The sequence below is a fragment of the Salvelinus namaycush genome, chromosome 15 (genome assembly GCF_016432855.1).
Source record: "Salvelinus namaycush isolate Seneca chromosome 15, SaNama_1.0, whole genome shotgun sequence".
In the NCBI taxonomy this organism is placed as follows: domain Eukaryota; kingdom Metazoa; phylum Chordata; class Actinopteri; order Salmoniformes; family Salmonidae; genus Salvelinus; species Salvelinus namaycush.
Window position 1 is genome coordinate 37,188,975 of NC_052321.1, and position 110,405 is coordinate 37,299,379.

The window sequence follows — 110,405 nt, forward strand, 5'->3', positions numbered from 1 at the left end:
GTCCTGCAACGCTATAAAACAGAGAAAGACATGATGAAAGGAGATTCATTTTATGTTCCTATAAAAATAGGAACAAGTGAACTGTTTGTAGTAGTCTGAAGCAGAGCCAGACACAGTGCCAGTCAAGCTTGGACACACCTACTCATTCAAGGGTTTTTCTTTATTTGTACTATTGTCTACATTGCCACTATGAAATAACACATGAAATCATATTGTAACCAAAAATACATCTTAAATCAAAATATATTTTATATTTGAGATTCTTCAAATAGCCACCCTTTGCACACTCCTGGCATTCTCTCAACCAGCTTCACCTGGAATGCTTTTCCAACAGTCTTGAAGGAGTTCCCACATATGCTGAGCACTTGTTGGCTGCTTTTCCTTCACTCTGCGGTCCAACTCATCCCAAACCATCTCAATTGGGTTGAGGTCGGGGGATTGTGGAGGCCAGGTCATCTGATGCAGCACTACATCATTCTCCTTCTTGGTCAAATAGCCCTTACACAGCCTGGAGGTGTGTGAGGTCATTGTCATGTTGAAACACAAATAGTCCCATTAAGCGCAAACCAGATGGGATGGCGTATCGCTGCAGAATGCTGTGGTAGCAATGCTGGTTAAGTGTGCCTTGAATTCTAAATAAATCATAGTGTCACCAGCAAAGCACCCCCACACCTCCTTCTCCGTGCTTCACAGTGGGAACCACACATGCAGAGATCATCCGTTCACCTACTCTGCGTCTCACAAAGACACGGCGGTTGGAACAAAAAATATCAAATTTGGACTCATTTGACCAAAGGACAGATTTCTACCATTCTAATGTCCATTGCTCGTGTTTGCTGACCCAAGCAAGTCTCTTCTTCTTATTGGTGTCCTTTAGTCGTGGTTTCTTTGCAGCAATTTGACCATGAAGGCCTGATTCACGCAGTCTCCTCTGAACTCTGTGAAACTCTGAAGAATTTATTTGGGCTGCAATTTCTGAGGCTGGTAACTGTAATGAACTTATCCTCTGCAGCATAGGTAACTCTGGGTCTTCCTTTCCTGTGGCAGTCCTCATGAGAGCCAGTTTCATCATAGCGCTTGATGGTTTTTGCAACTGCACTTGAAGAAACTTGTAATAATATGGACTTGGTATTTTACTAAACAGGGCTATCTTCTGTATACCACATCTACCTTGTCACAACACAACTGATTGGCTCAAACCCATTAAGGAAAGAAATTCCACAAATTAACTTAAGGTACACCTGTTAATTGAAATGCATTCCAGGTGACTATGTCATGAAGCTGGTTAACAGAATGCCAAGAGTGTGCAAAGCTGTCATCAAGGCAACGGGTGGCTATTTGAAGAATCTCAAATATATTTGGATTTTTGGAACACTTTTTTTGGTTACTACATGATTCCATGTGTGTTATTTCATAGTTTATGTCTTCACTATTATTCTACAATGTAGAAAATTGTCAAAATAAAGAAAAACACTTGAATGAGTAGGTGTTCTAAAACTTTTGACAGAGACAGAGAGACAGACAGAGAGACAGAGAATACACACACACACACACACACAGTTCTAGTCTGACACACAAGGGCAAGTGACAGCATCTAATGTAGAAACGGCAGAGGTTTTTGGCACAGTACTTGAAACTCCCCTGCCACCTTCAAGACAAGTTTATGTATTTGAGGATCCTACCCTACTATTTGTAGTCCACAACAAAACACTGACTAGGCCTGAAACATAACATCAACCTGCCATTGAAACGTTTTGCAATGAGGATAAACTGCCTCTATAGCTCAAGGGGGTCTAGGGGTCTAGATCTCAGGTTGGTGGTCTGAGCATATCTATCTATCATAAACAGTTGTGAACCAATAATAAGTTAACGAAAACAAGAAAGAATTTCGGGTCTGCATTATTGTCGTACATAAAATGCTGCAAAATATGTGCTCTGCTTTAAAAACCTAGAGGTTCATCCCAATGTGATAAGCTGCAGTACTTGTAGCTTAACGCTCCATCTTTAAAGTAAAGCAACACAGCATTAAAAACCCAGAAGAAACACAACCAGGACGACCACCTACATTCCTGACAAACTAAGCAACAAACAAGACACGACTGAAACAGAGTTGTGGTTGAAGAGGGTTCTCTCCGCTGTCTATCCCTGAATCCATAGGCCAGCCCTTTTCATGTGGCGTGTGTCTATTGCTAGCGATGACTGAGAGGTGGCTCCTGCTCCCGCTGCGTGCTCAGTTTGGAGGCGTGCGTGCGCCTTGCTGTCCATGCGTGTGACTGACTGCGAGCTGCCATGGAAGGAGAGCAAGAGAACGATAGAGGGCTCTCCCTGCCGTCTGTCCAGCTGTCTTTCTGACGGCGCAGTCCTTCTTTCCCCTCGCTCGCTCAGTGCATGTTTCGAGATCGACTGCATGTGACCGCACAGAAAGACTGACCTACAAATGAAGATTAGCGAATCAGCCTTGCTCAGGGTGATTCACCTCTAATACACCGTCTGTCTCTCTCTCTCATTGTGAGAAGTGGAAGGCTGGAGGGAGCGGGCGTTCCGGGGCAGGGGCGCTGTCTGAGCCCAGGGCGAGGGGTGTCGTGACAGGGGTGGTGTTGGAGGGCTGGGGTGGAGGGTTGGGGTCTCCACCCGGCTTCACCTGCTGGGTCTGGGAGGAGGAGGAGTGGGTGTCCTGGTGGGTCTGGGAGGAGGAGGAAGAGGAGTGGGTGTCCTGGTGGGTCTGGGAGGAGGAGGAAGAGGAGTGGGTGTCCTGGTGGGTCTGGGAGGAGGAGGAAGAGGAGTGGGTGTCCTGGTGGGACTGGGAGGAGGAGGAAGAGGAGTGGGTACTCTCACCGGAGCTGCTCCTGGTCTCTGTGCTGGTGCTGGTCTTCTTCATCTTCCTCCTCTTGGCCAGCGGGGCCTTGTCCACCGTCTGCAGACGGAAACCCTCCCGCTTACACTTGTTGAACGCCTGGAGAAGCAGAACCCAATACCACAATAAAAACAACGAGAATTGCCTTGGCAGCAGCCAATGCGGGGGGTCCATAAATACAATTACAAACAAGAAATCAACAATAGTAAACACACTCACGAGGCTAAAACACATTCATAAAAACACGAATGGATTCATACCCGCCATCACCCCATCCCTTTTGGAAGAACTGAAACAGGGATATGGGATATTCTCAAAAACTCTCCTTGCCTCCTCTAATGCAAACCTGCCATTCACTCATCATGCCCCCCCCCCTCCCCTCCCCTCCCGATTGAATGAATAAAGCTCACGTTGAAGGTAGCCTTGACGTAGGTGTGTACGGACACGGTGGTGGAGGAGCCCAGGATGTCTGGTGTCATCAGAGGGTTGGAGGAGAGCTGGCTGTCGTCTTGGAGCCAGGTGTTGTACCTCAGACCACACATCTTGATCCGCTTGTCAGGGTCCACTGTCAGCAGCTCTACAGGTACCAAACCAACGACGGCTATTACAAGCACTACTACTGTATGCATGTCAACACAGCATCTCGGGGGGGGGGGGGGGGGGAACAGACCAGACCAGGGCTCTCCAACCATGTTCCAGGATAGCTATCCTCCTGTAGGTTCTCTCCGACCGCAGTTGGAACAAACCTGATTCAGCCATACGGATTCCGCTTATCAACCAGCTAACTGTTAGAATCAGGCGTGCTAGATACGGGTTGGAGTGAGAAACCTACAGGGCGGTAGCTCTCCAGGAACAAGGTTGGAGAGCCCTGGACCAGACACCTGGTGAACATTACAGCTGGTGAGCAGCAGCACCAAAGACACGCTGAACTCTGGCTGGAGTCACACCTCCATCCAGTCGACACTAAGGTCGACTCACACATCAACTCCTTTACTAATGTTTTCCCAAACTAGGGGTGAACCACAAGAAAAACACACACACAGTAATTATCGGAGTCATTCAGTAAGTCGAACCAACGCAGCCTTCACCTCGTGGCAAAGCATTCCTGAAGTTGACGTCATATCAACCCCCCCCCCCCTGACCTTTCAACTCCCCCCATCTCCACCTGCCATGCTCACCTTGTATAAGGTCCTTGGCCTGCTGCGAGACACTCCTCCAGGCCTCGCCCTCGAAGGAGAAGTCTCCCTGTTTAATCTTCTTCATGATCTCTTCAGCACTGGTGTGGGTCAAACTCTTCCCCTGACACTGGAACGGCACCTGGCCCGACAGCATGGTGTACTGGAACATAATCATAATAAAAGACATATATTCTAAACATAATAATACATATTTTGGAATCCGACATGTGGCCTACATGAGGACGTTGTGAATACATGTTGTCTACACATCTTTAAACTGTGCCTGAGCTTATTAAGTCATGTACTGGGTGTACTCTCACTGGACCTAAGCCTGATTAAGGCTGGCCTGGTTTCTAATACCTCATTAAACAGACGTTTTGGCCGCGCATGTGTCGGTCTGTCTCTGGGGGCGTGCGCTCATCGGCTTGCTACGCTTCCAGGGCACTCTGCTATACAGAGCCTGGTCTGTCAGGAAGCGTCACATCACAGCTCTGTACACACAGCCAGCACACTACTACACGCTACCCTTAGGGGCCAACGCAGAGAGAAAGAGAGAAGGGACTGAGGCTGCACGCTTGAGAGGACATGCAGAGAAATCGCTCTTCCTCTCTCTACTCTTCTTCCTCTCTCTCGCCCCTCGTCTCGCTCTCTTTCCTATCTCTCTCTCTCTCCATCCATCCATCCGTCCCCCTCACTCACTCCACCTCCCCTCTTCATTCTTATTCTCTTCAGATGGCCATTGAATTACACTGACATTTCCGCTGGCAGGAAGCAATGCCACAGCCTCATGTGGCCACAGAAAAGTCGTAAAAGCTAGTCTGCGATTCAAAAAACAAACAAAAAAATCCACTGAGGGATGGGGCTAGGGAAATTCAACTCTTCTCCAATTCATAAGCAGTGCTTTCCATGCAAAGGCTGACAGTCCATGACATCCAAGAGATCGTTTAACCATCTTTTGACGCAATACATAATTTGCTTACATTCTTCTTGTTTGTAAACAAAAGAGTAAGAAACCCTCGTATTTTGAGTTATGATCAAAATGAACAATTGAAATGACCCGCTCTGCTCTGGCTAGGCCTATGACCGGTCAAGAGTTTGTTTGTCAACCTTGGTGAACATAACTCAAGAGAAAATAGATATCACTTGCGGCGTTCCACAAGGTTCGATTTTGGGTCCGGCACTGTTCAGTTTATATACGTTACCCCTCGGTTGCGTTGTCACAAAGTACGGCATTGATTTTCACTGCTACGTAGACGATACACAACTTCACATTTGTGTCACCAGAGGATTTTAGCACCACAAATAAATGATACTGTATTAGTGATTTAAATACTTGGATGGCTCACAACTCCCTCCTGCTAAATCAAGACAAGACCGAGGTACTTATTGTTGGAGCCAAAGCACACAGAGAATCTAGCCACACATTTGAATTCACGGGCAATAAAGATAAAACACCAGGTAAAAAAAAAAAAAAACGAGGTGTCATTTTAGATTCGGAACTCAATTTCGAAACACACATTAGGGATGTGACCAAAAGACATTTTCCCCCCACTTGAGGAACATAGAAACGGCAGGCTGATACAGAGGGACTCATTATTACAAGGCGGCTCTGCAGTCTGGTCTTCCCAAGAAAGCCATTGGTCAACTGAAAAACATACAGAATGCTGCAGCACGGGTACTGACCAAGACCAGACAGAGAACACACATTACACCGGTTTGAAATAAGCTCTCTGCACTGGAGTTCTAGAATACATTTGAAGATTATTCTATTGGTTTGTAAATCAATCCACGTTTGTGCACCCCAATACATGTCAGACATGCTTTTAAGTTATGTACCCAGTAGGTCCTCTGGCACTGGCCTCTTAACTATCCCAAAGCCTAGGAACAAGAGGCATGGAGAGGCAGCTTTTAGTTACTATGCCCCCAGCCTCTGGAATACCCTGCCAGAGAGAACCTGAGGCAGGCCGAATCAGTGGACATAATTAAGAGAACTTAAAACACATATTTTTAGCTTTGCTTTTCCTTAGGGTGCATTTGTTGTCTTTCAGTTTTTTGTTATTCTTTAGTTTTTTTTAATCCTCTTATGTTTGTTGCATAGTAAAAATGTATGTTTTTATTTTCATAGTTTTTTTAAACTGATGTTTTTCCCTGTGAAGCGCATTGCGTCTGAAATGTACAGTAAAAATAAAGCTAAGTGCTGCCGGTAGATCTTGGTTTAGTGGTGAATATTGATGTGCGTCAGCAGCACAGCACACCACCGGACACAACACAACAGCAGCATGTTACCTGTACTGAATAAAACATAGAGATGGGTATCAGACAGGCCCTAACCGCGTAACACAGGATACAGAAAACACCGGAACAGCTTCCCTTGTGAACGGCCTTGACAAAACGCCAACATAAAACTGCTGAAGCTAGAATTTGTGTAGCTGTATCAAATCAATGAAATACCAGATCTACCAGAAGTGCAGCTATTGGTACAGATAGAGGCTCAGGTTGGATTCGGAACACCCCGACATCCTTCTCAAAACCCAATTGGAGGAGACGTTCTAAGGGAAGGAACCTTGGATCTTCTCCTCCAATGTATCTTAAGGGCATACGGATTCACACCTTCTCCGTACCACCTCCACTCACCAGGATGACGCCCAGGCTCCAGAGGTCACATGACTCGTCGTAGCCGTCGTATTTGAGGATCTCCGGCGCGGCGTAGGCCAGGGTGAAACACGGCGTCTTCAGCAGCTGGTTGTCGGGGGGCTTCAGCCGGGCGAACCCAAAGTCTATGATCTTTATCTCCGAGTTCTCGCTCTCATCTGTGAACAGCAAGTTCTGAACGGGGTTTCAAGAGAGAAACATGTTTCTGTTACTGCTCCAGAGACTATTTGAATGCATAATTGCAATCTCAATGGCACACCCGTTACCATTTCTAGTCCATTAATGACAGGAAGGATGAGATGCATCACTTTTAAAGTGCCAGCTTCAGTTCCATTTGGCCAGATGGAGAAAATAAACGTTAAAAAAAATAATATCATGCTTCATTCAAGCCTTTGATCGTTATATTCTATTCATATGCAATTAACATGTACAGCACATTTGGAAAGTATTCAGTCCATTTCTCCACATCTTGTTTTGTTACAGCCTTATTCCAACATGGATTAAATAAACATTTCCCTCAATCTACACACAATACCCCATAATGACAAAGCAAAAACAGGTCATTTTTGTGTGCAAATTTATTACAAATAAAAAAACAGATATACCTTATTTACATAAGTATTCAGACCCTTTGCTATGAGACACTAAATGAACCTCAGCTGCATCCTGTTTCCATTGGTCATCCTTGATGTTTCTACAACTTGAGTCCACCTGTGGTAAATTCAATGGATTTGGAAAGGCACACACCGGTCTATAAAATGTCCCACACTTGCCAGTGCATGTCAGAGCAAATACCAAGCCATGAGGTTGAAGGAATTGTCCTCAGAACGCCAAGAAAGGATTGTGTTGAGGCACAGATCTGGGGAAGGGCAGCCCAGCCAAACTGAGCAATCTGGGGAGAAGGGCCTTGGTCAGGGAGGTGACCAAGAACCCAATGGTCACTCTGTGGAGATGGGGGAACCTTCCAGAAGGACAACCATCTCTGCAGCACTCCACCAATCAGGTCTTTATGGTACAGTGGCCAGATGGAAGCCACTACTCAGTAAAAGGAACATGGCAGCACCCGTGGAGTTTGCTAAAAGGCACCTAAAGGACTCTGACCATGAGAAACAAGATTCTCTGGTCTGATAAAACCAAGATTAAACTCTTTGGCCTGAATGCCAAGCGTCACGTCTGGAAGAAACCTGGCCCCATCCCTACAGTGAAGCACGGTGGTGGCAGCATCATGCTTTGGGGATGTTTTTCAGGGACTGGGAGACTAGTCAGGGTTGAGGGCAAGATGAACAGAGCAAAGTACAGAGATATTCTTGATGAAGACCTGCTCCCGCGCACTCAGGACCTCAGACTGGGGCGAAGGTTCAACCTCCAACAGAACAACGACCCTAAGCACACAGCCAAGACAATGCAGGAGTGGCATCGGGTAAAGTCTCTGAATTTCCTTGAATGGCCCAGCCAGAGCCCGGAATTGAACCCAATCAAACATCTCTGGAGAGACCTGAAAATAGCTGTGCAGTGATGCTCCCCATCCAACCTGACAGAGCTTGAGAGGATCTGCAGAGAAGAATGGTTGAAACTCCCCAAATACAGGTGTGCCAAGCTTATAGCGTCATACCCAAGAAGACTCGAGGCTGTAATCGCTGCCAAAGGTGCTTCAACAAAGTACTGAGTAAAGGGTATGAATATTTATGTAAAAGTGATGTTTTTTTATTTGTAAAAAAATTTGCAAAAATGTCTAAAAACCTGTTTTTGCCTTGTCATTATGGCGTATTGTGTAGATTGATGCAGGGAAAAAACATAAGGCTGTAAAGTAACAAAATGTGGACAAAATGTGGAAAAGGTCAAGGGGTCTGAATACTTTCTGAACGCACTGTATATAGCTAGACCATACATACAGATCATCAGGATAAGTTGGGAGTGTCCCTCAAGTTCTTTACTTCCAGGGGTTCAACAGCCTTATCCCAGATCTGTTTGCGCAGCATAGCCAGCCCATAAAGATAATAAACTCAGCAAAAAAAGAAACGGACATTTTTCAGGACCCTGTCTTTCAAAGATAATTCGTAAAATTCCAAATAACTTCACAGATCTTCATTGGAAAGGGTTTAAACACTGTTTCCCATGCTTGTTCAATGAACCATAAACAATTAAATATACATGCACCTGTGGAACGGTCATTAAGACACTAACAGCTTACAGACGGTAGGCAATTAAGGTCACAGTTATGAAAACTTAGGACACTAAAAACACCAAAGCCTTTCTGCTGACTCTGAAAAACACCAAAAGAGAGATGCCCAGGGTCCCTGCTCATCTGCGTGAACGTGCCTTAGGCATTCTGCAAGGAGCCATGAGGACTGCAGATGTGGCCAGGGCAATAAATAGCAATGTTCATACTATGAGATGCCTAAGACAGCGCTACAGGGAGACAGGATGGACAGCTGATCATCCTCGCAATGGCAGACCACATTTAACAACACCTGCACAGGATCGGTACAGTCGAACATCATACCTGCGGGACAGGTACAGGATGGCAACAACAACTGCCCGAGTTACACTAGGAACGCACAATCCCTCCATCAGTGCTCAGACTGTCCTCAATAGGCTGAGAGAGACTGGACTGAGGGCTTGTAGGCCTGTTGTAAGGCAGGTCCTCCCCCCACATCACCGGCAACAATGTTGCCTATGGGCACAAACCCACCGTCGCTGGACCAGACAGGACTGGCAAAAAGTGCTCTTCACTGACGAGTCGCGGTTTTGTCTCACCAGGGGTGATGGTCGGATTCGCCTTTATCGTCGAAGAATGAGCGTTGCACCGAGGCCTGTACTCTGGAGCGGGATCGATTTGGAGGTGGAGGGTCCGTCATGGTCTGGGGCGGTGTGTCACAGCATCATCGGACTGAGCTTGTTGTCACTGCAGGCAATCTCCAAGCTGTGCGTTACAGGGAAGACATCCTCCTCCCTCATGTGGTACCCTTCCCGCAGGCTCACCCTGACATGAACCTTCAGCATGACAATGCCACCAGCCATACTGCTCGTTCTGTGCGTGATTTCCTGCAAGACAGGAATGTCAAGTGTTCTGCCATGGCCAGCGAATAGCCCGGATCTCAAATCCCATTGAGTACGTCTGGGACCTGTTGGATCGGAGGGTGAGGGCTAGGGCCATTCCCCCCAGAAATGTCCGGGAACTTGCATGTGCCTTGGTGGAAGAGTGGGGTAACATCTCACAGCAAGATCTGGCAAATCTGGTGCAGTCCATGAGGAGATGCACTGCAGTACTTAATGCAGCTGGTGGCCACACCAGATACTGATTTACTTTTGACCCCCCACCTTTGTTCAAGGACACATTATTCCATTTCTGTTCGTCACATATCTGTGGAACTTGTTCAGTTTATGTCTCAGTTGTTGGAATCTTGTTATGTTCAAACAAATATTTACATACTATTTAGCAGATGCTTTCATCCAAGCGACTACTCATGCATACATTTTACGTACAGGTGGTCGGGGGAATCAAACCCACTATCCTGGTGTAGCAAGAGTCATGCTCTACCAACTGAGCTACAGAGGACCACAGGTCTGGGAGCAGCTTAGACGGTTGAGTAGTACCAATGACAGCGTGTGTAAATGGAGAAAGCCATCGATTACTTGACACCCTTCATTCCTATGTGAAGACTCAATAGCGCATTGAAGCCTAATTAAGTCAGTTAAGATGGTGTCTCATGGAGACATAACATGCGCAGTTTGAGCTACACCAGGAAGTGACGTTACAGGCTAGCTCAGTTATGCCCCCTCATTGAGTAAGTCAAAGTGAAGGCCGACCGGGTTGCTGCAGGCCGCCATCAGCAACTAAAATATCCTTAATAACTTCTTCCGTGTTGCGATTTTCATATAACCGGTTCAAGGACATACATCTGGTGTATTAGAAGCAATTATTGGTACCACGATTGTCTTCAAATTTGTATTGTATTTACACAAAGATTGGTCACGAAGATTATTTCCATTCCCTATAATGGGGGATCCCGTTTTCCGCTAACAATGCCTGCAGTACCGCTGTCGGCCTTGAACTGCCGCAGCTTCAATGAGAGGGGGCAGTCATTCTCTCAATAGTAGTACCTCTGGCTTGAGGTCCCTGTGCACCACTCCCACATCGTGCATGTGGCTGACGGCTGACACCAGTCTCCTCATGATGCGGCTGGCCTCCGTCTCACTGAAGTGCCGCTTCCTCCGGATCCTCTCCAGCAGCTCTCCACCGAGCAGCAGCTCCAACACCAGGTACGTATGCAGCTGGAGGGGAGAAAGAGAGAGACACGGCAAGTTACACACACACACACACACACTTACCCATAGGGTCTCCAAAGAGAGCCGTACAGTCATGTTGACCAACGATCCATAGTTCCTATACGAACGTAAATATCCCTATTAAAACTGTATTTTGTAACTTTAAAAAAAATATTGAGGTCATGCGACATAGGAAACGTCACGCTTTATGGAAGTCATGTGATCGATTGCTCTGAGCCAAGGCTGTGGTTATACAACAGCGGAAATTGTTTGGAAAATTCAAACAGTAGAAACCCTGAATCCACATTTCTATTTTGTATGAAACATGTCCTAATAACAATAGGGCTCTCACGGTGATGGAGAGATGAAACCAGAACAGAGTGGCTGAAGTGAAAGGACCCTGATAAAGAGACTAGAGAATAATGTACCTGCATCTGTCTGGCACTGCAGCCGGGTAGAGTAGGCTTTCTCATTAGTGCTCGAAGAGGGGAACAAAGACCGAGAGAGGGAAGGGGGGCGGGGAGGTGGCCTGCATCCCAATTCTCCACCCTTCTCCCAAAGTATGCACTTGGACACCATTGGCTATGTCCCAATTCTCCATGCAGGTGGTATGTGTCCCAATTGACGGGGAGTGTGCAAGTGCACACTTTGGGAGGAAAGGTGTAGAATTGGAACGCAGAATGGGAGAGGAGAGCCGCAGCAAGGCGGCTCTGCTTTGATCTAGTTAACAGCCCTCGGTCTGCCTGAATTCTAAATAGCTCCCTTGATAGTGCACTAATTTTGACCAGGGCTCCTATAGTGGACCAGGGCTGTGGTCAGAAGTAGTGTATTTTAAAAAGGAAATAAGATGCCATTTAGGCCCAGCCCTCTCTGAGGTACAGTACAGTAACAACCCAGCAGAGCTCATCAGAGCTACAATGCTGCTCCTAGGCCTGAAGGGCCCCAGATAATGAACATGGCCAATATCAGCCACACACACACACTTGTTTGACCCAATTTGGAGAAAATTGTTTTTTTTCTCTCTCACCAAGCTCAAATCCTTCATGAGATCTAAAAGCCCACATACAGACATGAAATATGTTCCGTGTAGGTTTAATTCATCTATACCTATAGTGGATGTGCCCGTATGTGGCGCAGCCGCTGTACTGCAGTAAAATACAGTATATACAATCTGAAATATGGGGGTATAGTGTTTATTACAGGACGATATGAAGGAGAGAAGAGGGAGACGGAGAACGTCCCAGGAGGAATCTGGCTTACGCAGTCATCCGCTCTGTTCCACTTCTGACTTAATAAGGCCGTCTGCAGTTAGTCTCGTCTTACGATCACTAGTTCGGTTAGAAAATGGCCATTTCTGAAGATGGGCTTTTACCGGCAATGCTTGTGATATCAGGTCTCTCTGGTAAAATAGATTTGATCTCAATGAGAAGAAACTGTAATGAAGTTCAATGAAAATACGTGGTCGTTTTGCCTACTTCAGTGAATCCAGCGAGTGTCTGCCGAATGACTGAAATATAATGTAATGCAATGCAATGTTTCCACTGACTCGATAGCACGCACTTCTAACCAGAATAGCAAAGACAGCAAAGATAACATCTCTTTTGTAAGAAGCGCCTGTTATCGAAATGAGACTAACATTTAAAAGATAAGGTTACATTTTTAAAAATCCTTACCTGGTCATGGTATACCTCATGAGTCTTGACGATGTTGGGGTGGCCGTCACAGAGTTTCAGAGCTGCAATCTCTTTCTGTGTCTGGGCCTCCATCCTTGAGAGGGGACATGGGAGAGACGCTAAGTGTCATCAGAAGGGGTCACCCGTCACACAGTGTCACCCTCGTAAGTTCAGTGTCACCACTGAAGCCTACTCCTGTCAGGGAAGTGTTGGCACACTTCACCCTCCAGCAGCCAACAAGTGCAGAGCAGTCTCCCGCAAGGTCTGGTGGCCTGGAATTGACATCACATCGAGTGAGACCAAACAAATTGAATTAAATGTTTAACGGATGTCGCGCTACATTTTTTCTCCAAAATAATTGTTTTATTTAAAATCAGCTAAATTGAAAAGTTGCACTGAAAAATGGCACAATTATACATACATTTTTTGAACTTGTATAGCGCTTTTCAAAGAATCTCATATCGTATAAAAAGTAAAACCATTTTTTTTATTAATAAATGATGGCGATTTAAAGTCGGCTTGGGATGAAACTGAGGCAGTTTGGGCTGGAAAGGCAGTGTACATGTATGTTCAGTGGAAGGGCATCAATGGGATATTATAGCAAAAAGTAATGTCCTCAAGTTTCCAGTAAAGTGACAACTTCCTCTTGGATTATGGCGCAACTATGCCTCTTTTAGCCTCCCTAAGAGGCAAAAATCTCATGATTAGGTCGCTAGTTGTTAAACTAAAGTTGGATGTAATATTTGAACAATGGGGTTCTACTTTTCTCTTCTTCTTTAAATTTTTTTAATAATACTACAACGTCTTAGTTAGCTAGCCAACTCCCAATAAACACACATCAGTGAGCTCCGGGCAGGGCCGGTCTGATCCTGGTACAGTTTGGCATGACAATCACAATAGTGTATGAGCTGGCCATACAGCACAAACAGATCTGGGACCAGGCTAGCCTATGGTACAGTACCTCTTGCTGACGATTTTCACAGCGTACTTCTGGCCAGTCTTCTTGTGGGTGCACTGCCTACAGATGGAGAAGCTGCCCTCGCCCAGAGCATTGTCCTTCAGGTTCATCTCATAGTTCATATAGAACGGAGAGTCCTAAAGAGAAGACTGTCTTACCAAATCACAAAGAACGCTGTTTTCATAACACCATTATCAGTCGCTAATTAGTCAACACCACACCTGAGCCAAAGGTGAAACTGAAAATAGAATCAAAAAATACAGTAGCTAAATGATTCACTCCTGGAAGGACTGAAACCGGAAAAGACGAATGCAAAAACCTCATACGTGAAAGTAAGCGTTGCGCTAGTGAGAAAACTCCTCTTTCTTATTGGCTGCAGCTAAGCTATTAAGCTAAGTGTGTTTAGGTGGAGGGAATAAATACAACCCTATCCATCTAACTATACTACACACACACACACACACACAGGGGTGTACCTTCATCATGGCGCTCCGGGCCACGGCAGCAGACCCCGGCCTCTGTGACCCTGATCCTCCACACAGCTGTAGTGTGTCGTCCATTACAGCGTTCCACTTGAACAGGATGGAGGGGGCCATGAACGAGTAGCCCTGTAACCAGGACAGAGACAGAGAGAGGGGGTATCACATGAAGCATAAATGTGAAGCGAGAGGTGGCCATGAACAAGTACAAAAGGACACACATAACAAGAGGGGGTTTAATATAATGTACCTGGCCATATGAAGCACAGGAAAGAGAATGGTATACCCTTCACATTATAGAGCTTACCTGAGACGTCCTTTTCAGCATCGTTGCAGCAACAATATTGGATGTATAAGGCCATCGACACCAAAGTAGACTAGATTGTGTTCAACTCTGAATTTCAAAACTTTGTTTTCTTCATTTTACTGAAAAGGCATGCAGCGTTTATTTCACTCAATAACTACATTATAACCTGTCAATCCTGTAACAACTGTGGCGTGAGCATGACAATGGCTGCCATTCATTGGTGGTCCACCTGTGCTCATTGTTAGAACTGTCATCTATGACAGGATTGGGATGTGCTGCCTGGTTCCAGCTATGTTGGGCCCAGAGCTAGCTAGCTAGCGCACACACAGCTGCGTGGAATGCATGCAGAGTAAGAGCTATGGATGGACGGATGGATAGATGAATGGGGATGGATGCATGAGAATACCCTAATTGCCAGGCATCAATATCTGATTGCGCTGCTGTGAAATTACATCTCGTCGGGGCTCTAATGCAATTTAATTTTGTTTTGTGAGGCGAGGCGGGAGAGCAGACCCCAGAGTTAAAAGTTGTGATAGCAGCAGTTCTCTCTAACGCAATTGCTCGGGGCTGGCTTCAAATTATAAAGACTAGCCTACAAATTCTAGTATATGTGAAATTCGGGCTGCGTGCATGAAATAAAACAAGCCAAGATGAAGTTGGCAATCATAGGTTTAAGGCGTAATTGAGGCACACATGGTGATTCTCTGGAACCGTAACCTTTTATTCCAGCAGAGAAAAAGAGAGAAGCCCTTATAATGGGCCTATTGATCAGCCAGGCTCAAGGAGCCAGAAGGCATGGCAATCACAGCTGAGATTTTGCTCAATAGTCTACATCAAATCAGACACTCAACCAAAAGCTGGCATACAGCTGTATTCATAAAGTGTCTCAGTGTAGGAGTGCAGATCTAGGATCAGGTCCCTCCGTCCATATAATTATGATCTAAAAAGGCAAAAATGGATCCTCGATCTGCACTCATGCTCTGAGATGCTTTATGAATAGGGGCACTGGGACACATTATGGTTCAAAACTATAGCATAAATAGTCATTCACATCTGTTAGGTCCATCAGAACTGCATATGGCTATAATTATACGCCTTGAATGAAAAGCCCTTTAGTCAATTTGAATACCAATGTACACAGATGGGCAGGCACTGACTTTAAAGCAAGCTATTGAGGAGTTTCTAAACAACGTCAATAGCTAAGGAGTCAAATACATACACTACCAGTCAAAAGTATGGACACGCCTACTCATTCAAGGGTTTTTATTTTTTACTATTTTCTTCATTGTTGAATAATAGTGAATACATCAACAGTATAAAATAACACATATGGAATCATGTACTAAACAAAAAAAGTGTTAAACAAATCAAAATATATTTATATTCGTCAAAGTAGCCACCCTTTGTCTTGATGACCACTTTGCACAATCTTGGTATTCTCTCAACCAGCTTCACCTGGAATGCTTTTCCAACAGTCTTGAAGGAGTTCCCACATATGCTGAGCACTTGTTGGCTGCTTTTCCTTCACTCTGCGGTCCAACTCATCCCAAACCATCTCAATTGGGTTGAGGTCAGGTGATTGTGGAGGCCAGGTCACCTGATCCATCACTCTCCTTCTTGATGAAATAGCCCTTACACAGCCTGGAGGTGTGGAGGGTCATTGTCCTGTTGAAACACAAATGATAGTCCCACTAAGCGCAACTCAGAAGGGATGGCGTATCGCTGCGGAAGCCATGCTGGTTAAGTGTGCCTTGAATTCTAAATAAATCACTGACAGTGTCACCAACAAAGCACCGTCACACCTCCTCCTCCATGCTTCATGGTTGTAACCACACATGTAGAGATCATCTGTTCACCTACTCTGCACCTCACAAAGACATGGCGGTTGGAACCAAAAATCTCAAATTTGGACTCATCTGACCAAAGGACAGATTTCTACCGATCTAATGTCCATTGCTTGTGTTTCTTGGCCCAAGCAAGTCTCTTCTTATTATTGGTGTCCTTTAGTAGTGGTTTCTTTGCAGCAATTCGACCATGAAAGCCTGATTCACACAGTCTCCTCTGATCAGTTGATGTTGAGATGTGTCTGTTACTTGAACTTGGAAGCATTTATTTGGGCCGCAATTTCTGAAGCTGGTAACTCTAATGAACTTATCCTCTGCGTTTTCCTCATGTGCCAGTTTCATCATAGCGCTTGATGGTTTTTGTGACTGCACTTTAAGAAACTTTCAAAGGTCTTGACATTTTCCAGATTAAGACAACTGAAGGTCAGTCAAAGTAATGATTGACTGTCGTTTCTCTTTGCTTATTTGAGCTGTTATTGCCATAATATGGACTTGGTCTTTTACCAAATAGGGCTATCTTCTGTATACACCCCTACCTTGTCACAACACAACTGATTAGCTCAAACGCATTAAGAAGGAAAGAAATTCCACAAAATGACTTTTAACAAGACACACCTGTTAATTGAAATGCATTCCTGTTGACTACCTCATGAAGCTGGTTGAGAGAATGCCAAGAGTGTGCAAAGCTGTCATCAAGGCAAAGGGTGGCTACTTTGAAAAATCTCAAACATAAAATATATCTTGATTTGTCGAACACTTTTATGGTTACTACATGATTCCATATGTGTTATTTCATAGTTTTGATGTCTTCCTTATTCTTTCACAATGTGGAAATAGTAAAAATAAAGAAAAACCCTGGAATGAGTAGGTGTGTTCAAACTGTTGACTCGTACTGTACATAGAAACAGCGTCATCATCTACCACACGTCAAGAGTTTACATTGAAATGTAAACAAAATAATGTTGAAGTTTAACTAAATTATACATAATTTGACAATTTTGGGCAAAGAATTTTAACACGGACCGACTGTATTAAAAAGCATAATCAACCACTTCCCACCCAATCTGAAAGATGCATTGTCAAAACCCTCTGACCAACCAGAGAAATAAGGTCACAGTTCTGAGGCAGAGCTGCAGGGGAATAGGTGGGGTCCATCGCACACACGCTCGCACAGAGACACACAGAAACACACACGCACGCACAGAGACACACCTGAAAGATGCGGTCACAGTTCTGAGGCAGAGCTGCAGGGGAGTAGGTGGGGTCCATTTCAGTGAACTCCTCCGCAAAGTTGCTGACATCTAGCTCATCCCTGATCACCGGCTTGAACGGGGCGGGCACCCTCTTAGCTGCTAAGTCCTCCCAGTTAATCTTCTAAAATATTGAGGAGATGAAGCACAACAAAAAGCTTTAGTCAGCAACCATTTCTACTTGAAGACCATTTTATCAACAAAAAGGCAAATATAAAGTGTCTTCAGAAAGTATTCATCATTTAGTTTTTTGGGGCACTGGCCTACACATTATACCCCATAATGTTAAAGTGGAATGTCATTTTTTAAATAAATAAATTGAAAATTAAAAGCTGAAATGTCTTGAGTCAAATATTCAACCCCTTTGTTATGGCAAAAATGTGCTTAACAAGTCACATAACTTGAATAACGGTGTTTGACATGAGTTTTGAATGACTACCTCATCTCTGTACCCCACACATACAATTACCTGTAACGTCCCTCATTCGAGCAGTGAATTTCAAACACAGATTCAACCACAAAGACCAGGGAGGTTTTCCAGTGCCTCGCAAAGAAGGGCACCCATTGGTAGACAGTGAATATCCCTTTGAGCATGGTGAAGTTATTAATTACACTTCGGATGGTGTATCAATACACCCAGTCACTACAAAGATACAGGGGTCCTTCCAGACTCAGCTGTCGGAGAAGAAACCGCTCAGGGATTTCACCATGAGGCCAATGGTGACTTTAAAAAACAGTTTGAGTTTAATGGCTGAAATAGGAGAAAACTGAGTATGGATGAACAACCTTGTAGTTACTACACAATATTAACCTAATTCACAGTGAAAATAAGGAAGCCTGTACAGAATACAAATATTCCAAAACATGCATCCTGTTTGCAACAAGGCACTAAAGTAAGTGTAAAAAATGTGGCAAAACCATTCATGTACTGAATACAAAGTGTTATGTTTGGGGCAAATCCAATACACAGTAACACTCTCCATATTTTCAAGCATAGTGGTGTTATGGGTATGCTTGTAATCGTTAAGGACTGGAGAGTTTTTCAGGATAAAAAAGAGAAACGGAATGGAGCTAAGCACAGGCAAAATCCTAGAGGAAAACCTGGTTCAGTCTGCTTTCCACCAGACAGATGAATTCACCTTTCAGCAGGACAATAACCTAAAACACAAGGCCAAATCAAAACTCGAGTTGCTTACCAAGAAGATAGTGAATGTTCCTGAGTGGCCAAAAATCGATGGAAAGACCTGAAAACGGTTGTCTAGCAATGATCAACAACCAATTTGATTGCTTGAAGAATTTTGAAAAGAATAAATGGGCAAATGTTGCACTATCTGGGTGTGGAAAGCTCTTAGAGACTTACCCAGAAAGACTCACAGTTGTAATCACTACCAAAGGTGATTCTAGTACTGTCTCAGGGGGTTGAATACTTATCTAATCAAGATACTCTGAGTGTATAAAACATTAGGAACACAATCCTAATATTGAGTTGCACCCCTTTTTGCCCTCAGAACCATATCAATTTCCTCGGGCATGAACTCGACAAGGTGTCGAAAGCGTTCCACAGGGATGCTGGCCCATGTCGACTCCAACGGTTCTAACAGTTGTGTCAAGTTGGCTGGTAGTAGATCTGTACTCCGAATACCTCGTTCCATCTCATCCAACAGATGCTAAATTGGATTGAGATCTGGTAACTGGGCAGGCCACTGCAGTTAGCTGAATTCTCTGTCATGTTCATGGAACCATTCCTGGACAATCCTAGCCTTGTGTCATGGGTCATAGAGTACTACAGAATTAGTCATAATACCAGTAAAACCTAGTGGTCAAACAGTGAAATGGCTTCAATTGTTGTTAATTTTCATTTTTCCCCGTAGGGGATTTTAGAAACACTTAAAATAAGGGCTGTGTATTGTGTAGGCTTACCCTGACGTGACGTTTTGATAACCGTGTAAATCTCTCTTGGACAAGGTGACTTTTATCAATATATTCGCCTGTATTTACCCTCCAAAAATGATATGCTAATTAGCTGCTAAGGTGAACTAAAAAAAACTTCAAATGGCATGATGATCTGGACGAGACTGCCGAATCAAGGCAAAGGTAAGAATCTCTGGATGAACTATTTCATGTTAACTAAATGTAGTAATGAATAAATTAGCAAAATTTCTTTAAAATTGAGAATTCTGTGAAATGTCTTGTGCAAGTTCTAGATATGACATCCAGGAGCTTGCAGGCACTGGTAGTTTTGGTGGTATTTGGTATGGTATTTAGCATTATAGAATCTGAGAGTAAATAGAGCCGAATATATTGATGAAACTCACCTTGTCAGAGAGATTGACATAGTTATCAAACCGTCACGCCAGGGTAAGCCTACAGGAAACACAACACTTATTTGGAGTGTTTTTAAAATCACCTACGGGAAAAATGACTGGTAGAAAAACAATTAGAATAATTTCCCTGTTTGACCGCTAGGTTTTATGGGTATTATAACATCTCCACTGTGGGTCTCTATTATCCTGCTGATGGATACAATGCTGCCATGAAAGGATGCACCTGAGTGGCAATGATGTTCAGATATTCTGTAGCATTCAAAAGGTTGCTCCACTTTTATCAAGGGGCCCAATGTCTGCCATGAAAATACACCCCACACCACCAGCCTGCAATGTTGACACCCCGCCATGTGGATGCTTGTCCTCATGTGGTTCTCCATACCCTAGTCCTCCCATCAGCGTGGAAAAGCAGGAGCCGGGATTCAGCAGACCAGGCAATGTTTTTCCAATTCTCCAGTGTCCAGTGTTTTAGTTCCTTAGCCCACTTCAACCGCAGTTTCTTGTTTTTTTGCTGAAAGAAGTTGAACTCTGAGGTCGTCGGCTGCCATACCCCATCCGTGTCAAGGTAGGACGAGTTGTGCATTCTTTTATTGGTCTTTGGGCACCAATGTTGTACTGGACTGTCAGTTGACTAACTGTAGCCCGTCTGTTGCTCCGCACAATTCATGCCAGCCTCCTTTGTCTTCTTTCATCAATGACCCGTTTTCGACCACTGGCCTGCTGTTGCCTGGTTGTCCTTTGGGTGGTGGACCATTTCTGATGCACACGGGAAACTGCTGAGTGTGACAAAACCCAGCAGCGCTGCAGTTATTAACATACCCTGTTCAAAGGCACTTGAATCTTTTGTCTTGCCCATTCCCTCTCGGAATGGCACATATACACAAATCCACATCTCAATTGTCTCCAGGCTTAAAAATAATTATTGAACCCGTCTCCTGCCCTTTATCTACACTGATTGAAGTGGATTTAACTGGTGACATCAATAAGGGATCATAGCTTTCACCTGGATTCACCTGGTCAGTCTGTCATGGAAATAGGTGTTCCTAATGTTTTGTATATTAGAGTTAAATACAGTGCCTTTGAAAAGTATTCAGACCAATTGACTTATTCCACATTGTTACGTTACAGCCTTATTCTAAAATAGATTTTTTTTTTTTATTTATCGTAAATCCTCAGTAATCGACACACAATGCCCCATAATGACAAAACGAAAACAGGTATTTTGAAATGTTTGCAAGTTTATTAAAAATAAACAGAAATACATTATTTACATAAGTATTCAGACCCTTTGCTATGAGACTCGAAATTGAGCTCACTTGCGTCCTGTTTCCATTTATCATCCTTGAGATGTTTATACATCTTCATTGGAGTCCACCTGTGGTAAATTCAATTGATTGGACATGATTTGGAAAGGCACATACCTGTCTATATAAAGGTCCCACAGTTGACAGTGCATGTCAGATCAAAAACAAAGCCATAAGGGCAAAGGAATCGTCCGTAGAGCTCCGACACAGGATTGTGTCGATGCACAGATCTGGGGAAGGGTACCAAAACATTTCTGCAGCATTTAAGGTCCCCAAGAACACAATGGCCTCAATGGCCTGTTTGGAAACACCAAGACTCTTCCAAGAGCTGAACACCCTGGCCAAACTGAGCAAACGGGGGAGAAGAGCCTTGGTCAGAGAGGTGACCAAGAACCTGATGGTCAATCTGACAGAGCTCAAAGTTCCTCTGTGGAGATGGGAGAACCTTCCAGACGGACAAACATCTCAGCAGCGCTCGACCAATCAGGCCTTTATGGTAGAGTGGCTAGACAGAAGCCACTACTCAGTAAAAGGCACATGACAGCCCGCTTGGAGTTTTCAAAAAGGCACCTAAAGGACTCTGACCATGACAAACAAGATTCTCCGGTCTGATGAAACCAAGATTGAATGCCAGGTGTCACATCTGGAGGAAACCTGGCACCATCCCTACGGTGAAGCATGGTGGTGACAGCATCATGCTGTGGGGTTGTTTTTCAGCAGCAGGGAATGAGAGACTAGTCAGGATCAAGGCAAAGATGAACGGAGCAAAGTACAGAGAGATCCTTGATGAAAACCTGCTCCAGAGCGCTCAGGACCTCGGACTGGGGCGATGGTTCACCTTCCAACAGGACAATGACCCTAAGCACACAGCCAACACAACGCAGGAGTGGCTTGGGGACAAGTCTCTGAATGTCCTTGAGTGGCACAGCCAGAGCCCGGACTTGAACCCAACATCTCTGGAGAGACCAGAAAATAGCTGTGCAGCGACTCTCCCCATCCAGCCTGACAGAGCTTTAGAGGATCTGCAGAGAAGAACGGGAGAAACTTCCCAAATACAGGTGTGACAAGCTTGTAGCGTCATACCCAAGAAGACTCAAGGCTGTAATTGCTGCCAAAGAGTCAAGGAGTCTGAATACTTTTCAAAAGCACTGTATATACAGCGTCTTCGGTAAGTATATACAGTTCCTTCGGAAAGTATTCAGACCCCTTGACTTTTCAACATTTTGTTACGTTACAGCCTTATTACTCTAAAATGCATTAAATTGTTTTTTCCTCAATCTACACATAATAGTCAAGGGGTCTGAATACTTTCCGAATGCACTGTATATATACACACAGTACCAGTCAAAAGTTAACATACCGACTCATTCAAAAGGTTTTTCCTTTATTTTTACTACATTGTAGTAAATAATACTGACAGCAAAACTATGAAATAATACACATGGAATCATGTAGTAACCAAATAAAGTGTTAAACAAATCACCATATATTTGAGAATTGCTGGTGACACGGTCTGTGATTTATGTAAAATTCAAGGCACACTTAAGCCAGCATGGCTACCACAGCATTCTGCAGCGATACCCCATCCCATCTGGTTTGCACTTAGCGGGACTATCATTTATTTTTCAACAGGATAATGACCCAAAACACACACCCAGGCTGTGTAAGGGCTATTTGACCAAGGAGGAGAGTGATGGAGTTTCGCATGAGATTACCTGGCCTCCAATATCACCTGACCTCAACCCAATTGAGATGGTTTGGGATGAGTTGGACCGCAGAGTGAAGGAAAAGCAGCCAACAAGTGCTCAGCATATGTGGGAACTCCTTCAAGACTGTTGGAAAAGCATTCCAGGTGAAACTGGTTGAGAGAATGCCAAGAGTGTGCAAAGTGGTCATCAAGGCAAAGTGTGGCTACTTTTAACACTTTTTTGGTTACTACATGATTCTATATAGTAGTTTTGATGTCTTGACTATTATTCTACAAAGTTGAAAATAGAAAAAATAAAGAAAAACCCTGGAATGAGTAGGTGTCCAAACTTTTGACTGGTACTGTATAATTTCCCCCCCCCCCTACATTAGATAATTTTGTGTAGATCTTTGACAAAAAAATGACAATTAAATCAATTTTAATCCCACTTTGTAACAACAAAATGTGGAAAACTTTCTGAAGGTACTGTACGGCATATAGGCCTACCAATACACTTACCCTACAAATGAACCTACGGCGTTCCAATTTGTCTAAATGCCACAGAAAATAAACAAAAGACCTAAGATGGATAAGATGTTCTCAATATGTTAGCGAGGAGATGCTAACCTGGTCTCAGATCTGTTTGTGCTGTATAGCTAACTACTTTTGTCATTAGTAATGACAACGACCATAAGAGTTGGCTATACAGCATCTCCGGCCAGCCTATGGAAATAGCTCTGGTACGAAGTCAAGGGGCTGCCTCTCTCTCCTACCTGGTAGAATGGATGTTTCTTAACGTTTTCTGCTCCTTCAGGCCCAGAGCCCAGTCTCTTCTTTGGGTCTTTGATGAGGAGGCCCTGGATGAGGTCTTTGGCCAGAGGGCCCATGTCTTTAGGGAACGGAGGGTCCTTCTTTGAGATCCTCCTGACAGGTGACAGAGGTCAGGGTTGGATAGGATTTTGATTTTATTAGTAAAAAAATATAATACATACTGTACATCAGACAAATTCAACTCTGGACCTTGAAGCCAGTTCCACTGCTGATTTTTAATTTCCCCCCTGTAATCAGGGACTGATTTAGACCGGAGACACCAGGTAGAACAGAAAACCAGCAGTACTCTGGGCCTCCAGGATCAGATTTGAATACCCCTGACTGACATACAGTATCAAGAAGTGTATTTGATCCCAGAGAATAACACATGAAAACATAAATGACAACACATTTTCAAAGTGATTTGGAAAACAACAATCCAGAAAGTTATACAATGAGAGGCCAGATATAGAAGAATAAATTCATTTATTTTTTCCCTTGATCAGCCCAACTTGATTAGACACAGACACACAGACTGGCTGGGTACCAACTACTTATTACTGAGTAAAAAGGACAAGTGAAACATATTTTTGTTTTCCAGAGAACCAGGAAATCAAATGGATGTGTAGTTGAGTTGATTAGGATCCCCAGTAGATAATGCAGCAGCTACTCTTCCTGGGGTTAGGAGATATGACAGTGGTCACCAACCTTTTCTGAGTTAAGATCACCGAGTCAAAATGCAAGCTGAGATCTACCGATAAGATTTTTTTTAACATGACTTAAAAAAAACATAAGCCTATGCAACATTAACCTATTAAAAACAGTTCTGTAGCAACGAGGTTTACGCAATAGGCCCAATATAGTAATACTGCATTTCGGCTGCCTCTCACCGGACTTACCATCCCTCCACTGAGAAAAGGGGATGGTGAATCTTAAGTCACACTGCATTTTTTCTGCCTCGTGCACCAATTAATGTTGTTACTCCTATGACCAGAGAAAGTGAAAAATACCTCAATATTAAAAAAGAGAAGCAACTAATAATGAAAACGCAAGCTTATCTAAACACTTTGCTATACTCATTCATTGCTGCTGCAGTGGTGGTTGTAGCGTGAGTGAAAGTAGGGAGAACACACATTTTATGGCTTATAAACGTGTTAAACAAAGTGTTGACAGTGCTGTGTAACAATTTAAACATTCACTTTGTCATAAAAACAGCAACTCTTTGCTGTATTCATTGAGTCGCTTTAGTCATTGTTTAAAACGTTTTTAAATAATCACAATATCAACTTTGCTGTGCGCTCGAGGCTTCTTTTTACAGTCTATGGCTCTAGGAAACTGCAGAACTGGTGATCTGAGCTATCTGATTGGCCAGCGGTAGGCCTATAGGTGCACTTGATTTCAAATCAAAACTCCCTAGAAAGGCCAAAACCTAGGAAGAAACCTAGAGAGGAACCATGCTATGAGGCTTGCCAGTCCTCTTCTGGCTGTGCCGGGTGGAGATTATAACAGAACATGGCCAAGATGTTCAAATGTTCATAAATGACCAGCATGGTCAAATAATAATTTGATTTGTTCTCTGGGCCTTCCGGGTAAGCAGAATTCTACCCTCAGACACATGAATTGGTTCAAAATGGAAACAGTTTGCCTTCCCGGCGCCAGGGCTGCGGAATCAAGTGCGCCTACCACCAACAGCGTTCACAGAAATGTTTGGTGATCGACAAGGAGTGCCTTGGAGATCGACCAATCGACTCGGTTGGTGACCACTGTGTTAGGAGATAGATCTAGGGGAATGCTTACTTGGCGATATCTGTGTGAGAGTTCTCGTCTCCATCGACGGTGAATGGTGATCCGCCTGTCATAAGTTCATACATCAATACCCCAAGGCTCCACCAGTCTACTGCCTGGAACACGGGTAGATAGTCCATGGATGAATAAAGTTTGTATTATTAAGATTATATACAACCTCATGATATACATACCATGTGACAACGGTGGCGTTCCAGGCTGCCTACACTGCTGACGCGTTCTGCAAATGATTCAACATAGGCAGCTTGGAACCACACCAGACACAGGTGTGCAGCAGACTACACCCAGTTATTAGTGAGCTAGACCTATGATTACCTGTGTACCATGTCCATTTGGGTCAGGAACAGTAGAACAGGTAGTAGAACACGTTCTAAATGATAAATTACCATGTCATGTCCAGCCTCTCCTCCCTCTGCGATCTCTGGGGCCATGTACTCAATGGTGCCACAGACAGAGTAAGCCCTCTCCAACTGGGGAACAACACACACAGTCGAAACATTGAAATAACATAGCAAGATGAGGCGTTTCCCCTCTATCGCTTGTTCTCTGATCACTGCCATTTTACAGACACACTAGGATTGACAGGAAGGAAGCTTGGAACTAGGACACATTTGATCAGTTCAGGTAGAAAATAAGTCACTGTTGTGAAGAGAAACCTACCAAGCACCACAGAATGGGACATCTAACTATGCTCTTATAACGATGCTCATACAGAGGTTATTTACACTACATAACCATCACATATTTACACTACATAACCATCACACAGAATGTGTATAGACTGCCAAAAACGATCATACAGAATTGCTGCGTCCAAAATGGCACCATATTCCCTATATGGTGCATTACTTTTGACAAGAGCCCAATGGGCCCTGACCAAAAGTAGTGCACTATATAGGGAACAGGGTGCCATTTGGGACACGCACTGCATAACAACCGGCTGCAAAACATCTTCTCAAGTGGGCTGGACACAAATCAGAACCACTGCCTCAAAACATCCAGACATAAACATGCAGATACATGCCGATGCTGGGTGGTCTGGTGTCTGTGCTAGCATAAATACTCATCCATATGAGTATTTATGGAAGTAGAAGAGAGAAGACATGTCTGTCAAGGGGCCTGGCATCGAGTCACTTTTCACCAAGGGTGCATTCACACGGAGCAACGCAGTGCACAATGGCGGAGACAACTCAAAGTACGCAAATGGGGAAGGCGTGTTGGAAGGTAGGCGTGTCAGGTTGCATGAGCTTAAATTGCGTGAAACAACTCACTCCAAACACGGCCTCAAAACACACACAACGCTTGCTCCTCCGTAGGGCCGGTCGATATGGCCAAAGTTTCATATCACAATATATTTTTTACGGTATTACTTTTTTTTTTGTATATATATAGTAAAAACACCCTAGGGTGGCAAAGTAGAAAATATAAGTGATGTTTATGGGCTTTCTCCATTCGGATTGTTTTATACTGTTCAATCCAACCCAAAACAATTCTTCAACATCTGCATTTCCTGCACTTTTAACATTTCCACACTGTGTCACGTAGGGCTGCATGATAAGATATGGGCAACAACATCTAGGTCTAAAGTAGTTTATTGGTGAACTGTTGAAAGCAGTAGAATGATAGAATGATTATTGTAATTCAATAGTTGGAGAGAAAAAAAAGTGGTGTTAGGTTCTAAGTTCTGGTACAAATCCAGACGGACCCCAAAAGGAAGCTCAAACTAGATTTATTACACCCAACAAGATGTCGCAGCTGCACAACATACAAGACACACAAGCACATATTTCAATCTTCCGACTAGGTGGAGTCTTCTCCTTGTATGTCTAAGATAAACAGTCATTCTCTGTTACTGGGGAGGAATCGAGTCTGCTCCTCATGGTATTGTCGTGGCCCAGATTGAGCCCAAAACCTTTGTGGGCGGGGATGTGTGTGTGTGTGTGTGTGTGTGTGAGAGAGAGATAAGGCTACAGTTAGAGTGTTGTTAGGAGGGCCCCTATGGGCCCCCTCTCAGCGGTTCAGTCTCTCTTTAACTGTTGTCCTCACCTTGATGGTGAGTTCCACATCTCCTTACCCTATTTCCACAGAGACTAGCCTAGCTTGTCAGGAACTGAGACTTGACTGTTGCCTTTTACCTACTTCCTTAAAAATATTAATATACAGAAAAGCAAGATGTCTGGACAGACAAAGGTTCTGTACTTCCTTCCCCTTGTCAATGCAATAAACACACACAAGCGCCAACATCCTAACCGATAACAAGTTATTACTACTAATAAGCTGATTACGCAGTTATAAACAGGCTCATTATGTAATTCAAACGGGCTCAAGTCAGATAGTCTCGAACAGTGGGCAGCATGTTGAATACATCGTTGTTTGACATGACAACAAATAAATAAGCCAGAGAGGAATTATTGCGACAGGGTAGGATCCAAAGTGTTGGTCAGTGTTTCCTAGGGGACCATATACGGTGTTACATTAAATGTGTATTCTCTTACTTTATGTAGCTAGCTAGCTAACATATTCCATGCTTCGCTTATTCCTCTCCGATTTAGAAGATACCATTGCACAAGCAACATAGTGATCTAGGCCTACACCAGAACTGGTATCAGGCTGTATATTAGCTACAGTGTAGCTACGTTTGGTCTGACTGATTACATTTAGCTAGCTAACTAGTGATTAGCATTCGTGGAGAACATTATTGATTTTAGCCAAAACTTGCTAAGAAACACTAGCTGCTTGCAGACAGTCAGATACACAAACTAATAGTGTAATTAATTCAAGCACGGTTTTAAAGCAGCATTGCTGTCACCAACATCTTGTTGCGTCTGACCATGCAGACGGCAGAGTGAAGGAGAAGCGAAGTGCTCGTGACTCCATGGTCGAGCAACAACAACTGATCTCTTTGGAGTGACAGAGGGCAGGCAGGGCTTGGTGTGGTAAGAGGGAGGAGAGGGAGAGAGAGGACTACCAAGTAACAAACGGAGTAAACTATAAAAATGGACATTACACGCGCCATAGTTGCGTATCACACTTAACAAAGCAAAACATTGAAATACTGTTATAGAAGGTCAATTGAAAACTAGTCATGGGAGGAAGAAAATAAAAATCGATAGTTGCATATCGGGATATTATTTTTGACGATATATCGTATAATTTTGACAATATCGCAATATTATCTTCACGCTAGTTGGCTGTACCTGCACCAAAACTTCAGTATTTTTCCTTCATAGTTTGTTCTCCATGTTCTTTATAAATAGGGAGCAAATTTGTTTTCAGCACTTCCATATTTTTTTCAATACAAAAAAAACACACATACAAACGACAGCATAGAAACGCACACAAACACCAACGACGTCACACCTGCCCAGACCCACCTGCTCACACCCCCATCTCCAGCACCCTCATCACTCTCCGCCACATGGCCTCAAACGGCAGCCATTTTGTTTCTCTCCGTCGCCCCCGCGCACATTCAACATTTAGATAACAAAGCATTTGACCTTACCATTGTGTTAACGATTGAGTGTTGGTTGATTTCCAGTTCAAGCCTATCTTTTTTTCAAGGTGATTGATGAGAAAAGTATCATCCAACCCATCGGGTATCTCACTGCACACTCATTTACCATGTCTTGAAATATGTAGACAGACAGATTAAAAGTACATTTACATTCTAATTCCAACTTTCCAACTCCGCCCATGGCACTTCCCTTTCCATGACTGATCAGAACTTGTTTTGTCATGGCTCCCTCTTGTCCCTCTGCAGCAGAGATATGGGTAAGCAATAGGTTGAGAACATCGAATCGCAAGAAAAATCGCACTATGGAATCGCAATACACATCGCATCAGCGCCTAAGTATCGTGAGAATATCGTATTGTGAGATCCCTGGCGATTCCCAGCCCGCGTAAAAACCCAAACCGGTCCGTGCATCAATACCGGTATAGTCAAATACAGTACATTGCCGGGACTACTCATCCATTGACTTAGAGGGATGGCGTTGCGAGTGTGAATGCACCCTAATACTGTAAGTAGTCTAACCATTTTAAAAGTACAACACTACAAGCACAACTCTCCTCTGTGTCTTAACGTTCACACGGATGTATGGGGTAGGCCCCCGTTGCTCCAAACATCTGTAATACATACCTCGTCAAACTCTTTGCTCAGGCCAAAGTCTGTGAGCACTATGTGCCCGCTGGAGTCCATGAGGATGTTCTCCAGCTTCAGGTCTCTGTAGACTATCCCCAGCTAGAAAACAGTCAGGCGATTACAAGGCTCGACTATGACAACGATGTAGAATCAGCAGCCAGAAATTCAGCCAGAAAGTATTTCAGGGGCGATTTCCCCAGACACAAACTAAGCATAGTCCTGGACTGAAAAGCGTGGTGAATCTCCAGTGAAATAGCTTTTTAGTCCAGGACTACGCTTAATCCGTGTCCGGGAAACCGGACCTGAAAGTATGTCAGTTCTGATAACACAGTGTGATGAATGATTGAGGACACGGCATCATTTGCAGCTGCAATTAGGCTACAACTATTGTACCTTAATGAAGTTCAGGAATGACAAAACAATGAAGTTCAGGTCTACAGGCATCCCACACTCACCTGGTGTAGGTGCTCCAGTGCCAGCACTATCTCTCCACTGTACAAGGCTACCTCCTGCTCCTTGAACCGAACCCTCTGCACCAGGTGTGTGAAGAGCTCCCCACCGTTCACATAATCTGTCACAATAACAATGAAACGGGTATGAACGAGCCAGGTTGTCTTAACTCCGTGATATTACATTTCAACATTGCCGGTATACTTCCAGAATTCTACGGGTCAGTTCAGTTCACTGTAAGACAGGTGAAAAGTCTCACTGAAAACGCAGAATTTCTTTTCGTAACAATCTTGCATTCTGCTACTTGATATTCGTACTTCATATACTTCATACTCAATGTCTTCATTGTAAAATAACAACTTTCTGGAAAAGACAGAACGAGAGAGATCGAACGAGAAGAGAGAGTAAGAAGAAGAGAAAGGGACAGAAAGAGAAAGAGAGAGCGAAAGAGAAGGAGAGCGATCCCGACCTAGTATGAGGTGCAGCTTGGTGTCCGTCTGGAAGGCGTAGTGGAGGGTGACGAGGAACGGTGACTGTCTGATGTGTTCCAGGACCTGTCTCTCTGTGCGTGTGTGCTCTGCTGTCTTGGCCTTCTGTATTATTGTGGCCTTCTTCAACACCTTCATGGCGTACAGTTGCCCTGCATTGTGACCGCTCACTTTGCGCACCAGGAAAACCTTGCCATAGGCTGAGAGAGAAAAAAAAAAAAACATGTTTTTTTTTTTTTACTCAGCAGCCAAAAGCATTCAGCACATGTGTAGCTCACCTGGAGCGAGATAAAATGAATGCACCTTCTCAAAAACTGACAAAATTTCCAGCACTGGATTGGCTTTTAGACCTGTCACTCACCTCCAGTTCCCAGCACCTTTAGCAGCTCAAAGTTCTCGATGCCCACCCTCTCTACGTGGCCAGTCAGGTTGGCTGTAGAAAGACAAAGATGACAGACAAAGATGGTAAGATCCTTAGCTGACAAACAAGAAAGCATCACGAATGCTTAACAATACACACCAGGCCTAGAACATTGGCCTGGATCGAAAAAATACATTTTTAAAAATGTATCTCAATGCCGAAACTGATGACTTCTGCATTATTCAATGTTGTTATCCAAATAGCGTTACCCTAATGTGTGTCACTGGAGTGAACACAACTCTGAAAGCAGAGTGAGCAGCCGTTAAGGGTAGAGTATCTAGGCTAAGCCTCGGCTGACATATGTGCATGCATGGCATGCGTGAGAAGGAGAAGAGTGCATAGCAAGTACGCAAGCAAGAGTGAAGGTAATCTGTGAGTTTGAGGGTGTGCTACTAGCCCTGTAAACGATGTTCGATGTCGGGTAGCATGGGAACGCTCGAGTGTGTTATGCTGGCGTGAACACACATCTGTGTACATGTCTGTAAGCACACAGAGCAGAGCGGGCATGCTCCTTTAAGATGTGCGTGTCGATCGTAGCGAACACATTCCTGCTGTCTCACAGACAAGACAGAGAGACACAGAGAGTCTTCGCTCTCTCGCTCACTGCGGAAGTGCAACACAAAAAGAGAGTTCACCATTGCACAATGTGTATATCAATTCCATCCTCGCACTCTGTCACCACCTCAGTAGACACTCACTGATTGACTGGCTGGCTGGCTGTAAGCCCCAGAGCAATGCATGTCAGGCTGTCTGCCACTGACAACATGGAGGTAAAGAGGCTGCATAACACCAATGACTGACAGCCCAGCCGGGCATCCACTCAAGGCCCAGTCCCATTTAACTGTTTATTAATAGATTTTGAGTGGGTTGGGTATTCTTTCCAGCCAGACCCCCGCCTCAAAGCTAAAGGCTATCGAGCTGCTTCGTAAGTAGGCCTGGAGGCTCATCATGTGCAGGATCTGGTAAACTTTTCTTCATATTATTATGAACTGGGAATGTTTTGTCCACATCAAAGTGGCCACCTCAGAGGTCCGATCATACCAGGGATTGACATTAAAAAAAGGTGGACTCAGCGAGATGATGCAGAAAATAAAATGGCATAGAGCACCACAGGGGAGGTGTCCTAGCGGTCAAACAGGGAAATGGTTCCAATCGTTTCTCCACCATTCATTTTTCCCATCGGGGATTTAGAAACACTTTTGGGTAACTTCGACTGACTTCTATGCCTGTGCTGTGGGCTTCTAAAAACGAATAATTCAGCACTTCAAGTTTCAGTGAGCACAGCCCCCAGGGTTGCTATGTCCGTGATTTTCCGTACAAATTGGGCTACTTTTAAATTGCACCACAGCCCCCATGGCATTTCTCTTTTCTATCTATACATTTTTTTTATAATAATAATTTTGGGGGGTGCTTATATTTGTCCTGTTACACACAAGTGTGTAATGGAAATGTATTTTGTTTCATATCCCAACGGCCCCTGAGATACCTGCAGTGCCACCACTGTACAGTACCCTTAAGTGCCTTGCTCAAGGGCACAGCGACAGATTTTGTTACCTTGTTAGCTCCATTATTCGCACCAGCGACCTTTCGGTTACTGGCCCAAAGCTCTAACCTCGAGGCTACCTGACGCCAAAGGATCTACACATTGGCCCGTAATCAAACCCGGGCCTCCCGCGTAGCCTGGGGGAATTATAACACTGAACCACCACCAGGCAGTGAGGCAGGCTGCTGCTGACCACCAGGCAGTGAGGCAGGCTGCTGCTGACCACCAGGCAGTGAGGCAGGCTGCTGCTGACCACCAGGCAGTGAGGCAGGCTGCTGCTGACCACCAGGCAGTGAAGCAGGCTGCTGCTGACCACCAGGCAGTGAAGCAGGCTGCTGCTGACCACCAGGCAGTGAGGCAGGCTGCTGCTGACCACCAGGCAGTGAGGCAGGCTGCTGCTGACCACCAGGCAGTGAGGCAGGCTGCTGCTGACCACCAGGCAGTGAGGCAGGCTGCTGCTGACCACCAGGCAGTGAGGCAGGCTGCTGCTGACCACCAGGCAGTGAGGCAGGCTGCTGCTGACCACCAGACAGTGAGGCAGGCTGCTGCTGACCACCAGACAGTGAGGCAGGCTGCTGCTGACCACCAGGCAGTGAGGCAGGCTGCTGCTGACCACCAGGCAGTGAGGCAGGCTGTTGCTGCTGCGGAGCGAGTGGCAGGGAGGGAGGTAGAGGGCCTGAGGGGGTCTGTGTGTTCTGAGAGGCCGCTTCAGGCAGCTGAGTGAGCGAAAGGAGAGCTGCGCCAGCACGTCATGACAAGTGATGTGAGAACAACGAACTAACAGCACTAGCGCGCTACGGTGCGTTCAGAAAGTATTCATACCCCTTTACTTATTCCACATTTTGTTGCGTTACACCCTGAACACAAAATTGATTCGTTTTCTCGCCCATCTACACACAATACCCTATAATGAAAAAAGTGTTTTTAGACATTTTTGCAAATGTATTGAAAATGAAATACAGAAACATTTAATTCACATAAATATTCACACCCCTTCGCTATGACACTCCAAACTGAGCTCAGGTGAATCCAAATTCCTTTGATCATCCTTGAAATGTCACTTCAACTTGGAGTCCACCTAGGCTGTGGCCAATTCAATTGTTTGGACATGACTTAGAAAGAAACCCATCTGTCTATATAATGGTAACACAGTTGACAGTGCATTTCAGAGCAGAAACTATACCATGAAGTCCGAGGAACTGTCCGTATATCTCCGACATAGAATTGTGTTCCAGTCATAAGTTAGGACACACCTACTCATTCCAGAGTTTCTTTATTTGTACTATTTTATACATTGTAGAATAATAGAAGACATCAAAACTATGAAATAACACATATGGAATCATGTAGTAACCAAAAAAGTATTCTACTTTGAAGAATCTCTAAAATATATTTGGATTTGTTTAACACTTTCTTGGTTACTACATGATTCCATGTATGTTACTTCATAGTTTTGACGTCTTCAATATTATTCTACAATGTAGAAAGTAGTAATATAAAGAAAAACCCTGGAATGAGTAGGTGTGTCTAAACTTGACTGGTACTGTACATATAATTTTCACATTAATTTATTAAACAAACAAAAAACATGAAATCTCAAAGCTACCCTTTTTTGATTTTGTTCAGTTTCAGACATTGTTTGGAACAATATAATCTACAAGTACATAACATTTCCAGTGGACTCTAGTAATTCTGATGTTCTGATAAATGTTGTGACCACCAGCACTGTGAATGGTAAATGGATTCAAAGGGAACTCCCTCTGCTGGTGATTTGATGAACATGCAATCCTAAAAGGAGGAATGTGATTGGTTAATAATGAGTTGATTTGTCAATGTTTATGTATAAAATGGGTCTGGAAATCTAATATTTAAAGAGAATATTGTTTCAAAAAATATGTCTAAACATGAACAAAATCAAAAAGGGTAGTTGAGATATTCATAATGTTGAATAAATGTGAAAATGTGAATTTCAGAATCTAAACATACTCCAAGTTCGAGTACACTATAAGGAGTAGGCCTGTAATGACATGTACGGTTAACGGATCATAAGGGAAAAGGGGATACCTAGTCAGTTGCACAGCTGAATGCATTCAACCGACATGTCTTCCGCATTTAACCCATCCCCTCAATCAGAGAGGTGCAAGGTCTTAGAGGCGGCGTGTATAGGTCTACAAAGGGTCTAAAATGGTCACTTTCATCCTGATAAAAAATATATATACGGTTTGTGATATAAATGTAAAAATGCAGGTCCAACCTCCCAATTACATTTCTGTGAGAATAAAACAGAAAAATTGGACACTCAAAAATATTTTCTGCTCTCACTGGCGTGGAATCGCCCATATATGCCATAAATTTACAAGAATATAGACTTTTCGCCTTCATTTCACACCAAATTCGATGTGCTCCGAAAAACAACATTAGTGCTCATGGGGCTTTTTACATGGAAATGCCCCGTATGAGAAGAGAGCAAACGTTATGTAACTTCACCCATTAAAACATAATGTCTAAAAACAACATACAAGGACAGGGCACCTTGTAACAAAATAGGCTAATAAATAGCCTGCCCTACAGCAGTCCTTCCTATCTAAAGCAGAACAGACAGAGCCTTGAGCAAAAACCAGACTATTTTCAGCCATCCAATTTATTTCTCTCTCTTCATGACCCCTGTTTTTAAAGACCCACTTGATTTATTACTCCTGGCTTCAGTGGTGGAAAAAGTACCCAATTGTCATACTTATATAAAATGACTTAGGTAAAAGTCACTCTGTAAAATCCTTCTTGAGTAAAAGGCTAAAAGTATTTCGTTTTAAAAAGACTAAAGTATCAAAAGTAAATGTAATTGCTAAAATATACTTATGTTTAAAAAGTTAAAGTATAAATTATTTCAAAGTCCTTATATTAAGCAAACCAGACGGCACCATGTTCTTGTTTTTTATATTTACGGATAGCCAGGGGCACGCTCCAACGCTCACACTTTAGTGAGTCCGCCAGTTCAGAGGCAGTAGGGATGACCAGGGATGTTCTCTTGATAGGTGTGTGAATTAGACAATTTTCCTGTCCATTCAAAATGTAACGAGTACTTTTGGGTGTCAGGGAAAATGTATGGAGTAAAAAGAACATCATTTTCTTTAGGAATATAGTGAAGTAAAAGTTGTCAAAAATGTAAATAAAGTACAGATAACCCCAAAAAACACTTTAGTACTTTAAAGAATTTGTACTTAAGTACTTTACACCACTGCTTGGCTTCCTGCATGACAGCTTGTTTCTGTGTTTTACAGCTGGCTATGGCATCAGAATCAACCAAACTGTCTTCTAATCAAGAACAGGGGCATATTATATTAAGGCACAGCGTGGAATATATCACTTCACTTTATATACAGATACATTCGTAGCCATCCTTTTTTGTCTTGTGCAGTGTGGATGGGCGGAGGGGGGAGATAGACAGAGAGACAGGGACAGAGAGACAGGGACAGAGAAACAGGGACAGAGAAACAGGGACAGAGAAACAGGGACAGAAAAGATAAGCGAGAGAGGGAGGCTAAACAAGCCCATGTCTTCACTCTCACACAGTATGGGCTGCTACTCTGCTAAGGAACTGCTCAGATACAGTGCATTCGGAAGGTATTCAGACCCCTTGACTTTCTCCACATTTTGTTATGTTACAGCCTTAATCGAAAATGAATTGAATTCCTTTTTTTCCACTCATCAATCTACACATAATACCCCATAATGACAAAGCAAAAAAAGGTTTTTAGAAATGGTTTGCAAATTTATAACAAATCAAAAACTGAAATACAACATTTACATCAGTATTCAGAACCTGTACTTTGTTGAAACACCTTTGGCAGCGATTACAGCCTCAAGTCTTTTTTTGGGTATGACCCTACAAGCTTGGCACACCTGCATTTGGGGAGTTTCTCCCATTCTTCTCTGCAGATCCTCTCAAGCTCTGTCAGGTTGGATGGAGAGCGCCGGTGCAAAGCTAAATTCAGGTCATCCAGAGATGTTCAATCGGGTTCAAGTCCGGGCTCTGGCTGGGCCACTCAAGGACTTTCAGAGACTTGTCCCGAAGCCACTCCTGCGTTGTCTTGGCTGTGTGCTTAGGGTCATTGTCCTGTTGGAAGGTGAACCATCGCCCCAGTCCGAGGTCCTGAGCGCTCTGGAGCAGGTTTACATCAAGGATCTCTCTGTACTTTGCTCTGTTCATCTTTCCCTTAACCGTGACTAGTCTCCCAGTCCCTGCCACTGAAAAATATCCCCACAGCATGATGCTGCCACCACGCTTCGCCATAGGGATGGTGCCAGGTTTCCTCCAGACGTGACTCTTGGCATTCAACATTTCTGAAAACCTGTTATCGCTTTGTCATTGTGGGATATTGTGCGTAGATTGATGAAGAACATTTAATTGATTTTAGAATAAGGCAGTAACGTAATAAAATGTTGAAAAAAGGAGTCTGAATACTATCCAAATGCTAGAATGTGTAAATAGGATCTCGCTAGCTCGTGCTTGGCTCTGCCCATCTACTTGCTTGTTCTGCCCACTATGATACATTTTCTCCCATTGGAAACGACAGGCTCTGGTCTATCTGGAGGTAGTTATACAAATCTTTGAATGAATTGTGCGGAAAACGATTGGAACCATTTCCGTGTTTAACCGCTAGGTTTCATGGGTATTATGACTCATACTGTGGTACTCTATGGGGCCACCCTCCCTTCTAGAGGAAATTGGGAAGGTCAGCATAATGACAACATTTGAAGTAAATAAAGATCAAATTCTTAGTACAGGAAAAAAAGGGGAAATTACACTTGCAATGAATGATTAGGCTACATTGCAACATCCTCCAATGATTGATGGGGTGGCACAATACAAACTTGAAATACAGACAGTGCAGTGTTCAACTGAAACTGAACGCTGACAGCTGTCACTCAAGGTTCTCTAACCTGAAAGCCATGGCATAGCTAATGTCAGACTGCAGCACAAAATAACCACTATGATTTAACACACACAATGCAGATGGGAATAGTACCTACTGTTGTAACTACCCCATAACAAGGCACAACTTAAACAAGCCACCACAAATGGAAAACAGGCTTTTAAAACGCCTGACACAAACAGCTAGCCATTAGCCAACCCTCCTGTCAAGCGCTCTTCGGTGTTATACTTCAAACGTTAGCTAACGTTACAGAGTGTTTGATTTTCTCTAACTTATTTTTGTCCATTTGTTTGAATGATAGCTAATATCACCGTTTAAAAACCTGAGCCATTTTAAATAGCCGCCAAAAGCATGCATGACGATGGTGGGTATAATTTGTGTCACGTTCCAACAGGAATCTGTTACAAAAACTTCGTGAAGTAACGTTACAAGATTGCCAACAATCAACGCATACAAAGTAGCATGATCAATTCACCTAGCTAACTAGCTGCCGAATAGGCATCAACTCACCACGTAGCTTATTCTTAATGTTTGTCCATAGGCTACCAGAGTGAGGACAGACATTTTTCGGAATAAACGTGGTGAGTGAAAAACAATGAAATAGCCCACTCCCTACCCGGTATCTTATTCTGCCGCTATACAACTTTGTATGCGTTGTTTGTTGGCAACCTTGTTATTTACGAAGTTGTTTATACAGATTCCCGTTGGAACGTTCCACAAATGAAGCCCACCCTGCGTGACGACGGTCAAGTTAGCTTGGCTAGCTAGGTTAGCAAACACTTTTCCCTGCCTTTTTTGGACTTGACCGGCTGCACTTGCAAACCCCAGCGGCAGACTAAGTTAGCTAACCGGTTCTTTAGCTAATCACTATTAGCTAGCTAGCCAACTTACCATTTTTCAGCTCATGTTTCACAGTAAACAGGTCACCTTCTCTAGAAGATCCTTCCATCGAAGATGGCATTGTATTCCAAATGTGCCCAAAATATAAACTTGCTTAGCAAACCATCAACATAGCTAAGATAGTTTGAAATTACAGAACCACATGTAACGTCAGCTAGCTATATCTGATTGCAATGTGGTGTTGAGCATTGAGGGAAAAGGTCTGGTTAGCTTGCCAAGCAAGTCAAAAATGTGTCTACAAGATAGCGTGGGGGGCGGGTAACCACTACTACCTTCACGACCAAGTCCTCCTGCAGCTGTGATTGGGGTTGCTATGTGGAGTTTTAACATCTGATTGGTCCATTTTGCTATCCATGACAGAGAGGCCCTCCTTCCTGCCCTCTTATTGGTCAGACACTGACAGCTGAAATCAGGGTCCTCCTTCTTACAAGACCAGGGCTGAGGGTCTGCCAGCTGATCTAACAAAATTATTGAGCATTTAGATTTTTTTCTTTATGAAATATAGAGGTACAGAGAACAGCAACAGCATCACATACAATGGTGTAGTGGAGAGTACATTTTTTGGCCCAAAAGTTTACCCACCTTTTGCAGAAAAATTTACTATAAGTATAGGGAGCGTGATTTTTTTCTCACAATGACCGGTATTCAGGGTTTACCTACTACTTTTTTGTACCACTATACCACTGAACACAAACATTTCCATTATATCTGTAGAAAGAAAATGTCTGCCATGAAACCAGAAACTTAACTTGATATGCCACTCCCTTATGCCACATATGTCAGGCCTAAGACTCATGGAATGATTAATCAGCATCAAGATTAGGCTATGATATTTGTTTTATATTAGGCCTATGCAAAACACTCAGCTCAAACTGTCACTGTTTCCATAATGTGAAAAGGGTTGCCTTTTGCCACCACCTTGTGGTGATGAAATGAAAATAAATGTTGTTAATCAAAAATGACAATCTGATACAACTTGACCCATTTACACTAGGTTAGGATGTGAATGCTACTGTACATCCAGTATAGCATCCAGCTCAGAGTTACAACCATTTACATTTTAGCAGACTTAGTGAGCGCATACCTTTTCAACTAGGCAAGTCAGTTAAGAACAAATTCTTATTTACAATGACTGCCTACCGGGGAACAGTGGGTTAACTGCCTTGTTCAGGGGCACAACAACAGATTTTTACCTTGTCAGCTCAGGGATTCAATCCAGCAACCTTTCGGTTACAAGCCCAATGCTCTAACCACTAGGCTACCTGCCACCCCTCATACTGGTTCCCCATGGGAATCAAACCCACAACCCTGGCATTGCTAGCACCATGCTCTACCAACTGTCCAGCAGCTGGCTCAGAGTTACAACCAGCATCTGGCTCAGAGTTACAGTACATACAGCATCCAGCTCAGTTACATCCAGCATCCAGGAGGATATAACTATGAGCTGGATCCAACACACTTTAAAATAAGAATCCCCCAATTTGTCATGCCAAAATAAAAGTGATGCCATTTCCAATTTCAAAACAATAGTCCCTCGATTTGTCATGGGACTATTACTTGTTTTTCAACAGGACAATGACCCAACACACCTCCAGGATGTCTAAGGGCTATTTGACCAAGAAGGAGAGTGATGGAGTGCTGCATCAGATGACCTGGCCTCCACAATTACCCTACTTCAACCCAATTGAGATGGTTTGGGATGAGTTGGACCACAGATTGAAGGAAAAGCAGCCAACAAGTGCTCAGCATATGTGGGAACTCCTTCAAGACTGTTGGAAAAGTATTCCAGGTGAAGCTGGTTGAGAGAATGCCAAGAGTGTGCAAAGTGGTCATCAAGGCAAAGGGTGGCTACCTTTAACACTTTTTTGGTTACTACATGATTCCATATGTGTTATTTCATAGTTTTGATGTCTTCACTATTATTCTACAATGTAGAAAATAGTAAAAATAAATAAAAACCCGATGTAGCAGCCAGGATTAGAGGAGTGAAACCTGGGGACAGACAGATTACTCTCCAACACCAGATACATAGATAGAGAGTCCCACTTCTACATACAACTGATCAAGTTCCCTGAAAAATGTACATAAAAATATAGCTATGTGGTGTGTGACATACAGTATATGTGCATCGATGTCCACAGAGGGATCGAGGGAGAGCATGGAAGGTGGGGACACTGCGTTGAAGGGTGTCTGTGCTGTGGGTATTGGTGAGGTTGTAGTGTTCAACACAGGCACTCTTCAAAAGCCCAGTCTTTTTTACGCTGCTGCTACTCACTTTTTATTATCCATGCATAGTCACTTTACCCCTACCTACATGTAGTACATATTACCTCAACTAACCTCTACCCCCACACATTGACTACCTTCTTCCCAAATGCAGGTGTGCCAAGCTTGTAGTGTCATACCCAAGAAGTCTTATGGTGCCAAAAGTGCTGCAACAAAGTACTGAGTAAAGGGTCTGAGTACTTATGTAAAGGTTATATTTCAGTTAGCAAACCTGTTTTTGCTTTGTCATTATGGGGTATTGTGTGTAGATTGATGAGGGGAAAAAACAATTTAATTAATTTTAGAATAAGGCTGCAATGTAACAAAATGTGGAAAAAGTCAAGGGGTCAGAGTAGTTTCCGAAGGCCTACCCCCATTTCCCCTCTAACTATTACCATATATTTATTTGCAGGTTTTTGTTCTTTGTTGTCAGTTGAATTTACCACTGTTTAAGCAGTTTGAAATATATTTCCTTAAACTAAACTTTGTGTTAATGATCATAGCCTGTAATTATTAAGAAAGGTAAATTCAACAGACAGACCATGATCTCCTCCAGGACCTGCTCTGAGATTCATTGTCTTCAGAATGCAATCAAACAGCATAGGTGTCACGCCCTGACCTTAGAGAGCCTTTTTATTTCTCTATTTGGTTAGGTCAGGGTGTGATTTGGGTGGGCATTCTAGTTTTCTATTTCTTTGTTGGCCGGGTATGGTTCCCAATCAGAGGCAGCTGTCTGTCGTTATCTCTGATTGGGAATCATACTTAGGCAGCCTGTTTTTCCACCCTAGTTTGTGGGATGTTGTTTTTGCACTGTAGCTGTATAGCCCTGCAGAACTTTATGTTTGTTGATCTTTATTTTTTATTTTTTGGTGTTCATTCGAAAATAAATTAAGATGTACACTTTCCATGCTGCGCTTTGGTCTCATTCTGACGACGGCCGTAACAATAGGTCTACTGGTCTCATCTTCAACGGATTTTCTCCCTAATACTCTCTCGTATTTGTGAAGTTTGCTAATTCCATGAGTGAATTTTTTTAAAGTAAGAAAATATTTCCTAAAAAAATACATTTTTTTATAAACTAAAGTAAGAAATAGTAACACAATAACGAGGCTATATAAAGTTTGGGGAGTTTCTCCCATTCTTCTCTGTAGATCCTCTCAAGCTCTGTCAGGTTGGATGGGGAGAGTTACTGCACAGCTATTTTCAGGTCTCTCCAGAGATGTTCAATCAGGTTTAAGTCCAGGCTCTGGCTGGGCCACTCAAGGACATTCAGAGACTTGTCCCGAAGCCACTCCTGCATTGTCTTGGCTGTGTGCTTAGGTTCGTTGTCCTGTCGGAAGGTGAACCTTCACCCCAGTCTGAGGTCCTGAGAGCTCTGGATCAGGTTTTCATCAAGGAGCTCTCTGTACTTTGCTTCGTTCATCTTTGCCTCGATCTTGACTAGTCTTCCGGTCCCTGCTGTTGAAAACAACCCCACAGCATGATGCTGCCACCACCATGCTTCACCGTAGGGATGGTGCCAGGTTTCCTCCTGACGTGACTCTTGACATTCAGGCCACCAAAGAGTTGAATCTTGGTTTCATCAGACCAGAGAATCTTGATTCTCATGGTCTGAGAGTCTTTAGGTGCCTTTTGGCAAACTCCAAGCGGGCTGTCATGTGCCTTTTACTGAGGAATGGCTTCCGTCTGGCCACTCTACAATAAAGGCCTGATTGGTCGAGTGCTGCAGAGATGGGAGAACCTTCCAGAAGGACAACCATCTCCACAGAGGAACTCTAGAGCTCTGTCAGAGTGACCACTGGGTTCTTGGTCACCTCCCTTACCAAGGCCCTTCTCCCCCGATTGCTCAGTTTGGCCGGGCCGCCAGCTCTAGGAAGAGTCTTGGTGGTTACAAACTTCTTCCATTTAAGAATGATGGAAGGCCACTGTGTTCTCGGGGACCTTCAATCCTGCAGAATTGTTTTGGTACCCTTCCCCAGATCTGTGGCTCGACACAATCCTGTCTCGACGGTCTACGGACAATTCCTTCGACCTCATGGCTTGGTTTTTGCTCTGACATGCACTGTCAACTGTGCGACCTTATATAGACAGGTGTGTGCCTTTCCAAATCATGTCCAATCAATTGAATTTACCACAGGTGGACTCTAATCAAGTTGTAGAAACATCTCAAGGATGATCAATGGAAACAGGATGCACCTGAGCTCAATTTCGAGTCTTATAGCAAAGGGTCTGAATACTTATGAAAAATAAGGTAATTTTTTAATACATTTGCAAACTGTGTAGATTGCTGAAGATTTTTTATTTATTTAATCCATTTTAGAATAAGGCTGTAACGTAACAAAATGTGGAAAAAGTCAAGGGGTCTGAATACTTTCCAAAGGCACTGTATATGAATTTTAAAATATAGAAGGGTATTTATACAAGGCCTGTATTATACTCATCATTCAGGATTCTTACGTTTAGTCTGGATACCAGTTTGTGCTAACATTCCACTACTTGTACTCCATGTCATATGCCAAATATATGGCACAGATTACAAGGAGTAGAATGAAAACACAAATCAGGTCTTATTTTCCAAACAGAAATCCCCAATAAGGACAACCTTGAGGTCCACAGGAATGCAGGGTGTTTTCCTCCACATCCTAGGTGATGCCCTCGGCTCTGTCATCATTGTCGTCAACGCTCTCATCTTCACCTACATGTGGAAGCCTTGTCATGCTGGAGAGACCTGTGTCAACCCATGCTACAACAGCCATGACTACACTAACCACCAACAACAACATGTCAATGCTACGCTGGTCACCATGCTTGGTAGTAGTACCCAGACTACAGTGCACCTCGCTGGGCCTTGCTGGCGGCTCTACCTCGACCCCATACTCTGCATCATCATGTTGTCCTTATTGCTCTATACCTGAAGGAGTCAGCCCTCATCCTCCTGCAGACTGTTCCAAAACAGATAAACATGCACCGGCTGCTGGGGGTCAGGAGCCTAGATGGTGTGTTGGCTGTCCACGACTTACACATCTAGCAGCTGGCAGAGAGCAGGATCATTCCCACAGCACACATCAAATGCTTCCTACATGGATGTGGCCAAGCAAATCAAAGGCCTCTTTCATGGAGAGGGTATCCATGCCACAACGGTTCAACCAAAGTTTATTACCGTTAACTTTGTATCTGATACACTGAACAAAAATATAAATGCAACATTTAAAGTGTTGGTCCCATGTTTCATGAGCTGAAATAAAAGATCCCAGAAGGTTTCTGTACACACAAAAATCTTATTTCGCCAAAAAGTTGTACATCGAGCATTATTCTTTTGCCAAGATATTCCATCCACCTGACAGGTCTGGCATGTCAAGAAGTTGATTAAACAGCATGATCATTACACAGGTGCACCTTGTGCTGGGGGACAATAAAAGGCCGCTCTAGAATGTGCAGTTTTGTCACACAACACAACGTCACAGATGTCTCAAGTTTTGAGGGAGCGTGCAATTGGCATGCTGACTGCAGGAATGTCCACCAGAGCTGCTGCCAGATAATTGAATGTTACTTGCTTTACCAAAAGTACCCTCCAACGTTGTTTAAGAGAATTTGGCAGTACGTCCAACCGGCCTCACAACCGCAGACCACGTGTAACCGTGCCAGCCCAAATCAAATCCAATCAAATTTTATTGGTCACATACACATGGTTAGCAGATCTTAATGCGAGTGTAGCGAAATGCTTGTGCTTCTAGTTCCGACTGTGCAGTAATATTTAGTAGTAATAGTAATCTAACAATTTCACAACAACTACCTTATACACACAAGTGTAAAGGAATGAATAACAATATGTACATATAAATATATGGATGAGCGATGGCCGAGGAGCATAGGCAAGATGCAGTAGATGGTATAGAGTACAGTATATACATATGAGATGAGTAATGTAGGGTATGTAAACATTATATAAAGTGGCATTGTTTAAAGTGACTAGTGATACATTTATTACATCCAATTTTTTATTATTAAAGTGGCTAGAGATTTGAGCCTAGGACCTCCATACCCGGCTTCTTCACCTGCGGGATCGTCTGAGACCAGCTAAACAGACAGCTGATGAAACTGTGGGTTTGCACAACCAAAGAATTTCTGCACAAACTGTCAGAAACCGTCTCAGGGAAGCTCATCTGCGTGCTTGTTGTCCAGGGTCTTGACCTGACTGCAGTTCTGCATCATAACTGACTTCAGTGGGCAAATGCTCACCTTCGATGGCCACTGGCATGCTGGAGAACTGTGCTCTTCACGGATGAATCCCAGTTTTAACTGTACCGGGCAGATGGCAGACAGCATGTATGGTGTTGTGTGGGCGAGCAGTTTGCTGATGTCAACGTTGTGAACAGAGTGCCCCATGGTGGCGGTGGGGTTATGGTATGGTCAGGCATAAGCTACGGACAACAAACACAATTGCATTTTATTGATGGTCATTTGAATACACAGAGATACCGTGACGAGATCCTGAGGCCCAATGTCATGCAATTCATCCACCACCATCACTTCATGTTTCACAAAAATAATGCACAGCCCCATGTTGCAAGGATATGTACACAATTCCCGGAAGCTGAAAATGTCCCACTTCATCCATGGACTGCATACTCACCAGACATGTCACCCATTGAGCATGTTTAGGATGCTCTGGATCAATGTGTTCGACAGCCTGTTCCAGTTCCCGCCAATATCCAGCAACTTTGCACAGCCATTGAAGAAGAGTGGGACAACATTCCACAGGTCACAATCAACAGCCTGATCAACTCTATGCGAAGGAGATGTTTCGCACTGCATGAGGCAAATGGTGGTCACACCAAATACTGACTGGTTTTCTGATCCACGCCCCTACCTTTAAAAAAAAAGGTATCTGTGACCAACAGATGCATATCTGTATTCCCAGTCATGTGAAATCCATAAATTAGGGCCCTAATGAATTTCTTTAAATTGACTGATTTCCTTATATGCACTGTAACTCAGTAAAATCTTTGAAATTGTTTCATGTTGTGTTCATTTTTTTGTTCAGTGTATTTACGTGTGAGCTCTCCTGTCGGACGCAGTGTGGCCCAAAGCTGTGCTGTGGAAGCTTTGACAGAACAGCGCTAAGAGGACCGGCTGGAGAAGAGGTTGTTTCCTCTCAGTATCACTCAATACAACACCAGTCAACCTCAATACAACAGTCACCCTTTACAGCTACCATCAAGCTAACAGCCACGCAGAGCCCCAAGCCTACCATTTATACAGAGGCAGAATCCCCATTGTAATAATGAACGTATCTATACATTGGGAACTTGAAACTTGTCGAGAGGTTTAATTTCACTTTATAGCACACTGTATGCCACAGCAGGAGGCATCGAAAGTGATACTCGTCCAATTACATTCCTAGTGTCTGGGTATTCTGCCTACTGTGTCTATGTGAAGGAGTTGGTGTAGGCTGAGAAAACAAGTACTATTACAGCCTCGGCCATGGCTTTATGAGCTCTTTAGTTGCCTTTGTCATTGAATAGTAAGTCACAATTGTGTCTATAGGCTTTGCAGACAACTTGAGTATGCAACTCTTATAATCGTGCCATTAATTAGGTCACTGTATTTACAACAATACTGTGCAGCCGTATTCATCGACCTGGCCAAGGCTTTCGACTCTGTCAATCACCACATTCTTATCAGCAGACTCAACAGCCTTGGTTTCTCAAATGACTGCCTCGCATGGTTCACCAACTACTTCTCAGACAGAGTTCAGTGTGTCAAATCGGAGGGCCTGTTGTCCGGACCTCTGGCAGTCTCTATGGGGGTGCCACAGGGTTCAATTCTCGGGCTGACTTTTTTCTCTGTATACATCAACGATGTCGCTCTTGCTGCTGGTGATTCTCTGATCCACCTCTACGCAGACGACACTATTCTGTATACTTCTGGCCCTTCTTTGGACACTGTGTTAACTAACCTCCAGATGAGCTTCAATGCCATACAACTCTCCTTCCGTGGCCTCAAACTGCTCTTAAATGCAAGTAAAAACTTCAACCGATCGCTGCCCGCACCTGCCCACCTTTCCTTCCATCCAGCATCACTACTCTGGACTGTTCTGACTTAGAATATGTGGACAATTACAAATACCTAGGTGTCTGGTTAGACTGTAAAACTGACCATCCTACCGATCCTTGACTTCGGCGATGTCATTTACAAAATAGCCTCCAACACTCTACTCAGCAAATTGGATGCAGTCTATTACAGTGCCATCCGTTTTGTCATCAAAGCCCCATATACTACCCACCATTGCGACCTGTATGCTCTCGTTGGCTGGCCCTCGCTTCATATTCATCACCAAACCCACTGGCTCCAGGTCATCTATAGGTCTTTGCTAGGTAAAGCCCCGCCTTATCTCAGATCACTGGTCACCATAGCAGCACCCACCCGTAGCACACGCTCCAGCAGGTATATTTCACTGGTCACCCCCAAAGCCTATTCCTCTTTTGGCCGCCTTTCCTTCCAGTTCTATGCTGCCAATGACTTTTTGGCAAAAAAAATCACTGAAGCTGGAGACTCATATCTCCCTCACTAACTTTAAGCATCAGCTGTCAGAGCAGCTCACAGATCACCGCACCTGTACATAGCCCATCTGTAAATAGCCCATCCAACTACCTCATCCCCATATCGTATGTTTTGCTCCTTTGCACCCCAGTATCTCTACTTGCACATGCATCTTCTGCACATCTATCACTCCAGTGTTAAATTGCTAAATTGTAATTACTTCGCCACTACGGCCTATTTATTGCCTTACCTCCCTAATCTTACCTCATTTTCACACACTGTATATAGATTTTTTTCCTTTTGTTATTGACTGTACGTTTGTTTACTCCATGTGTAACTCTGTGTTGTTGTTTGTGTTGCACTGCTTTGCTTCATCTTGGCCAGGTCGCAGTTGTAAATGAGAACTTGTTCTCAACTGGCCTACCTGGTTAAATAAAGGTGAAATAAAAAAGATTTTCAAAAACAATACAAACAAACAGAGACCATTCTCAGCTGTATTAGGATTCTGTTCTCATGGTCTGGAACACACACCCACTCACAGACCAAGAGGCAAGGACCAAATACCTCCTTTTCTTTATACTGTTATCACTTTGATACTTGCTAAGCAACCGTTTGTGAAATATTAAACTCTGTTGTGTACAAATTTCCCCTGTTTCCATCTGTGAGTAGGAATGTGCGTCTAGGCTCAAGGATCACAACTTGACATAACCACCACTGAGTATAAAGACAACACTGAGTCCTTTGTACAAATCCACCCATGTCTACTGTCTTCCATAGCACTCCATTAGAAAAGAGCCATTATTATAAGCATACAGTAGGTCCAACGTGCTCCTTTAAAGAGAGAGAGAGAGTGCTGCTCTAAATTAAAAAACGGCAGTGAGAATAGTGAGAGCATCCTGACCTATCTCACCAAAACAACTGACATTATGTGAAGCTGATGAACGTCCCATTTGTCAGAACCGTTCATGTTTTGTTACACATATCAACAATAAGTGTAAAAATTATATGAATATTTTTTACAATATAAATACTTTTATGTCTCGCCTGTCTGCAAGGGGCACAGCAGACTTTTGTCTCACTTTAGTATGTGTCTTCCGGTTGTCAGCAGTCCTTTTGTTTCGGTGTTCTTGATCTTCCAAGATGGCTGGTGTTCGAGCCCTGGGTGCACTCTCCAGAATTACAGCAAGGAGATATAACGTCCTCTCAGGTAAAATTGTGTTGAAATGTGTGGAATTGATTCCACAGTCAACTGTCTTTCAACGGTTTAGCCACGTTTAGGAAACAGACGCGTCTCTATTGGAGATGCAGCTAACCTGGCTGGCTAGCTAGCTACCACTGGTATACTTCTGACAGCTAGTTAACGTTAGCTAATTAATTTAGTGTGCTAGCAACAAAACGTTACTAGACACCTCTAGGTTTAAATACCTATTTGTTATTCATTTAGATGAAGATAACAAGTTCACTTGAGTAAACTTTCACCGCCTGAGCAAATTAGTTTGCTAGATAGCTTCGTCACATGAATAAAGTTCACTAGCTAACGTTAGCTGGCTAATGTTAGCATAGTTGGCTAGCTAACTATGATCACTCACTCATCGTCAAGTCAAACTTTTCCTGCAATTTTGTTGTCTAAACACATCTACACTTTACAATAAACGCTTCCATTTGTCATTCATTGTTTAACAAAATATCAACGTGTCCCTGACTGATGGAGTGGTAGCTAGGGAATCTAGGTGAGAGGTCAGGGTCTTGAGGTCAAACCATAGAGCAGGCAGGCATCATCATATACACTGAAAAAAATATATATATATATAAATGTATGGTATTTATAATATAAAAGCAACATGTATAGTGTTGGTCCCATGTTTCATGAGCTGAAATGTAAAAAAACGAATTCTGATTGGCTGGGGCTGGCTCTCCAGTGGGTGTGCCTGGCTGCCAAGAGAGTGGGCCTATGCCCTCCAAGGAAGCAATTACAAATAAATTGTAGACTGCAAGAAGCCCAAACAGATATAATATTATGACTCAAATGTAACAATTTAAAGCCTTGCCTACATTTGTATATGGTCATGTCTCTTATTATGCGTGGAAATACTTTGGAACAGATTTTCAATTTTTTTTTGTTGATTGGAGCTTATTTTCTTGTGTTTTTAGTCTTATGTCCATCAATAAAAAATATAAATAAATGTTGCTCAGAACTTGGGGGGGGGGAATAAAATCACTCACGGGCCACCAGTTAGGGAACCCTGTCATAGAGACATTTCCCTCCCACAATGAGTCTGTCATCAACACTAGATGTGAGTTATCACACCCCCAGGCTGAGAATAAATAAAGTTTTGCCTTATTTGACTTCCCATACAGAGACACATGTATCACCTAAGATAGATAGCTGTATGTTTTCTTGTTATCTTTTGTAACTAGCTGAATTAAATGTAACCATTTTCTTGTTTTATATTTTTAGATATCTCATGTCGTACCTTTTCAGTTGCACCTGCTATGTCAGGTAAGTTGAAAGACTGGTTAGTGGGATATTAACTAGATTTGATTAGCCTAATAAAAGTATGGAGTTTGTTAATTTGATATATTTTTATGTGAGATATTCGCTCTCTTTGCACAGCCCGAACCCATGTCAACTATGAAGTCAAAGAGGATGTGGCAGTTATTCGGATGAACGACCCAACTTCCAAAGTAATTTACATAAAGAGGATGATTGCATCTTCCTTTGTACATTTTTCAATTCATGTATGAGGCTGAAATCTGAATCTGTCTTTTGTGTATCCATGTGTCTGCAGGTCAACACTCTGTCCGTCCAAATGCAGAATGAGATGATAGAAGTATTTAATGAGGTCTTGGCCAACGATGCAGTCCAGAGTGCTGTCCTCATCTCCTCCAAGCCTGGTTGCTTCATTGCAGGAGCTGACATCAAGTCAGTCACACCTTTCACATTATATTATAGAAAATATTAAAATATTAGCTTTGGTGCCACCTAGGCCCGCATGCTGTGTACTCAAAATGCTGAACTCATTCTTGTTTGATGTTCTGATACCTAGGCCTACGCAATATTGAAAATGTTGCATTTTAGTCTAGACTAAAATGCATTTCAGCACTATGCAAGGTTCTTGGGTACTAGGTTCTAAGTGTTGTGATTAGGGTTGCTAAGGAAGGGTATATTACTTGAAACTGTCAGTTTTCCAGGTAACTCAAGAATTTTGGTTAGCGTACCTTTTTATTTTCATCAGATGACATCTATTGGCCTTTTTGAGTACTTCAGATTATCACAGGTGTCTGTAATTAAGAACACCTTCCTAATAGTAAGTTGCACATACACCCCACCTTTCCCCCCCCCCCCTCAGAACAGCCTCAATTTGTCAGGGCATGGACTCAACAAGATGTCAAGCATTCCACAGGGATGCTGGCCCACGTTGACTCCAATGCTTCCCACAGTTGTGTCAAGTTGGCTGGATGTCCTTTGGGTGGTGGACCGTTGTTGATACACATGGGAAACTTGAGTGTGAACCCAGCAGCGTTGCAGTTCTTGACACAAACTGGTGAGCCTGGCACCTACTACCATACCCCATTCAAAGGCACTTCAATATTTTGTCTTGTCCCTTCACCCTCTGAATGGCACACATACAAAATCCATGTCTCAAGGCTTGTAAATCCTTTAACCTGTCTCCTCCCCTTCATCTACACTGATTTGAAGGGGATTTAACAAGTGACATCAATAAGGGATCATAGCTTTCACCTCACTTCACCTGGTCAGTCGGTCATGGAAAGAGATGTTCTTAATATTTTGTACAAGCAGTGTAATATATATATATAACAAAACATTTATATATTTTATATTTGAGTTTCTTCAAAGTAGCCACCCTTTGCCTAGACAGCCTTGCACACTATTGGCATTCTCTCAACCAGCTTCATGAGGTAGTCACCTGGAATGCATTTCAATTAACAGGTGTGCCTTGTTAAAGGTTAACTTGTGGAATTTCTTTCCTTCTTAATGCTTTTGAGCCAATGTGTTGTGACAAGGTAGGGGTGGTGTACAGAAGATGGCCCTATTTGGAAAAAGACCAAGTCCATATTATGGCAAGAACAGCTCAAATAAGCAAAGAGAAATGACACTCCATCATTACTTTAAGACATGAAGGTCAGTCAATCTGGAAAATTTCAAGAAGTTTCTTCAAGTGCAGTTACAAAAACCATCAAGTGCTATGATGAAACTGGCTCCGATGAGGACCGCCACAGGAAAGGAAGACCCAGACTTACCTCTGCTGCACAGGATAAGTTAGTGACCAGCTTCAGAAATTGCAGCCCAAATAAATGCTTTACAGAGTAACAGATGCATCTCAACATCAACTGTTCAGAGTAGACTGCGTGAATCAGGCGTTCATGGTCAAATTGCTGCAAAGAAACCTACTGAAGGACACCAATAATAAGAAGAGACTTGCTTGGGCCAAGAAACACAAGCAATGGACATTAGACCGGTGGAAATCTGTCCTTTGGTCTGATGAGTCCAAATTTGAGATTTTTGGTTCCAACCGCTGTATCTTTGTGAGACGCAGAGTAGGTGAACGGATGATCTCCGCATATGCGGTTCCACCGTGAAGCATGGAGGAGAAGGTCTGATGTGGGGGTGCTTTGCTGGTGACATTGTCTGCCTTGAATTCTAAATAAATCACACACTTAACCAGCATGACTACCACAGCATTCTGTAGCAAAACGCCATCCCATCTGTTTTGCGCTTAGTGGAACTATCAATTGTTTTTCAACAGGACAATGACCCAAAACACACCTCCAGGCTGTGTAAGGGCTATTTGACCAAGAAGGAGAGTGATGGAGTGCTGCATCAGATGTGGGAACTCCTTCAAGACTGTTGAAAAAGCATTCCAAGTGAAGCTAGAGAATGCTAAGAGTGTGCAAAGCTATCATCAAAGCAAAGGGTGGCTACTTTGAAGAATCTAAAATATATATGATTAACACTTTTTTGGGGTTACTATATGATTCCATATGTGTTATTTCATAGTTTTGATGTCCTTGAATGAGTAGGTCTGTCCTAACTTTTGACTGGTACTGTATGTATATATATATATGATAGATGGCCATGACTCTATGGAGGACTATGTTATACGGCTACTCCTGAGTTACTATTGAGGTGTGGTGTCTTTCTGGCGTCTCTTGACTACTGCAGCATCACCCAAGTGTGTGCTGCATTTTGGCAGTAGTGAAGAGTAGCTAGCTACTAGTCCAGTTGCTAGTACGTAGTAGAATTATTAAGTTAGAATTCCGAAGCCACAGACTGCATGGATGGTGCTGCCTGCCTGCTCCCAGCTCTCCCCTTTGACCACCTCCCTCCGCTGACATCAATCAAGCCATGAACTTTATCAACCTTCAGTCTCTTGACCGTCTATCTACTCATGATTTGTTGTTTTTAAATTGCTTTTTTTTTTTTTTTTTTTGCTTTACAACGCTATGAGATTTATGTAATTAATAACGCTATTACCCAAGTTAATATAGATTACCAAAATTACAGAAGATTCCGCTAACTTTTCTAAGTTAACGGTAGCTTTGCAACCCTAACTCTTATCCCCCCTACACACACTCTCTCTCTTCTCTCCTTTGCAGCATGATCCAGGCCTGTAACACCTCACAAGAGGTCACAAAGCTTTCTCAGGAGGGACAGAAGATGTTTGAGAGGATTGAAAAGTCTCCCAAGCCTATTGTTGCAGCCATCAATGGCCCCTGCTTAGGAGGAGGCTTAGAGGTGAACAAAGTGGCTACCATTACACTATTTTGGCCTAATAACAGTGCTTAATTTGGAAATGGGGAGATGACGGAAAAGTGAGTCCAAGAGGGTGGTGACCTGGGGGGGCTCTGAGGTACCGGAACACATGAATGACAGGCTACTTTGACACTGCCAATCTGAGATCAATAAAAAACGACCTTGTCTTGACTCCATCAATAGTCTAGGCCTAGGTGTATGGAGACACATGTACAATATGAAGAGGAAATTATAGTCCTAAAGAAGCTTTCCAGTTTCACTGACTCGCCCAACGATGTGCAGCTCACTCACTGGCGATTGGCTGATGCGCTTGTGCCAAAAGCTTATCTCTCTTTTACTTTGCGTGATCAGCATTGTTTTACAATAGGCCTATTTGGAAGTTGATGACTTAGTAGCCTACAGACAGATAAGTCTTCTCTTTTCAGCAGGATCCGTTTGCTTTTTAACCTGTCCCCCCCCCCCCGCGATTCTATTTGAAATATTGCGAAAGGCCTGTTTTCGCTACATGATGTTCACTGACAGATTTGCCGCACGTTCACGACTAGACATGCCTTGTGACTGAGCTACACACAATCCACAGCTAGACTATTTAATAAAATTATAAACTTTTTTTATTACATTTTTTTCAATTCTCCGTGGCTAAATTATAGGCCTACTCCCGGTGTAGTATTCTGAATTATTACATTTCTTTCTGAACAGACAGCAGTAATTCTATATCTTTGGCAAATGTATTTCAATTTACCAGTGGTGCTACAGCACCCTTCCCACGGCTATGATGCTAATAAGGAAAAAATAAAGTGCAATGGTGGAGAGATGAGTTGCAGGCTCATGTCTAATCAGAGCTGAGAGAGGGGGAGAGATCCTAGAAAGACTTGTGTGTCTCTCTCACCACAGCAAGAGCCACGAGTTGGTCTCTAGGCTACAATGTTGTGCAAACCATAAACCCGGTCCGGCCAACCCAAATCAATTCTTACAATATCAGGCACGTTTTCACATTACGTTTTTTTACACGCATGAGAACTACAGAGAAGTCAACTTGAATTATCTGTGATTTGCTTTTATTTGAATTGCAAACACACACACACACACAAAATCGTGCCACGAGAGTTACCGGATCCTGGCAAATGGGTTCCGGAAGGAAACAATCAAACTGAGAGGTGCCAGATCCTGTTCTGGCAGGAAGGAAATTGATTTATCACCATGAGCATCAGGAATACAAAATGTACATAGATGGGACAAAGGTCAATAACGTACAGACATTAAGTCCTAAGGTACATCATATTATTCCAATATTACGTATCAAAACAAATGTAAAAAATTCTCAATTAACAAGACCAATTTGAGTTTAGTTCCTTTTCTCCCAAGTTATGTTATTTTCTAAATGCAGTGTTTAATGTGTTGTGTGTTTAGTTTGCCATCGCCTGCCAGTATAGAATTGCTACTAAGAGCAAAAAGACTGTCCTTGGTACTCCTGAGGTGATGCTTGGTCTTCTACCTGGAGCTGGTGGAACACAGAGACTCCCTAAAATGGTCAGTATCTGGGGAAATACTTTATAAATCCATAAACCGTACCTGAATAGCACAGTAACTTTGATCTACAATAGTATTTGACTGATATTAGTACAGTGCAACAGCAAATCATAGTCGCTACATTATGCACACTGACAACTGCAGAGTGCTACAGTATTCTTAAGCTGATCAGCTTTGCAGCACTGTATTTGCCTGTTGTAGCAGTGTTTGATTTTCTTGATTTGTTGTCAGATTTAAAAAATAAAATAAAAAATAAAAAAATAAAAAACATTTATTTTATTTATTTAAATGGAATGTTGTCATAAATATCAATATGTTGTGTTCAGGTGGGTATTCCCGGTGCCTTTGACATGATGCTGACGGGAAGAAACATCAGGGCAGACAAAGCCAAGAAGATGGGTCTGGTCCACCAGCTAGTGGACCCACTAGGTATAGTAATCTCTTAACTAATTTAATCAATATTATAATAAATAAAAGCTTATTGATGAAATGTTCATTGAGGTTAATAAACTCTTTTTTTTACAGGTCAGGTACTTTCAGGTAAGGTGTCTAAATGCTTCTAATTTATGCCCTTTTGATATTCCAGGACCTGGATTGAAGAATCCAGAGGAGAGGACGATTGAGTACCTGGAGGAGGTTGCCATACAGTGTGCCAAAGGAATCGTTAACAAGAAGATCTCTCTCACCAAGGAGAAAGGCATGATGCAGAGTAAGTATTAGACCCAAATACAATGTAGATATACATGGCACTTGGTATTGTGCCCAAAAATAAAGACTCATGCCAAGAATGAATATACAGTTGTGGGCAAATATATTGGCACCCTTCATAAATAATTCTATATTTCTTGTAAAAGAAATTTAAATATATATATTTTTTTTTAATCCACACCGTGTTACTGGATTTTCAACATTGCAGAACCAATTTTGTTTTTGTGAACTTAAAGGTGAAATATGCAGAAATCGTTCTGCCATTTCCTTATTGCTAAAATTGTAATAGGTCACCTAATTTCAGTATGTGACAAAACAAGCAACCAAAGTGTAGAGAATCATTGTACCATCTAAACCGCTGTGAAATATATTTTCAATAACCAAAAACATTGTTTTTTCAGCTGTTTGAAGCTGCTGCACAAAACCAAAAGTAAAAGACACAAAAAATTGAACTTATGGACGGGAAGCATAGAAATGGCACGCACAGAACAGATCTACAGCTTCTTAGACATGCTTTCAATGAGAATTACAGATCTATAACTTGCATTTCTATGTTAATTTGGTTGCTCCCTTAAACAGTTGCACATTGCAGCGTTACGTTTATAATTTGGCAAATGGCAAGGACAAAATGATTGGCACCCGGGAGCTAGTACTTGTTTAAACAGCCTTTGTCCAAGATAAATGCTTTTTGTAGCCATCAATGAGCTTGCTGCGCCTTTCTACTTGTAAACTGCTCTAATTCTTCACCAGCTGCTGTTTTCATATTTTGCCATAGGTTTTAGATGTGATTCAGATCTGGACTCTTTGCTGGGCACTCCAGAACAGTCAAGCGTTTCTTCTTGAACCATTCCTAGGTTCTATTTGATTCGTTTGGGGTCGTTGTTCTTCTGGAAGATTCAACCTTCAATGGAGACACAGTTCGTTCTCCAAAACACCTTGATAATCTGCTGATTTCATGATGCCAAGCCAACGTTCGAGACCCCCAGTAACAAAGGCTGCAAAGCAACCCCACAGCATCAAACCTCCCCCATGTTTGATTGTAGAAAGGGTGTTATTTTCATTGAGTGCTTAATTTGGTCATCGGGAAAAACACGGAGCAGATCTGTATTACCAAAGAGCTCTACTTTTGTTTAATTGGTCAAATTGCTAGTGGAAGGGTGGAGCTCAATAATAATAATAATGGATGTGAGAAGAACCTGTCGGGGGTTATCTTTGCCAAAGGCTGCAGAACTGAGTGCTAGCTCTGGAATGCCAACAATTTTGTCTATGCCATTTGTCTTTATTTTCTAAATCAAAATTGTAAACTAAAAGCTGAAATATGTGACGTTTTGGGCAACCTGACCAAATTCACATAGAAATGTGAGTTTTAGATCTGTTTAAGAAGCGGTTGATCTCTTCTATGTGCACTATTTCTATGCTTCCCGTTCTTAAGTGAAGTTTTTGAATCTTTTGGTTTTGTACACAAGATTCAAACAGCTGAACATACAACAGTTTTGGTAATGGAAATGATATTTCACTGTGGTTTAGGATGGTACAATGATTCTCTACATTATACTTGCTAGTTTTGTCACAAACTGAAGTTAGGCGAATTATTCTAATTTTAGCAAACGGCAAATGGCGGAGCAATTTCTGCATAGTGTGCCTTTTAAGTTGACAAAAATAAAATTAGTTCTTCAATGTTGGAAATCCAATAAGTTAACTTAATTTAGAAGAAATGGGGGATTTGGCCACACCGGTGTATATAATCTACATAAAACAAAGGCAGGCTTTTTAAATGTAGGCCTCTCATGGTTGTTGTTTTCCAACCTTGCCATATGTTACCATCACACTTTCAGTCTTGTTTTTATGCATGTATACAACCTTGTTTTTTTTGTTTTTTCACTCCTTCCTCTGCAGAAGTCCAAGACTACGTAATGGGCATTGAGTTTGTGCGGCAACAGATCTATAAAACTGTCACAGCCAAAGTCATGAAGATGAGCAAGGGACTGTATCCTGCCCCCTTGAAAATCATTGAGGTAGGAGGAATTTGTCATTTACTTATTCATTCAATAATGATGAGGATGATTTTAGTGAGATAATGATATGAAGTGGCAGCTGTTTTTGAAAGTAGATGCAGAGCTCCAGATTGGGTTAACTCACACCTTGGTTTTTATTAAAAGACACTTAGGACTTCTCATTCCCCTTTCTTCCCCCGTCAGAGTGTGAAGGCTGGCTTGGAGCAGGGCCCAGATTCAGGCTATTTGGCTGAAGCACAGGTGAGAGAATATACATTGAGTTAGATTAGATTGATTATGAATACCGTAAAAATGCATAATGTGCTTATCAATAAGTTGAATGGTTTTGTATGAAACATTTTACAATTATTATTTTGTTACAGAACTTTGGCAAACTGGCAATGACCTCTGAATCAAATGCGCTGATCGGCCTTTACCACGGCCAAGTGGCATGCAAGAAGAACCGCTTTGGAGTCCCTGAGAGACCTGTGAAGTAAGTGATGACCTTTGACCCAAAACTAGTTAAATAGCTATTTTCATGTTTTAATTAGTGAGAAATGCAAATTGTATTACAAATATTAGAATACTGATCAGACGCAGCGCTGACGTCTTTGGAGCTCAAAACATTTATGCTGATGTCATAATATCAGAAAGGTCATGCCATTAACCTTTAACCCCTTACACTTGTGGGAATTAGCCTATATGGATAGGGCGAAATAGAAGTTTTTCTTACAGAAGAAATGTGGAATGCATAACCATGGTAGCAAGGAAAAGGGAACAGTTTGGAATTATTAGACTGAAGGACAAAATGTTAATCTGACATAAGACTGAATCCATTTCATGTGCATTTTACATTTATTGTACTTTTCATTGACAGCCCCCCCCCCCCCCCCCCCCCCCCCCAATCACTCTCCTTCTTGGTCAGATAGCCCTTACACAGCCTGGAGGTGTGTGTTGTGTCATCGTCCTGTTGAGAAGCAAATTATAGTACCACTAAGTGCAAACCAGATGGGATGGCGTATTGCTGCAGAATGCTGTGGTAGCCATGCTGGTTAAGTGTGCCTTGAATTCTAAATAAATCAGTGTCACCAGCAAAGCACCATTACACCACCACCTCCGTGCTTCACGGTGGGAACCACACATGTGGAGATCATCTGTTCACCTACTCTGCGTCTCACAAAGACACGCCGGTTGGAACCAAAAATGTTAAAATTGGAAGCATCAGACCAAAGGACAGATTTCCACCGGTCTAATGTCCATTGCTCGTGTTTCTTGGCCCAGGCAAGTCTCTTCTTATTATTGGTGTCCTTTAGTAGTGGATTCTTTGCAGCAATTTGACCACGAAGGCCTGATTCACACAGTCTCCTCTGAACAGTTGATGTTGAGATGTCTGTTACTTGAACTTGGAAGCATTTGTTTGGGATGCAATTTCTGAGGCTGGTAACTCTAATGAGCTTACCCTCTGCAGCAGAGGTAACTCTAGGTCTTCCTTTCCTGTGGCAGTCCTCATGAGCCAGTTTCATCATAGCGCTTGATGAGTTTTTGCGCCTGCACTTGAAGAAACTTTCAAAGTTCTTGAAATTTACCGGATTGACTGACCTTCATGTCTTAAAGTAATGATGGACTGTCATTTCTCTTTGCTTGTTTGAGCTGTTCTTGCCATAGCCCTATTTGGTAAAAGATTATCTTCTGAATACCACCCCTACCTTGTCACAACGCAACAGATTTGCTCAAACGCATTAGGAAGGAAAATAAATTACACAAATTAACTTTTAACAAGGCACACCTGTCAATTGAAATGCGTTCCTCATGGAGTTTGTTGAGAGAATGCCAAGAGTGTGCAAAGTTGTCATGAAGGCAAAGGGTGGCTACTTTGAAGAATCTAAAATATATTTTGATTTGTGTAACACTTTTTTTAGTTAGTACATGATTCCATATGTATTATTTCATTGTTTTGATATCTTCAGTCTTATTCTACAATGTAGAAAAATGTAAAAAATAAAACCTTGTAATGAGTAGGTGTGTCAACTATTCACTGGTACTAAAATATATATATTACTACCGTTCAAAAGTTTGGGGTCACTTAGAAATGTCCTTGTTTTCCATGAAAACATGCATGAAATGAGTTGCAAAATGAATAGGAAATATAGTCAAGACGTTGACAATATATATAAATAATTATTTTTAATTTAAATAATTCTGTCCTTCAAACTTCGCTTTCGTCAAAGAATACTCCATTTGCCGCAATTACAGCCTTGCAGACCTTTGGCATTCTAGTTGTCAATTTGTTGAGGTAATCTGAAGAGATTTCACCCCATGCTTCCTGAAGCACCTCCCAGAAGTTGGATTGGCTTGATGGGCACTTCTTACGTACAATACGGTCAAGCTGCTCCCACAACAGCTCAGTAGGGTTGAGATCCAGTGACTGTGCTGGACACTGTCCAGTGTCTCTGGCAAAAGAACAATCTTAATATTTTCTTCTTATTGGCCAGTCTGAGATATGGCTTTTTCTTTGCAACTCTGCCTAGAAGGCCAGCATCCCGGAGTCGCCTCTTCACTGTTGACGTTGAGACTGGTGTTTTGCGGGTACTATTTAATGAAGTTGCCAGTTGAGGACTTGTGAGGCATCTGTTTCTCAAACTAGACACTCTAATGTACTTGTCCTGTTGCTAAGTTGTGCACCGGGGCCTCCCACTCCTCTTTCTATTCTGGTTAGGGCCAGTTTGCGCTGTTCTGTGAAGGGAGTAGTACACAGCGTTGTACGAGATCTTCAGTTTCTTGGCAATTTCTCGCATGGAATAGCCTTCATTTCTCAGAACAAGAATAGACTGACGAGTTTCACGAGAAAGTTCTTTGTTTCTGGGCATTTTGAGCCTGTAATCGAACCCACAAATGCTGATGCTCCAGATACTCAACTAGTCTAAAGAAGGCCAGTTTTATTGCTTCTTTAATCAGAACAATAGTTTCCAGCTGTGCTAACATAATTGCAGAAGGGTTCTCTTATGATCAATTAGCCTTTTAAAATGATGAACTTGGATTAGCTAACACAATGTGCCATTAGAACACAGGAGTGATGGTTGCTGATAGTGGGCCACTGTACGCCTATGTAGATATTCCATGTAGAATCTGCCATTTCCAGCAACAAGTAATTTACAACATTAACAATGTCTACACTGTATTTCTGATTAATTTTATGTGATTTTAATGGACAAAAAATGTGCTTTTCTTTCACAAACAAGGACATTTCTAAGTGACCCCAAACTTTTGAACGGTAGTGTATATTAAATAAATAAATCTCGGTCAACCAACAGCCTAATGATCAAACAATCGACCAGTCAACTAATTGGGGTCAGCCCTAGTAAAGAGTTAACATGGTAACTGGAAACATAGTAATTTAAAAAATCTTCCTTGGTCGACAATCATTCCAATCTATTGTATTCTAACAATGTGTTTCTTCATCCCTGATCCACCAGGAACCTGGCCATCTTGGGAGCAGGTCTGATGGGTGCAGGCATTGCCCAGGTGACTGTGGACAAGGGCATTCACACCGTCCTGAAAGACACCACCGTGGAGGGCCTGAGCAGGGGCCAGCAGCAGGTCTACAAAGGGTGGGTTTACCAGAGAGCAATAGGTCACTGCTAACTAGCTATCAATTCTACATCGGCTACACAATGTCCTGGTTGTCTGGCATATGGGGTCACAGAGAGGAGGGTTGCAGTTTAAACTCATAGGAATGGTTTCCTACAGATTAAGTTTGGTCTTGGACTAAGAAGCATTTTTATTGGAGAGATTCCATTTTTTTTGTACAGGACTAGGCTTAATCTGTGTCTGGGGAACCGGCCATAGTTCACCTAAACCAAAGCATGGATTGCTGTCATACCTTGTCCATAGACTGCTTAGAGGGTAAGGAAACCAATTAGCCTTCCTGGGCACTAAACAGATTTTTCACCTAGTCTGTTACTGGCCCAAAGCGCTTAACCGCTAGGCTACCTGTCACCCGGTTCCCTATCCCTTTAAAGCATAGTTGTAGTTGTTGAAGGGACTAAATGAATGTTGTTGAACCTGCCTTAATCACTCTTGACAGACTGTTAACATAAAATGTAAATAGGTACTGAGATTAAACCTGCCCTCACTTTCCTCACCAGCCTGAATGACAAAACCAAAAAGAAAACCATCACGTCATTTGAGAGGGACTTCACACTGGCCAGCTTAACTGGCCAGTTGGACTACAGGGGCTTTGAGAAGGCTGACATGGTCATAGAAGCTGTGTTTGAGGACATCAACATCAAACACCGAGTCATCAAGGAGGTGGAAGCTGTAAGTAGCACTGAATGTTAAAATTAGCGTTGTGTTCATTAGGGCACGGAACAGAAAGCGTTTTCTCACAACATGAATAAGCATTTCTTATTGGACTAGATGTTTGTTCTAAATTAACTTTTGTGTTTGATCGCAGGTGATCCCTCCTCACTGTATATTTGCTACCAACACGTCTGCTCTCCCCATCAAAGATATCGCTGCTGCTAGCATTAGGCCAGAAAAGGTATGTTTACTAAGAGTTCAATGGGGTTAACATTCCTGTTTAACAAAAGGCTGTCCCTTATGGATCCCTTTGTCTACAATAACCTCTCTACATGTGTTGTGTGGTTGGGGCTGGGTACTGTGTGAATGTTTTGTTTGTTGTTGCCGTCTCTGTATAAGTAAGTAAGCAAGCCTTGTCTGAACCAGTACCGCCAATAGGGGCACGAGCCTGTCTCCTGTTTCTGTATTGTAGGCAAGGTTTTAAATTAACATTTTAGGAGCACCACATGAAAATTGATTGAGATACTGCCTATATGAATTCTAGCTGCTTTTGAAGCACATGTTGTGCCCTGGAAACTAATGTAACACTGTAAAGACATTTGTTTATTATAAAAGCTCAAATGTTGATACGAATACCTGTCATCGAAATTACAAAGTCATTTGTGGAGTATTAGGTTTCTAGATTGTTTAAAAGCACGAGTTGGTTCTTTGTGTAAATGGATACATGTAAATAAAGTTGTATTTTCTATTCGTGTAGGTGATTGGCATGCACTACTTCTCTCCAGTGGACAAGATGCAGCTGTTGGAGATCATCACTACAGATAAGACCTCTAAAGACACCACTGCCTCTGCTGTAGCTGTAGGCCTGAAGCAGGGCAAAGTTATCATCGTTGTCGGGGTGAGTGAGCTTCTGCTTAGTGCTTACTTCCTGTATTCTCCCTAAGCGTGTTGATAAGCATAATGATGCTAATACATGGATTTTATATATATATATATATATATGCTTTTCATGGGCCCATAATCATTTGTGTTTGCAGGATGGACCTGGGTTCTACACCACCAGGTGTCTTGCTCCTATGTTAGCTGAGGCAGTGAGACTACTACAGGTTAGTGTTATTACACACACACACACACTGGACATGTCCGAATGCCCATACTAGCGTACAATCAATCTGCATACTATGTATTCATCGTCGCATACTATTTAGCATGTACCGTTTAGTAAAAAGTATGCAGTATGCCACGGCCGAAACGCAGTAGCTGCTCCTGACTGGCTGAGTAGGTGGGGCGGGGCCAAGCGCAGGTAGATTTTTCCAAATTCAACAGACATGCATCACATTAACCAGCCTGATGACAGCTCATTTGCAATTCGATTAATTTCTCTAAACTCTGACTAGAATAGCAATGGTTATACACCTTCTCAGGCTGATTATAGACAGACTATCACATTCGCCCTATAATTAAATGGGTAGCCTAGCTTACAAAACTAGATAAATCCATATGTTGAAATCAAAAGGCCTGATTAACATGACATCAATAACGTATCCACATACCGAGTCCCCGGTACCGACACAATCAGAAATCAAAAGATGGTTTAATATTTACTTTAAAAGCTCTGAGGAAGGCCAAGAGAACACACTTTTCAATGAGAAAACAGAAATCCACTTTGGTTATAAAAAAAAATACTACTCTTTTCAAAGATGTAGCCTGCGACGCAAGGAGCACAAAAATAACTTAGTCTTCATTTGAACACAGTGGCGTAAAGTACTTAAGTAAAAATACTTCAAAGTACTAAAGTAGTTTTTTGGGGGTTTCTTTACTATATATATTTTTGACTACTTTTACTTTAATTCCTTAAGAAAATAATGTACTTTTTACTCCTCACATTTTCCCTGACACCCAAAAGTACTTGTTACATTTTGAATGTTGAGCAGGACAGGAAAATTGACTAATTCACGCACGTATCAAGAGAACATCTCTTGTCATCCCTACTGCCTCTGATCTGGCAGACTCATTAAACACATAATTTCGTTTGTAAATGATGTCTGAGTGTTGAACTGTGCCCCTGGCTATCCGTAAAAAAAATACAAAAATTGAGTCGTCTGGTTTGCTTAATATAAGAAATGATTTTTACTTTTGATACTTAAGTATATTTCAAACCAAATTACTCGTAGTATTTTGCTGGGTTACTTTCACTTCACTCATTTTCTTTTAAAGTGTCTTTTACTTTTACTCAAGTAGGAAAATTGGGACCAAATAGGACCTCCTTGATGACTCGGTGTTTGATGTTGATGTCCTCAAACACAGCTTCTATGACCATGTCAGCCTTCTCAAAGCCCCTGTAGTCCAACTGGCCAGTTAAGCTGGCCAGTGTGAAGTCCCTCTCAAATGACGTGATGGTTTTCTTTTTGGTTTTGTCATTCAGGCTGGTGAGGAAAGTGAGGGCAGGTTTAATCTCAGTACCTATTTACATTTTATGTTAACAGTCTGTCAAGAGTGATTAAGGCAGGTTCAACAACATTCATTTCATTCATTCAACATTTCATTCATTCAATATTCAAACAGTGGTGGAAATACCACCACTGTTTGAACACCACCTCAGAAGCTTCGCTATTCGGCATCTTCCCAATTTAAGTAGCCTAGTTTGGTTGTTTAGCTACTTAAAGAGAATTAGGCCCCGTCACTCCAAGCCCACCTCTTCCAATGAATTGTAGAAGTGTGCATTGAATTTTTATTTTATTTATTCACACACTATAAAATGGAAAATTTTCGCATACTGAGAATTTGTAATGCGCGATTGCGTTGTTTCACGTTATTGGTTCATTTCGGTAGCACATCCCCATATCAGATTATCATCTGTTGTCGAAATGAATATGACATCCGGGCATTTAAAGTATACTTGATTATCACAATGTGTGAAAACAATTTTTTTCACTCATACTCAAACAGCCTATTATTTAAGACGCAAGTATGGGTATTCGGAAACGGACACTCTGTTGTCATATACAATGTTGAATTGGCGTGGGTATTGCATGCGTTCCAATAATAACAACAAAAAAGATTCACTTGTATGTTGGGCTGTGTGTGTTCTCAGGAGGGAGTTGACCCCAAGAAGCTAGATGCCCTGACCACAGGCTTTGGGTTCCCAGTGGGCGCTGCTACACTGGCTGACGAGGTGGGCATTGACGTGGCTGCCCATGTAGCTGAGGACCTGGGCAAAGCATTCGGATCGAGGTTCGGAGGTGGAAACGTTGAGGTGCTGAAGACTATGGTGGAGAAAGGATTCAAGGGTAAATGATCTTGTTTGTAGGACGTTGAGACGAAGACTCTTTCTTAATCAATATTTCCTCGACTCTTTGCATCCTCTCACTTTGCCTTTTTCTCAAAATGCGTTGGGGAGGGACTTTGAATATTGAGGTTTGAGGAGGCAAGGAGAGAGAGGACGTGGGGAATTGAAGAAAAATGTAGTGGCAAATGGGAAATGCATGGTCATCATCATTGGTATATCTCATACCCAATGAATTTAATCAACAGGCCGCAAATCAGGGAAGGGCTGCTACGTCTATACGCCAGGACTCAAAAGCAAAGACGTCAACCCCGATATTGAAGACGTCTTGGAGAAATATAAACTGACACCAAACCCTTTAGTGTGAGTAGTAACCACTGGGGAAATGTCTCCTGAAGCGACTTAAAGTACATTGAATGCATAAAAAAAGAAAATAAATTACCTTTGCATTTGCTAGCTCCACTCTGTTACCAACGGAGCCACATAGGATCATACACTCACCACACCACCACTTAACCCTGTCTGTATCTTCTCTCTCCAGGTCTTCAGACTCTGATGTCCAGTACCGTCTGGTCTCTCGGTTCGTCAACGAAGCAGTTATGTGTCTGCAGGAGGGGATCCTGAACGGCCCTGTGGAGGGAGACATAGGAGCTGTGTTTGGTCTGGGATTCCCCCCTTGCCTTGGAGGTGGGTGTTCACTCCATACCAGGGGTATTCATATATTATGAGCCTGGAGGTCCGGACAGAGTACTGCTGGTTTTCTGTTCTATATAATTAATTCTCATAATTAACTGCCCCCAATTAGTGTCCCAGGTCTAAATCAGTCCCTGACTAAAAGGACAAGAATGAAAATCAGCAGTGGAACTGGACTCGAGGTCTAGATTTGAATATTCCTGCTTTATACTGTGCTATATACCACTTATAGTACAGTGAGTGTGTACATGTTTAGTATGTGTATCTAATCCCTGTTGGAATTGAACACATTACCTAGCGCCATGCTTTTACCAGCTGAGCCACACACACAGGATGATCACATGACATGAGCATAAACCGCTTTAGTGTTGTATGTGGTGTTGAACTCTTTTCAGGTTTAACAGTAGGCAGAGAGCCTTTTGTTGTGCTACAATTAGGAGTGTTATTGTACCTTCTCTTTGACCTTCCCTGTTTAGTTTGTGGAGCCGTACTTGACTAAAATAATTTCACTATCTAATTTGAGTATTTCAGACTGAGCTATCAGATATGCCTATATTATTATAAAATGCTTTCATCATGGGATGACGCTTTTAAAAGTGTAATCCTAACTAACCATGTTTCAACCTTCTCTTTAAACCTTTTCTGTTCAGGTCCTTTCCGGTTTGTGGATACCTTTGGTGCCAACAAGCTAGTAGAGAAGATGAAGAGGTATGAGGAGGTTTACGGTAACCACTTTACCCCCTGTCAGCTACTGCTGGATCACGCCAAGGACTCCAGCAAGAGATTCCACAAGTGACTTTCCTCACCACCATGAATCACTACCACCTAATAGCAGGCTGCCATTAGAATGGGCCTAGGCCGTATATTTGTCTGTTAAAGAAATAAGCCTTGAGCTTAAAGAGATGGTTCGGCAATGAAACCCTTTATCTACTTCCCCAGAGTCAGATTAACTCGTGAAAACCATATGCGAACTATCTTCGAGCAAAGACTGAACGTAAGCTAACGCTAGTTAGAATTGGCTCGCAAAACTACCTCTAACTTCCCTCATTCTGGACGCAGACACGTACACATTCTATCCACGAGTTCATCGGACTTTGGGGACATTGAGAAAGGACTTCATTGCCAAAATTCTGAACTATCCCTTTAAGTTAAAGTTTGGGTTGCAGAAGAGAAATCATGAAAGTGGCCTGTTTTGACAAATCACTAAACAAAATAAATGTTTTCAAGTTGTAGTCAGAGATTTCAGAATTCATGACTAACAGGAATCTATTTTTTATGGTTTGGTTGGTTTTTGTATTTTCTGAACATTTTGACAATATTCTACTGTAATATCCATCTGAGGCAGGAGTAGACCCAAGGGGAATCTTAGTCTTCCCACAATGCAAATGTAAATGAAATCCATCACTACATCCCAAATGGCACCATATTCCCAATGTAGTGCACAACTTTTGATCAGAGCCCTATGGGGCCCTGGTCTAGGAGTGCACTATAAAGGGAATAGGGTGCCATTTCAGCCTTCATAAGTGACTGGTCTTGTCCTACTCTGCTTGGCTTGTTCATGTTTTATTGATTGTCATCTACTAATGAGGTAAACATTTTTATATGTATATTTTTTTTTATACATTTATCAAGGTCTTTATTCCATGGTTTGGGGAGTGATTGTATGAATATTTAGAGTCAGTAAATGAATAAATAATTATGCTGAAGTCAAATGTGTAGGCTAAACGGGTCATTTGTTTCCTAGGCCTATTTGATCACATGTATTAAAGAATTGCATAGTTACTAGTTACAAGATTTTGATTTAAAGCGGCAATCAGCAGTAGAAACAACTAGTCCTTTCCACCCCTGTTTCGGGTAAAAAAGCAGAGGGCTGGGGCTGGAGAAATGTAACCACTTACCAATTCACAGGCAGAGCTATGATGCAAGGGCTGGCCATCCATTAAATGATAGTTTTAACCATGTTTTGAGGTTATATAATGTTTGTTTACATTTTACTTGGTTTATAAACATTGGAGTAAAACAAGCTTATGTTTTGGGTTCAGATGGTAGAACATTTGAACTAAGCTCATGAGGAATTGAAGTTATATTCTTGAAGAATCAATGGGTACATTTCAATTTAAGTCCAAAAATGTATGTAGCAACTGCTGATTGCCCCTTTAATCCAATTCGTTGGCGTGAGTCACATGCCTTGTTCCTATTGTCTGCAGCAGAGCGAAGGGTGTGTACCGGGGGACTGGGGACGTATACAGGGTTGGGCAGGGCTGGCCGACGGCGGTATTTTCCAGCCGTGGTGGCGCAGCATCCTTTGTACCATGAAGCCTTGGTGCGGTGCATGCCGTTTGATGAGAATGGTGGAGGCAGTTATCATTGTCAGGATCAAGGAGAATATTCCTCAGATTTGGAGAAAAGACATGTAGGCTACGCAGGGTATGTCCGTGTTGTTAGGTGTGTCCGATTACAGAATGTTATCATTTTCTGCGAATGACATGAATTGGTTTACCTGAGTATTGCTCAGCGGAGCTGCGGTGCAAGACGTGTAATCTCCTTGATGCGCGATTAGCGACGTATACAGTGGAAGTGTTGCGGAGAAATCAATTTTACGGTCAAGGATCGAAGGAATAAATATGTCGAGACAGTGCGAGGCTGTGAAGGTGGTGGTGCGATGCCGCCCATTCAACAGGAGAGAGGAGACGATGGACAACGATAACATATTGGAGGTGAATACAAAACTGGGGCAGATCACATTGAGGAACCCAAGGGCGTCACCTGAAGAGCTCGTGAAATCATTCACCTTTGATGCAGTCTACGACTCTGAGTCGAAACAGAGCGATATTTATGACGACACAGTTAGACCCCTTGTAGACTCCGTGTTGCAAGGATTCAACGGGACCATATTAGCTTATGGGCAAACTGGGACAGGTAAAACCTTCACCATGCTAGGTATGCCCACAGACAATGAGAGAGGGATCATCCCAAATTCATTTAACCACATTTTTACACAGATCTCCAGGTCTCAGAATCAGCAATATTTAGTGAGGGCATCCTATCTAGAGATCTATCGGGAGGAGGTCAGGGATCTGTTATGTAAGGACAACAACAAGAAACTAGACCTCAAAGAAAACCCAGATTCAGGTGTCTATGTCAAAGACCTGTCTTCGGTTGTCAGCAAGAATGTCATGGAGATCGAACATGTCATGAACATAGGAGACCAGTCCAGGTCTGTGGGGTTCACCAATATGAATGAACGCAGCTCGCGGTCCCATGCCATCTTCATGATCACGGTGGAGTGCAGTGAGAAAGGTGCAGATGGAGAGGACCACATACGGGTTGGGAAGCTGAACATGGTTGACCTGGCTGGCAGCGAACGCCAGAGAAAGACAGGTGCTAATGGGGAACGCCTGAAAGAGGCTACCAAAATCAACCTGTCCCTCTCAGCACTGGGTAATGTCATCTCAGCTCTGGTGGATGGGAAGAGCACACACATCCCTTACAGGGACTCTAAACTTACCCGCCTGCTCCAGGATTCACTAGGTGGCAATGCAAAGACGGTCATGGTAGCCACTCTGGGACCAGCGTCCAAGAACTATGAAGAGTCCCTAACGACCCTAAGGTACGCTAACAGGGCTAAAAATATAAAGAACAAACCCAAGATCAACGAGGATCCAAAGGATGCTCTGCTGAGAGAGTTTCAGGAGGAGATCACCCGCCTGAAGGCCCAACTGGAGGAGCGAGGGACGCTGGCGAAGGAGAGGAGGAGGAGAAGGAATAGCAGAAGACTGACTAAAAGTATGATTGTGGAGGATGTAGCCCACAGAGAAAGGGATGCGGAACTGTGGAAGGCTCTGGAAGCAGAGTGGGAGCGGAATGCAAAATACTATATAAAGGAAGAACAGGAAAGCAAGAGGAAGAAAGAGGAGGAAAGAAGTATAGCGATAAGTAGATTCAACTCCATGGATAACTCTGTAGAGGGCCTTCTCCAAAAAGTTGCTACAGCCACGATACCGATACATAGATTTAGCTCTGTGGAGGATAGCCCCAAAAAGGCTCTTCCCACCAGCGCCCATAGCAGCCCAGGGGCCAGAGAGAAATGGAAGCCATTTGGTGAGAAGGAGCAGATGGAAAATGAAAGGATGATGGACCACATGCAGAAGGAACAGGAATCCATGGAAAAGATTATTGAGAAATACAAGGTGACAATAAATATATGATTATTTACTCTGTTTCTGTATATGAGACAATAGTGCATTTTGATATATTTAATATGAGCAATGATACACAGCATCAGTCTTTCCAATAATCAATTATCCATGTTGCCACGTGTCTTTCCCTCCAGGCTATGGAGAGCAAAATATTGGCTGGGGGAAAGAACATTATTGACCACACTAATGAGCAACAGAAGATGCTGCAATTGAAGAGGCAAGAGATTGCAGAGCAGGTGAGAGATCGTCTACAAACCAATAGGCTACGATAGATTGGGGGAGTCGTGGCCAAGGCACAAAACAACTAGGCTATCCCTCCAGTATATCGGAAATATTGCTGTATGTAATGACCAAGTTGAAAGTGGTAATTCTATATAATATAATATTTCTCAATGTGCATCCAGGTTTATGCATTGTTTTTTCCTCTGTTTTCACATATCTTAGATTTTGGTCAGCATCATGGAGAATGGCTATATATATATATATATATATATTGGGGGAGTCTGTGGGCATGGTGAAGGTTTTACCTGTCCCATGTCATTCGCATGTCATTTTTTTATCTCATATTATTTGAGTGTAGGCTAGGCCTAGCTGTATTGGGTTTGCATGAATGAACCATGACTCCACAAAGGAATTTCCCTGGAATAAAAGTCATTTTTATTTGTATTTAGATAAGACGGGAGAGAGAGATCCAGCAGCAGGTGATGGCTCAGGATGAGGAGACAGGAGAGCTAAGAGAGACCTTCTCCTCCCTGCAGCAGGAGGTGGATCTCAAGACCAAGAAGCTGAAAAGGGTAAAACGGATAACTAACCAGTCCTTCCATATACATAAAGCCCATCTACTGTAGGATCATTATTATGACCTCATGTTTAATTTGAACTGATTTGAGACACAATCCTATTTCCTAATTCCTGGTATTTTGATAAGGATGTTCATATTTAATGGAGTTATTCTGTTCTCCTATTGTGTTTCCTCTCTCGTTGATCCAGTTGTATGCCAAGCTGCAGTTGGTGAAGGCTGAGATTGGGGATGTCATTGATGAGCATGTAGTAACCAGACAGGAGCTTGAGCAGACACAGAATGAACTCACCAGAGAACTCAAGTTCAAGTGAGTATTAATAACCTGTAATCACGCAAGCGCGCACGCAACACACACACACACACTATGCCAATTTGGCTCACTTTTTACAATATTTTTGATGTTTTACCTGCAGGTATCTCTTAATTGAGAATTTCATCCCTCCTGAAGAAAAGAACAAGATTATGAACAGGCTTCACTTTGACAGTGAGGAGGACCAATGGAGGTTTAGGTCCTCTGTTACTTCAGAAAGGTCAGTGAGTTCACCCAGTCTACACTAGTCCATACTACACTCTTAGAAAAAAAATGAACCTACAAGGGTTCTTTGGCTGTCCCCATTGGAGAACCCTTTGAAGAACCCTTTCTGGTTCCAGGTAGAACCATTTTGGTTCCAGGTAGAACCCTTTTGAGTTACATGTAGAACCCTCTACACAGAGGGTTCTACATGGAACCCAAAAGAGTTCTACCTGGAATAAAAGTATTTAAAAAATGGACTACTTTGTCACAATATGATATTATCTATACTTTTCTTTTAACTCCTTAAATAACTCCTAAACTAGTCTTTCCTCCCGTACACATCTTATTGCAGTAAATCGGCTTATCAGGTGAAACGAAGGCCCACTTCTGTGGTGGGATACAAGAGACCTATCAGCCAATATGCACAGATGGCTGTCACAACAGGAGCTCAATCTAGATACCGGGTGGGTTGGTGCTAGGTTTTTTATCTATGGAAATATATGTATATATATATATATTTGAGATTGAAATTTAGTGTAGTTTAATTTTGCTAAATGTATTACATGTCCTAGATGGAAAATGTTTAATCAGTTGTATTTGACAGTATATGATATTTATTTTTTTACTTTGCTCATACTTGAGGTCCATTGACATCCTGTACTGATTAATGTCCAGAACACAATTTCCACCCATTTTATTGAATCATCAATTGCAGATGCTTTCCATCGTCACCGTTCATTACATTAAACTTCCTCTCTCTTTCTCTCTCATTCCTTATTCCTATAGGCTGAGAATGTAATGCTCCTGGAGCTAGATATGAGCCCACCCACCATGTACAACCTCAACCTTAATGGAGCACACCTGGAGCAGGCCTTTGGAGGTCCCGGTAGCCCCAGGAGAGACCTGCTAGTCAACGTCCCCTTCAGGGACAGGACCACTGCATCAGGAAGGGTCCGGAAGTCACGATCCTGGTGAGTTACAGTACCTGTAGTAACCTGTTGAGTTTAACCTGCAGAGGAAGACTCTATTAGGGTTGCTACAGAATTGGCTGATTAACTATTATCTGATTAGTCTTTCCGACTTTACTAATAATTGGCAGCATTTAGAGCTATGAATTTCATAATTTTATATGCATTCGTTTTTGCTGTATACCCTTTTCTTCGTTCCCAGGTACCAGGCACCTCGTTCATCCTCTTCATGCGTCTCATCCTCTTCATCATCCAGCTCTATAACACAAGGACCCCAGACCCAGTGCTCTCCTCACCCTCAGAGACCCTCCTCAGCCATCTATACTCCATTGGAAGGTGCCATTCCAGGGAGCCCCTGATTATAGATTATAGAACATTCCAATGTATATCATATATGCTTATTTGCTGTGTTACATTATGCAATCAACAATTTCAAAGTGTATTATTTCACCAAATACAATTTGTCTGTAACCAAAAGATTTGCATAAGACTTTGTGGAAAATATTGTGAAGCTGAGCTTTTCATTATTTTATATATTTTTTGCTATTATTATAGCTTATGCAGATGATGACTGAAGTAATGTTTAGCTTTAGATGTATTGAAACATCAGAATAAATGGTAAAAACTGTTATAAATAACATGCATGAGCCTACATTTTTTTAGGGAAAATATAAAATACCTGTATTTCAAGTCAAATGAACTGCCATTGACCAAAAATAGGGAGAAGAAAAAAAAGCACCAGCCTAAAGGTTTGTATGAATTTGACTAATTTTAAAGGATTTACTCGGTAGACTAATATTCTATTCTAGCCTAAAACACCACCATCTCCCGAAAATAGTCACATGTTCTGACAGTAATAACGGTCATGGTATTATTTTAATAGCTATGTATTTTTTTTATAGCGAAGTAAAACAAATGTGTTTAAATACTCGTGTTTGCCAGTGACAGCTGTCATTTGTACAGTAAGATGACGTCTCTCTCTGGGTCACATGACACACTCCTTACAGTAAAGCAGTAAAAGCCCAATATGGCAGAAGCGGTCGGTCTTGCGCGGTAACTAAAGCAACATTTCAACTAACACACTGTCATATTCAACACTAATCAGCACAAGACCGCAGCGATGAGGGAGAGACAGAAGAAAAAGAAGGGGAGGACATGGGCAGAAGCTGCTAAAACGGTATTTACTGTTGTTCTATTCAACGTTTGTTGTGCTTGTTTTCCCTTCGCTCCCACTTGTACAACTGTTTATGAGTTCATGACCCGCTGGTGCAGACGAAATGTTGCGTATGCAACGCAAGGCCTGCTTGTCGGCTAGCTAAGCACTGGAAGTCCATCAAGATTGGCTTGACAGTCTTGTGGATTCATTTAAAGAAAATAGCTATATCAGTGTCTCCATGTAGTTTGCTTTAGTTGCTGAAGTTGTAGATAGGAAATTGACAGAATTATTGTTTCGACCGCAGACACGCAGACATGTCTGTGTTGCTTTAAAGTAAACACGAAGTGTTGCGCGAGCGTACAGCTAGCCAGTTAGCAAGCTATGCTAACTCACATTCAGTTTGACAGCTTGTTCTGAACTGACAAAATACATTGAAACATGGCCGTTGTCAAGTGTCTAGCTCTCCAGCTAGTTCTAATCGTCCTATGTCGATGGACATTAGCTATAACGCTAGGTAATGACCAATGAACTACAGCTAACGTTAGCATGGTAGTAGTAGTCAACTTGCTAGCTAGCTACAAATAGCTACCTAGTAGCTACATCAGTAGTGTTTATAAACTATTTATGAAGTTGTTTTAGCTACCTGGTCACTGTATTGGCCATTCGGTTTTTAACATGCTTAGCTACCTATGGCTACATGTATTAGCAAATCATTGCTGTTACTAGTTTTGATTAGCTATGTTAGTGTGTTTTGTTTACACAATGTAGCTAATTAAAACTAGTAACAGCCACAACATAGCTAGCCAGTTAGCTAACAGTCGTTAGTTGACAGATGACAGTTCGCCTACTATTCATATGAAAACCTTTGTGACATCAAAGATTTGTATAACTAAATCAAGATAGACCACAGCCTGTCAATGGGAACAAATTAGTCATAGTGGGCAGAACAAGCAAGGAGGTGGGCAGAGCCAAGCACAAGTTAGCGAGATCCTATTTGCCTGTTTTAGCAATCATATGCATATTTCCGTTAGGGAACGCCTACTCTGTGAAGTGCGCGTGTCCAATAACTCAATTCGCCTTTGCACTCCTAAACAACGCGATTTTAAAAAACTTTGGCAAAGGGTAAGGTCTACAAAACTTAGTCCACTCTGTTAAAAACAGATTTTATTTTGGGAACTGAAAACTGTATTGAGACCAAATCTTTCATCATGAGATAATTTGAAGAATGTCGGCCAAAATCCATCTCCTTCCATCTCCTCCCACTGCTGGCCACTGAGCTTCCTCTCATTACCATATTTGGTAGTGAGTGGAAACGCCAAGCGGATGCTTCACATTTATACTTCCAGTGAAATATCTGTCTCATTGTTCTGTCTGTGGTGACGTCACCATGGGTATAATTTAGGCTAGCTACATCAGCTATGATGGTGGGTGGGTGGTGATCTTGCTCAGGCTTTCTCTTCTTACACAAACACAAAGGAAGTGAATCATGCTTTGGTGAGGTCATTGAGGTCTGTCTTATTTCCAGCAAGTCACATATTCTCTTGACAATGGGTAAAAGCATGCACTAAATCATTGTTGACAGACTCATTCCCAGAGGTTGATTTCATGTCTTAACAAACCACACCACTAATGAATGTGCTAAAAACCGTATGCATAGGAGTGCTGATCTAGAATCAGGTCCTCCCTGTCTATATCATTTTATTAGTTGTGATCTAAAAGGCAAAACGAATCCTAAATCATTACTCCTTCTTTAAGTAAGAGCTATGACATGACAAGCTTACTCAATGTTCATTTCATACAACTAGGTCCTAATTCCATACCACTAGGCCCAACTATAGAATTGTGGGTTGATAATGTGTAGTAACACCATAAGCAATGTGAATACTAGTCTAGGACAGGTTGACATATGTTATTGTCTTTAGGCTAGAGGTTCTTTTACATTCTCAAGTGGTATTAGGTATGTATTACACATTATTACACTGCAATCCATTGACCGATTTTGTGCTTTATTCTTTCAGGTATTAGAAAAGTACCCCAACACACCTATGAGCCACAAAGAGATCCTACAGGTGATCCAGAGGGAGAGACTGAAAGAGATTAGGTAAATAAACAGTCTCGTATGTCTTCTGTTTGTTTTCAAAGAAAAGGTCCTTTTTAGATCCCCTTTTAAGGTTCCTTTAGGTCGCTCTTCACAGTTTTGACTTCATTTTTGATACACAAGATCAGCACACTAGGCCTAGTTTTGTTTATGAATAGCAACACATAATTTCTTCTTGTTTGATTGACTGCTCATGTCCTTTCCCTTTTTATTTTCTTATTCTCGGTGGTAATTATTACATTCACATAATTCTAATGATTTTGTTTCTTGTTTCATTTTTTTCACTCTTGTCATCCAGAAGGTAAGACAAAGCAAGTTTTGCCCCTCCCTCCCTTAACAAACTCACTAAAATGTTGTTTGTTTTTCCTATTGCATGTTAACAACTTGTACTTGTAACAAGAAGTTACAACATGTTATTAACAACTTGTTCTTGCATGTCAGGTATTGTTATTTCAGGCAGCACAGTCTAATAATTTCAGCTGAAGCTCTGAATACAGTACACTGGCGCCTGATTCACACTATAGGGCCAAACCGGGCCAGGCTGAGGTGTACTAGGTTGGCCAGCTTGGCCTGGCTACACATCCTCAATAGTTGCTGAAACTATGCTGGAAAGGACAATGTCAAAAGGAAATGTCAGAGCCAGTACAGTACAGTTAAAGTCGGCTCTGTAGTGGCCAGTCAGCTGTCTGCTTCATTGGATGTAACTGGCTGTGCTTTCCTCTTCTCCTGTTATCTAGTGGTACTTCCCCGCTGGCCTGTCTCAATGCTATGCTCCACACCAACTCTCGCGGTGAAGAAGGGATCTTCTACAAAGTACCTGGACGAATGGGGGTCTACACACTGAAGGTCAGTTTCAAATTTCTATAAATCTAAAGCATGAAACCAATAAGCGCCGACATATCTCTGTGGGATTGACATGCCATTTTTTTACTAATAGGCAGCGCCACAGTGTCAATAATTATGAGCTGTTAAAAGTATTTATGATGACAATACTTCTCTATGGAAAGAGAATGAAAAGTAGAGCAACGTTATGACTCACACAGCGAGCTTGACAAACAATTGGAAATTCACATGAATCATTATGAATTGCTCTGAATGTTAGGAGTCATTCAAACCAGTCCGTGTTATGGGGGTGTGTATATAATATCTTATTGTGGTGTGTATGTTATAGAATGTGTACACTGAGTGGACAAAACATTAAAAACACCTTCCTAATATTTAGTTGCACCCCCTTTTGCCCTCAGTACAGCCTCAATTCGTTGGGGCATGGACTCTACAAGGTGTCGAAAGCATTCCACAGGGATGCTGGCTCATGTTGACTCCAATGCTTCCCACAGTTGTTTCTAGTTGGCTGGATGTTCTTTGGGTGGTGGACCATTCTTGCTCAAACTGTTGAGCTTGAAAACCCCAGCAGCGTTGCAGTTCTTCACACAAACCGGTGCGCCTGGCACCTACAACCATACCCCATTTTAAAGGCACTTAAATATATAATACACGCTCTGAATGGCACACATACACAATCTATGTCTCAAGACTTAAAGATCCTTCTTTAACCTGTCTCTTCCCCTTCGTCTACACTGATTCATGTTTTGTACACTCAGTGTATGTTGTGTGTTTGTATATAATGTGCTGTGTTTATATAATTTGTGTATAACGTATATGTATGTTGTGTGTCTGTGAGTAGAAGGACATTGGGGACGTGGTGAAGGAGCTGTCTGAGGAGGGATCCGAGGAGGACGATAGTGATAATTTGTCTGATTCCCAGAGCACAGAGAACAACAATTACACTAACAACCAGGAGGGCATGAGGGGACAGTGGAGGAGGAGAGGTATGTTACTACTTCACAATATATTTATAACATCACTGTCTTTTTGATAAGGAAATGGGGACGCCGAGAGGTAGGATACTGTATATTTCGCTATATATTTATTAGCTTCACCTTTTTCTATGATGATTAGGCTATTATTCCAATACTTGAAATTGACTGAAATACAGTACATTTGGAAAGTATTCCGACCCCATGTCTTTTTCCACATTTTGTTACGTTACAGCCTTATTCTGAAATGGATAACATTGTTTTTTCCCCCTCATCAATCTACACACAAAACCCATAATGACAAAGCAAAACAGTTTTTTGTTGTTGAATTTTTGCCAATTTATTACAAATAAAAATTTGAAATATTACACTTTACTCAGTACTTTGTTGAAGCATCTTTGCCAGTGATTACAGCCTCAGGTCTTCTTGGGTATGATGCTTCTCTGCAGATCCTCTCAAGCTCTGTCAGGTTGGATGGGGAACGTCGCTGCACAGTAATTTTCAGGTCCCTCCGTGGATGTTAGATCGGGTTCAAGTCCGGGCTCTGGCTGGGCCACTCAAGGACATTCAGAGACTTGTCTCGAAGCCACTCCTGCGTTGTCTTGGCTGTGTGCTTAAGGTCGTTGTCCTGTTGGAAGGTGAACCTTCGCCCCAGTCGGTGGTCCTGAGCACTCTGGAGCAGGTTTTCATCAAGGATCTCGCTGTACTTTGCTCCGTTCATCTTTCCCTCGATCCTGACTAGTCTCCCAGTCCCTGCCGCTGAAAAACATCCCCACAGCATGATGCTGCCACCACCAGCCTTCACCGTAGGTATGGCATTGGCCAGGTGATGAGCGGTGCCTGGTTTCCTCTAGACATGACGCTTGGCGTTCAGGCCAAAAAGTTCAATCTTGGTTTCATCAGACCAGAGAATCTTGTTTCTCATGGTCTAAGAGTCCTTTAGGTGCCTTTTGGCTAACTTCAAGCGGGCTGTCATGTGCCTTTTACTGAGGACTGGCTTCTGACTGGCCATTCTACCTTAAAGGCCTGATTGGTGGAGTGCTGCAGAGATGGTTGTCCTTCTTGAACTCTGGAGCTCTGTCAGTGACCATCAGGTTCTTGTTCATCTCCCTGACCAAAGCCCTTCTCCCCCGATTGCTCAGTTTGGCCGGGCGGCCAGCTCTAGGAAGAGTCTTAGTGGTTCCAAACTTCTTCCATTTAAGAATGATGGAGGCCACTGTGTTCTTGGGGACCTTCAATCCTGCAGAAATGTTTCGGTACCCTTCCCCAGATCTGTGCATCGAGACAATCCTGTCTCGGAGCACTACAGACACTTCCTTGGGCCTCATGGCTTGGTGGCTTTTGGCTCATGGCTTTTGCTCTGACATGCACTGTCAACTGTGGGACCTTATATAGACAGGTATGTGCCTTTCCAAATCATGTCCAATCAATTGAATTTTCCACAGGTGGACTCCAATGGAGTTGTTGAAACATCTCAAGGATGATCAATGGAAACAGGATGCACCTGAGCTCAATTTAGAGTTTCATAGCAAAGGGTCTGAATACTTATGTAAATAAAGTATTTCTGTTTTTAGCAAACATTAAAAAAAAACAGTTTTTGCTTTGTCGATATGGGGTATTATGTGTAGATTGATGAGTAAAACAATGCATTTTATACATTTTAGAATAAGGCTGTAACGTAACAAAATGTGGAAAACGTCAAGGGGTCTGAATACTTTCCGAAGGCACCATAGGTGCTGATACTCATTTCGGTGCCGACCATTACTCTTTATATTTAGGTGCCTGTCCCACTCAAGTTATTGTGGTGTTTCCATTTTCAGTATTGAGTGTGCAGCTGTACATTTTGTGATTAATACTAGACAACAGACTGTTGCCCATCTTAGTAACACTTTAGAAGGAGATGAAGTTTCTGTCGTTCTCTCTGTCCCTTAAACATTTTAAGCAACGGTTACAACAGGAAATTCTTTTTTTTGTTTGAGTCAGATCTGTGACCACTTCCTCATATACACATATGAACAAGTTAAGGAACCGTTGAAGTAAAGTAACAGCATATCTTCTGAGCACGGGGGATATATTATTTTCTTTTTTCTTTTCTATTTTTATTGTTCTTAATATCCATGCAAAAAGCTCCATCAAAGCAAATGCTATCAAAAGACCCCAAAAGACACAAGTCAAAGGATAACAGCCACGGTGAGTGAGAAATAAAGATGTAAGCCTTGTTTAAAAAAAAACAGGAAATAACCATTACAAAAGTTGTTTTACATAATCTTGCTACTAACACTTTTTTTTCTGACGGTTGGAAAGTCAAGGAGTCTTCGATTTAAAAAAATGCAACGCACATCCAGGCCAAGTTTTTGTGTATGTTTTCAGCAATCTTTTAGATGCAACATAGGTCTGACTGCAAAACAAAACGTATCTACTTTGGTATATCCATCTTAAAGATGAACTGAAACACTCAATCAGCATACAACGTGTGTATTTATGTAAATGTTATCAGTGTTTTGGATGTGAACATTGGGGGTTGTTGTTAAGCGTATTCATGTGTTATTGTCTGAGTTGTGCTGTGTTTCCTTCCCAGTGCCCTCCACGCTGCCATCTGATCCGTCGTCTCCTCAGCCACGTTGTTCATCTCCCTCTGTCCCCAGTAGCAAGCTCATCTCTCCCTCACAGAAACACAGCAAGAAGGCTCTCAAACAGGTAGGCTACTGGGCTGATTCTCTATCGGTCTTTTTTTCACTGGTTAATAGAGACCAGTTCTCTCTTTTCTCAACAAGACTAACCTGGGTAAATAAAAGTTAAATAAAGTACTGCTGCTGACCTGGTGCCTCATAACCTGCCTGACAGTGTCTCAGTGATGTGCCCTCAGTCTTTTCCACAAGTACCTGGAGTAGCCAGCCAAAAGAAATATTAGCTAGGCAGGCCTCCCCAACATAATTTTTCTTTTGGCCGAGTTACCTATATTTTGATGGCCTCTGGTACATTCTAATAATTAAAAGTGGCTGCTATGTGAAACACCCAAAAGAAAATAAATGAATATGCCAGAAAATAATGATAAGGCTAAGTGGATTTTGACACATCGGTACCACTTATTCTACATTACATGAGAAGTGCAAATTCAGGGTTCTAAACTGAGATTTTTAACCAAAAAAGTGTTAAACAAATCAAAATATATTTTACGTTTTAGATTCTTCAAAGTAGCCACCCTTTGCCTTGATGACAGCGTTGCACACTTGGCATTATCTCAACCAGCTTCACCTGGAATACTTTTCCAACAGTCTTGAAGGTGTTCCCAAATATGCTGAGTTGGCTGCTTTTCCTTTACTCTGCGGTCCAACTCATCCCAAACCATCTCAATTGGGTTGAAGTCGGGTGATTGTGGAGGCCAGGTCATCTGATGCAGCACTCCATCACTCTCCTTCTTGGTCAAATAGCCCTTAGACACCCTGGAGGTGTGTTAGGTCATTGTCCTGTTGAAAACAAATGATATTCCCACTAAGCGCAAACCTGCAATGCTGGTTAAGTGTGCCTTGAATTCTAAATAAATCACTGACAGTATCACCAGCAAAGCACCATCACACCTCCTACTCCATGCTTCACAGTGGGAACCACACACGCGGAGATCATCCGTTCACCTACTTTGCGTCTTACAAAGACACGGCGGTTGGAACCAAAAATCTCAAATTTGGACAGATTTCCACCGGTCTAATGTCCATTGCTCATGTTTCTTGGCCCAAGCAAGTCTCTTCTTCTTATTGGTGTCCTTTAGTAGTGGTTTCTTTGCAGCAATTCAACCATGAAGGCCTGATTCACGCAGTCTCCTCTGAACAGTTGATGTTGAGATGTGTCTGTTACTTGAACTCTGAAGTGTTCATTTGGACTGCAATTTCTGAGGCTGGTAACTCTAATGAACTTATCCTCTGCAGCAGAGGTAACTCTGGGTCTTCCTTTCCTGTGGCGGTCCTCATGAGAGCCAGTTTCATCATAGCGCCTGATGGTTTTGTGACTGCACTTGAAGAAACGTTCTTGACATTTTCCACATTGACTGACCTTCATGTCTTAAAGTAATGATGGACGCATCCACAGGCACACACACACATGTGACCACCCACACCCCTCCATTTAAAACATTACAATTTTATCTCCCGTTAGGGTCTATAAATATTTCATAATATAATGTCCGGAATTTTTTTAAATAATAATTGTTTCAAAAATAGTCATTTGGTTTCATATTCTATGAGTTATAATTTTCATAGTATAGATTTCATGAATTGTCTCTTTCCAATTGCTTATTTGTGGTGCCAGCGGATTAGGCCAGTTTCTAGTAATCTAGTAAGTGCTGTTATTATTAGAATTCTGAAGAGGTACTTATCGCATGAGGGGTTCTCCCCAGGAGTATGTGTTTTGGATTTAGATAAAGTGAGCTTTCAAATGTATCATGCAATACTTTGCATACTTTGGTCCAGAAATGATTGAGGACTGGGCAGGAGTATGGGTGTGGTTAGCCCTGCTCTCCCCACGGTTACCCAGCAACTTGGTGTGATGTGCCGTTTGTACTTTGATTGTATTATAGGAGTTGAAAAATCTTCACTGAATTTTCCAGGAGTATTTCCTCCAGAGTAGAGTGTTGATTGTCTTGGACGTGTTTCTAGATACTGTAGATCAGGTCTGTTTGGATGCATTTTGTTTTCTTCGTCCAGACCTTTTATGGTGTTATTTATAAAGGTATTTTCTATCTTCCTAGTGAGTGTATTGACGGTCTTCATAAATATAGATGAACTTATTGTTTTTTCTATTTGTTGGATTTGCATCTGTCTCCATTTACCTGTTGTTGCTGGGTTCATCCATACAATAATTGATTTGAGTTGGGCGTCCTAGTCGACTAAAGAAGGCCAGTTTTATTACTTCTTTAATCAATCTTATAAACAGTTTTCAGCTGTGCTAGCAATTGCAAAAGGGTTTTCTAATGATCAATTAGCCTTTTTAAAATGATAAACTTGGATTAGCTAACACAACGTGCCATTGGAACACAGGAGAGATGGTTGCTTATAATGGGCCTCAGTAGGCCTATGTAGATATTCCATTAAAAATCACCCGTTTCCAGCTACAATCGTCATTTACAACATTAACAATGTCTACACTGTATTTCTGATCAGTTTGACGTTATCTTAATGGACAAAAAATTGGCTTTTCTTTAAAAAAACAAGGAAGTGACCGCAAACTTTTGAACGGTAGTGTATATCCTAAATCATTCTTATTTCAATGGTTCTTTGTGTGATTAGCTACCAGCTATGAAACCAATCGGAAGAAATGCTATGAAAATAGCTACAGTAGCATTTATGTGTTGCTATAAATCAAAACTTGCACGTTCTTATACTTTACTTTTTCAGTTCGCACACTTCTGTTTTAGGCGCATATGCGAGTACAATGGTCACTCTATAGAGCCCTGAAATTCACTCACAGAGACTGCAACCAACCACAGAGCACACAAATCACACTGCCCACAGGTACCTGGATGAGATATTAAACTGTCAAACCAGCAGTGTTTCCCTGTCAACGCTCGCTTTGATACTGACAGGTGCCTGTCCTATCAATAGATTGCTAGAAGATGCATATCATTCATTTTAGTGGAAGAGGGCTCGGCTGAATTTGTTTCTGACTAGCCAATTGAAAAGTAGCTTAGTTTAATTTAAGTAGCCTGGCAATAAATGAGTCTGTAATCAACTGTTTAGCCGACAGCCGGCGCTAGTGGAAAACACTGCTTGCTCTCTATGCTAATAAACTGTAGCTCTAGTTGCTCTAATTTGGCTGAAGACACCCGTTTTGTAGAATAAATGCACACTTGACATTCACTGTGCTTGTTAAATGTAATAACTTTGTTACAAAGAAAACAACACCTTGTGTAAGTTATTTTAAAAGACATTGGGGATGCGAATGAGAGGGGGGAAAAAATACCTTTGGCTGAGTTGTATTAATTTCCTCACAATCTCACAACTCCACAGTGTATTACTAGCTTCCCATTGGTCTTCTTTATCCTGCATCACAAATGGCACCCTATTCCCTATATATTGCACTGCTTTTGACCAGAGCCCTATGCGGGCCCTGGTAAAAAGTACTGCACTATATAGGGTAACTCTTTTGGGCTCCTGAGTGGCACAGCGGTCTAAGGCACTGCATCTCAGTGCAAGAGGCGTCACTACAGTCCTTGGTTTGAATTGCAGGAAATTAACTCTTAAAAAGTATTTTCTTTCTCTCCGCTGTCAAGAGGGGAGCCTCTTAACTTCTTATGGCTGCATCCCGCTAACGGGATCAATATGACAACAGCCAGTGAAAGTGCAGGGCGCCAAATTCAAACAACAGAAATCTCATAATTAAAATTCCTCAAACATACATTATACCATTTTCAAGGTAATCTTGTTGATAATCCCACCAAAGTGTCCGATTTCAAATATGCTTTTCAGCGAAAGCACTACAAACGATTATGTTAGGTCACCACCAAACCACAATAAGCACAGCCATTTTTCCAGCGAAATATAGCAGTCACAAAAAGCAGAAATAGAGATCAAATTAATCACTAACATTTGATGATCTTCATCAGATGACACTCATAGGACTTCATGTTACACAATACATGCATGTTTTGTTTGATAAAGTTAATATTTATATAAAAAAATCTGAGTTTACATTGGCGCGTTACATTCACTAGTTCCAAAAACATCAAGTGATTTTGCATAGCCACATCGTTTCAACAGAAATACTCATCATAAATGTAGATGATGGAATTATAGATATACCTCTCCTTAATGCAACCGCTGTGTCAGATTTCAAAAAAACTTTACAGAAAAAGCAAATCATGCAATAATCTGAGACGGCCCTCAGAACAATAGCCAAATTAGCCGCCATGTTGGAGTCAACAGAAACCAGAAAATACATGATAAATGTTTCCTTACCTTTGATGAACTTCATTAGAATGCAGTCCTAGGAATCCCAGGTCCACAATAAATGCTTGATTTGTTCGATAATGTCCGTTATTTATGTCCAATTAGCTACTTTGGTTAGCGCGTTTGGTAAACAATTCCAAAGTCACAAAGCGCGTCCACTATAACGTGACGAAATGTCCAAAAGTTCCATAACAGTCAGTAGAAACATGTCAAACGATGTACTGAATCAATCTTTAGAATGTTGTTAACATACATCTTGAATAACGTTCCAACCGGAGAATTAGATTGACTTCAGTTGAGCGATGGAACGGAGCTGACTATCACGTGAACGCGCATGGTCAAAGCATGGTCAGCTCGTGGCAGTGGTGACTAATTCCTGTCTCCTTCGGCCCCCCTTCACATTAGAGTCATCAGACAAAGTTCTATTGACTGTTGACATCTAGTGGAAGCCGTAGGAAGTGAAAACTCATCAATATCTCGCTGTAATTTCAATGAGAGCTTGGTTGAAAATCTGCCACCAGAAAAAATCCAAACAGGAAGTGGAACTTCTCAGGTTTTTGCCTGCCATATGAGTTCTGTTATACTCACAGACATAATTCAAACAGTTATAGAAACTTCAGAGTGTTTTCTATCCAATACTAATAATCATATGCAAATATTAGCAACTATGACTGAGGAGCAGGCCGTTTACTCTGGGCACCTCTGTGCACCTTTCATCCAAGCTACTCAATACTGCCCCTGCAGCCATAAGAAGTTAAAGGGTTTGCTCGCAAAATGTAACTTAAGGCCCCCTAAAGGTTATGGCTGGCTCCGACTGCATGTTTTGGTATGGATGTGGCTACACGGACCCGCGAACCACTGTGGCCCCCACCCCCATCAAGGTTGCCAATAGGGTGCCATTTGGGACGCACACTTAGCGATTTGTGCTCTGTATAATTCGATTTTTGTTTGATCAAGGAGGCGGGGAAAGAGAGGCCGGAGAGTTCTGAGAAGTCGGAGGCGATTGAATAAACCCCCACTTCCCTCAATTCTGCTAGCAAACATGCAATCTTTGGACAATAAAATTGATGAGTTACTGGGAAGATTAAACTACCAACAGGACATTAAAAACTGTAACATCTTATGCTTAACGGAGTCGTGGCTGAACGACGACAATATCAACATATCGCAGGCTGGTTATATGAGGAGGATAGAACAGTGGTGTCTGGTAAGACAAGAGGCAGCTGTCTTTATTTTTGTTGTATTTTAGTAAACAACTGCTGGTGCACGATATCTAAGGAAGTCTCGAGCTATTGCTCGCCTGAGGTAGAGTTTCTCATGATAAGCTGTAGACCACACTACCTACCGAGAGAGTTTTCATCTGTATTCTTTGAAGCTATTTACATACCACCACAGTCAGAGGATGGCACTAAAATAGCATTGAATGAGCTGTATTCCGCCAAACAAGAAAACGCTCACCCAGAGGCGGCGCTCCCAGTAGCCGGGGACTTTAATGCAGGGAAACTTAAATCAGTTTTACCAAATTTCTATCAGCATGTTAAATGTGCAACCAGAGGGAAAAGAACTCTGGACCACCTATACTCCACACACAGAGATGCATACAAAGCTCTCCCTCGCCCTCCATTTGGCAAATCTGACCATAATTCCATCCTCCTGATTCCTGCTTACAATCAAACATTAAAGCAGGAAGCACCAGTGACTAGATCAATAAAAAAGTGGTCAGATGAAGCAGATGCTAAGCTTCAGGACGGTTTTGCTAGCACAGACTGGAATATTTTCAGGGATTCCTCAAATGGCATTGAGGAGTACACCACATCTGTCATTGGCTTCATCAATAAGTGCATTGATGACATCGTCCCCACAGTGACCGTACGTACATATCCCAACCAGAAGCCATGGATGAGCTAAAGGCTAGAGCTGCCGCTTTCAAGGAGCGGGACTCTAACCCGGAAGCTTAAATGAAATCACGCTACGCCCTCTGACGAACCATCAAACAGGCAAAGTGTCAATACAGGACTAAGATCGAGTCGTACTACACCGGCTCTGACGCTCATCGGATGTGGCAGGGCCTGCAAACCATTACAGACTACAAAGGGAAGCATAGCCGAGAGCTGCCCAGTGACACGAGCGTAACGGTCGAGCTAAACTACTTCTATGCTCGCTTCGAGGCAAATAACACTGAAACATGCATGAGAGCACCAGCTGTACCGGAAGACTGTGTGATCACGCTCTCCGCAGCCAATGTGAGTAAGACCTTTTAGACAGGGCAACATTCACAAGGCCGCAGGGCCAGACGGATTACCAGGACGTGTACTGCGAGTATGCGCTGACCACTAGCAAGTGTCTTCACTGACATTTTCAACCTCTCCCTGCCCGAGTCTGTAATACCAACATGTTTTAAGCAGACCACCATAGTGCCTGTGCCCTAGAACACTAAGGTAACCTGCATAAATGATTACCGACCCGTAGCACTCACGTCTGTAGCCATGAAGTGCTTTGAAAGGCTGGTCATGGCTCACATCAACACCATCATCCCAGAAACCCTAGACCCACTCCAATTTGCATCCCATCCCAACAGATCCACAGATGATGCAGTCTTTATTGCACTCCACACTGCCTTTTCCCACCTGGACACCTATGTGAGAATGCTATTCATTGACTACAGCTCAGCGTTCAACACCATAGCACCCTCAAAGCTCATCAATAAGCTAAGGACCCTGGGACTAAACACCTCCCTCTGCAACTGGATCCAAGCACGATCCATGGCCAAGCACGACTCGGACACCATCATTACATTTGCCGATGACACAACAGTGGTAGGCCTGATCACCGACAACAGCGAGACAGCCTATAGGGAGGAGGTCCGAGACCTGGCCGTGTGGTGCCAGAACAACAACCTCTCCCTCAATGTGATCAAGACAAAGGAGATGATTGTGGACTACAGGAAAAAGAGGACTGATCAACGGGGCTGCAGTAGAGCAGGTTGAGAGCTTCAAGTTCCTTGGTGTCCACATCACCAACAAACTAACATGGCCCAAGCACACTAAGACAGTCGTGAAGCGGGCACAACAAAACCTATTGAGACTGAAAAGATTTGGCATGGGTCCTCAGATCCTCAAAAGGTTTTACAACTGCACCATCGAGAGCATCCTGACTGGTTGCATCACTGACTGGTATGGCAACTGCTCGGCCTCCAACCGCAAGGCACTACAGAGGGTAGTGCGAACGGCACAGTACATCACCGGGGCCAAGCTTCCGACCATCCAGGACGTCTATACCAGGCGGTGTCAGAGGAAGGCCCTAAAAATTGTCATGGACTCCAGCCACCCTAGTCATAGACTGTTCTCTCTGCTACCACACGGCAAGCGGTACGAGAGTGACAAGTCTAGGTCCGAGGCTTCTAAACAGCTTCTACCTCCAAACCATAAGACCTCTGAACATCTAGTCAAATGGCTACCCAGACTATTCACATTGTCCCCCCCCCCCCCTCCACACCACTGCCACTCTCTGTTGTCATCTATGCATAGTCACTTTAATTAACTCTACCTACATGTACATACTACCTCAACGAACCGGTGCCCCCGCACATTGACTCTGTACCGGCACCCCCCTGTATATATTGTTATTTTTTTTTACTGCTGCTCTTTAATCTCTTATTCTTATCCATATTTTTTGAAACTGCACTGTTGGTTAGGGGCTTGTAAGTAAGCATTTCACTTGTTGTATTCGGCGCATGTGACTAATACAATTTGATTTGATCGTAATTATCTGCACTGCTGTGGAACTTTCAGCTGTTTTATCGGTTTATTAGGCAGAAATAAACCCTATTCAAATGAAAATGTGCCTGCAAGGTGAGGCACACAGAGTAGACAGTATGTGTATTTTACAACTGTAACTTTTGTACTGTATATTGAAAAGTATTTACAGGGAAATAGAAAGAATGAAGTGAAAATGTAGAATAATGCCACTTATTTCTTTGGAGTGTTTGACTTGCCTGTTGGATTGTATGATTGTTAGACAATACGAATATATGTTTTATATTGAAAGTGGTGTTGATTCTAGACTAAATCACATAATATATATACAGTACCAGTCAAAAGTTTGGACACCTACTTATTCAAGGGTTTTTCTTTATTTTTACTATTTTCTATATTGTGGAATAATAGTGAAGACATCAAAACTATGAAATAACACATATGGAATCATTTATTAACCAAAAAAGTGTCAAACAAATCTAAATATATTTTATATTTGACAGTCTTCAAAGTAGCCACCCTTTGCCTTGATGACAGCTTTGCATACTCTTGGCATTTTCTCAACCAGCTTCATGAGGTAGTCACCTGGAATGCATTTCAATTAACAGGTGTGCCTTGTTAAAGGTTAACTTGTGGAATTTCTTTCCTTCTTAATGCGTTTGAGCCAATCAGTTGTGTTGTGACAAGGTAGGGGTGGTATACAGAAGATAGCCCTATTTGGTAAAATACCAAATCCATATTAGGGCAAGAACAGCTCAAATAAGCAAAGAGAAACGACAGTACATCATTACTTTAAGACATGAAGGTTAGTCAATCCGGAAAATTTCAAGAACTTTTAAAGTTTCTTCAAGTCCACTCGCAAAAAACATCAAGCGCTATGATGAAACTCAATATGCCACATTGAGGGGGGAGTCTAAGACAGGAACGGACATTCATCTTGGCACTGGTAAATAATCTCTTCCTTTCTTCATTCCTCTTTTCCTTCCTTTTTTTCTCCCTCCCTATTCCTCTTTTCCTTCTCCTTCTCTGTCCCACAGGCCCTGAAGCAGCAGAGGAACCAGCGGAGACAGGGGGGCATGCCCACCACCTCCAGCCCAAGGCTGCTCATCAAGAACGTGAAGGACATGGCTGACACCATTGTCACTAAGACCGGTAGGTGGCAGACATAGACGTACAGTATATGAGCTCCAAAAGTTTTGGGACAGTGACAATTTTGATGTTGTTTTGGCTCTGTACTCTAGCACTTTGTATTTGAAATGATGCAATGACTTCAAGGTTTAAGTGCAGACTGTCTGATTTAATTTGAGGGTATTTTCATACATATCGGGTAAACCGTTTAGAAATTACGGCACATATTGTACATAGTCCCCCCATTTTAGGGGACCAAAAGTATTGGGACAAATTCACTTATGTGTAACAAAGTAGTATTTGGTCCCATATTCCTAGCACGCAAGGCCTACATCAAGCTTTTGTTTTGGTTGTGTTTCCAATTATTTTGTGCACAATAGAAATTAATGGTAAATAATGTATTGCGTTTTTTTGGAGTTACTTTTATTGTAAATAAGAATATAAATATGTTTCTAAACACTTCTAAATTAATGTGGATGCTACCGTGACTATGGATAGTCCTGACTGAATCGTGAATAATGATGAGTGAGAAAGTTAGACTCACAAATATCATATCCCCAAGACATGCTACCCTCTCACCATTACAATAACATGGGAGGTTAGCATTTTTGGGAGGGTATCATATTTATGCCTCAAACTTTCTCACGCATCATTATTCAATATTCATTCAGGATGACCCGTAATCATGGTAGCATACACATTAATGTAGAAGTGTTTGGAAACATATTATATTCTTGTTGACAATAACATTTTGGGACTGCGTACAAAAGGTGCCGTAATTTCTAAATGGTTTACCCAATATGGATGAAAATACCCTCAAATTAAAGCTGACAGTCTGCACTTTAACCTCACATAGTCATTGTATAATTTAAAATCCAAAGTGCTGGAGTACAGAGCCAAAACAACAAAACATGTCTGTGTCCCAATACTTTTGGAGCTCACTGTAGCTACAGTGCATTCGGAAAGTATTCAGACCCCTTGACATTTTCCACATTTTGTTACGTTACAGCCTTATTCTAAAATGGTTTTAATAAAAACATTTCCTCATCAATCTATACACAATACCCCATAATGACAAAATTATAAAGGAAATATCACATTTACATAAGTATTCAGACCCTTTGCTTTGAGACTCGAAATTGAGCTCAGGTGCATCCTGTTTCCATTGATCATCCTTATCCTTGAGATGTTTCTGTAGTATGAATATGCGCTGACCACTAGCAAGTGTCTTCACTGACATTTTCAACCTCTCCCTGTCCGAGTCTGTAATACCAACATGTTTAAAACAGACCACCATAGTGCCTGTGCCCTAGAACACTAAGGTAACCTGCATAAATGATTACTGACCCGTAGCACTCACGTCTGTAGCCATGAAGTGCTTTGAAAGGCTGGTCATGGCTCACATCAACACCATCATCCCAGAAACCCTAGACCCACTCCAATTTGCATCCCATCCCAACAGATCCACAGATGATGCAGTCTTTATTGCACTCCACACTGCCTTTTCCCACCTGGACACCTATGTGAGAATGCTATTCATTGACTACAGCTCAGCGTTCAACACCATAGCACCCTCAAAGCTCATCAATAAGCTAAGGACCCTGGGACTAAACACCTCCCTCTGCAACTGGATCCAAGCACGATCCATGGCCAAGCACGACTCGGACACCATCATTAAATTTGCCCGATGACACAACAGTGGTAGGCCTGATCACCGACAACAACGAGACAGCCTATAGGGAGGAGGTCCGAGACCTGGCCGTGTGGTGCCAGAACAACAACCTCTCCCTCAACGTGATCAAGACAAAGGAGATGATTGTGGACTACAGGAAAAAGAGGACTGAGCACGCCCCCATTCTCATCGATGGGGCTGCAGTCGAGCAGGTTGAGAGCTTCAAGTTCCTTGGTGTCCACATAACTAACATGGCCCAAGCACACTAAGACAGTCGTGAAGCGGGCACAACAAAACCTATTGAGACTGAAAAGATTTGGCATGGGTCCTCAGATCCTCAAAAGGTTTTACAACTGCACCATCGAGAGCATCCTGACTGGTTGCATCACTGACTGGTATGGCAACTGCTCGGCCTCCAACCGCAAGGCACTACAGAGGGTAGTGCGAACGGCACAGTACATCACCGGGGCCAAGCTTCCGACCATCCATTCTTATCCATATTTTTTGAAACTGCACTGTTGGTTAGGGGCTCGTAAGTAAGCATTTCACTGTAAGGTCTACACCTGTTGTATTCAGTGCATGTGACTAATACAATTTGATTTGATCGTAATTATCTGCACTGCTGTGGAACTTTCAGCTGTTTTATCGGTTTATTAGGCAGAAATAAACCCTATTCAAATGAAAATGTGCCTGCAAGGTGAGGCACACAGAGTAGACAGTATGTGTATTTTACACATACTAAGACAGGAGCGGACATAAAGCTGACAGTCTGCACTTTAACCTCACATAGTCATTGTATCGTTTCAAATCCAAAGTGCTGGAGTACAGAGCCAAAACAACAAAACATGTCTGTGTCCCAATACTTTTGGAGCTCACTGTAGCTACAGTGCATTCGGAAAGTATTCAGACCCCTTGACATTTTCCAATTTTGTTACGTTACAGCCTTATTCTAAAATGGTTTAAATAAAAACATTTCCTCATCAATCTATACACAATACTCCATAATGACAAAATAAAAAAGGAAATATCACATTTACATAAGTATTCAAACCCTTTGCTTTGAGACTCGAAATTGAGCTCAGGTGCATGTTGTTTCCATTGATCATCCTTGAGATGTTTCTACAACTTGAGTCCACCTGTGGTAAATTAAATTGATTGGACATGATCGAGGCACAGATCTGGGGAAGGGTACCAAAAAATGTCTGCAGCATTGGTCCCCAAGAACAAAGTGGCCTCCATCATTCTTAAATGGAGGACATTTGGAAACACCAAGACTCTCCTAGAGCTGGCCGCCAAACTGAGCAAGGGGGGAGAAGGGCATAGGTCAGGGATGTGACTAAGAACCCGATGGTCACTCTGACAGAGCTCTAGAGTTCCTCTGTGGAGATAGGAGAACCTCCCAGAAGGACAACCATCTCTGCAGCACTCTACCAATCAGGGCTTTATCGTAGAGTGGCCAGACGGAAGCCACTCCTCAGTAAAAGGCACAAGACAGCCCGCTTGGAGTTTTCCTAAAGGACTCTCAGACGATGAGAAACAAGATTCTCTAGTCTGATGAAACCAAGATTGAACTCTTTGGCCTGAATGCTAAGCGTCACATCTGTAGGAAACCGGGCACCATCTCTACGGTGAACCATGGGGGTGGCAGCATCATGCTATTGGGATGTCTTTCCGTGGCAGGGAGTGGGAGACTAGTCAGGATTGAGGGAAAGATGAACGGAGCAAAGTACAGAGAGATCCTTGATGAAAGCCTGCTCCAGAGCACTCAGGACCTCAGACTGGGGAGAAGGTTCACCTCCCAACAGGACAATGACCCTAAGCAGACAGCCAAGACAACGCAGGAGTGGCTTTGGGACAAGTCTCTGAATGTCATTGAGTGGCCCAGCCAGAGCCCGGACTTGAACCTGATCGAACATCTCTGAAGAGACCTGAAAATGGCAAAAATCTCTAAATTGTTTTTGCTTAGTCATTACGGGGTATTGTGTGTAGATTGATGAGGAAAAAAACGATGTCATACATTTTAGAATAAGGCTGTAATGTAACAATATGTGAAAAAAGTTGCTTTCTTATCCAGTTCCAGTTTTGCCGTGTACATCAGTAAGCCTTTCCTGCTTCCACAATGGAAATAAGTTGTGTCTTATGCTCATTTTTATTTTACCCAGTGTATCAACTTGTGTGGCTGAATTGTGTTTAAATCAAATCATGTTCCTCTCTCTCCATCCAAATAGACTCCTGTCCTGCTTCTGGTACCAGGAAGATGTCTCAGAGGTCCAGTCGACTCAGTGCACGTAAGTACTAGATATTTCAGGTATTTCAGACATTCCAGAATGCAGATGATAGAATTTGCATTCCATATACCGCAGCAGCGTGATCGCCCATTCAAATACTGCCTCGGCGAGATCGGGTTACTGCCGTGACCTACATTTTAGTCATTTAGCTGACGCAGACGTATAGGAGCAATTAGGGTAAAGTGCCATGCTTAAGGGCACATCGGACGATTTTTCACCCTGTCGGCTCCAGGATTCAATCCAGCGACCTTTCATTCACTGGCCCAATGCTCCCAACCGCTAGGCTACCTGCCGCCTCTGTAGTAGACTCATCCAGCTTGTCTTTGTCATTTAGATATAGTAGGCTTATACTGTACATACCAGTCTCTGTTGGCCTGGTCCCAGATCTGTTTGTGCTGTCTTGCCAGCTCCCATAATCATTGACATGCCAAACATAACAACAACCATAGGAGTTGGCTACAGCACAAACAAACCTTTTAAGTTCTTTTGTATGATTTACAGTGGATTTATCTTCTCTTGTGCTGTGTTTTTTAAAAAAAATCCAGGGCAACTGAAGCGTACCAAGTGTGCAGAGATAGATGTTGAGACACCAGACTCTATCCTGGTTAACACCAACCTGCGTGCCCTGATCAACAAACACACCTTCTCTGTCCTGCCCACAGAGTGCCAACAGAAGCTACTCACACTACTGCCTGAGGTCGACCAACAGGTACTAGACACCATAAGGTCTCTAGCCAAAGAGGTTTAAAACCAAGAGACTCAACTTGCGATTAATTTCTGTAATCATCCACAAGGTATTTGCAGGAAATAATCGCACTGGGAGTCTCTCATCTCTCTTTATGTACCGATGATGATAATGACGATGATGATGCTATTGATAAGCAGATGGTGATAACAATAATGCTGATAACGATTATCACGATGATTTTGATAGTGATAATAATGGAGCAGTTTATGATGATGTACACAAGTTATCTCTGTCTGTATCTTTAGGCTTGTATGGATGGTCTGTTAAAGGTCACCAGTTCTGCCTTGAACAATGAGTTTTTCACATCAGCAGCTCAGTCCTGGAAGGAACGACTGGCAGAAGGTCAGTGCTTCTAGCCTGGTCCCGGATCTGTTTGTGCCGTCTTGCTAATTGTCAATAGCATGGTAATGACCATTGGCAAGACGGCATAAACATATCTTGGACCAGTCTACTGTGCTTCTGCTTCAAAATATAACTTTTTATTCAACATAATCTTTCATATTTCCAGTAACAAGGTTTTTTAAATGTCTCATAAACCTTTTTTTTTAAATGTGTATATTTTCCAAACCACAAAGGTGAGTTCACTCCTGAGTTGCAGCTGAGAATGCGTCAGGAGATTGAGAAGGAGAAGAAGGTGGAGTATTGGAAGGAAAGTTTCTTTGAGAGCTACTATGGTGAAAAGTAAGTCATTTTTCAGGGCTGGAATCTGTAAAATACATTGTAGTTATTGTTATGTCATTCAAGCTTTTTTTTACCTGCAAGCCTCTGTTTGCATATCCCTCAGATTTATCCTTTCTTTATAGTTGTCTGACCTCTCTCTCGCGCTTTCTCTTTCTCTCGCGCTCGTGCTTTCTCTCTCTCTCCCTTCCTCTTCTCCTATCCAGCTCTGGACTCAGCTTAGAGGAATCCAAAGAGCTGCTTGAGTCTGGTCTCAGTCTGGAGCTCTCAGCCACCAAACCCCAGTTGTCTCCTCCAACACAGCCAAGTCCTGCTGGCCAAGCACTGCAAGATCCCAAGGTCCCAGAGAACAGCTGCCATACTCGTTCTTCAGAGAGGAGGCTCCGATCATCATCACTGCCTATAAACCATACATGTAAACCCATAGAAACTCCATCTAAACCCATAGAACCTCCATCTAAACCCATAGAACCTCCATCTAAACCCATAGAACCTCCATCTAAACCCATAGAGCCTTCCAAGCCAAGACCGGAACCAGAGCCTATTCACGATGAACCAGTACCAGTCCCACCCATTGTCCCACCAGTTATATTACCGAAAAATATACAGAAGACACTGGAGGTTGAGTACCCCAGACACAGGACTCGTAGCAGAGGTTTATCCCTGCCTATAATGGCAGTGGAGGCACCTGTTGTGAAGAGACAGGATGTGGTGGACTCAACCTCAATGGTTACTCCACTTGGGGAGAAGCAGATGGAGGAAGAGGAACAGGAGCTGAAAGAAGCTCAGCCGGAGACCCCCCAGTCCCCTGAGATACCTCAGTCCCCTGCCCTGGAGAGTCCTCCAGAGGTCTGCTCCCAGAAGATGCTCAGATCATCACTGCCGACCGACCTTTCAAAGCCAGAGCCTCTGGGCTTGGACGAGCACAGTGGGGAGAGGAGGGAAGATGTTGCACCAGAGAGAGGCGCCTCAGTCTCAGTGTCAGTCACCCCCGTATCCACTCCTCTATGCACCCCCGTATCCATCCCCGTATCCACTCCTCTATGCACCCCCGTATCCACCCCCGTATCCACTCCTCTATGCACCCCCGTATCCACCCCTCTATCTACTCCTGTATCCACCCCTGTATCTACCCCCATATCCACCACCCCATCCCCAGAGCCGTTGAAAAGGAAGTCCTTGTCCAGTGAACAGGAAGTAGAGCTGACTTCAGAGAAGAGGGCCCGCATCACTCCACCGACAGTATCTGTGGTAACCTCTCCAGCAGCCACCATAACAACAGCGCAGAGAGTGCCCCCGCTTAAGGTAAATATAGTATTTTTTTTTTTACAATTAAATATTGTATATTGAAATGTATTTGTGGTGACTAAAAACATCAGGTACGAATACATACACCAGGAAGGCCCACACATGTTAAGCTTGCGTTCTTTCTTGTTCACTTTCCTTTTCAGATTCCTGTGTCACGAATCCTATCAGTCCCTGCATCTCCAACCCAGGTGTCCCCCAGGACCCCTCTCCCTGTCCCGCTCAGCCCTGGCCCCAGCCCCGGACGCACTGGTGCTCGCACTCTGGCTGACATCAAGGCTAAAGCCCAGCTAGCCCGGGCCCAGCGTGCAGCAGCAGCTGCTGCAGCCAGTTCCTCCTCTAAAGGTGCAGTACCAGGCCCAGGACCAGGAGGAGGCATTGTAGAGCATAGAGCTTCAGCCCAGACCCTCCACTCTAGCCCCCCCTGCTCCACCCAGTCTCAGTCAACAACCAGGCTGCCAGTAAGTAGCATCACTGGTCAATCTACCTGTCAATCACCTGATGCAGTCACCACACCAGCCCACTCCAGTTCGGTCCAATCATCAGGCTCCTCTGTGCCCTTTGACCTTAGCCTGTCTCAAAGAAGCTCCAACACCGGTAGAGCGTCTCTCACTGATGACCAACAGAGAGGCTCCGCCGATGGTATGATGAACCCAGGTTCTCTGATGGGACCTCAACATGGGAACATTCAACATACGTCATACCCACCAGGTCCCCAGTCAATCTCTAGCTACACTTCATCTGTGTGTGATGTGAAGAGCCAGTATGTATCTGGAAGCTCCATGGCAGCCAGGGCTAGCCACTTTATCGCAGCCAACAACCCTCTGGTCACATCTCTCCTCCAGGGGAAAGAGGTCCCTCTGGAACAGATCCTCCCCAAGCCTCTGGCCAAGGCCGATGTCCAGATGTCCCAGGCCAAACCCTCCCATGATGACAAAGGGACGATAACGTCCCACAGCACTGCTGGAACAGCCAGTGGTGAGAATAAGAGCCAATACCTACACGCTGGTGGTGTGGAGGACTACAGTAGATCTGAACAGCAAGGATCCATAGGCCAGTCCACTTCTACCATACCTGGAACAAGAGCAGATATGTTGGCAGAGCTCCAGCGTCATCAAAGGGAAACACCTAACAAAGACATCCAGGAACAGATCCTCAGGGCTCTGATGCACAGGGCCACCCACCAGCACCAGAACCAGCCATTTGGGATCTCAGGTGGGGCTCAGCCTCCCCAGTTCGGAGCTTGTAATCTGGGGCACCAGGAGTGTGGGGACCGTCCCCGGTTCTCCGCGGGGTTCCCTGGACGGAAGAGGATGTCCAGGCCTGCCATGTCAGGGCACTACCTCCTCAATGTCTCCACGTACGGACGAGGCTCAGAGAGCAGTAAACGCTTCCACCCATTGACCACCGTTAACACCTCACTGACCCCACTGGCCAATCTGAAGAGAGAGCACATCGGGGTGGAGAGGCTGGCTAACGAAGGGGAGGAGTCAGTGGAGAATAAGTCTCATTCTCATTCTAACCCTGCTGGAGTCAAGATGGAAGAGCAGGGCTTCTCAGTCACAAAAATGGATAAAGCTCTAGGCTTTCAACACTGCTCCAGAATAATGTCTGAGTCTCCATCAGTGGGGGGCTGTATACCGGAGCAGGAGGACAACAGTTCAGCCGGTACAGATAGAGACAGTGGCACTTCTGCAAGAGCCAAAGAAACCAAACCTTTCACCCAATCACAATCACAGCACAGGAGGCACCCAGAACTCTGCAATACTAAACAGGGTGGTCATTCCGAGCCATATCGTTTATCTGTATCTCCCCACGTGGGGACCATGGACCCCACTCACCCCAGTACTCACCAGCGTCCGTCTGCCTTTCAAACCCAGAGACCTCCAATCGATAATCAGGAATCCATTGTGGGTTCCTGCTACGGTGGCACCATCAGCATGTCTGTACCTCACGCTCTGAATCACAATGCTGCTGCTTCAGGCACCGCTTCTAGCGCCTCCCCCTCTGTGTCAGGTAGTGGTGGGGACAGCGGCAGTGGCACCGGCAGTGTCATGTCTTTCTCAGTGACCGTCACCACCATACCTGCCGGTCACCCGTTGGACCACAGCAGCCAGGGGGAGGGGTCTCCAGAGCAGGGGTTTATGGAGGGATCTGGTATAGAGGACGTTCAGTCTAAATGCTACTGCCGACTCAAGGCTATGATCATGTGTAAAGGGTGTGGGGCCTTCTGCCATGACGATTGCATTGGCCCTTCAAACCTCTGTGTCTCGTGTCTAGTGGTACGATAAAACTAATAATAATGTAATAATGTAGTGCTGAGCGAATAACTATTATTTTTCGGCGGTTCAATTATTTGAATTGCATTTCTGTTAGCTCTATGCCGTTTCTGTAGAGTTACATCAGATCAAGCCTGAAACTGTGTGATGTAGTAGGGAGTTGTAGTTCCTAACAGGACAATGTTCTACATAGTTTAGCGCAGAAAACGTGCTAATAACTACGTACGGTCTGTGTGGAGCAAGACACGGGGAGGAGAGAGAGCGCGCGATCGAGAGAGATCGAAGGCAGTTGCTTCGCGAGCATGAAAATACATGATCTAAGTGTTTGATAGTTGGTATTTAGCGATCATTAAAGTATGCCTTATTTACTTTGAAGAACTACTAAATAGTGATTTTTGTTGTACAGCATAGGCAGCAGCTCTATATGAGATGATGACTCGGAATGAAGTAAAAAAAAAAGTCATCAAATAAAACTAATATTTTATTAAAGTAATGTGAATAAGTGATGGTTAATAAGTGATACGCAACCATGGCCAGTCATTACCATCATGTGACTTTTATTAATTGTTTTATTCTGTTACAGCATTCAACCCACATAATGTGTAGTGCATTTAATGTTTAAAAAGGTCATCAAAATTGAATTTTTTTAAATTTATAATCGAACCAAAACCAAACCGACTTCAAAAAGCACTAATCGCTCAGCACTACATAAATGTAGAAATGGTCTGTTTCAATTCTTTATTATTGCACCAAGGAACAAATCAGCATCAAGTCATCTAGCATCATCAACAAGTAGCGGTTACGAGCAAGGTCAGTTCCATTTCAATTCTGGAAGTAAACTGATTCAAATGTTTCTATTTCAATTCCGATTCTAATTTGAAAAGAAAGACGAATTGGAATGTCAGTGTATTTCCTGAATTGAAGTGGAATTGACCGTAACCATGGTTACCAGGGTAAAATGCACAGTGGCCATACTCAACCCAGCACATGGTTTTCAGTGGGGTGGCAAGTCATTTATACTGGACGACACAAGAGGTTGGTGGCACCTTAATTGGGGAGGACATGCTTAGCGAAACTAAGTGGAATGGTATCAAATACATCCATTTGCTCTGTTTCGGCCATTATTATGAGCTGTCCTCTCCTCCGCAACCTCCACTTTCATCTATTCCATCTGAAAAATAGTTTGTTTTGTACAATTCACCGATCAGTTCAAATCAAATCTTAACCTTTTAGACTTGAGACAAAAGTTGAATCTTGGCAATATTTTGCACTTGGACATGTTATTGTGCTATATTTTTGTAAAGATAGTTTAGATTTTAAAAAAGGAAGAAAAAAATGAATGTTGCTATTTTTGTAGAATGTAATAACAATGTTATGTTAAAGACTGCCACTCATTCAGTAGTTTAAGTTATGATGTTTTAAAAGGTGAAGAAGGGAGTTACATTCATATTCATCGACCCCTTGGGGTTTGTGTGTAGGTGGGGGAGTACAAATACTGATTTATATAGATTTTAAAGGTCGCAATCAATCATTTATATATATATACAGTACTAAAAACAAAGTTACAGATGTGTTAAAAGATAATAATAGATATTTCAAATTATTTAGATTATAAAACATTATTTCACATAACGATTGCACTTAGCGTTTCTACTAACAGGGGTGACTGACACTGAGACTGTATAGTACATGTAGTGTACAGCGTTTGTACTCTAACATGGTGATGAAAAGTAAAAGCACTTCACAAATAAATGGATAAATAGTGCCGTTCAAGGAGCAAGCTGAGTATAGTCAGATTCCAGATCTGTTTGTGTTGTTTTATGGCAATGACCAAAGGAGTTAGCAATACACCACAAACAGATCTGGAACCAGGCTACAAACTGAGGTCTTTGTCATTTCAGATCATCGTGCGAAGTTTACCGACTCCATGACGCATTTGTTTTCATATATGTTTGTTTGTGTATAGCAGAGTAACTATTAGCAGTGATGTACATTTAAAACACTCAGAGAAAGAAAGGAGGAAAATGAAGATTTCAGTTCTTGTATTATTCTTTTGCTTTGTAAATATTGGCTTTCGTTGAGCTCGATTTAGAAATTAATTTAGCTTTATGTTCCTTGCTTAAGCATATCCAACATTTATTGTTTTTATTGCAAAAGAGTTTATATCTCTAAAGGAAATGTGTATTTTAACGCTAAATGCTGTGCTATCATGAAACCATTCAAAGTTGTATAGGCTCCAGGTACAGTATTCAGGTTGATAGACGGTAGAGATACAATTTACTAGCTACATATAAAACAAAGGAACATCGTATGGGTATGCATGGTGATTGCAATTATAAAATCAAAATGTATCAATCATATTTTTGAAATGATCTGACTTAAACTGAAGATAGTTGCTGTGTAACGGTGTATTTTATAGTAATCATTTCCATGGTAAGACGCCAAAGTCACCTTATGAAAACGAAATGATCAGATCTCGTTTTTAAAGGACTAGTTAAACAAAGTAATATATTTTAATATAAAAAAATCTATTTACAAATTTTTAAAAACAACAGGGTATTTACTAGAATGATACACATTACACCGGACAGTTTTTTAGGTACACCCATCTAGTACCGGGTCAGACCTCCCCTTTGCCTCCAGAACAGCCTGAATTGTTCAGGGCATGGATTCTACAAGTCGGAAACGTTTCACTGGGATGTTGGTCCATGCTGACGTGATGGCGTCACGTAGTTGCTGCAGATTGGACAGCGGTACTCCACCGTCACCAGCCTGTACCGTTGACACCAGGCAGGATGGGACTACGGACTCATGTTGCTTACGGCAAATCCTGACTCTGCCATCAGCATGACGCAACAGGAACCAGGATTTGTCGGACCAGGCTATGTTTTTGCACTCCTCAATTATCCAGTGTTGGTGATCGCATGCCCACTAGAGCCACTTCTTGTTTTTAGCTGATAGGAATGGAACCCGGTGTGGTCGTTTACTGCAATAGCCCATCCGCGACAAGGATTGATGAGTTGTGTGTTCCGAAATTCTGTTCTGCACACCACTGTTCTGTGCCTTTTATTTGTCTGTTTGTGGCCCGCCTGTTAGCTTGCACGATTCTTGCTATTCTCCTTTGACCTCTCTCATCAATGAGCTGTTTTCACCCACAGGACTGTCGCAACATTCTTGGTAAACCCTAAACACTCTCGCGAGTGAAATCCCAGGAGGGTGTCTGTTTCTCAGATACAGGATCAGGTGTGCCTGGCACGACGATCATACCACACTCAAAGTCTCTTAGGTCACTAGTTTGGCCCATTCTAACGTTCAATCGAACAGTAACTGAATGCCTGTCTACCTGCTTTATATAGCAAGCCACGGCCACGTGACTCACTGTCTGTACTAGCGATCCATTTTCGTGAATGGGGTGGTATACCTAATTGACTGGCCGGTGAGTGTATATTGGCTGTCCCTTTTTCTTATGTTTTTGTGTGGAAGAGTGGACAGACCACAACATAACTTTTGTAGCAAAAAAAACATCCCCAAGTTTTTTTATTCTATATGACCCATGTATTTTTATGGAAATCTACATGTCCTTTTCCACTGAAGTCCTGCCTGGAATATTGTAACCATCTGAACTGTATGCTCTTGTAACGACGTTGGTTAATAAGATATGGGGCATTGTTTTGTCTTACACATATTTTCATTAACAAAATGAATACAATTTCATGGCACCATTTCTAAGTGGTCTGTGGATTGGATCTGTGTGTGTGTGTGTGTGTGTGTTTGTTTAAAAGTTAGTTGACATCTTTATTTACAGTTACATGATTCTTTATAGTCTCAAAAAGTTCACAAAGTCTGCATCCCAAATGGCCTCTGGTCAAAAGTAGTGCATTATATATGGAATTAGAGGGCCATTTGGAAGCAGCCAAATGGTTTATATATTGTAAAGATGAGAGACCCAATATTTATGATTTGACCCCTATCATTGCAAACTTTGTTAATTAATTTGATCGCCTATCAAATTGTATTAATTTTATTTTAAATAAATACATGTTTTAGTCTAATTTGGTTTCTCCAACATCTAGTATTGAGTATTAATTATATATTTTTTATGAATTTTGATGTTGTTCTATTTTAACTGACTTGTGTATGTGATGGATTGCAAAGAGAAAGTAGTTTTTACCCACATTTTGTAAAAAGGCAGCTGACATCTCGTAAAGTTTAAGAGAGCGTTGAATTATTGATTCAGTAGCCTACTCCACTTTGTCCTTTTCTCTCAAACCATGATTGACTTTTTTAACAAATCAATAGCTTAAATTCAGAGGGATATATTGATTAGATCCCATTTTTAAACCGAAGGACAAAAAGTAAAGGGTGAGGATAGACTTGGTTGGGAGGAAACGTTTCTTAAGTGTCATCCAGTAATGGTTTGAAAATGTCTGTTTGTCTTGTGAAGGGTGTGTTCCCATCAGTCCGTGTCATTTTTGCTGTTTTTAGATTGGAAAGTCTCCGTTTTAAAATGCAGGTGAATGTAATATAGTAATCAGCACTTGTAAACAAAGTGTATTTTATCAAACTATATATTATGAATAAATAACAAAGAAAAAACATTTTGATTGGGTGTGACATTTGTATGTCAATTAAATGTATTTTATAAAGCCATTTTTACATCAACAGTAGTTGCAAAGTGATTTACAGATACCCAGCCTAAAGCAGAAGCACAATGGCCAGGAAAAACTCACTGGAAAGAAGGGACCTAGGAAGAAACCTAGAGAGGAACCCTGCTTAAAGGGGTGGGCCATCCTCTTCTGGCAGTAACGTATGTATGTGAGTGACTACTCTACTCTAATACTAGTACAACTTACACTATAGGCCTACTATCAGTATCACATTACTACACATTACTAAGGCTTTTACACTCCACTAAGAGATACAATCACCAGTCAAATCAGATGCATGTCGTTTCCATATTATGCATGAGAAAAAATGCTAGTCTGTTGCTTGGAATATTATGGAAAACTTGCTGACCATCGCATATCATATAAATACCGTGCACGTAAAATATCAACAAACGTGGGTCGTGACTCGTTAGTGGTTTTTACTGTGCGCGCCTCCAAGTGGCGCCTGCCGCTACGTTTGCCAGCATGCGCGCAGGCACGTAGGGCCGTTTGTGATGCACGCGCAGCCTCATCTCCTTGCTTGCCTGCGCTTTGCTGTCCTCTACTGTTCGGTCGTTGATGATGCTGAAGAGAGAGAGCGCGGCGCTCGTACATTTTTATGAGACACCACCGTCCACCGCAATTCTGAGTCGTAGGCTATAGAACAGGAAACGCACTGGAAATGTAACGATGGATAGATAATCTCGATCGTTTGGCATTGCTCGGACAGCAATAACGAACGACAGCGGACCTACAGCGTGTGAAATTTGTCAAAGGTGAGACTGAGCGCAGTAATGATTCACGAAGGAAATATCCTGACTACTTATCCTCATCATCTGATGCTGATGATGGTGCTATAAACGCAACCTGCGTGGTTTTCCTACTGGTGAGGCTAATAGATGCATCATTCTAATTTAAATAGCCTATAGAATGCAGAAGGCACATCTAAATTAGGACACTACACATTTATGAAGGCAGATATTTAGGATAAATTATCACATAGCATCTCAATATGAATATTCCTTTAAGATACATCGCACGCACAAATTCATATTGCGGAAACAAGTTAAATAGGGACCTAAAGCAGCAAATGGCCACGTCGGTCGAGCGGTTCCTTCAAGATCTGAGACGCATAAAGTATTGTAAAGCTAAACGGTTCGTCACGGAGAGCGTTTGAGCAGCTACACAGGGACGGAAGTGGGTGATGTTTAGACATTCGAGCCCTAAAGCTGCCACTGCAGTGGCCTAGTCCTCCTTTTGACTCGCGTAAAAGGATGTTGTCATTATTAGCTACCTACTCGACAAGGTGCGGTGAATACTGCACCTTTAATAATCGCCCTTTTAAACATTTAAATCACATTCAGCCATCCAGTATATTTTTCCATAGCTTGAAGAATCACTAAATTATTCGACGACATAATTTACATGTAGCTACTAGTTATTGTAGTAGTGTTTGTACGGGGATGCTCTTATAGCGGCTGATGCGCTAGAGTTCAGTTCCCAAAAGGAATCCGTGAAATGACATAATGCTTGGCAATAGGCCTACTATCATCCCTGTATTTGCATTTTGTTTATGTTGACCGTATTATTAAAAACGCCTATAGGCCTAATAATGCAGATTAAATAGCTTCTTAGGCCTTTTGACATATGATGATTGGTGATCATAATCATCACCACTGCTTGTTTTAGGTTTCTGTTTTACCCATATGATGCCTTGGTAGCCCATTCGTATTTACAGTAAACTGTAGTTTAAGCCAACATATCTGTAAATGCAATTTAATTGTATTTGATGAACGTGCACCTGCAGGCCTGTCACCAGGGAACTCTGAAGCTATTCATTATCCACCATATAATACCTAAAGTTCATTAGACATATTGACTTTTAATGTCTACAGGTCCAATGTAAATAGCCTTTCCATGGTTCATCAAACTATAATGTCGGCAACTCAGAACCAAATCTTGCTATTATGTTACTGCTGTCCACGAGAGACCAATCAAGCTCTGATATCTTCTTAAGTTACGTTCAGTTTCACAATGGGCAATCTAAGATGGACATTTTCCTCAATATCAATAGAATGTATTTGTTTTGGGTAACCACTTCCTCATTTCCGGCCTTAGTTGCCTACATATATGAATAGTTCAGGCAAGCTTACAGTAGGCCTACTTCATAGTCGAATGTTACAGAGGGCCATTGTAGAATTTTTTTCTGACTTGCTTCTGTTAGTTTCCCTCCTGAGCTCAGCTTGTGTTTTCTAGCATTCTACATCCTGTTTACTAGATATCATAATCATGTAATAACCCTTTACTACACATTATAAGGACAACATTATAGTATTATCACAACAATATTAGAATAAAGAGTAGGGAAACTATCAGAGCTAGATAGATATAAATATATATATATAATATGTATACTGAACCAAAATATAAACGCAACATGCAACAATTTCAACGATTTTACTGACTTTACATTTCATATAAGGAAATCAGTCAATTGAAATAAATTCATTAGGCCCTAATCTATTGATTTCACATGACTGGGTAGGGGCGCAGCCATGGGTGGACCTGGGAGGTTATAGGCCCAACCACTTGGGAGCCAGGCCCATCCACTGGGGAGCCAGGCCCAGCCAATCAAAATTAGTTTTTCCCCTCAAAAGAGCTAGATTACAGACAGAAATACAACTCAGTTTCATCAGCTGTCCGGGTGGCTGGTCTCAGACCATCCCGCAGGTGAAGAAGCCAGATGTGCAGGTCCTGGACTGTGGTTGTGAGGCCAGTTGGACGTACTGCCAAATTCTCTAAAATAACGTTGGAGGTGGCTTATGGTAGAGAAATTAACATTAAATTCTCTGGCAATAGCTATGGTGGACATTACTGCAGTCAACATGCCAATTGCACGCTCCCTCAAAACTTGAGACATCTGTGGCATTGTGATGTGTGACAAAACTGCACATTTTAGAGTGGTCTTTTATTGTCCCCAGCACAAGGTGCACCTGTGTAATGACCATGCTGTTTAATCAGCTTCTTGATATGCCACACCTGTCAGGCTTATATTGGCAAAGTAAAAATGCTAATTAACAGGGATGTAAAACAGATTTGTGCACAACATTTGAGAGAAATACACTTTTTGGGTGTATTGAACATTTCGGGAATCCTTTATTTCAGCTCATGAAACATGGGACCAATACTTTACATGTTGCGTTTATATTTTTGTCTAGTATACAGTACCAGTCAAAAGTTTGGACACACCTACTCATTCAACAGTGTTTTTTTTTTGTTTTTTTTACTATTTTCTACATTGTAGAATAATAGTGAAGACATCGAAACTATGGAATCATGTAGGAAACAAAAAAGTGTTAAACAAGTCAAAATATATTTTATATTTGCGATTCTTCAAAGTAGCCACACTTTGCCTTGATGACAGCTTTTCACACTCTTGGCATTCTCTCAACCAGCTTCACCTGGAATGCTTTTCCAACAGTCTTGAAGGAGTTCCCACATATGCTGAGCACTTGTTGGCTGCTTTTTCACTCTGCGGTCCAACTCATCCCAAACCATTTCAATTGGGTTGAGGTTAGGTGATTGCGGAGGCCAGGTCATCTGATGCAGCACTTCATCACCTTCCTTCTTGGTCAAATAGCCCTTACACAGTCTGTAGGTGTGTTGGGTCATTGTCCTGTTGAAAAACAAAGGATAGCCCCTCTAAGTGCAAACCAGATGGGATGGCGAATCGCTGCAGAATGTTGTGATAGCCATGCTGGTTAAGTGTGCCTTGAATTCTAAATAAATCACAGACAGTGTCACCAAAAACCACCATCACACCTCTTCCTCCATGCTTCACAGTGGGAACCACACATGCGGAGATCATCCATTCACCTACTCTGAGTCTCAAAAAAACACTCGGTTGGAACCAAACATTTTCAAATTTGGACTCGTCAGACCAAAGGACAAATTTCCACTGGTCTAATGTCCATTTCTCATGTTTCTTGGCCCAAGCAAGTCTCTTCTTATTATTGGTGTCCTTTAGTAGTGTTTTTTTTTCAGCAATTTGACCATGCAGGCCTAATTCACGCAGTCTCCTCTGAACAGTTGATGTTGAGATGTGTCTGTTACTTGAACTCTGTGAAGCATTTATTTGGACTGCAATTTCTGAAGCTGGTAACTCTAATGAACTTATCCTCTGCGTTTTCCTCATGAGAGCCAGTTTCATCATAGCGCTTGATGGTTTTTATGACTGCACTTGAAGAAACTTTCAGTTCTTGAAATTGAAAGTTTTCAGATTGACTGACCTTCATGTCTTAAAGTAATGATGTACTGTTGTTTCTCTTTGCTTATTTGAGCTGTTCTTGCCATAATATGGACTTGGTATTCATCTTCTGTATACCCAACCCTACCATGTAACAACACAACTGATTGGCTCAAACGCATTATGAAGGAAAGAAATTCCACACATTAATTTTTAACAAGGCACACCTGTTAATTGAAATCCATTCCAGGTGATTACCTCATGAAGCTGGTTGAGAGAATGCCAAGAGTGTGCAAAGCTGTCATCAAGGCAAAGGGTGGCTACTTTGAAGAATCTCAAATATAAAATATATTTTAAAAAATGTAACACTTTTTTGGTTACTAGATGATTCCATATGTGTTCTTTCATAGTTTTGATGTCTTCCTTATTCTTTCACAATGTGGAAATAGTACAAATAAAGAAAAACCCTGGAATGAGTAGGTGTGTCCAAACGTTTGACTGCTACTGGATGTCTTTATATATGGCTCTGCAAACCCTTGCTCTCCAGCCACACGAGTGAGGATGGAGGAATAAAAAAGCCTGTCAACAGAGTTCCTGAGGGTTCAACCTTGGCTGGCTTCAATGACTACGTCCCAAATGGCACTCTATTCCCTATAATGCACTACTTTTGACCAGGACCCATAGGGCTCTGGTCGAAAGTAGTGCACTATAAAGGGGACGTTGGGGACACAGCCACTGACTGCTCACACTCAACTGGTCAGCTGATGCAGTTTCCTGGCTTGTCCGTCACCCCATAGCCACAGTGGGCTGCCATGTGATGGTGATACTGTACTGTATAGACCTGGGTTCAAATATTATTCCAAATCATTTCAAATACTTTATATGGGCTTGATTAAGCTTGCCTGGCTTAATAGAACCAATAGAAAAGTTCCATCAGTGCAAGCCCCATCCACCTGGCACTCCAGGCAAGCTAGAGCAAACGCTACAAGTATTTGAAAGATGTCAAATAGTAACATTCTATGAACCCAGGTCTGGTGACGTCCAAGCCTATCATGCCATTCCCTGGGTTTTGGAACTAGTCATTGTATAGCTGTAATGTGTTTTGTGTCCATCATCATTAAGTGTCTCCTCGGTTTGCATCCCTTGCTGGCCGTCGATGTCATTAGTCCACCGGATGCAGTCTTAGCTGAGTGGCGATGTCATGGAGAATTATTATTTGTGGTGTTTCCTAAATGGAACCCTGCCCTGGTCAAAAGTAGTGGTCTACAAAGGAAATACGGTGCCATTTGGGACACATTCAGAGAGACAGAGCAGGATCACTCAAGTGTTCTCTTGTGCCAGACAGTGAAAGTGCACACATCTCTTTAGAGGAAGAAAAAACACAACGTTTTGTAGCGTTCATCAAGTCCTTGAAGGGAGGGCGTTAATGACTCATTTAAAAGTCAAGCCCATTTTGTCTGGAAGGACTGCTTATTTGAACTACTACAGAGCATACCAGAGACTCAGAACATTAAATAAGGAGCCAACTAGCTAACTGACTACGATGTTTCTTCTCTTCACAGGGCAGCAGCAGCTAATGCTTCACTTTGTTTGAAATTCAGCCAGCGACAGGTACATATACCTCTGGGATTTTTATCTTTCATCTGACAAAAACATCTGTAGATTTAGTGAGCTTTTGTCTTCAGCTTTATGCATAGACAATGTCTGTTTAAATGTATGATATGTGTTGTACATTATTGAACATTCCATATATGATGTACACATACTTACAGTAGAGGGATCAATGTATAGAGTACTAGTCATTGTACACAGAATCAGTTAAATGAATATACTGCATGTAACTTTAAAGATGTGCGATGCAGAAATGGTTCCGCCATTTCCTGGTTGCAAAAATGTGAATAGTTAGTTTATTTTCCGTTTGTGACAAAACAAGCAAGTATAGTGGAGAGAATCATTGTACCATCTAAACACCTGTGAAATAGCTTTTCCATAACCAAAAATATTGTATTTTCAGCTGTTTGAAGCTGGTGTACAAAACCGAAAGTAAAAGACACAAAACGAAACTTAAGAATGCAGAGCATAGAAATAGCTCACATAGAACATATCTACCTCTTCTTAGACTTGCTTTCAATGATAATAGATAGAACACACATTTCGATGTGAATTTGGTCGGGTCTCCCAAGAAGTTACATATTGCAGCTTTAGTGTAAAAAATGTATAGGATGTTTTATTTTCACGTGGCTATAATGGACCTTGATAATGTATAAAATGATTACAATGATATACAGTACCAGTCAAAAGTTTGTACACCTACTCATTCAAGGGTTTTTCTTTTTTCTACATCGTAGAATTATAGTGAAGACATCAAAACATCAAATCAAAATGTATTTTAGATTTGAGATTCTTCAAAGTAGCCACCCTTTGCCTTGATGACAGCTTTTCACGCTCTTGGCATTTTCTCAACCAGCTTCATGAGGAATGCTTTTCCAACAGTCTTGAAGGAGTCCCACATATGCTGAGCACTTTTTGGCTGCTTTTCCTTCACTCTGGTCCAACTCATCACAAACCATCTCAATTGGGTTGAGGTCAGGTGATTGTGGAGGCCAGGTCATCTGATGCAGCACTCCATCACTCTCCTTCTTTGTCAAATAGCCTTTACACAGATTGGAGGTGTGTTTTGGGTCATTGTCCTGTTGAAAAACAAATGATAGTCCCACTAAGCGCAAACCAGATGGGATGGCATATCGCTGCAGAATGCTGTGGTAGCCATGCTGGTTGTGTGCCTTGAATTCTAAATAAATCACAGACAGTGTCACCAGCAAAGCATCCCCACACCATCACACCTCCTCCTCCTGCTTAACGGTGGGAACCACATATCCGGAGATCATCCGTTCACCTACTCTGTGTCTCACAAAGACATAGCGGTTGGAACCAAAAATCTCAAATTTGGACTCATCAGACCAAAGGACAGATTTCCACTGGTCTAATGTCCATTGCTTGTGTTTCTTGGCCCAAGCAAGTCTCCTCTTCTTATTGGTGTCCTTTAGTAGTGGTTTCTTTGCAGCAGTTCGACCATGAAGGTCTGATTCACACAGTCTCCTCTGAACAGTTGATGTTGGGATGTATCTGTTACATGAACTCTGTGAAGCATTTATTTGGGCTGCAATCTGAGGTGCAGTTAACTCTAATGAACTTATCCCCTGCAGCAGAGGTAACTATAGGTCTTCCTTTCCTGTGGTGGTCCTCATGAGAGCCAGTTTCATCATAGCGCTTGATGGTTTTTGTGACTGCACTTGAAGAAATTTTTAAAATTCTTGAAATGTACTGTATTGACTGACCTTAATGTCTTAAAGTAATGATGTACTGTCGTTTCTCTTTGCTTATTTGAGCTGTTCTTGCCATAAAATGGACTTGGTCTTTTACCAAATATGGCTATCTTCAAATACTACCTTGTCACAACACAACTGATTAGCTCAAACACATTAAGAAGGAAAGACATTCCACAAATGAACTTTTAACAAGGCACACCTGTTAATTGAAATGCATTCCTGGTGACTACCACATGAAGCTGGTTGAGAGAATGCCAAGAGTGTGCAAAGCTGTCGTGAAGGTAAAGGGTGGCTACTTTGAAGAATCTTTAATATTAAATATATTTTGATTTGTTTAACACTTTGTTGGTTACTACATGATTCCATGTGTTATTTCATAGTTTTTGATGCCTTCACTATTATTCTACAATGTAGAAAATAGTAAAAATAAAGAAAAACCCTTGAATGAGTAGGTGTGTCCAAACGTTTGACTG

General features: G+C 42.4%; 4 protein-coding genes and 1 pseudogene across 4 annotated transcripts; 4 read left to right on the forward strand and 1 right to left on the reverse strand.

Annotated features, from left to right (window-relative positions):
- Positions 1–2,503: 2,503 nt before the first annotated feature.
- rps6ka5 (ribosomal protein S6 kinase, polypeptide 5) lies at positions 2,504–38,466 on the reverse strand. Its single transcript, XM_039009128.1, has 17 exons — positions 38,264–38,466; positions 30,836–30,907; positions 30,456–30,674; positions 29,992–30,107; positions 29,534–29,635; positions 25,782–25,865; positions 25,387–25,490; positions 23,553–23,703; positions 17,427–17,588; positions 14,061–14,192; positions 13,588–13,721; positions 12,627–12,720; positions 10,789–10,959; positions 6,667–6,858; positions 4,033–4,192; positions 3,265–3,431; positions 2,504–2,953 (listed from the first exon to the last, which is right to left on the reverse strand). Exons 1-17 carry the CDS (start codon positions 38,331–38,333, stop codon positions 2,504–2,506), a joined length of 2,580 nt encoding a protein of 859 aa, XP_038865056.1. The 5' UTR covers positions 38,334–38,466.
- A 4,689-nt stretch (positions 38,467–43,155) lies between these two features.
- LOC120060064 lies at positions 43,156–47,788 on the forward strand (annotated as a pseudogene).
- Positions 47,789–48,172: 384 nt separating this feature from the next.
- On the forward strand, positions 48,173–67,078 carry LOC120060492 (trifunctional enzyme subunit alpha, mitochondrial-like). The gene is made up of 20 exons (XM_039009848.1): positions 48,173–48,287; positions 49,539–49,580; positions 49,695–49,765; positions 49,870–50,003; positions 52,700–52,838; positions 54,267–54,386; positions 54,713–54,815; positions 54,973–55,095; positions 56,991–57,109; positions 57,293–57,349; positions 57,472–57,581; positions 60,562–60,696; positions 61,234–61,405; positions 61,542–61,628; positions 62,145–62,285; positions 62,425–62,493; positions 64,482–64,677; positions 64,922–65,036; positions 65,215–65,360; positions 66,017–67,078. Exons 1-20 carry the CDS (start codon positions 48,221–48,223, stop codon positions 66,160–66,162), a joined length of 2,292 nt encoding a protein of 763 aa, XP_038865776.1. The 5' UTR covers positions 48,173–48,220; the 3' UTR covers positions 66,163–67,078.
- Positions 67,079–67,698: 620 nt separating this feature from the next.
- On the forward strand, positions 67,699–72,208 carry LOC120060065 (kinesin-like protein KIF3B). The gene is made up of 10 exons (XM_039009130.1): positions 67,699–67,793; positions 67,927–69,328; positions 69,473–69,556; positions 69,700–69,801; positions 70,237–70,359; positions 70,556–70,674; positions 70,781–70,897; positions 71,234–71,345; positions 71,668–71,852; positions 72,052–72,208. The coding sequence occupies exons 1-10, from the start codon at positions 67,699–67,701 to the stop codon at positions 72,206–72,208; spliced, it is 2,496 nt and encodes an 831-aa protein (XP_038865058.1).
- A 667-nt stretch (positions 72,209–72,875) lies between these two features.
- On the forward strand, positions 72,876–100,408 carry asxl2 (ASXL transcriptional regulator 2). The gene is made up of 13 exons (XM_039009849.1): positions 72,876–73,026; positions 75,024–75,106; positions 75,402–75,404; positions 75,841–75,949; positions 76,788–76,932; positions 79,499–79,617; positions 88,651–88,765; positions 92,642–92,701; positions 93,247–93,410; positions 93,695–93,791; positions 94,025–94,130; positions 94,334–95,432; positions 95,579–100,408. Exons 1-13 carry the CDS (start codon positions 72,970–72,972, stop codon positions 97,721–97,723), a joined length of 4,302 nt encoding a protein of 1,433 aa, XP_038865777.1. The 5' UTR covers positions 72,876–72,969; the 3' UTR covers positions 97,724–100,408.
- Positions 100,409–110,405: the final 9,997 nt, after the last annotated feature.

What these genes read in the sequence shown, in the direction of transcription:
- rps6ka5 (XM_039009128.1), bottom strand. Translation starts at nt 38,333, where the DNA reads ATGCCATCTTCGATGGAAGGATCTTCTAGAGAAGGTGACCTGTTTACT. An exon ending in CACTGGAGCACCTACACCAG is followed by an intron (nt 29,636 to 29,991) that starts GTGAGTGTGGGA and finishes ACTGTTTTCTAG; the next exon opens with CTGGGGATAGTCTACAGAGA. An exon ending in GGAGCCTGGGCGTCATCCTG is followed by an intron (nt 4,193 to 6,666) that starts GTGAGTGGAGGT and finishes ATTATGTTCCAG; the next exon opens with TACACCATGCTGTCGGGCCA.
- LOC120060492 (XM_039009848.1), top strand. Translation starts at nt 48,221, where the DNA reads ATGGCTGGTGTTCGAGCCCTGGGTGCACTCTCCAGAATTACAGCAAGG. An exon ending in CACAGAGACTCCCTAAAATG is followed by an intron (nt 54,387 to 54,712) that starts GTCAGTATCTGG and finishes TGTTGTGTTCAG; the next exon opens with GTGGGTATTCCCGGTGCCTT. An exon ending in AGGCAGTGAGACTACTACAG is followed by an intron (nt 62,494 to 64,481) that starts GTTAGTGTTATT and finishes GTGTGTTCTCAG; the next exon opens with GAGGGAGTTGACCCCAAGAA.
- LOC120060065 (XM_039009130.1), top strand. Translation starts at nt 67,699, where the DNA reads ATGCCGTTTGATGAGAATGGTGGAGGCAGTTATCATTGTCAGGATCAA. An exon ending in AGACCAAGAAGCTGAAAAGG is followed by an intron (nt 70,360 to 70,555) that starts GTAAAACGGATA and finishes TCGTTGATCCAG; the next exon opens with TTGTATGCCAAGCTGCAGTT. An exon ending in GTCCGGAAGTCACGATCCTG is followed by an intron (nt 71,853 to 72,051) that starts GTGAGTTACAGT and finishes CTTCGTTCCCAG; the next exon opens with GTACCAGGCACCTCGTTCAT.
- asxl2 (XM_039009849.1), top strand. Translation starts at nt 72,970, where the DNA reads ATGAGGGAGAGACAGAAGAAAAAGAAGGGGAGGACATGGGCAGAAGCT. An exon ending in CACCATTGTCACTAAGACCG is followed by an intron (nt 88,766 to 92,641) that starts GTAGGTGGCAGA and finishes CCATCCAAATAG; the next exon opens with ACTCCTGTCCTGCTTCTGGT. An exon ending in GAAGGAACGACTGGCAGAAG is followed by an intron (nt 93,792 to 94,024) that starts GTCAGTGCTTCT and finishes CAAACCACAAAG; the next exon opens with GTGAGTTCACTCCTGAGTTG.